The sequence below is a fragment of the Salmo trutta genome, chromosome 26 (assembly GCF_901001165.1).
Source record: "Salmo trutta chromosome 26, fSalTru1.1, whole genome shotgun sequence".
Taxonomy (NCBI): Eukaryota; Metazoa; Chordata; class Actinopteri; order Salmoniformes; family Salmonidae; genus Salmo; species Salmo trutta.
The window spans coordinates 18,047,517-18,191,695 of NC_042982.1; the positions used below are offsets into that span (position 1 = coordinate 18,047,517).

General features: G+C 44.1%; 4 protein-coding genes and 2 long non-coding RNA genes across 12 annotated transcripts; 1 reads left to right on the forward strand and 5 right to left on the reverse strand.

Annotated features, from left to right (window-relative positions):
* Positions 1–3,495: 3,495 nt before the first annotated feature.
* LOC115163306 (glycerophosphodiester phosphodiesterase domain-containing protein 5) lies at positions 3,496–12,146 on the reverse strand. 3 transcript variants are annotated; one of them, XM_029715079.1, is made up of 13 exons: positions 12,110–12,146; positions 11,452–11,511; positions 10,877–10,975; positions 10,644–10,737; positions 9,487–9,632; positions 6,957–7,039; positions 5,992–6,142; positions 5,639–5,857; positions 5,364–5,521; positions 5,148–5,292; positions 4,702–4,784; positions 4,487–4,566; positions 3,496–3,790 (listed from the first exon to the last, which is right to left on the reverse strand). In XM_029715079.1, the coding sequence occupies exons 3-13, from the start codon at positions 10,973–10,975 to the stop codon at positions 3,702–3,704; spliced, it is 1,347 nt and encodes a 448-aa protein (XP_029570939.1). In that variant the 5' UTR covers positions 11,452–11,511; positions 12,110–12,146; the 3' UTR covers positions 3,496–3,701. The 3 variants fall into 3 exon arrangements, with proteins under 3 accessions (XP_029570939.1, XP_029570937.1, XP_029570938.1); XM_029715077.1 differs by lacking the exon at positions 12,110–12,146 and adding an exon at positions 11,984–11,997 and having other exon boundaries at positions 3,662–4,102; XM_029715078.1 differs by lacking the exon at positions 12,110–12,146 and adding an exon at positions 11,868–11,872 and having other exon boundaries at positions 3,662–4,102.
* A 2,342-nt stretch (positions 12,147–14,488) lies between these two features.
* On the reverse strand, positions 14,489–27,939 carry LOC115163307 (uncharacterized). The gene is made up of 3 exons (XR_003869726.1): positions 27,379–27,939; positions 14,778–14,997; positions 14,489–14,579 (listed from the first exon to the last, which is right to left on the reverse strand). It is a non-coding gene; the product is annotated as an uncharacterized LOC115163307 (long non-coding RNA).
* A 1,171-nt stretch (positions 27,940–29,110) lies between these two features.
* Positions 29,111–70,187, reverse strand: LOC115163308 (serine/threonine-protein kinase PAK 1). Of its 5 annotated transcripts, none has more exons than XM_029715081.1 (14): positions 70,034–70,187; positions 36,668–36,877; positions 36,291–36,385; positions 34,946–35,093; positions 34,736–34,773; positions 34,045–34,158; positions 33,356–33,560; positions 32,252–32,315; positions 31,980–32,141; positions 31,551–31,668; positions 31,349–31,448; positions 30,952–31,148; positions 30,662–30,799; positions 29,111–30,520 (listed from the first exon to the last, which is right to left on the reverse strand). In XM_029715081.1, the coding sequence occupies exons 2-14, from the start codon at positions 36,852–36,854 to the stop codon at positions 30,434–30,436; spliced, it is 1,653 nt and encodes a 550-aa protein (XP_029570941.1). In that variant the 5' UTR covers positions 36,855–36,877; positions 70,034–70,187; the 3' UTR covers positions 29,111–30,433. The 5 variants fall into 5 exon arrangements, with proteins under 5 accessions (XP_029570941.1, XP_029570942.1, XP_029570945.1 ...); XM_029715082.1 differs by having other exon boundaries at positions 36,668–36,880; XM_029715085.1 differs by lacking the exon at positions 70,034–70,187 and adding an exon at positions 41,856–41,940.
* Positions 70,188–75,024: 4,837 nt separating this feature from the next.
* Positions 75,025–82,574, reverse strand: LOC115163310 (methylosome subunit pICln). The gene is made up of 8 exons (XM_029715086.1): positions 81,927–82,574; positions 81,378–81,514; positions 81,159–81,281; positions 80,769–80,879; positions 80,604–80,609; positions 80,332–80,505; positions 75,640–75,742; positions 75,025–75,518 (listed from the first exon to the last, which is right to left on the reverse strand). The coding sequence occupies exons 1-7, from the start codon at positions 82,043–82,045 to the stop codon at positions 75,675–75,677; spliced, it is 738 nt and encodes a 245-aa protein (XP_029570946.1). The 5' UTR covers positions 82,046–82,574; the 3' UTR covers positions 75,025–75,518; positions 75,640–75,674.
* A 1,702-nt stretch (positions 82,575–84,276) lies between these two features.
* On the reverse strand, positions 84,277–100,368 carry LOC115162825 (remodeling and spacing factor 1). Its single transcript, XM_029714244.1, has 18 exons — positions 99,806–100,368; positions 98,588–98,679; positions 98,224–98,316; positions 95,151–95,356; positions 94,037–94,232; positions 93,948–93,954; positions 92,380–93,916; positions 91,974–92,097; positions 91,614–91,820; positions 91,279–91,383; positions 91,117–91,196; positions 90,958–91,006; positions 90,755–90,861; positions 87,651–87,718; positions 86,970–87,141; positions 86,594–86,814; positions 86,304–86,474; positions 84,277–85,879 (listed from the first exon to the last, which is right to left on the reverse strand). Exons 1-18 carry the CDS (start codon positions 99,957–99,959, stop codon positions 85,401–85,403), a joined length of 4,068 nt encoding a protein of 1,355 aa, XP_029570104.1. The 5' UTR covers positions 99,960–100,368; the 3' UTR covers positions 84,277–85,400.
* Positions 100,369–115,291: 14,923 nt separating this feature from the next.
* Positions 115,292–116,764, forward strand: LOC115163311 (uncharacterized). Its single transcript, XR_003869727.1, has 2 exons — positions 115,292–115,603; positions 116,080–116,764. It is a non-coding gene; the product is annotated as an uncharacterized LOC115163311 (long non-coding RNA).
* Positions 116,765–144,179: the final 27,415 nt, after the last annotated feature.

Below are 144,179 nucleotides of genomic sequence, written 5' to 3' on the forward strand. Positions count from 1 at the left end.
GACCATCTGACCTTCTTTCATATATTTAGGGAGTCTCCCACATGTTTGCTTATTTTTTTTCGGGACACTCTTCCTTAAAGGCCAACTTTGTGGAGTGTACGGCTTAAAGTGGTCCTATGGACAGATACTCCAATCTCCGCTGTGGAACTTTGCAGCTCCTTCAGGGTTATCTTTGATCTCTTTGTTGCCTCTCAGATTAATGCCCTCCTTGCCTGGTCCGTGAGTTTTGGTGGGCAGCCCTCTCTTGGCAGGTTTGTTGTGGTGTCATATTCTTTCCATTTTTTAATAATGGATTTAATGATGCTCCATGGGATGTTCAAAGTTTCTGATATTTTTTTATAATCCAACCCTGATCTGTACTTCTCCACAACTTTGTCCCTGACCTGTTTGGAGAGCTCCTTGGTCTTCATAGTGCTGCTTGCTTGGTGGTGCCCCTTGCTTAGTGGTGTTGCAGACTCTGGGGCTTTTCAGAACAGGTGTATATATACTGAGCTCATGTTACACTTAGATTGCATACAGGTGGACTTTATTTATTTAACTAATTATGTGACTTCTGAACGTAATTGGTTGCACCAGATCTTATTTAGGAGCTTCATAGCAAAGGGGGTGAACACATATGCATGCACCACTTTTCTTTTTTTTTTTTGAAATTTTTGAAACAAGTTATTTAATTTCACTTCACCAATTTGGACTATTTTGTGTTTGTCTATTACATGAAATCCAAATAAAAATCAATTTAAATTACAGGTTATAATGCAACAAAATAGGAAAAACGCCAAGGGGGTGAATACTTTTGCAAAGCACTGTATGTGTTAGTTGTGTGTTGTTCAGGCAGGATGCTGATGTTACTGTCTGTTTCTCCTGTTCTGCACAGAGGAGCAGAACCTCCCTCCAGCCCTAACTAACCTGTCTGTCTGTTGAATTTTTTTGTTTTTGTTTAAGATTTTTGGTACTTATTTTATATTTACATTGTGTAAAGTATCTGTCCATTTAGTGAAACTATGGTTTGTATGAGGAGTGAATCTATAGTCCTGAGGGCATACAGTTACACTAGCAACACAGAGTTCTGGGTGAATTTCCACTATAAAGCTCAACGTGTGGTTTACAACAAATGGCACCCTATTCCCTTTATAGTGCACTACTTTTAACTAGAGCCCTATGGTTCCTGGTAAAAAATAAGGCTCTGGGCAAAAGAAATGCACTATTTAGGGAATAGGGTGCCATTTAGGATGCAAAGTGTTCCCGGTCTGTCTGGGTAATATTACTACAGCATTACTACAGCAGCTGTGTAGCTCTACTGTTTGGACAGAAGACATGATGACGGTGGAGCTACCGTCAGATATGGCGTTAGTATAGTTTTCCTTGCCCCGCCTCTCCTCTGCACCCCCCAATGAGGGCCAGGATCAAATCAGAAACCGTGCTTGACATTTAAAGGGAATTTCCAACTGAGCAGACATCTGCAGTAGTTACCTTAAAATACGATCTCCGTGAATGAGGTAACATTGCCTTTAAAAACCGCATTGTTAATTAGAGCGCTCAGATTGAAGCCGAGGTGTCTGTTCTTGTAAAAACAATAAAGATGATTGGATGAGGACAGTGGGTCGATGTATTTTTTTCAACTGGAGTAACTAACAGAAGAAGCTTTATACTGTGGACATAGAATCAAATGGGTTAATTAATGAATAACCAACTCAACCCTTTAAAGATTTTTAATATCAGGTAATACCATTTACAGTCAGAAAATAGTTACAGTAAAATAACATAGAGAAGGCTCATACATTAAAACAAAATGGTCATCCTGTTAAACAGAAAACAACCAGAAATACTATGTAGCCTTTTGCTATTTAACAACAATTACATTCAGAGCGTTTGATACCTTTGAATCATTGTTGGGACCAAATATAGGTTTTGATTCATGATAGCATAGTATTTGTATAGCCTAGCGGTCTCTAATGCAAGCAAGGTGGAGTGCAATTCCACCAATGGCAGAAGATCATTATTTTGCCCTCTGGTCATCAGAATATCAACTGCTCTGTTGTTAGTTGGTTTACTTTGAACATACAGATTGTCAACATGTATTTCTTTGTCTTGGAGTGTTCTAGAATGTATTGTGAGAGTTCTAGAAGGCGTCAGATAATTACAAAAGTTCTGTAGAAGCCCCCTAAAACCTCTCTTCTATCCTCTTTATGGCTGGCCAGTGGCTTGTAGACAGTGTGTCTCCTATGGCACTTAGATCTACTGTCTCCCGCTCAACACTGTCCGCAGAGCCATTACCAACCAACCAACCCTCAGACTAACACCAGAAACCAGAAACCTTCCACACAACACCTGAAAGACATTCTCACATAGCTTCTACAACCTCAAAATAAACAATTGTTTAGGAGTAGATCTCATGATAGATAGATGTATGTTTGCAGAAGCAGACGCTGTATTCACTGCCATGCTAAAACACTAGGCTACTGCTTGGTCATACATTCAAATCTAAATAGCAACTCATGATCATTAAAACCACAGTACAGTCAGTGTTCACCTGCATCCACTTACTCACACACAAAATATAAGACACTACTCCTCAATTCCTCGAATGCAGATGATGTCTGTACAGTTATGAGAACCAAAAATATATACTGAACAAAAATCTAAACGCAACATGCAACAATTTCAAAGATTTTACTGAGTTACAGTTAAGAATTTTCAATTGAAATAAATTCATTAGGCCCTAATCTATGTATTTCACATGACTGGGCAGGGGTGCAGCCATGGAGGGCATAGGCCCACCCACTGGGGAGCCGTGCCCCCCCCCCTCAAACGATCCTTCATGTGAAGAAGCCGGATGTAGAGGTCCTGGGATGGAGTGGTTACACGTAGTCTGTGGTTCTGAGGCTGGTTGGATGTACTGCTAAATTCTCTAAAACAATGTTGGAGGCAGCTTATGGTAGAGAAATGAACATTCAATTCTCTGGTAGACATTCCTGCAGTCAGCATGCCAATTACACGCTCCCTCAAAACTTGAGTCATCTGTGGCATTGTGTTGTGTGACAAAAGTGCACATTTTAAAGTGGACATTTATTGTCCCCAGGACAAGGTGCACCTGTGTAATGATCATGTTGTTTAATCAGCTTCTTGACATGTCACACCTGTCAGGGGGATGTATTATCTTGGCAAAGGAGAAATGCACACTAACAGAGATGTAAACAAATTTGTGCCCAAAATTTGAGAGAAATAAGCTTTTTGTGCATATGGAAAATGTCTGGTATTTCTTACTTCAGCTCATGAAACATGCGACCAACACTTTACATGTTGCATTTATATTTTTGTTCAGTGTATGTTTCATACTTGAGCAGTTAAGTTGTGTAGTTCCAGTGGTCACCAGAATGAGTGGGAATGAGCTGGTCAGGTGAGGACACAGGAACAACAGTCTTAGTCAGGATGATCGAAATACTGACTCATCTTTCACGTTACATCACCCTCTTCCACTTTTTACACATTCAGTTCCTCCTCTTGTTTTCCTCCCCGTTTTCCTTTGCTTATTCTTGTGCGTTCACACCTTGTGTGTGTGTGACTGGGTGAGTGTCTGTGCCTGTGTGTCTGGGTGAGTGTCTGTGCCTGTGTGTCTGGGTGAGTGTCTGTGTGTGTGTGTGTGTGTGTGTGTGTGTGTGTGTGTGTGTGTACTTATGTGCCTCTGTGTGAGTGTCTGTGTGTTACTCCTCTGTGATGGTGTGGAGGGTACTGGGTGTCCGTAGTTCCGTTCGGACATTCCCACTGGAGATGGACCAGACGTCGCTGAGCTCTGCCGGGCAAAGGATAGGGGTTAGAGATCAGGGGCGTGGTAGTTGGAAATCAGGTCAGCGATTGGTGCAGGTTTCATGTGTGGGTTGAGGTCCAATGGTTTGGGGTTTGGGAATGGTTCATGGGAGGTTCAGTGGTTCATGCAGGTTTCAAGGGTTGAGAACCAGATGGTTCATGGGAGGTTCATTGGTTCATGCAGGGTTCACGAGTTGAGTGGTTCATGGGTTAAGGTCCAGAGGGAGGGAGATGAGGGTTCTAGTGGGAGACTCTGAGTGGAAGGGATTCCATCGACCCCTCCCTGACTCCACTGGATCTAAGGCACAGACAGAACACAGAATAATTTACACCGGCATTCCAAGTAAAAGATCAAATCATCCTGGAGGTGCACGGATGTACACTGCCTTAAAAATGCACTAACATACTGCCTCTGATGAAACAGGCTCTGTAATGTTATGAGTCCAACAAACTAGAGGGTTAGAACACCATGGGCACTGAGCAGAGATTATTTTAGAATTTGAATTGAATGTCAGAAACAAACAGCTAATCCAGCTCATAAACTGTACAGATATGCAAGAGATTAAAATGTTGGTGCACTTTTAAGTATATGTGCCTGTGTTTCCACAAGTCGGAGACTAGTCCAATGGGAGAGGGCTATAGTGATGTACAGTATTTAGTATGATATTGTTGTTGTCCTTACCGGTCCGGAACTTGCTATAAGGCCCGGTTTTGTGTGTCTGCCGACTGCCTGACCAGAAGTGTAAGCCTCGCTCACGCCACCTGTAGGACAGGGAGAAATAGCACACTTCACACACACATACAGACACACCTTTACCTAACTAACCCATTATATTTTCCACTGTAATCATCTCACTCACACACCTTTGACATGTATGTAGAAACGTGTGAACTCACCAGTGGAATATGAAGATGCAGACGATAAGAGCAGCAGAGACCAGGTCAGTCAAAACCCACATCACACTGTACTGCTCTGGAGTCTGTAGGGGTGGGGAAACACGTGAAGACATTAGTGTGTGTTTGTGTGTGCGTCTCACCATAACGAGAACCGGTATGTGTGTGTGAGGTGTGTGTGTGTGTCTCACCATGATGAATAGCAGTGTGTGTTTGTGTGTGCGTCTCACCATAACGAGAATCGGTATGTGTGTGTGAGGTGTGTGTGTGTCTCACCATGATGAATAGCAGTGTGTGTGTGTGTGTGTCACAGGAGGCTGCTGAGGGGAGGACGGCTCATAATAATGGCTGGAACGAAGAAAATGGAATGGTATCAACCACATTACTATGCGCTTGTCCTCCCCAAATAAGGTGCGGCCAACCTCCTGTGGTGTGAGCGTGTGTCTCACCACAAGGAGCAGCGGTGTGTGTATATCTCTCAGCAGCATGTTGTTGGTGGTAACAGAGGATGCTCCACTGCACCAGGCCAGAGAGTAGAGCCACGGCTGGTTCACTACATACAGGTTCACACTGATGTTCACCGACCTGTACTTACTGAAACACACACGTACATGGTGGGTGAGGAGAGAGACGTTTTATAGTACATCGTGTGTGTGTGGGTGTACCTGACGTGTTGCAGAGACATGGTGCTGTAGTGCAGGTTGAGGGAAGTGATGTGGTTGTCCTGTAGTTCCTGAATAGAGGCAGTCTGTCCTGCTGTCTGTTGCAGCTCTGGATCCACCTGCTGTATCTCCTCTCTCTGATCTGATGGCAGCCACAGCACCTACACACACACACACAATCTTAAAAAAGTCTGTCCCTTAAAAGAGCATGGCGGCAGGCCTTTCTAACATGGTCCTGTAACATGGTTCCCCCCATCCCCCCCCAGCCACACACATACCTGGCTGGAGTTGATGTGTGTGTGTATGAGGTCCAGGGTGATGTTGAGGTAGTTGTCTCTATAAGGGTGTCCAGGAGGAGGCTGTCTCAGGTCAAACAACACTGTCCTGCCCGTCCGATTCGCTACGTCCAGAACTTCAGCCAGGGAGGGAACAGTCTGATTGGCAGCTAGCGCTCGCTGCTCTGGAGACAGAGAGGACACCGTGCCAAAAGGATCCCACTGGGAGGGAGGGAGAGAGAGAGAGAGAGAGTGATGGTTAAAATAGGTCTGTAATACAGCTACTAACTAACCCATGGCGCTGAAGTCAGCTACTGTGTGTGTGTGTCGCCATTCAAAAGTGTGAGTGTCCTTACAGAGAGGAACCAGGCCCCAGCGTTGAGCAGCTTTACATCAGACCAGGTGAACAGGGCAGCAGGTGTGTGTGTTCTGTTAGGAAACACCTCCTCTACGTTAGTGGTCCTCTGCAGGGTGAGGTCATGCATCACAAACGGAACGCCATCAGCACTAGGAGAGAGAGGAAGAGAAAGGGGAGGGGAGAGATTAGGTCCTGCCGTTCACATGGTCAAGACAGACATGTGTGGCAGGTCTCAGGTGAAGATACACTAGGTCTGCTAGCTAAGGTCCTGCTAGCTAAGGTCCAGCTAGCTAAGGTCCTGCTAGCTAAGGTCCTGCTAGCTAAGGTCCAGCTAGCTAAGGTCCAGCTAGCTAAGGTCCAGCTAGCTAAGGTCCTGCTAGCTAAGGTCCAGCTAGCTAAGGTCCAGCTAGCTAAGGTCCTGCTAGCTAAGGTCCTGCTAGCTAAGGTCCTGCTAGCTAAGGTCCTGCTAACAGGCCCGGTCCAAATACATGTACTATTTTAAATCTTTCAAATACTTTGAGCGTTTGCTTTAGCCTTCCTGGAGTGCCTGATGGGCGGTTCCTTTACACCAGGCTAACTCCATTACACCCTCCCAGCTTCTCAAGCCCAGCTAAAGTATCTGAAATGATTTTAAATAGTATTTGAGTCCAGGTCTGCATGCTAAATGCTAATGCTAAAGGCCACATAGAAAACACAGCCAGCGCCAGGCTAGCAGGCCTGGACAGGAGTACTAACCTCTAACTGGATTAGTTAGGCTGTAATCACATTAACTGGGAGGAGTGGAGGGACTCTAACGCTAATGTCTGATCTCTAGGATTAGTACAAGGCTAGCCAGGACAGGACAAGGCAGGACAGGGGTCAAAGCTAGCCAGGACATGGGGCTATTACAGGGATCAGAAGGGGACAGACAGACAAGACAGAAAAACAAGACAGACAAAACAAGACAGACAGAGGGGTGTGTACCTTATAGTGATGTCAGTCTCCAGCCCGTCCACTCCAGCCTCCACTGCACTCTCAAAAGACATTAGAGTGTTCTCTGGAGCAAGCTGTTAGAGGACAGATAAGCACGCACACACCAAGGTATGTGAGCGGAGCGAGGAGCGGAGCGTTCCCAATTTGACAAGAGTCTGGTGCGAGATTCCCAACGGCTGGAGCGTCAGCCTTCTCGCCAGCTCCAATTTTGCCTCCAGTAGCGCTCACTTCACAAGCTCAGAGAATGCCCGGCCCAGCATGCATTTGTAGTATACTTGTGTGCTGCTATAGCCCCTTGCTTTAGCTACTGTCATGGAGTTCACAAAATATTTTCATAAAGAAACTGATAGAACACACAGGTGCTAAATCAATGTGATAAAGATTAGGACCAAGAGCAAGAGAGGAAAGGGAAAGGGGGATACCTAGTCAGTTGTACAACTGAATCCATTCAACTGAAATGTGTCTTCCACATTTAACCCAGAGTGCAGTGATGTAGTGTCCACAATTAAATAATCATTGTGGAATCTGAAAAGACAAGCATCCTGAAGCATGATGGTGTACATACTACGTACACATGCTAAAAGAAAAGAACGACTAGGTGGATAGATAACTAAGTGTGTCATTGTAGCAAAGTATTTATAAACTAAACATCAGATCTCTTAAATGTTGCGTTCATTTCCGTTCTATTATCGACTCAATAGGCCATAATTGATTTTGACTCAATAGGCCATAATTGATTTTGACTCAATAGGCCATAATTGATTTTGACTCAATAGGCCATAATTGATTTTGACTCAATAGGCCATAATTGATTTTGACTCAATAGGCCATAATTGATTTTGACTCAATAGGCCATAATTGATTTTGACTCAATAGGCCATAATTGATTTTGACTCAATAGGCCTGGCATATTGCCACTGTCAAGGAGCTTTCCATATTGGTTGGGCTATTTTGCCTAAAATCCTTTAGGCCTACCTATAGGAACATAAAAACAACACCTCTGCATCTCCGGCCAGCCTGCCAAGAGTGGCCAAAAGGGTGTTAATCATCCCCAGTGGCTCTGCAAGTGTAGAGAGAATATTCTCCGCTGCTGGCCGGCTCTCCAGGCACCATCACATGAGCCTTAAGACAGACTCTGGCCAAACTCCTGTTTCTAAAAATCAATTCTAAAAATGAATTCAAAGGCACTAATAAGTCATTTTTCATTTAAATTCTATTTCATTCTAAGTTACAGCCTATATGCACAATTTATAGACTATAATGATTTAATAAAACAAAATGTTGTTTAAATGCTGAGCGCTTTATGTCCCCACCAGCCTATTGTGTCGCACCAATAAATGTTTCACAATGTATTTCTTTGTAGAATAGCCTTGAAATAATTGTATTCATATAGCCTAGATAATGTCTGGCTCCTGACCTATTTAGTGTTTATATGCTGTTTAATGTGACATGTAGCCTATTTGAAACGATGTTCGCTTCTTACATTTACCTTTTCATGTTTATTAAACGACTTTTCATTCAAATCATATGGTTTGGTTTCAACACGTAAAAAACAATTGTTAGGTCCAAGTAGTCACAAAAATAGATGGGTGTTGATTCAATTGTGATTTTAATGAATAGAGCGAATTTGGAGTGGCAGTTTTTTTTCCTGTGAGCGCGGAGTGGTTTTTAGCGGAGCGGTAGGAAAGGACAAGGAGCGCTGGAGCGGTGCGCTGCTCCATGAGCGATGAGCGAGATTTCCAACACAAGGGCATCAAAAATGCACGGTGCCAGACTTTATTCTAATCAGGAACTCTCTCTCTGACTCTCTAAAGTAACATGAGGCCAGAGCCTCTGTGTTAAAGTAATGTCACTGGATTTACTATAGGAACGTTTCTGTGCCATCCTGTATCTTGTATGTGGTAGTATTGATTGATAGTGATAATATTGCTAATGATGTTATTGATAGTGATAATATTGACAATAATGTTATATATAGATAGTGATAATATTGATAATAATGTTATATATAGATAGTGATAATATTGATAATGAAGTTATTGATAGATATTGATAATAATGTTATATATAGATAGTGATAATATTGATAATGAAGTTATTGATAGAGAGTGATAATGTTGATAATAATGTTATATATAGATAGTGATAATATTGATAATAATGTTATATATAGATAGTGATAATATTGATAATAATGTTATATATAGATAGTGATAATATTGATAATGATGTTATTGATAGTGATAATATTGATAATGAAGTTATTGATAGATAGTGATAATATTGATAATGAAGTTATTGATAGATAGTGATAATATTGATAATGAAGTTATTGATAGATGTTGATAATAATGTTATATATAGATAGTGATAATATTGATAACAATGTTATATATAGTGATAATATTGATAATGTTATTGATAGATATTGATAATGAAGTTATTGATAGATGTTGATAATACTGTTATATATAGATAGTGATAATATTGATAATGATGTTATTGATATATAGATATGTACCATGGGAGCTCCTCTGTGTCCGAGGAGTGTTGGTTTGGGTCCCAGGGTTCCAGCTTCTCTGATGCAGGGAGAATACATGGCCAGAGGAACCAGGTACAGACTGAACAATACACTCAGGTACACACCCAACAGACACACCTGATGCACTAGAGAGAGAGATAGCGAGAGAGCGAGAGAGCCATAGAGAGCGAGAGAGTGAGAGAGAGCCATTGAGAGCGAGAGAGCCATAGATGAAGAGAGCGCGAGACAGAGAGAGACCATATTTCACAACAACCTCATACTGGAACAGGCTCTAGCAGAGATCCAGTGTTCTAATTCTAGTTATACAAGTCTTAATGATGAAATCAGAGCTTAAAGGGGCAATCTGTGATTGCTACATCCAATTTATTTACCCATTGATTTCTTGAATGATTTATAAATGCCTCATGAATGTATAAACGCTTGGTCTATGAATCTGGTAAGAGTGGTTACATTTCTCCAGCCCCATCCCTTAGCTGTTTACCACAATAGGTGACGGGAATCGCTTTGTTATTGTGTGAATCGCAGATTGCCCCTTTAATCAGACTACTGTACACCTGACACAGCTTAAGTGTGTGTGTGTGTCATTATCCTCCACAGAGAGGCCAGACATGAGTCAGCTAGTCCACCTACAGCTTCACGTCACCACGACAACTCAGAACAGTGACCATGGAGATGACAGAGAAACAAGAGAGAGTGAGAGATAGAGGGAAAAGAGAGAGAGCGAAGCACAGTGTGCGTCATCAAATCAAATTAAATTTTTACATACACATGTTTAGCAGATGGTATTGCGGGTGTAGTGAAATGCTTGTGTTTCTAGGTCCAACAGTGCAGTAATATCTAACAATTCACAACAATACACAAAATGTCAGGTTTACAACTCTGAAAAGGTCCCTCTCAGTCTCAGTCAACAGGGGTTGCGTTCTTCTGCTCAGATGTTGCATGCGTCAACCAATGGTTGTGTGCCACATCATTGACTGTGCAGTTGGGCACCAGGTTGCTATAGCATAGATGTGGTTAGCTGATACATAAAATACCTATCCAGGCTTTGAAAAATCTGGCATTTGTCCACAACGTCTGAGCAGGGGAACACGACCAGAACCTGGACTTGTTTTACAGCAGCCAATCGGAGCACTTACCTCTCTTGTTCATGCGAAAAAAGTGCAGCGCTATTGGCCAGGACAGGAGAGTCATAAATAAAACCCCGCCTACATGAAGAAAGGGGGCTGTGACCTAGCCAATAGAGAAGGGGAGACAGCGAAAGGTTCATATCACAATGCAGACAACTGAACATACACATTTCACATTGTTACTTTGGGTCGCTTGATTTTATTGGTCTGTGTATGTGTGAGTGACGGCTAGACTGGCCAACCTGCAGGGAGAGGAGGAGGGTCTTCCACTCTTTACTCCACACCTCAGACAGAACAGCCGTGGCACTGACAGCAAATGCCAGGGTCACCACAATCCCCATCTAACACAGAAAAATATCAAAGGACTAATCAACATGTGTGTCATCCTGATCAGGCTGTGCTTCTTCACAGATGATGTATGTGAGTGTGTGTGAATTAGAGGCTGCTGCCCTATATACATAGACTTGAAATCACTGGCCACTTTAGTAATTGGAACACTAGTCACTTTAATAATGTTTACATAGCTTGCATTACTCATCTCATATGTATATACTGTATTCTGTTCTATTCTACTGTATCTTAGTCTATGCTGCTCTGACATTGCTCGTCCAAATATTTATATATTCTTAATTCCATTCCTTTACTTTAGATTGTGTGTATTATTAGATATTACTTGTTAGATATTACATCACTATTGGAGCTAGAAACACAAGCATTTCGCTACACCCACAATAACATCTGCTAAATATGTGTATGTGACCAATACAATGTGATTTGATTTGACTGTGTGCTGTACTCCATGGAGGATGGGAGATACCTTGTGACTCCAGTGAAGGTACAGCCTCTGTCCCTCAGACAGTAAACACACTGCCAGTACCTGCATGACAACAACAAAGAGATGTAGATGAACAGAGCAGCAGTAGTACAGTTGTATAGTAATGTAGTAGTACTGAAGAGAGCAGCAGCAGTACAGTGGTATAGTAATGTAGTAGTACTGAAGAGAGCAGCAACAGTACAGTGGTATAGTAATGTAGTAGTACTGAAGAGAGCAGCAGCAGTACATTGGTATAGTAATGTAGTAGTACTGAAGAGAGCAGCAGCAGTACAGTGGTATAGTAATGTAGTAGTACTGAAGAGAGCAGCAGCAGTACAGTGATATAGTAATGTAGTAGTACTGAAGAGACCAGCAACAGTAGTATAGAATTTGTATAGTGATAGTACTATAGTTCTCACCAGCAGCAGAGCAGCAGCAATAGAATAGTAATAATATTATAGTAATAATATTATAGTAATAGTATTAATAAGTATAGTATGTAGTATGTATGTATAGTAGTATTACTAGTTCTCACCAGCAGCAGAGAGATGTAGGCGATACGAGTAGCAGTAGTTGCACAGTAGTAGTAACAGTAGAAATACTATAGTAATATCAGTAGTATAAGTATAGTAGTATTTATAGTAGTAGTACTAGTTCTCACCAGCAGCAGAGAGATGTAGGTGAACAGAGCAGCAGCAACAACCAGCAGCACCAGAGACCAGGGGAACCAGAATCCCAGAGTCTCAAAGTTAAACCTGTAATACATACATATAGTACAATCTGTGCATGTGTGGTGTGTGTGTGTGTGTGTATATATGCACGTGTGGTGCGTGTGTGTCTGTGCATGCATGCTTGCGTGCATGTGTGGTGTGTGTGTCGTACACATGTGTTTGTGTGTCGTGCGTGCATGTGCGTGACCCACCAATCAAAATCATTGTAATCGTTGTGAGCCTGGCTCCAGAAGTAGAGGAACAGAGAGGAGAGGAGGAAGGTCAGGACCAGAAGGACCACGCTCCCACACTCCACCTGGAGGAGAGAGAGAAGGAAGAAGAGAGGGGGGAGAGAGAAGGGAGAGGGAATGAGAAGGGGAGAGACACGAGGGGGGGTAGAGGGAGAGTGGGGGGGTCAGAGAGAGAGAGGCAGTAAAATAAAGAGTCATTTTTCCTATAAAGGGTTAGATCAGTAACATTAACAACACACACTGCAGTATGTCAGCAGAGAGAATCAATACTCAGCACGTGCCCAGTCCACTCTGCACTATCAGCAAACTCCCCACATACTGTTTCAGATAACGTTCTAGCTTTAGTCAGTGTTTCAGATAACGTTCTAGCTTTAGTCAGTGTTTCAGATAACGTTCTAGCTTTAGTCAGGGTTTCAGATAACGTTCTAGCTTTAGTCAGTGTTTCAGATAACATTCTAGCTTTAGTCAGTGTTTCAGATAACGTTCTAGCTTTAGTCAGTGTTTCAGATAACGTTCTAGCTTTAGTCAGTGTTTCAGATAACGTTCTAGCTTTAGTCAGTGTTTCAGATAACGTTCTAGCTTTAGTCAGTGTTTCAGATAACATTCTAGCTTTAGTCAGTGTTTCAGATAACATTCTAGCTTTAGCCAGGGTTTCAGATAACGTTCTAGCTTTAGTCAGTGTTTCAGATAACGTTCTAGCTTTAGCCAGTGTTTCAGATAACGTTCTAGCTTTAGCCAGGGTTTCAGATAACGTTCTAGCTTTAGTCAGTGTTTCAGATAACGTTCTAGCTTTAGTCAGTGTTTCAGATAACGTTCTAGCTTTAGTCAGTGTTTCAGATAACGTTCTAGCTTTAGCCACGGTTTCAGATAACGTTCTAGCTTTAGTCAGTGTTTCAGATAACGTTCTAGCTTTAGTCAGTGTTTCAGATAACGTTCTAGCTTTAGTCAGTGTTTCAGATAACGTTCTAGCTTTAGTCAGTGTTTCAGATAACATTCTAGCTTTAGTCAGTGTTTCAGATAACATTCTAGCTTTAGTCAGGGTTTCAGATAACGTTCTAGCTTTAGTCAGTGTTTCAGATAACGTTCTAGCTTTAGTCAGTGTTTCAGATAACGTTCTAGCTTTAGCCAGGGTTTCAGATAACGTTCTAGCTTTAGTCAGTGTTTCAGATAACGTTCTAGCTTTAGTCAGTGTTTCAGATAACGTTCTAGCTTTAGTCAGTGTTTCAGATAACGTTCTAGCTTTAGTCAGTGTTTCAGATAACGTTCTAGCTTTAGTCAGTGTTTCAGATAACATTCTAGCTTTAGTCAGTGTTTCAGATAACATTCTAGCTTTAGTCAGTGTTTCAGATAACATTCTAGCTTTAGTCAGTGTTTCAGATAACGTTCTCGCTTTAGTCAGTGTGAGCACCTTGCTGCAGAAAAGTCTATTTGTTTTTTTACAACAACACACTCACTCATCCCACACTGTAAGCAAGGCAGTGACTCCTAGGGCTAAACACCATGAGAGATGATTGACATCAGGAAAAGAGTAGCTATCAGCTGATCAGAGCGAATTATGATATAAATACTCTAGCTAGCTAGTTAGCTAAGCAGTCAAAACAAACTTGTTTTTACTTGATTTGAGTTTATTCTGTTGCTGACATTTTCCTCTTACTAACAAGCAGTCGAATTGCCCCAATCTTTGTCTCTAACAGTATTCAAGTCTCCCCGGTCGGCGCCCACAGACAGTGGTCACTGCATGCAAGTCAGACACAAGTGCGCTCTAAGAACGGGAAGGCATTATCTGAGAACGGGAAGGGGGGTATTATCTGAGATTCAAGAGCTTATGAAATAACCTAATTTAATGTTACATTTCAAATTAAAACAACAAAAGACTCAAAATAAAATTTAAAGGTAGGCTAATTTGTCAACAACAACAAAAAAATCCACAGAGCTGCGAAGACACTTTTTCACAGAAGGGCACTGGTTGAACCCTACCTTTGCACATGCCTGAGTCTGTGTGTGTGTGCGTGCGAGCGTGCTTCTCTGTGTGTGCCTGTGTGTGTGTGTCTGTGTATAGGCTACCTTGCTGCAGCAGCACTCCCCAGGCTGAGACTTGGCCCTCTGGTAGCGTCTCCATTGACAGCCGTACAGACCAGCCAGACACGACACAAACGGCTGGTGCTCATACCTGGATAAAAACACAATAATACTATGATATAATACAATACACAAGAATATAATACAATATTAATATAATATCACCTGGGAACAACACACTAAAATACTATAACAATACTATTATACCTGTTTCTATCAATTAGAATGGAATCTTCTGCACAAGCAACACACACACACACACACACACACACAGACACTAGTAGTTTACCTCTGCAGCAGCTGCCGCCGCACCACCTTTAGCTTCCCCAGCTTTGGACTGGACACGGACCCTCACCCGCAGCCTCACCTACAGCCCCGCATCACAGAGAGAAAGGGGAAAGAGAGGATGAGAGACAGAGAGGAAGGGAAGGAGGGAGAGACAGACAGGGGACAGAAAAGACAATGGAGACTGTCTTTGGTCCCAGTAGTTTTTCGATATTGAAGGAGAGCTGTGGAAAGAAAGAAAGAAAGAAAGAAAGAAAGAAAGAAAGAAAGAAAGAAAGAAAGAAAGAAAGAAAGAAAGAAAGAAAGAAAGAAAGAAAGAGAGAGAGAGAGAGAGAGAGAGAGAGGGGAGCATAAAGCATACATCAATTTTTGGACTTTAAGATGTATGATATTTACCAATTGATTTCTTGAATAATTTCTAAATGCCTTAGGAGTTTGGTTCACTGTCGTACCCCATCACAACCAAAAATATAAGCTTAGAGAGAGTTTAGTAGATTTAAGTTTACCAACAGACCAAGATTCACCAGAGGAAATCTAGTAGATCTAGGGCTAGATTCAATCTGATCACCCCTTTTCGGCTATGCACCTTTTAAAGGCAATGTTTCCGAGTTTGCGGAGACCGCATTCACAGTACAAGTTGCATATGCTGGTTTAATTGGAAATTACCTTTAAATGTAAATCACGCTATAACGCGGATCTTCCACAGTCCGATTTGAATCTAGGCCCTACTGTATATTTAGACACATCCAAAATGGCCTCCCTTCTCAATCAACCCTGATCTGCATCCAGCTCCTTTTTAAACACTAATATATCTAGTCTACTTAAAACCAGGTCTCCTAACAACCATCTACAGCATTCTACACTGTATCCACTGACCTAACAACCATCTACAGCATTCTACACTGTATCCACTGACCTAACAACCATCTACAGCATTCTACACTGTATCCACTGACCTAACAACAATCTACAGCATTCTACACTGTATCCACTGACCTAACAACCATCTACAGCATTCTACACTGTATCCACTGACCTAACAACCATCTACATCACTCTACACTGTATCCACTGACCTAACAACCATCTACAGCATTCTACACTGTATCCACTGACCTAACAACCATCTATAGCATTCTACACTGTATCCACTGACCTAACAACCATCTACAGCATGCTACACTGTCTCTACTGACCTAACAACCATCTACAGCATTCTACACTGTATCCACTGACCTAACAACCATCTACAGCATTAGACACTGTATCCACTGACCTAACAACCATCTACAGCATTCTACACTGTATCGACTGACCTAACAACCATCTACAGCATTCTACACTGTATCCACTGACCTAACAAGCATCTACAGCATTCCACACTGTATCCACTGACCTAACAACCATCTACAGCATTCTACACTGTATCCACTGACCTAACAACCATCTACAGCATTCTACACTGTATCCACTGACCTAACAACCATCTACAGCATTCTACACTGTATCCACTGACCTAACAACCATCTACAGCATTCTACACTGTATCCACTGACCTAACAACCATCTACAGCATTCTACACTGTCTCTACTGACCTAACAACCATCTACAGCATTCTCCACTGTATCCACTGACCTAACAACCATCTACAGCATTCTACACTGTATCCACTGACCTAACAACCATCTACAGCATTCTACACTGTATCCACTGACCTAACAACCATCTACAGCATTCTACACTGTATCCACTGACCTAACAACCATCTACAGCATTCTACACTGTACCCACTGACCTAACAACCATCTACAGCACTCTACACTGTATCCACTGACCTAACAACTATCTACAGCACTCTACACTGTATCCACTGACCTAACACTTAATCTTCATGTACACTGACCTAAGACCTGTTGGTAGTTAGAGAGAGAGTGGGGGGAGGGAGGAAAGGAGGAAGGGAGAGAGGGAGTACCCATCTTCCGGTTAGAGGAGATAGGATAGAGGAGATGATTGTGGACTGCAGGAAAAGGACTAAGCACGCCCCCATTCTCATCGACGAGGCTGTAGTGGAGCAGGTGGAGAGCTTCAAGTTCCTTGGTGTCCACATCACCAGCAAACTAACATGGTCCAAGCACACCAAGACAGTCGTGAAGAGGGCACGACAAAGCCTATTCCCCCTCAGGAAACTAAAAAGATATGGCATGGGTCCTCAGATCCTCAAAAGGTTCTACAGCTGTAACACCGAGAGCATCCTGACGGGTTGCATCACTGCTTGGTACGGCAACTACTTGGCCTCCGACCACAAGGCACTACAGAGGGTAGTGCGTATGGCCTAGTACATCACCGGGGCTAAACTGCCTGCCATCCAGGACCTCTACACCAGGCGGTGTCAGAGGAAGGCCCTGAAAATTGTCAAAGACCCCAGCCATAGACTGTTCTCTCTACTACCGCATGGCAAGCGGTACCGGAGTGCCAAGTCTTTTACACTGCTGCTACTCTCTGTTTATCATATATGTATAGTCACTTTAACAATACTACCTCAATTAGCCCAACTAACCGGTGCCCCCGTACATTGGCTACCCGGACTATCTGCATTGTGTCCCGCCACCCACCGCCCACCAACCCCTCTTTTAGGCTACTGCTACTCTCTATTTATCATATATGCATAGTCACTTTAACCATATCTACATGTACATACTACCTCAATTAGCCCGACTAACCGGTGCCTGTATATAGCCTCGCTACTGTTATAGCCTCACTACTGTATATAGCCTCGCTACTGTTATATCCTCACTACTGTTATAGCCTCACTACTGTATATAGCCTCGCTACTGTTATATCCTCACTACTGTTATAGCCTCACTACTGTATATAGCCTCGCTACTGTTATATCCTCACTACTGTTTTAGCCTCACTACTGTATATAGCCTCGCCACTGTTATTGTTCACTGTCTTTTTACTGTTGTTTTTATTTCTTTACTTATCCATTGTTCACCTAATACCTATTTTTTACTTTAAAATTGCACTGTTGGTTAGGGCCTTTAAGTAAGCATTTCACTGTAAGGTTGTATTTGGGGGTAAGTGACAAATAAACTTTGATTTGATATTAAGACTAGGGAAAGAGATTAGGGTAAAAATAGGATCCGTTTTTCCAGAGCGCTGAAGGCCTACTACCTATCAGACACAAACAATCAAATAATCAGGCTACCCAAACAGGTCTCCCCCACAGAACACAAACGATCTACCTTCTTCACTCTATTTGTTTTCATTTTGGACATTTAGCGTACAGTTAGTGGATTAAAATGTAGTTGACAAAAGTTCAATCAGGAAGGCTGGTCTGAATGCTTGTTTAACTTTATCCATTTAGCATAACATAAATCACTGTTGTTTCCTATTCTACGGGCATAGTGGGAATGAATACAAACGTATCATCAGCATAGCATCTCATTTCTTCTCCTCTTTCCTACTAGCCACGTGCGGAATATCATTCACCTATTTACATTATAGCCTATAAGCACGGCACAATAATACACATTCCTCAAGCTTGCTGTTTAACCTATGGGCTCACTCTTGCAATTATCACCTTCCTCTCTCAACCAACGGGCATAAATCTTGGGATGTATTTATATGTAAATTTACCCAAGTTCTCTCACTTGCTCTTTTTCAGCACCATGCGCCTCCCCACCACCACCAGCTATAATAACCTTAAGGGCCGTAATTGGAACTCCTTTCCCCCAGCGGGGTGGTTTTGATGCCAGGAGTCCTGCATAGGGCTACCATCCATCACATCATCTGTATTTAATAAAATGTCATATTGCAGTCCGTCTTTATTGTTCATTCAGTTAAGCCTGTACTCGATTGAACTAAGGTACACACATACACAGTTGAAGTCGGAAGTTTACATACACCTTAGCCAAATACATTTAAACTCAGTTTTTCACCATTCCTGACATTTAATCCTAGTAAAAATTCCCTGTCTTAGGTCAGTTAGGATCACCACTTTATTTTAAGAATGTGAAATGTCAGAATAATAATAGAGAGAATGATTTATCTCAGCTTTTATTTCTTTCATCACATTCCCAGTGGGTCAGAAGTTTACATACACTCAATTAGTATTTGGTAGCATTGCCTTAAATTGTTTAACTTGGGTCAAACATTTCGGGTAGCCTTCCACAAGCTTCCCACAATAAGTTGGGTGAATTTTGGCCCATTCCTCCTGACAGAGCTGGTGTAACTGAGTCAGGTTTGTAGGCCTCCTTGCTCGCACACACTTTTTCAGTTCTGCCCACAAATTTTCTATAGGATTGAGGTCAGGGCATTGTGATGGCCACTCTAATACCTTGGCTTTGTTGTCCTTAAGCCATTCTGCCACAACTTTATGAAGTATGCTTGGGGTCATAATCCATTTGGAAGACCCATTTGCGACCAAGCTTTAACTTCCTGACTGATGTCTTGAGATGTTGCTTCAATATATCCACATAATATTCCTTCCTTCATCATGATGCCATCTATATTGTGAAGTGCACCGGTCCCTCCTGCAGCAAAGCAACCCCACAACATGATGCTGCCACCAAGGTTGGGATGGTGTTCTTCGGCTTGCAAGCCTCCCCCTTTTTCCTCCAAACATAACGATGGGCATTATGGCCAAACAGTTCTATTTTTGTTTCATCAGACCAGAGGACATTTCTCCAAAAAGTATGATCTTTGTCCCCATGTGCAGTTGCAAACCGTAGTCTGTCTTTTTTATGGCGGTTTTGGAGCAGTGGCTTCTTCCTTGCTGAGCGGCCTTTCAGGTTATGTCGATATAGGACTCGTTTTACTGTGGATATAGATACTTTTGTACCTGCTTCCTACAACATCTCCACAAGGTCCTTTGCTGTTGTTCTGGGATTGATTTGCACTTTTCGCACCAAAGTACATTAATCTCTAGGAGACAGAATGCGTCTCCTTCCTGAGCGGTATGACGGCTGCGTGGTCCCATGGTGTTTATAACTGCGTACTATTGTTTGTACAGATGAACGTGGTACCTTCAGGCGTTTGTAAATTGCTCCCAAGGATGAACCAGACTTGTGGAGGTCTACAATTTTTTTTCTGAGGTCTTGGCTGATTTCCTTTGATTTTCCCATGATGTCAAGCAAAGAGGCACTGAGTTTGAAGGTAGGCCTTGAAATACATCCACAGGTACACCTCCAATTGACAAATCAAATCAAATTTTATTGGTCACATACACATGGTTAGCAGATGTTACTGCGAGTGTAGCGAAATGATGTGCTTCTAGTTCCGACCATGCAGTAATATCTAACAAGTAATCTAAAAATGTCACAACAACTCCCTTATACACACAAGTGTAAAGGAATGAATAAAGGAATGAATAAGAATATGTACAAATAAATACATGGATGAGCGATGGCCGAACGGCATAGGCAAGATGCAGTAGATGGTATAGAGCACAGTATATACATATGAGATGAGTAATGTAGGGTATGTAAACATTAATGTAGTGGCATTGTTTAAAGTGACTAGTGTCGTGTCTTTGGCTATGCCGGATTAAGTGATATGACATGCTATTCTATAAAATCCTTTCTCTGTAATTAATATTACCTGATTGAGCTAATCATGTAAATGTAATTAACTAGAAAGTCAGGGCACCACGAAAGAGTGTTTCTAGAGCTGTTATCTTCCGAATAAACTCTTAAAGACCTAGTAATATTTTACATCAATAGTAGTCCATATTAATCGTCACCTTATTTCAGTCTCATCTGAAAGTTGTAAATTCTTGGTTATCTTCACGAACCCTGGCTAACAAGTTGAATCAGCAATACAAAATTGGGTTTAATTATTTATTTACTAAATACCTAACTAATCACACAGAATTACATATACACAGAATGCAAATTATGTCATACAGAAAATGTCCCTGGTGGACGGAACCTGTATGATGGCTTGTTACACAAAGAGAGGGGGTTGAGCTTGAATGAAAGAGCGGGAAGACTGAGGAACAAAGGGAGAAGCTGTGCTATCGTAAAATCAGTATCTTATGCATTCTAAATTACCACCCATTTGAAAAGGAAAATGCAATAAATATTTACTCTGAGCTGCGCTTCGGTAGGTTGGTCAACAGAGATCTTCCTGTCCTCGGAAGAATGTCTCTGGTGGTAAATTGGATACGTTGTAGTATCTTCGTTGTGTGTTAGACTGGTTACGTCGTCCGTCCTTTCCTAGCCCATGTTTACAGCTGATGTTGCTAACTCATCGGCTAGGATGTCTCACTTCTTTAGTGAATAAGAGTTCAAAGCTCATACCATTCACAACCAAAGCTCACGCTGAGGTTGGCTTAGTTCTGTAGTTGACATGTTAGTCCTTTTTAACGTATGGACCGTCGTCCTATCGTCCTCGGAACAGGTTACATTTTCGTCAAGGGCTTATATAGTGGAGGGAGAGAAGGGTGTGTTTCATAGTTTATAACCCATGTCTCTTCACAGGGGCGGGCCACTGATTGAGCAGGGCTCTATCCTTATGAAAACCCAATTCTCTCATTTGGAAGCTAAAATTACATTTAATCTTTTCACAAATAGTTTCATTTAAATTAAATTTAAATTGAACAACAATTCCATGTGAATCTGATAACTATAATGTGTAGACTTTCCCAGATACAGTTTATGTCGTCCTGTCATCAGTCATAATGTCTCAGATGACAACCGAACAGACATCATATTCATTAAGTTGCCTACGCATATTTTCAACTGGTTCTATTAACGAAATATGGTTCCTTTCCCCCCACTTGTTTGATGTTCGCAGACTCTCTATGTTTAACAAAGGCTATTCAAGAGTCCTTCAGTAGAGTCAGAGAGAGAGGGAAGGGAGAAAGGTATTTATGGGGGGGTCATAAACCTTACCCACAGGCCAACATCATGACACTAGTGATACATTTATTACATCCAATTTTTAATTATTAAAGTGGCTAGAGATTTGAGTCAGTATGTTGGCAGCAGCCACTCAATGTTAGTGATGTCTGTTTAACAGTCTGATGACCTTGAGAGAGAAGCTGTTTTTCAGTTTCTCGGTTCCAGCTTTGATGCACCTGTACTGACCTCGCCTTCTGGATGATAGCGGGGTGAACAGGCAGTGGCTCGGGTGGTTGTTGTCCTTGATGATCTTTTTCGCCTTCCTGTGACATCGGATGGTGTAGGTGTCTTGGAGGGCAGGTAGTTTGCCCCCGGTGATGTGTTTTGCAGACCTCACTACCCTCACTACCCTTGCAGTTGTGGGCGGAGCAGTTGCCGTACCAGGCGGTGATACAGCCCGACAGGATGCTCTCGATTGTGCATCTGTAAAAGTTAGTGAGTGTTTTTGGTGAAAAGCCACATTTCTTCAGCCTCCTGAGGTTGAAGAGGCGCTTGTGCGCCTTCTCGACCCCGCCCTGTTGCGCCTTCTTCACCATGCTGTCTGTGTGGGTGGACCATTTCAGTTTGTCCGTGATGTGTACGCCGAGGAACTTAAAACGTTCCACCTTCTCCACTACTGTCCCATCGATGTGGATAGGGGGGTGATCCCTCTGCTGTGTCCTGAAGTCCACAATCATCTCCTTTGTTTTGTTGACGTTGAGTGTGAGGTTGTTTTCCTGACACCACACTCCGAGGGCCCTCACCTCCTCCTTGTAGACTGTCTCGTCGTTGTTGGTAATCAAGCCTACCCCTGTAGTGTCGTCTGCAAACTTGATGATTGAGTTGGAGGCGTGCATGGCCACGCAGTCATGTGTGAACAGGGAGTACAGGAGAGGGCTGAGAACGCACCCTTGTGGGGCCCCAGTGTTGAGGATCAGCAGGGTGGAGATGTTGTTTCCTACCCTCACCACCTGGGGGCGGCCCGCCAGGACCCAGTTGCACAGAGCGGGGTCGAGACCCAGGGTCTCGAGCTTAATGACAAGTTTGGAGGGTACTATGGTGTTAAATGTTGAGCTGTAGTCGATGAACAGCATTCTTACGTAGGTATTCCTCTTGTCCAGATGGGTTAGGGCAGTGTGCAGTGTGATTGTGTCATCTGTGGACCTATTGGGGCGGTAAGCAAATTGGAGTGGGTCTAGGGTGTCAGGTAGGGTGGAGGTGATATGATCCTTGACTAGTCTCTCAAAGCACTTCATGATGACGGAAGTGAGGGTTACGGGGCAATAGTCATTTAGCTCAGTTACCTTAGCTTTCTTGGGAACAGGAACAATGGTGGCCCTCTTGAAGCATGTGGGAACAGCAGACTGGGATAGGGATTGATTGAATATGTCCGTAAATACACCAGCCAGCTGGTCTGCGCATGCTCTGAGGACGCGGCTAGGGATGCTGTCTGGACCGGCAGCCTTGCGAGGGTTAACACGTTTAAATGTTTTACTCACGTTGGCTGCAGTGAAGGAGAGTCCGCAGTCCGCTACACTGTTTGTATTCGGTCATGTTTCTGGTCGCCTTGCCCTGAATAAAAGCAGTGGTTTGTGCTTTCAGTTTTACGCGAATGCTGCCATCAATCCACGGTTTCTGGTTGGTGAAGGTTTTAATAGTCGCTGTTGGTACAACATCACCGATGCACTTGCTAATAAACTTGCTCACCGGATCAGTGTATACATTAATGTTGTTGTTCGACGCTATCCGGAACATATCCCAGTCTACGTGATTGAAGCAATCTTGAAGCGTGGAATCAGATTGGTCGGACCAGCGTTGAAACGACCTGAGCACGGGCGTTTCTTGTTTTAGTTTCTGTCTATAGGCTGGGAGCAACAAAATGGAGTCGTGGTCAGATTTGCAGAAAGGAGGGCGAGAGAGGGCTTTGTATGCGTCGCGGAAGTTAGAGTAACAATGATCCAGGGTTTTCCCAGCCCGGGTCGCGCATTCGAATATGCTGATAAAATTTAGGGAGCCTTGTTTTCAGATTAGCCTTGTTAAAATCCCCAGCTACAATGTGGTTTCCAGTTTAAATAGATTCCAATGAAGTTCTTTCAGGGCCGTCGAGGTGTCTGCTTGGGGGGGGGGGGGGGGTGATGTACACGACTGTGATTATAATTGAAGAGAATTCTCTTGGTAGATAATTCGGTCGGCATTTGATTGTAAGGAATTCTAGGACAGGTGAACAAAAAGACTTGAATTCCTGTATGTTGTTATGATCACACCACGACCCGTTAATCATAAGGCATACACCCCCGCCCTTCTTCTTACCAGAGAGATGTTTGTTTCTGTTGGCGCGATGCGTGAAGAAACCAGGTGGCTGTACCGACTCTGATAACGTATCCCGAGTGAGCCATGCTTCCGTGAAACAGAGAATGTTACAATCTCTTATGTCTCTCTGGAAGACAACCCTTGCTCGGATTTCATCTACCTTGTTGTCAAGAGACTGGACGTTGGCTACTAGTATACTCGGGAGCGGTGGGCGATGTGCCCGTCTACGGAGCCTGACCAGAAGACCGCTCCGTCTGCCCCTTCTGCGGCGCCGTTGCTTTGGGTCGCCTGCTGGGATCCGATCCATTGTCCTGGGTGGTGGACCAAACAGAGGATCCGCTTCGGGAAAGTCGTATTCCTGGTCGTAATGTTGGTGAGTTGACGTTACTCTTATATCCAATAGTTCCGCCCGGCTGTATGTAATGAGACTTAAGATTTCCTGTGGTAACAGTGTAACAAATAATACATAAAAAAACTAAATACTGCATAGTTTTCTAAGAACGCGAAGCGAGGCCATCTCTGTCGGCGCCGGAAGTATGACGATGTCAAACATCAAATGATGTCAATTAGCCTATCAGAAGCTTCTAAAGCCATGACATCATTTTCTGGAATTTTCCAAGCTGTTTAAAGGCATAGTCAACTTAGCATATGTAAACCTCTGACCCACTGGAATTGTGATACAGTGAATTATAAGTGAAATAATCTGACTGTAAACAATTGTTGGAAAAATGACTTGTGTCATGCGCAAAGTAGATGTCCTAACCGACTTGCCAAAACTATAGTTTGTTAACAAGACATTTGTGGAGTGGTTGAAAAACGAGTTTTAATGACTCCAACATAAGTGTATGTAAACTTCCGACTTCAACTGTATGTAGGATTAAATAAGCCTACCTCATCTGTCCTGTAACACTAACCCATGACAAATAATCTGAACCACCATTAAACCAGGTTAATCCCATACACTGATCATATCTCTTTCACAAGACAGACCAACTCCAGTGAACTGGCACATAACAGTCGTGTTATGGTGGTGGTGCCATACCAGGTCGATGGAGTAATGCTCTCTATGGTAAAAGAGATTTGATGTCAAATCTGAAGGAGTGAAAGAGACACTGACTAAACTGATCTGAGGTCCAGGTAAAGATTAGATAGATTAGATTGAGGTTTATTGTCCTACAAGAGGAAATTCTTACAGCTCACACATTACATACACAAACCACATAGAAACACAGCAGGAAACAAACAGTAGCAAACAGTCAGACATACTGTAAATGGTAGGATGGGCTGGTGTTTTACCAGCAGCTATAGGATGTAGGGTCAATAAAACCCTAAGAGAACTGGACCAATAAACCACAGAGGACAGAGAGAGCTAGAAAAGCGATATAGAGCGATATGAAGAAAGATGTGATGTTTTGCTCATCGTCTGCATGGATACTGTGGATTTTTCTGTTTGTATTAATGTATCATATCATCATCAATTATGCTAGTTGACTAGTAGAAGTAGAATGAGTCTGTATGCTGTAGCGCAGCCTAAACCATAGAATTAGACTGAGTGGAATGGACAAGGAACCCCTGACCTTGTCAATGACTGGTAAACTCATCGGTACACTCACAATGGCTGACATTGAAAGGGGATTCCCGTTACACTCATTGTTATTATTACATGGCCTAATATACACGATCTGGTATCTGCCCTGTACCATAGGCTTAACAATGACCATAGGCCAGGGCTACAGACAGTGTAACAGTGACTCTCTGTTGTCTCTGTTGTTCATTCATTCCCTCCCAGCATCACCACATCATCATCCCCAGCTATACCCCAGCTATACACCAGCACCAATAGGCTTCCCATCCAAGCTATACACCAGCACCAATAGGCTTCCCATCCAAGATATACCCCAGCACCAATAGGCTTCCCATCCAAGCTATACACCAGAACCAATAGGCTTCCCATCCAAGCTACACCCCAGCACTATAGGCTTCCCATCCAAGCTATACCCCAGCACCAATAGGCTTCCCATCCAAGCCATACCCCAGCACCAATAGGCTTCCCATCCAAGCTATACCCCAGCACCAATAGGCTTCCCATCCCCAGCTATAAACCGGCACCAATAGGCTTCACATCCAAGCTATACACCAGCACCAATAGGCTTCCCATCCAAGCTATACAACAGCACCAATAGGCTTCCCATCCAAGCCACCCCCCAGCACTATAGGCTTCCCATCCCCAGCTATACCCCAGCACCAATAGGCTTCCCATCCAAGCTATACAACAGCACCAATAGGCTTCCCATCAAAGCCACCCCCCAGCACTATAGGCTTCCCATCCCCAGCTATACCCCAGCACCAATAGGCTTCCCATCCCCAGCTATACCCCAGCACCAATAGGCTTCCCATCCAAGATATACCCCAGCACCAATAGGCTTCCCATCCAAGCTATATCCCAGCACCAATAGGCTTCCCACCCCAGCACCAATAGGCTTCCCATCCAAGCTATACACCAGCACCAATAGGCTTCCCATCCAAGCTACACCCCAGCACCAATAGGCTTCCCATCCAAGCTATACACCAGCACCAATAGGCTTCCCATCCAAGCTATACACCAGCACCAATAGGCTTCCCATCCAAGCTATACACCAGCACCAATAGGCTTCCCATCCCCAGCTATACATCAGCACCAATAGGCTTCCCATCCAAGCTATACACCAGCACCAATAGGCTTCCCATCCAAGCTATACACCAGCACCAATAGGCTTCCCATCCAAGCTATACACCAGCACCAATAAAAAATGATCATACCAATACACCAGCACCCATCCAAAAAGCAGTTGACCTAGCCCAGCACCAATGCAATACTTAACCTAAAACAGCAACCAGGCTATTCATGGACAGAAGAAGGGATGAGGGAGAGCGAGAGAGATGTGTAGGATATGCTGTGTACCCTCATATTCCTGGACTGTCACATACACAACAGAATAAAAACAGGCCGGACCTCGAAAGAAACAGATAGATCTTGTCAGTCTAGAAATCTACCCGTGGCCAACAGAACCGCCTGGTCATTCCCTCCGTGTGTCCGTTTCCCCGGAGATAATGACTACTCCACACAGCAGCAGCCAGCAGACGCAATCTATCAATCTTCATTCAGTCAACTGTTATGATCAGTGTTCACTGGTCAATCTACCGCCTACTAATGAATACTAACGAATAGTCTGTCATCGTTTTATTTATCTATTTGTAGAATAGCCCAGTAAACTACTATTTTTTCGTGACGGTAGGTTGTCCATAGCACAAGAGAGGATGATCCGCCTTTATATGCACGGGACTAGTTAACCAATAATAAAACAAGAAAATACACAACGGTTGATTCATATTACCACCGTTTACTGGGCTAAGATCTATTTCAGACTTACCGGACGGTGATTATAAAAGCTAGTCGGCCGTTATTAGTCTCTCTGTGTTTATCCGTTGAAAAAAAGCAGGCTATCTGTGTTGCCGCAGCCTCCTGCAGTCTGGTGGTGGTATAATTAGAGCCGCGTTTGTCTCGAGCCAGAGAAAGTACGGCAGCACACGCCGTAGAGAGAGACGGCCACTCCCACCTGTTGCTAACAGTACATGCATCTATAATTACAGTAAGGAATTATGATACAAATAAGCTGAAACTATTACGCTCGTTCTTTGGCAGGAAATGAAAAGGTTGTTGTTTGAAGCTCAGACTAGAGTGCTGCTACATAACCGATTTAACCACACCGACTGAGATTTTAAAAATTGTTATAGTCGAATTGATCACTATTTAGTAGCCTAGGCCTAATCTTTGGCAGTGAAGCTCTTTGTAATCTGTAACACATGTATGTAATGACAATAGTACATTACCAAGCACAGAATGGACTTTGACAACCCTCAGCTAGTAAAAGCTCTTACTGAAACCTCTAGATGGCCAAAGAGCATTATTACATGAAAGAGAGCAGACACACCCACATACATTATTACATGAAGGAGAGCAGACACACCCACATACATTATTACATGAAGGAGAGCAGACACACCCACATACCTTATTACATGAAGGAGAGCAGACACACCCACATACATTATTACATGAAGGAGAGCAGACACACCCACATACATTATTACATGAAGGAGAGCAGACACACCCACATACATTATTACATGAAGGAGAGCAGACACACCCACGTACATTATTACATGAAGGAGAGCAGACACCCACATACATTATTACATGAAGGAGAGCAGACACACCCACATACATTATTACATGGAGGAGAGCAGACACACCCACATACATTATTACATGGAGGAGAGCAGACACACCCACATACAATATTACATGGAGGAGAGCAGACACACCCACATACATTATTACATGAAGGAGAGCAGACACACCATCCCCTTGAGCAGAGCCAAACTCTGAGTCTGTGTCTTGATCACTCCCTCCTCCCGTCTCCTCCTTTGTTTTCTCTCCTCTGCTCCTGTGGTTGTTTGCCCATGTCACTGATGATGTCACACTCTGGCATTCCTCCACATCTCTTCTCTCTCATGCCGATTCAGCAAGAATGAGCATCATCATTCTACCAGCCCATGATGGGGAAGAACGTACAAGGGAGAGAGGGGGAGAGAATAGACAGAGGGAAAAACTCAAATGCATACTCCTGATGTCCTCTCTCCTTGCCTCCTTCTCAAAACCCATTGGAGGAGGCCAGAGGGGCGGGACCACTGGCTTTCTCGTCCAATGGGTTTTGAGTAGGAGGCAAGGAGAGAGGATGCAAGGAGTATTCAATTGAGATTCTCCCAGAGATGGAGAGAGACAGAAGGAGAGCTAGACAGAGACAGACAGAGACAGATAAATGGAGGCAGAGAGAGAGAGAGAGAAAAAAAGGGTTGGAAATAAAGCGCTGGTGGGTAGCGACAGACGCACACATACCCTTTGTCTAGCCTGGCAGATTAAGACTGTGGCAACAGTAATTACCAGTTTAATCAGTGACTTGAGTCTAATTTCCCATTCAGATGAGAACCCTCTCAGAGGAGCTGACACACTTAAAATTACAATAACACTTTATATAAACAGACCTAACCAGGGGTAAACGCAACAGCCCGAAACGGATTTACAGACAGCCAGACTCTATCCACCATACAGCGTTTTCATCACTTTATTTGTCTCATTCAAAATAATCTAATAATTTGATAAACATAATTATGGCTCCAATACACAGGAAGAGAAGACTTCAATAACTATCCCCACCCTATTCTGAACCAGTCCCAAACCAGTCTAAACCAGTTTGAGCAAGTTCAATCCAGTCTATCCCAGTTCTAAACCTGTCTAACCTCAGGTGGGCTACAGTAGTCTGGGGAACTGACAAGATTTGAAGGTTGTGTAGTCTCTTCTCACAGCCGCAGGAGCGTGCAGAGCACTCCGAGTCTGGTGAGAGAGACTAGATGTTGTCCAACTGTCTGCTGGAACTCTTCCACCTGTGAGACAGTTTAAGGCCAAAGGCAGTTTCAACACTACATTTTAAAAACAGAACTAAGCCAAACCTGATAAAAAGTATACTTGTTATTGGTACCTTGGTATTCTTCAGCGCCATCTGCATAAAGAAAACACGTTGCTAAACAAAGAATGCAGACAATATTCTTCTGGTTGTTTTAGGCTGGGGGTTTTTTAGAGCAGTTTTTTCACATGTAATGTACATTCTATCTTCAGAGGGTTGGGACTAGGATCAGTCCAACATTGTACCGCAACGACTGTACTGAAAAATAGGATTTAGATATGTTCTTCTATACTGTATCGTACACAGGCATCCTTCATGTACCATCATCATCACTATTGTATTATGATTTTAGACATTCCATAAAAAAGGTTTGTCATGCGTGTCATCTCACTCAGACAGACAGAGAAAGACAAGTAGAGATAAGGAGATAGAATTCCAACGTTTGATCAGACTGAAAGACTGTCCCAAATGGCACCCTATTTTTTGACAAAAGTAGTGCACTATGTAGGGAATAGGGTGGCGTTTGGGACTGAGTTAATATCAACAGTACCACTATGTGTCTCTTCATTACACTTTTCAACCAAACCCTTCTCCCCAAAACAAAACACCTAAGAAAAGATCAAACTAAAATGCACTTTTTCAACACATGAAAATAACAGTCAGACATAAACAAACAAACAGTTCAAAGGTCAGATATGATCCAGTCCACAGCCACTGTCCTGCTGAAACTACAACTCCCATGAGGCTTTGGGCCTGGATCTCTCCTCCAATCCGATCAGTGTATTTGTACCAGCGATGACATCAGTAAGAGCGTCCTACCACAGTCACCATGACAGGTCAGGGGGTTGAGGGGGATGGGACCCCCTGAAACACCCCGTCTGGGTCTTGTTTGCCCCAGTAGGGGAGAGCGACAGAGAGAGAGAGAATGAAGGGGTGATCTGTGGGGCTAGCAGCTAGCAGGTTAGCGGTTAGCCTTAGCTGCTTCTTTGGCTGCCTGGATGAGAGGAGTCAGACTGGATAAAGGCTTGGCCACCTTCAGGAACTGGTGCTGTGGAGAGGAAGAGAAGAGGAGAGATGGATTTAGTTTTATAACTGGTAAAACTAGTGATGTGGTTTGATGCTCAAACCAACCTTATTCACCACAGGCATACTTCCCCTATCCAACCTCCCGCTCTTCCTCCCTCTCTACCTGTAGTAGGTCATTAGCGCTCCCTCTCTTCTCCACATCCATCTCCAGGCAGCAGTTGAGGAAGTCTCTGAAGACTGAGGACAGTTTCTCTGGGTTCTGAAGTTCTGGAGTCCCGTTGGTCGCAATCAGATACAACGCCTAGGAAATAGGACAGGACAGACAGGGGCCGTTATACACACACACACACACACACACACACACACACACACACACACACACACACACACACACACACACACACACACACACACACACACACCGACAGACAGGCACCACACTCTCTCTCTTACCCTGAGTGGGTTCTCATTGAGGTAAGGGGGTTCTCCCTCCACCATCTCTATAGCCATGATGCCTAGAGACCAGATGTCAACTTTAGGACCGTAAGCCTTCCTGGTCACCACCTCTGGAGCCATCCAATAGGGAGTCCCCACCATGGTGCTCCTCTTACTCTGCTCTGGAGTGATCTGGGCACAGAACCCAAAGTCAGCTAGAGAGGAGAGAGAGAACACACGTTAGAATAGGACATAGTACTCTAATGCACTGTATAAGGCTACGGTGGTAGTACCGCATTAGAACACAGGCTATGAGCTCCCACTGCTGGTCAAATGGAGACACTGCACATTAATGCCCATGTCCAACCCCAAGTGTGTGTGTGTGTGTGTGTGTGTGTGTGTGTGTGTTACTTACTGAGTTTCACTGATCCGTCCATTCCCAGAAGGATGTTGTCACTCTTGATGTCACGATGAATCACCTGGTTAGAATGGAGGAACTCCAAGGCCTGCAGACACTGGAGAAAGAGAGAGTTGTACAAAAGTGCTGAAGGCATCACTTTCTGAATTAGCAAGCAGGCCAACAAGCCAGGTACGCACACACACGCAGCAGCACTGACCTCCCGACACACAGCAGCGATCTGAGCCTCGTCCATGCAGGTTTCCGTGACAACGTCAGTCAGAGAACCTCCAGCCAGATACTCCATCACCACCCACAACTCCTCCCCCACCAGGTAACTACAGAAACACAACAACCACGGGCACGTTACCATGGTAACACCAAATATCACCACTGTACCAGTTCCTCAATGGTAAGGGGAAGATATGAGAGGGTGTGAGGGAGTTAGGGTGTGTGATGAAGAAGACGAAAGACAAAATGAAGATGTATAGTTCTCACAACTAATGTGTGTGTGTGTTTACATTTGAAAGTGTGTTTGTGTTTACATGTCAATGTGTGCGTTCATGAGTGTGTGTTTGTATGCGCGTGTCTCACCTGTCAAGTAAACGATGTTGGGGTGTGTGTGTGTGTGTGTGTGTGTGTGTCTCACCTGTCCAGGTAGTTGACTATGTTGGGGTTCTTGTTTTCCCTCATGACCAGGATCTCGTTGATGATGAGCTCCTTCTTGGGCTGCTGCTGCAGGTTCATCTGTTTAATGGCCACCTCCTGGCCTGTAGCGATGTCTATGGCTGTATATACCGTACCTGAAGCACTGGAGGACGGAGGAAACAGAGGAGGGGAGAAAGATACTTTTTTCATTTTAAAGTGGAGAAGTGTGTGTGTGTGTGTGTGTGTGTGTGTGTGTGTGTAGTGTAGACTCACCCCTGTCCGATCTTCTCGAAGCGCGTGTATTTCTTCTTGGGGTCTCCCACACTGACTATACTCCCTGAGAGAAGGGAGGAAGGGAGAGAGAAGTGAGGTTAATAAATGAAACACACAGAGAGAGAGAGAGAGAGAGAGAGAGAGAGAGAGAGACAGAGAGAGAGAGATACAGAGCGAGAGAGAGACAGAGAGAGACAGAGAGAGACAGAGAAAGACAGAGAGAGCGAGAGAGAGACAGAGAGAGAGAGACAGAGACAGAGAGAGACAGAGAGAGAGAGAGACAGAGAGAGAGAGAGAGAGAGAGAGAGAGAGAGAGAGAGAGTAACAGAGGAGAGATGGAGAGGGAGAAGTAGGACCATTACAGTACAGAGACTCTCAGAGACTTCACTTTAAAACCACGGCTGTCAGGGTCAGGTCAAAGACATGCTGGTCAGACTCAGACAGACGGGGTGAGAGAGAGAGGGAGACAGAGGAGAGAGTAACAGACAGAATATCTTGTTGAGTCCACAGGAGGAGGGGAGACTGTCAGACGCTCAATTTCACAGAATCACTCGGTAACTCCAGGAGATTGGATGGTAGAGAGAAAAGAGGACCAATCAAATGCCAGGGTTGGACAGGAGGGCGGGAAGATATGTCTGAGTGACAGTATTGTTTCTTACCAGTAGAGGGAGACCTGAGTACATCTGAGGCATGGAGCATCACAGGATGATATAGTTGAACTAGTTATACATGCACACGCACGCGCACACACACACGCACGCACGCACGCACGCACGCACGCACGCACGCACGCACGTACAACTCCCCCAATGGATTAGGGAGTTTTTCCTTGCCACCGTGTTTCTACATCTGCATTGCTTGCTGTTTGGGGTTTTAGGCTGGGTTTCTGTACAACACTTTGTGACATCGGCTGATGTAAAAAGGGCTTTATAAATACATTTGATTGATAGAAATTTGATTGATTACAGAGGATACACACCATTCATCAATACAGAGTACCTTAGTGCACAATGACAGGAGATGGTACCTGGGATCAGAAACCTGCAGCCGGCTCAGTTACTTCTATTGCGACTTTCAGAATCCCTGTGTGTGTGTGTTACTTACGCAGTTTCTCCAGTATCTCTTCATCAGACATCTTCTTCTTGCGTGTTTTGTCTGCGGGGCGTGGCAGTGATGGACCAGGGGAGGGGCTAGTGGGGGGCGTGATGGCGGAGGTGGCACCCTCCGGAGGTGGGGGGGAGATAGGCGACGTGGCAACGTCTCTGGTGGGAGGGGCTGGGAGGGGATCTATCACAGAACGAGTGTATATCTGAGGAGAAAGAGGGGGAGGGGGAGGGAGAGAGAGAGAGAGGGAGAGAGCGAAAGAGAGAGGGGGAAAGAGAAGGGAGAGATAAGGACTGTTAGCCTTCTGAGCTATAGCTTATGCAATTGGTGGTCTACCAAACCACATGTTACAGTTACTGTTCCTGATGTTACTGTGTCTGTGTCCCAGTCAGGTGCACTGAGCTGCTAAATCACCGTGGCCACAGTGGTGCCATGGCAGTATCCCTGTCTGAGACACCACTTCAGTTTGGACCGAAAAGACCGCTCAGCCAATCAGAGAACAGACTTCTCTAGGGGATTTCTCTGGCCGCCCATGATCGTCACACACACACACACAATGCTGAGTCTGTTGGCGAGGACCAGCACGAGGAGAGTGTTACTTTATTTACCCTGTCTGGAGCCAGGGGGCTGAGTGTGTGTGTGTGTGTGTGTGTGTGTGTGTGTGTGTGTGTGTGTGGCGCATGTCTTACTGATTTAGTGTGTTCTGGTCGGGGAGCGACAACAGGAGGGGGCGTGGCCTCATCTTCATCCTCGTCCTCGGATACGGTTGCTATGGCGGGCGTCTCTGACACAGCCTTGGAGCTCTGAGGAGGACGTGACATCACTTTCAGTTAGTTTGCTTTCTTTTCCTATTATTAATAATCCCTCTCCTTCTCCCCCTTTCTTCTCCCTAACTTTCTCCCTCCCCTTCTCCCTCTCTCCTCCTGACTGACTGTGACAGCAGGACAGCCAGACAGATAGAGAGCGTGAATGAAAGGAGTAAAATATGCTGACTCACAGACAGTGCAGAAACAGGGAGAGAAGGAGAAGTAAAGAGAGAGGGAGAGAGAAATAGAGCCAGGGAAGAGTCTGTCAATCGTCACACCTCTCCTCTCCATTTCATCCTCTGCTTTCTCTTCCACCATCTCATATCCTCTCATTCTCTCTGTTTATCCCCTGTTTTTCTCTATCTCTATGCCCTAAACACACATTGATAGTTGAGTAAACAAAGATGTACGTCTCAAAATGCACCCTATTCCCTATATAGTGCACTACTTTTGACCGTGGCTCATAGGGCTCTCTGGTCAGAATTGTGGCTATGGGCCCCGATCAAAAGTTGTGCACTATATATGGAAAAGGGTACCATTTGGGACTAAAGCAGAGATGTGTCAGGAGACTTACAGAAGTGTTGGAACAGCTGTAGTTGTCTGAACTCTTGTCTGTGGAGGAGAAGGAAAACAGGAAGGAGAAGAAAGACAATATGAAGAGATCAAATTCTGATAGTGAGTTGTGAATGTGTGTGTGTTTACATGTGAATGTGTGTGCATTTGTGTTTATGTGTGTATGTATACGTGCTAGTGTGTGTGAGCATGCGTGTCTGTGTGTGTGTACCTGTAAAGCTCATGTATTTCTGGCTGTTGTTGGTCTCCTTGGAGTCGTAGAACTTGAGAACGTCAAGGACAGCCTGAGGATTCTTCTTCTGTTCCAGCTTAGTGATGTTAGAGGTCTGGAGCAACCGAGCCCATTGCTCCGGCATGCCCTACACACACACACACACAGTAACAAGAGAGAGATGTCTGCAGTGGTCAGAGAACTGGGTCATATCTCCATCCTACAGTATCATCCCCCTCTCTGCCTTGCTCTTTCCTCCTCTGCCTTGCTCTCCCTCTACTCACTTGCTCCATTCCCCCTATTACAGACAGACAGGGAGGGAGAAATAGGCATTGAGGGAGAAATAAGCATTGAGGGAGAAGGAGGGATTGAGGGAGAAAGAGGCATTGAGGGAGAAAGAGGGATTGAGGGAGAAAGAGGCATTGAGGGAGAAAGAGGCATTGAGGGAGAAAGAGGCATTGAGGGAGAAAGAGGCATTGAGGGAGAAGGAGGCATTGAGGGAGAAAGAGGCATTGAGGGAGAAGGAGGCATTGAGGGAGAAGGAGGCATTGAGGGAGAAAGAGGGATTGAGGGAGAAAGAGGCATTGAGGGAGAAAGAGGCATTGAGGGAGAAAGAGGCATTGAGGGAGAAAGAGGCATTGAGGGAGAAAGAGGCATTGAGGGAGAAGGAGGCATTGAGGGAGAAAGAGGCATTGAGGGAGAAAGAGGCATTGAGGGAGAGAGAGGGATTGAGAGAGAAGGAGGCATTGAGGGAGAAAGAGGCATTGAGGGAGAAAGAGGGATTGAGGGAGAAAGAGGCATTGAGGGAAAAAGAGGCATTGAGGGAGAAAGAGGCATTGAGGGAGAAAGAGGCATTGAGGGAGAAAGAGGCATTGAGGGAGAAAGAGGGATTGAGAGAGGATGCGTCTGAAATGGCTCCATATTCCCTATACAGAGCACACATATTGACAAGGGCCCATAGGACTCTAGTCAAAAGTAGTGCACTATATAGGTATTAGAGCGCCATTTGGGATGCAGCCAGAGAGAGATTAGGAGTAAGTGGAGGTATTGTGCTGTATCTAGTTAGCCTGTTTTCTTCAGTCCAAATCTAAAGTCATTCCTGCTCTAACTCAGTTACCAGCCTACTGTCCAGAAAACAGATCCTCCTACTCAGGCCTTGGTTGATCAGCTGAATCATAGTTACACACCCTACTAGATACAGACCATAGATCTAGAGAAAATAGACCCTTCCAGATACAGACCCTAGATCTAGAGCATATGGCCCCTTCCAGATACAGACCCTAGATCTAGAGTACATAGACAGACCCTAGTAGAGCATAGATGTAGAGCACATAGACAAACTCACTGTGAACTCTCCAGTGACCGCATCGAAGCCCACGTGGATGGTGTGTTCAAAATCAGAAGGCAGAGAGATCTCCGGACGCTCCTTCTTCTTGTTGGCTGAGAGAGAGAAGGGGGTGAGAGAGAGGAGAGAGAAAGAGATAACATGAGGAGAGAAAGAGAGAGAGGGAGCATATTGATAGAGGCAGCAGCAGAGTCTCTTGAGAGACCATCCCCCCTGAGGCTCATGGGAAGACTAACCATGCAAGCTACCGCAAGGGATCCTGGGGGATTTGGATGTCTGTCATATTCCCCCCGGTTACCTCCCTTGGTTATACAGTTGCACACGCATGCACAGTTGAACACATAGTCGCATGTTCACGTGTCACACACACAACTCACTCTTGTCTCCTCCTCCTGTCAGGATGGACATGATGGAGCGATCTTTCTTCTTCCTGTCCTCTGGGTTGGGGGGAAGGGGCTTGGAGCCATGGGGGGCAGGATCTTTGCTACAGGAGCCAATCAGAGTGCTGGTGTTCCTCATGGGCGGGGCTGGGGGCTTGTCCTCGACATCCCCATTGTCAGACATCTTCACCAATCACACGCCGGCTGCTGCTGGAACAACCAATAAACATGAGGTCACAGAACATTACCAGGCTATCAACTAACATGACGTTAGTCCATTAGCCAATCAACTGACAGAACATTTATCCTATCAGCTAACAGGACAACACCAGTCCACTTACCTGTCAGCTGACAGAATATTAGTACTCTAGCCAATTTGCTGACAGACATTATTCCACTAGCCCATCAGCTGAGAGAGCATTAATCGACTAGCCTATCAGCTAATGAGAGAGCATTAATAGACTAGCCTATCAGCTAACAGGACACAGCTAGGAGGACTACCAGTCTATAGTTGACTAGCTGGCACTCTGTTTCTTCTGCAAACACACAAATAATTTACAGGCCAGTTTCCCGGATACGGAGTGTGTGTGTCTACACGCTGCAAACACCAACCACTGAGTCACAATCCAGGAAGAGAAAGACACACACACACACACATTAGCCTGCTGCCTCTACTCACACACTTATTCTCAGAGCCATTGGACTGAGAGAAAGGAACAAGCTCATAACTAGTTGTACCACAAAAATCTAAACGGCACACACACACAGATTCTCACACACACTGACAAACACACACGGAGTCATTCACACAGGGGATGTAAGCTAACCTGCTATAGTGAATGCTCTGGTGGACAGTCTACCAACAGGAACAACTATCTGGGTCAGACACACACACAGTTCTACAGAGTTCATGTCCTGAGAAGAGCTGAACAAGAAAAACGTCGAAAAAGGACTAATTCAAAGTAGAAAGTTGGAGCACTAAACAAAAAAAGCAGAGATTGATTTATTTTAGCTCACTTTAATCCACTGTATAGGAGGCAAACAGAGTTCATGTCATCTCAATGCCGGAATGAATCATAAAGTCCACAGGGTAAAAAATGGTACATTTACATCAACTGATGACTAAACATCTGACGCACTGACCTCATCATATCTCAGGGTTAGTGTCACAGCTTGAAATGTCTCCCTTCATGTCGCTGAATTGCTAGCTTTTCGGTGGTGTAGCTGCCTAAGCCGTTGTCAAGCGCGCGGTCTCTCGTTTGCGAACCACTTGTAGGAGCCAAGTAAGGAGACTGGGCCTGCCTACAAGCATTTCGCTACATCTGCTAAATACAGTTGAAGTCGGAATGTTTACATACACTTAGGTTGGAGTCATTAAAACTCGTTTTTCAACCACTCCACAAATGTCTTGTTAACAAACGATAGTTTTGGCAAGTCGGTTAGGACATCTACTTTGTTCATGACACATGTAACTTTTCCATCAATTGTTTACAGACAGATTATTTCACTTATAATTCACTGGATCACGATTCCAGTGGGCCAGAAGTTTACATACACTGAGTTGACTGTGCCTTTAAACAGCTTGGAAAATTCCATAAAATGATGTTATGGCTTAAGAAGCTTCTGATAGGCTAATTGACATCATTTGAGTCAAATGGAGCTGTACCAGTGGATGTATTTCAAGGCCTACCTTCAAACTCAGTGCCTCTTTGCTTGACATCATGGAAAAAACTAAAGAAATCAGCCAAGACCGCAGAAATAAATATTGTAGACCTCCACAAGTCTGGTTCATCCTTGGGAGCAATTTCCAAATGCCTGAAGGTACCATGTTCATCTGTACAAACAATAGTATGCAAGTATAAACACCATGGGACCACGCAGCCGTCATACCGCTCAGGAAGGAGACACGTTCTGTCTCCTATACATTAATGTACTTTGGTGCGAAAAGTGCAAATCAGTCCCAGAACAACAAAGTCGACCGATTAATCGGAATGGCCGATTAATTAGGGCCGATTTCAAGTTTTCATAACAATCAGAAATCGGTATTTTTGGACGCCGACTTGGCGGTTTTTTAAAATTAATTAATTAATTAACACCTTTATTTAACTAGGCAAGTCAGTTAAGAACACATTCTTATTTTCAATGACGGCCTAGGCAGTTTGGGCTGCCTGGCTCGTTCCGAACTGTGAAGATTATTTCTTCCTAACAAAGACAGCCGACTTCGCCAAACGGGGGATGATTTAACAAAAGCGCATTTGCGAAAAAAGCACAATCGTTGCACGACTGTACCTAACCATAAACATCAATGCCTTTCTTAAAATCAATACACAGAAGTATATATTTTTAAACCTGAATATTTAGCTACACGAAATCCAGGATAGCAGGCAATATTAACCAGGTGAAATTGTGTCACTTCTCTTGCGTTCATTGCACGCAGAGTCAGGGTATATGCAACAGTTTCGCCCGCCTGGCTCGTTGCGAACTAATTTGCCAGAATTTTACGTAATAATGACATACCATTGAAGGTTGTGCAATGTAACAGCAATATTTAGACTTAGGGACGCCACCCGTTAGATAAAATACGCAACAGTTCCGTATTTCACTGAAAGGAAAATCGTTTTGTTTTCGAGATGATAGTTTCCGGATTCAACCATATTAATGACCTAAGGCTCGTATTTCTGTGTGTTTATTATATTATCATTAAGTCTATGATTTGATAGAGCAGTCTGACCAGCAGGTTCGTAAACATTCATTCAAACAGCACTTTCGTGCATTTTGCCAGCAGCTCTTCGCTGTGCTTCAAGCATTGCGCTGTTTATGACTTCAAGCCTATTAACTCCCAAGATTAGGCTGGTGTAACCGATGTGAAATGGCTAGCTAGTTAGCGGGGTGCGCGCTAATAGCGTTTCAAACGTCACTCGCTCTGAGACTTGGAGTATTTGTTTCCCTTGCTCTGCATGGGTAACGCTGCTTCGAGGGTGGCTGTTGTCGATGTGTTCCTGGTTCGAGCCCAGGTAGGAGTGAGGAGAGGGACGGAAGCTTTACTGTTACACTGGCAATACTAAAGTGCCTATAAGAACATCCAATAGTCAAAGGTATATGAAATACAAATCGTATAGAGAGAAATAGTCCTATAATTCCTATAATAACTACAACCTAAAACTTCTTACCTGGGAATATTGAAGACTCATGTTAAAAGGAACCACCAGCTTTCATATGTTCTCATGTTCTGAGCAAGGAACTTAAACGTTAGCTTTCTTACATGGCACATATTGCACTTTTACTTTCTTCTCCAACACTTTGTTTTTGCATTATTTAAACCAAATTGAACATGTTTCATTATTTATTTGAGGCTATATTGATTTTATTGATGTATTATATTAAGTTAAAACAAGTGTTCATTCAGTATTGTTGTAATTGTCATTATTACAAAAATAAAAAATTATCGGCAGCGGCTTTTTTTGGTCCTCCAATAATCGATATCGGTGTTGAAAAATCATAATCGGTCGACCTCTAGAGGAAACAGGTACAAAAGTATCTATATCCACAGTAAAACAAGTCCTATATCGACATAACCTGAAAGGCCACTCAGCAAGGAAGAAGCCATTGCTCCAAAACAGGCATAAAAAGCCAGACTACGGTTTGCAACTGCATATGGGGACAAAGATCATACTATTTGGAGAAATGTCCTCTGGTCTGATGAAACAAAAATAGAACTGTTTGGCCATAATGCCCATCGTTATGTTTGGAGGAAAAAGGGGGAGGCTTGCAAGCCGAAGAACACCATCCCAACCGTGAAGCACGGGGGTGGCAGCATCATGTTGTGGGGGTGCTTTGCTGCAGGAGGGACTGGTGCACTCCACAAAATAGATGGCTTCATGAGGAATGAAAATTGGATATATTGAAGCAACATCTCAAGACATCAGTCAGGAAGTTAAAGCTTGGTCGCAAATGGGTCTTCCAAATGGATAATGACCCCAAGCATACTTCCAAAGTTGTGGCAAAATGGCTTAAGGACAACAAAGTCAAGGTATTGGAGTGGCCATCACAAAGCCCTGACCTCAATCCTATAGAGAATTTGTGGACAGAACTGATAAAGCATGTGCGAGCAAGGAGGCCTACAAACCTTACTCCGTTACACCAGCTCTGTCAGGAGGAATGGGCCAAAATTCACCCAACTTATTGTGGAAGCTTGTGGAAGGCTATCCGAAATGTTTGACCCAAGTTAAACAATTTAAGGCAATGCTACCAAATACTAATTGAGTGTATGTAAACTTCTGACCCACTGGGAATGTGATGAAAGAAATAAAAGCTGAAATAAATCATTCTCTCTACTATTATTCTGACATGTCACATTCTTAAAATAAAGTACTGATCGTAACTGACCTAAGACAGGGAATTTTTACTAGGATTAAATGTCAGGAATTGTGAAAAACTGAGTTTAAATGTATTTGGCTAAGGTGTGTGTAAACTTCCAACTTCAACTGTATGTGTATGTGACCAATCAAATTTGATTTTGACAGTGAAGGAAGCTAGTGGGGCGGCAGGTAGCCTAGTGGTTAAAGCGTTGGGCCAGTAACCCGAAAGTTTGCTGGTTCGAATCCCCGAGCTGACAGTGTAAAAATATGACGTTCTTCCCTGAACAAGGCAGTTAACCCACTGATCCCCGGTAGGCTGTCATTGTGATTAAGAATTTGTTCTTAACTGACTTGCCTAATTAAATAAAGGTTAAATAAAAATAAATAGTGTACTTCTAAGCAGACACAGTGATGGCTGTGTTACATTAGCAGTGGCTAGGTTCTGTCTGGCCTTACCTCAGTCTGTCTGTCAGGTTGGAACTGATCTTGGCTTCAGCTTCTGTCTCCTCAGGCCTCAGTGTTCCTCTAACTACAACAGCTAGTCTAAGTCCGAATACCATGCAGTGTGTGAGAGAGGGTAGGTGTGTGTGTATAGGAGGTTCCGTGCTGATATGTTTGGACTTGAGGTCTTCTCTGCTGCCTTTTAGTCATCATGAGTTCACAGCCTGTGATGTCAGAATGAGTCATGGGGTAGGAGGTGGGGTTTGTGGCTCACACATGTCATGAAAGTGTGGAACTACAGTAGAATTGTCACACAAACACTAAACAGATGTATAAAACAAATGCACACACACAAACACACACACACACACTCTACAATCACATACCTCTTCAATTACACAGCTCTGGTGACGAAGAGAGCAGCTGGTCACAAGGTGGATCAAACACACACTCTTCATAGGGTTCGGTAATTCTAGTGCACCTTTGTCCAACCTCCCTCCCTTCTTCAGACATCAAACACATCCTCCCCCGTCTCCCCCCCCCCCCCCAGCCAACACCCACCCAAATCCTACTCTGGCGAGCCGACACAAGGAAGGTCTCACATTTCAGACTCCACTGTCAGTTTACACATACAACACTGTCATCACACACACACACACACACACACACACACACACACACACACACACACACACACACACACAGAGCAGACGAGCTCTGGGGAAGTGACTAATAAAGGAACAACCTGGGCTACATCCCAAACGGCACCCTAATCCCTGTATAGTGCACAACTTTGACCAGGGGCATTAGGGCTCTGGTCAAAACTAGTACACTATGTAGGGAATGGGGTGCCGTTTGAGATGCATCCCTGGTGCTTTCCACTGACTGAGCTGACGCTATAGATATCAAACAGGGTTGGATTACAACCCTGTCTCACCTGTTTGATTTTTTACATTTTTGTGACCAATTTCAGAACATACAAAACACACACACACATTTTTGTTGTCAGACAGAGAGCTACAGAGGGTTAGCCTGTTGGCGTTCCTCCCTGCTGATCAGCGGAATTAGCTAAACCTCCACAGCCAGCAAGGGAGGAGAGGAGATGCCTCTATACACCAAGCCCAGAAGACCTCACCATCCCTGGAGAGTTGAGGAGACAGAGACCCCCTCCTGTTGGAGCTAATGAGTAGAAAGAGATCGAGCCTACACAACAGTTCCCTCATCATTTTGTGTGTGTTTGTATGTGTGAGATGAAAACATTTGAAGGAAAATAAAGAACAGAAAGAGAAATTAAGGAAGCAAGAAAGATAGGGGAGAAAAAAGAGATACAATTGTATTTTTGTCCCACCACACACACACACACACACACACACACACACACACGGTTTCAGTCTTTCAAGTAGATGAGAGCAGACAGTTCTCAGATACATGTTGTTCTTGGTTTATTTAAATTCGCAAACAAAGTAGAACACAAAATTGTCCAAATCATCTGGAGGAAACCAGGCACCGCTCATCACCTGGCCAATACCATCCCTACGGTGAATCATGGTGGTGGCAGCATCATGCTGTGGGGATGTTTTTCAGCGGCAGGGACTGGGAGACTAGTCAGGATCGAGGGAAAGATGAACGGAGCAAAGTACAGAGAGATCCTTGATGAAAACCTGCTCCAGATCGCTCAGGACCTCAGACTGGGATGAAGGTTCACCTTCCAACAGGACAATGACCCTAAGCACACAGCCAAGACAACGCAGGAGTGGCTTCGGGACAAGTCTCTGAATGTCCTTGATTGGCCCAGCCAGAGCCCGGACATGAACCCAATCGAACATCTCTGGAGAGACCTGAAAATAGCTGTGCAGCAACGTTCCCCATCCAACCTGACAGAGCTTGAGAGGATCTGCAGAGAAGAATGGGAGAAACTCCACAAATACAGGTGTGTCAAGATTGTAGCGTCATACCCAAGAAGACTCAAGGATGTAATCGCTGCCAAAGGTGCTTCAACAAAGTACTGAGTAAAGGGTTAGAATACGTATGTAAATGTGATATAAATTAGCAAAAATGTATAAAAAACATTTTTCGCTTCGTCATTATGGGGCATTGTGTGTAGATTGATGAGGGGGAAAAAAACAACGATTGTGGGAAAAGTCAAGGGGTCTGAATAGTTTCTGAATGCACTGTATGATTTAAATATGATTAGCTATCTTTTTTTCAATCTCCATCCTCCTGTCTTTGTTTCTTTGATATTACTTTTATTTTATGTGAAGCACTTCGTTTCTTGTATTTTTGTATTGAAAAGCGCTATACAAATAAATGATCACTATAAATGACTGCATGAATAATATGTACGAGGACAGAGTGCTTATTATTTGATAATAGGTAGTTTCATAAAGAAAACTTGCCATTGTTTGTCCCACTCCCAGGAGTCCCACAACAGGCCCAAGCAGATGGCAGAGAGGACACGGCCAAACACACAATTAGAGAGAGAGGGGGCCGCATAGCATAGCACCTGCTGGCTGGGGGGGGGGGGGGGGGGGCAGAGGAGGATGGGAGGGTACTTCTTCACATGAGTGAGGAACAACCAAGCCTGAACTGGACATGCAGTGAGACAGTGAGATAGTATGAGAGAGAAAGAGACAGTGAGTGGGAGAGAAACAGTGAGAGAGAGGTGAGTGAGAAGGTAAAGAGAAAAAGGAAGGTTGTGATGCTGCCATAGCACACTGTCCTGCCCCCCCCCTGGTTGCCTGGGGTTACGGTGTTGATGGATGGACAGTGACAGGAATACTCTCACTCTATTCACACACACAATTAAATTAACCAATTCACACATACCAAAACCAGAAAGCTCATTCTCCCTCTTTCTCTTTCTCTTTCTCTTTCCCTGCCCCTCTCTCTCTCGCACACACACACACACACACACACACACACGTCACCTTGTCTCACTACAGGCACAGAAGACATACCTCCTGTGTGTGTGTGTGTGTGTGTGTGTACCAGCTTCGATGATACTGCAGTGTATGAAGCCAAACAGAGAAAAATCACAACCACGACTGACCGACTACCGTAATTTTCGGACTATTAAGCGCACCTGAATATAAGCCTGAATTAACATTTTTTTTTTATTTTGAACATAAATAAGCCGCACATGTCTATAAGCCGCAGGTGCCTATCGGTACATTTGAAACAAATGAACTTTACACAGGCTTTAACGAAACACGGCTTGAACAAAAATAAATAGGCTTTAACGAAACACGGCTTGTAACAAAAATAAATAGGCTTTAACGAAACACGGCTTGTAACAAAAATAAATAGGCTTTAACGAAACACAGCTTGTAACAAAAATAAATAGGCTTTAACGAAACACGGCTTGTAACAAAAATAAATAGGCTTTAACGAAACACGGCTTGTAACAAAAAATGTAAAATTAGCAGTAAGCTTTAGTTGTCGTGAGTCAATTCCTCACGCTGCTGTTTCCAACGTCTTATCATCGACTCATTAAGACCAAGCTCCCGTGCAGCAGCTCTATTTCCTTTTCCAACAGCCAGATCAATTGCCTTCAACTTGAAAGCTGCATCATATGCATTTCTCCGTGTCTTTGCCATGATGAGGGTGACAAAATGACTACCGTAATCAGAATGATGGGAAGTTTGAGAGCGCTCGATTTAATCTAAACAGTAAACAAAAAAGTTGTTTGACCTTAACCCGTTCGGCAATTTCATTGGTCTAATGAAAGCTTCTTGCCGCCAAAAAACTGAGCACGTCACAGAATGTTTTTTTGGAGAAAAAAAAATTGAAACCGGAAAAAATCCATATATTAGCCGCGTCATTGTTTAAGCCACGAGGTTCAATGCGTGGGAAAAAAGTTGCGGCTTATAGTCCGGAATTTACGGTACATCACTGTGACCGACCGACTACAATCACCGTGACCGACCGACTACAATCACCGTGACCGACCGACTACAATCACCGTGACCGACCGACTACATCGCCACGACCGACCGACTACATCGCCACGACCGACCAACTACATCGCCACGACCGACCAACTACATCGCCACGACCGACCAACTACATCGCCACGACCGACCAACTACATCACCACGACCGACCAACTATACTGAACAAAATATAAAATGCAACAATTTCAAAGATTTTACAGTTACGGGAAATCAGTCAACTTAAATAAATTCATTAGGCCCTAATCTATGGATTTCACATGACTGGGAATACAGATCTGCATCTGTTGGTCACAGATACATAAAAATAAATGGGCCTAACAAATGGGCCTCGGGATCTCGTCCCGGTATTTCTGTGCATTCAAATTGCCATCGATAAAATGCAACTGTGTTCGTTGTCCGTAGCTTATGCCTGCCCATACCATAACAGAATGCCCCGTGGTGGAGGTGGGGTTCACAAAGTTGACATCAGCAAACCGCTCGCCCACACGACGCCATACACGCGTGTGCAGTTGTGAGGCCTGTTGGATGTACTGACAATTTCTCTAAAACGATGTTGGAGGCGGCTTATGGTAGAGATATGAACAATCAATTCTCTGGCAACAGCGCTGGTGGATATTCCTGCAGTTAGCATGCCAATTGCACGCTCGAGACATCTGTGACATTGTGTTGTGTGACAAAACTACATATCTTAGAGTGACCTTATATTGTCCCCAGCTGCTTCTTGATATGCTACACCTGTCAGGTGGATGAATTATCTTGACAAAGGGGAAATCCTCACTAACAAGGATGTAAACTAATTTATCAACAAAATATGAGAGAAATAAGCTTGTTGTGCATATGGAACATTTCTGGGATCTTCTATTTCAGTTCATGAAATATGGGACCAACACGTTTTGTTTTTATATTTTTGTTCAGTGTACATCACCATGACGACCAACTAAATCACCATCATCATGATCGACCAACTAGATCATCATGACGACCAACTACATCACCATGACGACCAACTACATCACCGTGACCAAACCGGACTAACACATATTGTCCTAACAGTTATTGATTATTCCTTCAATAACTAAGTGGGTGGAAAGAGGGTGAGGGATGGATGGAAGCAGAGAAAAAAGAAACGAAGAGGTGATTGTCAAATATATTTATTGATTTTGTTCTTTCTTTCACTGGACGACAAAGTGCATTCAATCCCAAGATGCTTTCTAGCCCGGCACTGTGAGTGGTCTGTCCTCCTAATAACTCTAAGTGAGCTTAATGTCAGCTTAAGAGAAACACACACGCACCAGCCAGTGTTGATAAATCAGTGTGCATTGGAGTCTTAAAAATGTCAACCTGAGGAGGCTTTTAGATGCACTTTAACATAGACCCTGGCTGTGTGTGTGTGTGTTGAGGAACTGATGATGACAACAGTCAAGATTCCTAGTGTGCTCACAGGGCGTATCCTAGTGCATGTGATCAAATTTATTACTAGCCTTCCCTACCGGTCATCAATGCATTGTGTGTGTGTGTGTGTGTGTGTGTGTGTGTGTGTGTCTCTCTCTCTCTCCCGGGTCTCCCTGGGTGCCTAGAGATGATATCACAGGAATCTAGTCGCCAGCAGATTCTTAGGGTGGGGTTCATCCCAACATTCTACTGTGGCTCCCCCTTCTCCTCTCCTCCTTGACACTCCATCACCATGACATCATCATGAGTTCCACCAGGCGATTGTTTAAATCACAAAGAAGAAAAAGATCCATCTTCTTTCTCTTTCTTTCCGTCTCCCTTTCTACTGCTCTTTTCATCTGCTGTCCATTCGTTTAACCGTGCCTAGAGAGACGCTCACACTGACGAGTTCTCCTTTGCCTCTGAATGTATGTATGTGTGTGTGTGTGTGTGTGTGTGTGTGTGTGTGTGTGTGTGTGAGGAGGGAAGGGGGTGAGATGGATATAGGAGTAGAAAGCAAGGGAGCGAAGCAGAGAGAATGAGAAGTCCTGAGGAATACTCGGCGCTCCATTATTCACAAGAACCTGTTTGAAGCGGATCCCTCTTTTTTAAATCAAATCACATTGTATTGGTCCCATACACATATTTAGCAGATGTTATTGCGAGTGTAGCGAAATGCTTGTGTTCCTAGCTCCAACAGTGCTATAGTATCTAAAACAATTCACATCAATATACACAAATCAAAAAGTAAAAGAATGGAATTAAGAAATAGATAAATATTAGATCGAGCAATGGCATGGACTAAAATACTTTAAAATAGAATACAGTAAATACACATGTGATGAGTAAAGCAGTATGTAAACATTATTAAAAGTGACTAGTGTTCCATTATTAAAGTGGCCAGTGATTCCAAGTCTATGTATATAGGGCAGCAGCCTCTATGGTGCAGGGTTGAGTAACTGGGTGGAAGCCGGCTAGTGATGGCTGTTTAACAGTCTGATGGACTTGAGATAAACAGCTTCTTTCAGTTTCTCGGTCCCAGCTTTGATGCACCTGCACTGACCTCACCTTCTGGGTGATAGCGGGGTGAACAGGCCGTGGCTCGAGTGGTTGATGTCCTTGATGATCTTTTTGGCCTTCCTGTGACATCGGGTGCTGTAGGTGTCTAGGAGGGCAGGTAGTTTGCCCCTGGTGATGCGTTGGGCAGACCGTATCATCCTCTGAAAAGCCCTGCGGTTGCATGGCGGTGCAGTTGCCGTACCAGGCTGTGATAGATCGACAGGATAATCTCAATTGTGCATCTGTAAAAGTTTGAGGGTTTTAAGTGACAAGCCACATTTCTTCAGCCTCCTGAGGTTGAAGAGGCGCTGTTGCGCCTTCTTCACCACACGGTCTGTGTGGGTGGACCATTTCAGATCGTCAGTGATGTGTACGCTGATCAACTTGATGCTTTCCACCTTCTCCACCGCGGTCACGTCGATGTGGATAGGTGCGTGCTCCACGATCATCTATTTTTGTTGATGTTGAGTGAGAGGTTATTTTCCGCACCAATCTCCCAGGGCTCTCATCTCCTCCCTTTAGGCTGTCTCGTCATTGTTGGTAATCAGGCCTACTACTGTTGTGTCGTCTGCAAACTTGATGATTGAGTTGGAGGCATGCGTGGCCACACAGTCATGTGTGAACAGGAAGTAAAGGAGCGAGCTGAGCACGCACCCTTGTGGGGCCCCTGTGTTGAGGATCATCACAGTAGAGGTGGTGTTTCCAACCTGGGGGCAGCAGTCAGGAAATCCAGGACCCAGTTGCACAGGGCAGGGTTCAGACCCAGGGCCCCGAGTTTAATTTATGAATTTGGAGGGTACTATGGTGTTGAATGCTAAGCTATAGTCAATGAACAGCATTCTTACATACAGTTGAAGTCAGAAGTTTACATACACCTTGGCCAAATACATTTAAACTCAGTTTTTCACAATTCCTGACATTTAATCCTAGTAATAATTCCATGTCTTAGGTCAGTTACGATCACCACCTTATTTTAAGAATGTGAAATGTCAGAATAATAGTAGAGAGAATGATATTTCAGCTTTTATTTCTTTCATCACATTCCCAGTGGGTCAGAAGTTCACACACGCTCAATTAGTATTTGGTAGCATTGCCTTTACATTGTTTAACTTGGGTCAAACGTTTCAGGTAGCCTTCCACAACATGATACCCCCGTGCTTCAGGGTTGGGATGGTGTTCTTCCCCCTTTTTCCTCCAAACATAACAATGGTCCTTATGGCCAAACAGTTCTATTTTTGTTTCATCAGACATTTCTCCAAAAAGTACGATCTTTGTCCCCATGTGCAGTTGCAAACCGTATTCTGGCATTTTATGGCGGTTTTGGAGCAGTGGCTTCTTCCTTGCTGAGTGGCCTTTCAGGTTATGTCGATATAGGACTCGTTTTACTGTGGATATAGATACTTTTGTACCCGTTTCCTCCAGCATCTCCACAAGGTCCTTTGCTGTTGTTCTGGGGTGGATTTGCATTTATCGCACCAAAGTACGTTCATCTCGAAGAGACAGAACGCGTCTCCTTCCTGAGCGGTATGATGGCTATGTGGTGCCATGGTGTTTATACTTGCATACTATTGTTTGTACAGATGAACGTGGTACCTTCAGGCGTTTGGAAAGATGAACCAGACTTGTGGAGGTCTACACATTGTTTTCTGATGTCTTGCCTGATTTCTTTTGATTTTCCCATGATGTCAAGCAAAGAGGCACTGAGTTTGAAGGTACACCTCCAGTTGACTCAAATGATGTCAATCAGAAGCTTCTAAAGCCATGACATCATTTTATGGAATTTTCCAAGCTGTTTAAAGGCACAGTCAACTCAGTGTATGTAAACTTCTGACCCACTGGAATTGTGATACAGTGAATTATAAGTGACATAATCTGACTGTAAACAATTGTTGGAAAAACTACTTGTGTCATGCACAAAGTAGATATCCTAACCGACTTGCCAAAACTATAGTTTGTTAACAAGAAATTTGTGGAGTGGTTGAAAAACGAGTTTTAACCTCTCTAGGGTATGTGGGACGAAATCGTCCCACCTACTCAACAGCCAGTGGAATCCCGTGGCGCGATATTCAAATACCTTAGAAATGCTATTACTTCAATTTCTCAAACATATGACTATTTTACACCATTTTAAAGACAACACTCTCGTTAATCTAACCACACTGTCCGATTTCAAAAAGGCTTTACAACGAATTAGATTATGTCAGCAGAGTACCCAGCCAGAAATAATCAGACACCCATTTTTAAAGCTAGCATATAATGTCACATAAACCCAAACCACAGCTAAATGCAGCACTAACCTGTGATGATCTTCATCAGATGACACTCCTAGGACATCATGTTATACAATACATGCATGTTTTGTTCAATCAAGTTCATATTTATATCAAAAAACAGCTTTTTACATTAGCATGTGACGTTCAGAACTAGCATACCCACCGCAAACTTCCGGTGAATTTACTAAATTACTCACGATAAACGTTCACAAAAAACATAACAATTATTTTAAGAATTATAGATACAGAACTCCTTTATGCAATCGCTATGTCCGATTTTAAAATAGCTTTTCGGCAAAAGCACATTTTGCAATATTCTGAGTAGATAGCTCGCCATCACGGGCTAGCTATTTTGACACCCACCAAGTTTGGCACTCACCAAACTCAGATTTACTATAAGAAAAATTGGATTACCTTTGCTGTTCTTCATCAGAATGCACTCCCAGGACTTCTACTTCAATAACAAATGTTGGTTTGGTTCAAAATAATCCAGAGTTATGTTCAAATATCCTCTGTTTTGTTCGTGCGTTCAAGACACTATCCGAAGGGTGACGAAGGGTGGCGTGCCCGGCGCGTATCGTGACAAAAAAATTGTAAATATTCCATTACCGTACTTCGAAGCATGTCAACCGCTGTTTAAAATCAATTTTTATGCGATTTTTCTCGTAAAAAAGCGGTAATATTCCGACCGGGAAACCCTGTTTTCGTTCAAAGACTAAAAATCGAAAATGGACTCTTCACGTGCACGCGCACCCCCGTCTCATTGTTCTCTGATCGACCACTTACCAAATGCGCTACTGTTTTTCAGCCATGGCCTGTAAAGTCATCATTCAACGTTCTGGCGCCCTCTGAGAGCCTATGGGAGCCGTAGGAAGTGTCACGTTACAGCAGAGATCCTCAGTTTTCAATATAGAGAGTGTAGAAGGCCAAGAAATGGTCAGAGAGGGCACTTCCTGTTTGGAATCTTCTCAGGTTTTTGCCTGCCATATGAGTTCTGTTATACTCACAGACACCATTCAAACAGTTTTAGAAACGTTAGGGTGTTTTCTATCCAAATCAAACTATATGCATATCAAATTATATGCATATTCTAGTTTCTGGGCAGTAGTAATAACCAGATTAAATCGGGTACGTTTTTTATCCGGCCGTGCAAATACTGCCCCCTACCCTAGAGAGGTTAATGACTCCAACCTAAGTGTATGTAAACTTCCGACTTTAACTGTAGGTATTCCTCTTGTCCAGATGGAATAGGGCAGTGTGATTGCATTGTCTGTGGATCTATTGGGGTGGTAAGCAAATTGAAGACTGTCTATGCCGTAAGGTAGAGGTGATATGTTCCTTAACTAGCCTCTCAAAGCACTTCATGATGAAAGAAGTGAGTGCTACAGGGCGATAGTCATTTAGTTCTGTTACCTTTGCTTTCTTGGGTACAGGAACAATGGTGGACATCTTGATGCAAGTGGGGACAGCAGACTGGGATAGGGAGAGACTGAATGTGTCCGTAAACACTCCAGCCAGCTGGTCTGCGCATGCTGAGGACGCAGCTAGGGATGTCGTCTGTGCCGTCAGCCTTGCGAGGGTTAACGTGCTTAAATGTCTTACTCACTCGGCCACAGAGAAGGAGAGCCCACAGTCCTTGGTAGCGGGCTGCATCGATGGCACTGTGTTATTCTCAAAGTGGGCAAAGGTGTTTAGCTTGTCAGGAGGCAAGACGGTGTCCGCAACGTGGCTGGTTTTCCCTTTGTAGTCCGTAATTGTCTGTAGACCCATACGTCTCGTGTCTGAGCCGTTGAATTGCGACTTTACTTAGTCTCTGTACTGACGTTTTGCCTGTTTGATTGCCTTATGGAGGGAATAACTACACTGTTTGTATGGACCATATTCCCAGTCACCTTGCCATGGTTAAATGCAGTGGTTCGTGATTTCAGTTTTGCGCGAATGCTGCCATCTATCCACGGTTTCTGGTTTGGGTAGGATTTAATAGTCACAGTGAGTACAACATCTCCTATTCATTTCCTAATGAACTCAGTCACCATATCCGTGTAGTCGTCAATGTTATTCTCAGAGGCTACCCGGAACATATCCTAGTCTGCGTGATCAAAACAATCTTGAAGCATGGATTCCGATTGGACAGACCAGTGTTGAATAGACCTTAGCACGGGTATTTCCTGTTTGAGTGTCTGCCTATAGGAAGGGAGGAGCAAAATGGAGCCATGATCAGATTTGCCGGGGGAGGGCCTTGTAGGTATTTCGAAGTTGAGTAGCAGTGTTCCAATGATTTACCAGCGTGAGCATTACAGTCAACGTGTTGGTAGAACTTCGGTAGCATTTTCCTAAAATCTGCTTTGTTAAAATCCCCAGCTACAATAAATGTGGCCACAGGATATGTGGCTTCCAGTTTGCATAAAGTCCAATGTAGTTCTTTGAGGTCCGTCGTGGTATCGGCTTGAGGTGGAATATACACGGCTGTGACTATAACCAAAGAGAATTATCTTTGGAGGTAATACGGTCGGCATTTGATTGTGAGGTATTCTAGATTGGGTGAACAAAAGGACTTGAATTTCTGTATGTTATCACAATCACACCATGAGTAGTTTATCACCATTCTTCTTCCCAGAGAGTTCTTTATTCCTGTCTGCGCGATGTACTGAGAACCCAGATGGCTGTATGGACGGGGACAGTATATCCCGACAGAGTCATGCTTCAGTGAAACAGAGTATGTTACAATCCCTGATGTCTCTCTGGAAGGAGATCCTCGCCCTGAGCTTGTCTACTTTATTGTCCAGAGACTTAACATTAGCGAGTAATATACTCAGAAGCGGTGGATGGAGTGCCCGTCTCCTGAGTCCACTCCGAATACCTCTCCTCTGCCGGAGGTGTTTTGGAGCAGCCTCTGGAATAAGTTCAATTGCCCTGGGGGGTACGAACAAAGGATCTAATTTGGGAAAGTCGTATTCCTGGTCGTAATGCTGGTGAGTTACCGCCACTCTTATATCCAAAAGTTATTTCCATCTGTGTAATAACACACACAAAAAAAACACTGCAAAGTTGCTTAGGAGCTATGAGCAGAGCTACCATATCTGTCGGCACCATCTTACGCCATCTACCCTTTGCCCTTTCTCCTTCTGTCTCTCCCTCTCCCTTCCTCGTCCTAATTATTTTTCTCTGAGAATAAAAGGGAAGTGTGTGTGTGTGTATGAGTGTGAGAGAATTAAAAGAGAGCTATGAGGAACCATTTTGACTAGTCTAAGTACCCCACACATGAACTCTCTCTCTTTCTCCCCCTCTCTGTGCTTATCCAGAGTAAACTACAGGGAAAGGGCTGGTCAATGACCTCACCATTGAACTACTCACTCCTCATATGATAACTATTAAACACAGAGCTGGACCAGACACACACATATACTTACAGGTATGAGGGGCTCTGCCCTCCAGCTGTCTTGCCCCACCCACCAAGCCAATCACCAAGGCAACACCATAAATAATGCACATTGCAAAGCCTGCTGGGAGCCCAGAGCTGCTCCACCCCTGAGAAAACAAATGATATAACTAGATAAGTTTGTGTGTGTGTGTGTGTGTGTGTGTGCGTGTGCGTGTGCGTGAGTGAGAGAAAGAGAACAATAACTGTTACCTAGCCTAACTAGAGAACAAAAGTTGAATCCAAAAAGCTCAGCATGGTAGCAGGAGGCCCTTAACTGTTCAACTAGTAAATATTTAAACTCCAAGAACTGTTATGGTTTTATAAATGTATTCTATGCATGCATGCATGCATGCATGTGTATGTGTCTTCATTGAGTATTGTTAGCTGCAGCGCTGTCTGTGATTGTTAGCAGATCTCCTGTCATACACACAGTGACAGAGACACACAGACACAGTGAGACAGAGAGAGATGTAAAATAGCCAGCAACTCTCTCAGACACACTCAACTTTTTCCTGTCACTAACCTGCTGGCGGGTCTTTCAAAACATAGGCGTGGCCAGCTAACCAGTTAACGAGCTAGCATGTCACCAGCTAGCTTCCTTGCCAGTTAGCCTGATATAACCACAATCCCATCCACATTCTAACTGACTGTAGCAAACTACCTAACATCTCTAACATCCAAACTATCCCTTTAACACCAAACTATCCCACTCCAAACAGTTTGCGTTATAACATGCATCAACCAAAGGCTGTGTGCCACGTCATCGACTGTGCAGTCAAATAAAAAAAATCAAATAAAAATATGTTATTTGTCACATGCACCGAATACAACAGGTATTGTACCTTACAGTGAAATGCTTACTTACAAGCCCTTAACCAACAGTGCAGTTAAGAAAATACACCCCAAAAAAGTAAGAGATAAGAATAACAAATCATTAAAGAGCAGCAGTAAATAACAATAGCGGGGCTATATACAGGGGGTACCGGTACAGAGTCAATGTCAATGTGCAGGAGCACCGGTGTCGAGGTAATATATACAAGTAGCTAGAGCTATTAAAGTGACTGTGCACAGATAATAACAGAGAGTAGCAGCAGTGTTCCAGAGGGGGGAAATGCAAGTAGTCTGGGTAGCCATTTGATTAGCTGTTCAGAAGTCTTATTGCTTGGGGGTTGAAGCTATTTAAGAGCCTCTTGGACCTAGACTTGGTGCACCAGTACCACTTGCCATGCGGTAGCAGAGAGAACAGTCTATGACTGGGTGACTGGAGTCTGACCATTTTTAGGGCCTGTTATAGAGGTCCTGGATGGCAGGAAGTATGGACCCGGTGAAACCAGATCTCAACCCAGTCACAACATACGTCATCAGAGCATGACGTATGTTTGTTGTTGTTGAACGCCGAAACCTGTCGAACGCTGAAGCCTGAACTAAAGACATTGGTTTAAAAGCGGACCATGTTTTTATATACTTTAATTTTATTTTGATTCCTGCGGCTCAGTTGGGCTAAATTGTTGTGAGCGCTGCTATCTGTCCCGGGATCCTGCCAGATTCCATATAGGGGGAGAGACACGAAAGCCCGGCAAGCCTAGCTGGCTCGGCGGGCTCAAATGGAGGCCACTATTGAACGTTTCCAACGTTGCAGGAGCTGCGTTGACTTTGCTTTGTTCCGGGACAATGTGGATCTCGTTGACTTTCAATGTAGCAACTGCTTGCTTACGGAGGACTACAGGAGCGAAGTAGCTACTCTTAGCAAGCAAGTAGCAAACCTACACAAACTACTGGGGAACCCACGCCCACCTACTTTTTATTTTTCTTCCACCCCCGGATCCGAACAACGCCTTCATCCGTGGTGGCTTCCCAATCAAGATCGGATCCGGAGGTACCTGCGTCTTCGTCCTCGGCTCCTCCATGGCTGACTGACAACCTGATCATCAGATGACACCCCTAGGACATTATGTTATACAATACATGCATGTTTTGTTCGATCAAGTTCATATTTATATCAAAAACCAGCTTTTTACATTAGCATGTGACGTTCAGAACTAGCATACCCCCCGCAAACTTCCGGTGAATTTACTAAATTACTCACGATAAACGTTCACAAAAAACATAACAATTATTTTAAGAATTATAGATACAGAACTCCTCTATGCACTCGCTATGTCCGATTTTAAAATAGCTTTTCGATGAAAGCACATTTTGCAATATTCTAAGTAGATAGCCCGGCATCACAGGGCTAGCTATTTACACACCCACCAAGTTTAGCACTCACCAAAGTCAGATTTACTATAAGAAAAATGTTATTACCTTTGCTGTTCTTCGTCAGAATGCACTCCCAGGACTTCTACTTCAATAACAAATGTTGGTTTGGTCCCAAATAATCCATAGTTATATCCAAATAGCGGCGTTTTGTTCGTGCGTTCAAGACACTATCCGAAAGGGTAAATAAGGTTTACGCGCCCGACGCGTTTCGTGGCAAAAAAATTCTAAATATTCCATTACCGTACTTCGAAGCATGTCAACCGCTGTTTAAAATCAATTTTTATGCCATTCCGACCGGGAAAGCGTGTTTACGTTCAAAGAGAGAGAAAATAAAAACATGGGATCCCCTCGTGCACGAGCCTCAGTCTGATGGTCCCCTGATAGAGCACTTACCAAAGGCGCTAATGTTTTTCAGCCAGCGGCTGGAATAACATCATTCAGCTTTTTCCTGGGTTCTGAGAGCCTATGGGAGCCGTAGGAAGTGTCACGTTACAGCAAAGATCCTAAGTTTTCAATAAACAGAGCCAAGATGCTCAAGGAATGGTCAGAGAGGGCACTTCCTGTTTGGAATCTTCTCAGGTTTTTGCCTGCCATATGAGTTCTGTTATACTCACAGACACCATTCAAACAGTTTTAGAAACTTTAGGGTGTTTTCTATCCAAAGCCAATAATTATATGCATATTCTAGTTTCTGGGCAGGAGTAATAATCAGATTAAATCGGGTACGTTTTTTATCCGGCCGTGAAAATACTGCCCCCTAGCCATAACAGGTTAAAGCAGCATCCAAATCCATAGGATGTAGTGATCACAATATAATAGCCATACCTAGGAAAACCAAAGTTCCAAAGGCTGGGCCTAAAATAGTGTATAAGAGGTCATACAATAAGTTTTGTAGTGATTCATATGTTGATGATGTAAAGAATATTTGCTGTGTTGTGGTGTGTAATGAGGAGCAACCAGACGCTGCACTTGACGCATTTATGAAACTACTTATTCCAGTTACTAATAAGCACGCACCCATTAAGAAAATTACTAAAAACTGTTAAATCTCCTTGGATTGATGAGGAATTGAAAAATGGTATGGTTGAAAGGCATGAGGCAAGAGGTATGGCAATTAAGTCTGGCAGCCCAACTGATTGGCAAACGTACTGCAAATTAAGAAATCATGTAACTAAACTAAATAAAAAGAAACTAAACTATGAAACAAAGAAATTATATAAAGAAATGACAGTAAAAAGCTTTGGGGCACCTTAAATGAAATTTTGGGTAAAAAAGCCAACTCGGCGCCTTTATTCATTGAATCAGATGGCTTATTCATCACCACAAAGCCCACTGATATTGCAAACTACTTTAATGACTTTTTCATTGGCAAGATAAGCAAACTTAGGGATGACATGCCAGCAACAAACACTGACACTACACATTGAAGTATATCAGACCAAATTATGAAAGACAAGAATTGTACTTTTGAATTCCGTAAAGTCAGTGTGGAAGAGGTGAAAAGATTATAGTTGTCTATCAACAATGACAAGCCACTGGGGTCTGACAATCTAGATGGAAAATGACTGAGGATAATAGCAGACGATATCGCCACTCCTATTTTCCACATTTTCAATTTAAGCCTACTAGAGAGTGTGTGCCCCCAGGCCTGGAGAGAAGCTAAAGTCATGCCGCTACCCAAGAATAGTAAAGGCCCCTTGGTGTTTGACCAGATACAATGCTATTTTACAGTAAACAAATTGACAACAGAATTTCAGCATTCTTATTGGGAAGGACACTCAACAAGCACAGCACTTACACAAATTACTGATGATTGGCTGAGAGAATTTGAAGATAAAATGACAGTGGGGGCTGTCTTGTTAGACTTCAGTGCAGCTTTTGACATTATTGATCATAGTCTGCTGCTGGAAAAACTCATGTGTCATGGCTTTACACCCCCGTTATAATGTGGATAAAGAGTTACTTGTCTAACAGAACACAGAGAGTGTTCTTTAATTGAAGCCTAACAAATATAATCCAGTTAAAATCAGGAATTCCCCAGGGTAGCTGTTTAGGCCCCGTGCTTTTTTCACTTTTTACTAACATGCCACTGACTGAGTAAAGCCAGAGTTTCTATGTATGCGGATGACTTAACACTATACAAGTCAGCTACTACAGCGATTGAAATGACTGCAACACTCAACAAAGAGCTGCAGTTAGTTTCAGAGTGCGTGCCAAGGAATAAGTTAGCCCTAAATATTTCTAAAACGAAAAGCATTGTATTTGGAACCAAACACTCACTAAACCCTAAACTTAAACTAAATCTTGTAATAAATAATATGGAAATTGAGCAAGTTGAGATGACTAAACTGCTTGGAGTAACACTAGATTGTAAACTGTCATGGTCAAAACATATTGATGCAGTAGTAGCTAAGATGGGGAGAAGTCTGTCTATAATAAAGCGATGCTCTGCCTTCTTAACAACACTATCAACAAGGCAGGTCCTACAGGCCCTAGTTTTGTTGCACCTTGACTACTCTTCAGTTGTGTGGTCAGGTGACACAAAAAAGGACTTAGGAAAATTGCAATTGGCTCAGAACAGGGCAGCAAGACTGGCCCTTGGATGTATACCGAGAGCTAATATTAATAATATGCATGTCAATCTCTCCTAGCTGAATGTGGAGGAGAGATTGACTTCATCACTACTTTTATTAATGAGAGGTATTGACATGTTGAATGCACCGAGCTGTCTGTCTAAACTACTGGCACACAGCTCAGACACCCATGCATACCCCACAAGACATGCCACAAGAGGTCTCTTCAGTCCAAGTCCAAAACAGACTATGGGATGCACACAGGACTACATAGAGCCATGACTAAATGGAACTCTATTCCAAAAATATGAAGAAAAAAAACACCTTATGGAACAGCGGGGACTGTGAAGCAACACAAACATTGGCACAGACACATGCATACATACATATGATAAAATACGCACTATAAATACACATGGATTTAGTACTGTAGATATGTGGTAGTGGTGAAGTAGGGGCCTGAGGGCACACAGTGTGTTGTGAAATCTGTGAATGTATTGTAATATTATAGAATTGTATAAACTGCCTTAATTTTGCTGGACCCCAGGAAGAGTAGCTGCTGCTTTGGCAGCAGCTAATGGGGATCCATAATAAATACAATACAATGTATTGGGCCGTACGCACTACCCTCTGTAGTGCCTTGCGGTCGGAGGCCGAGCAGTTGCCATACCAGGCAGTGATGCAACCCGTCAGGATGCTCTCGATGGTGCAGCTGCAAAACCTTTTGAGGATCTGAGGACCCATGTCAAATCTTTTCAGTCTCCTGAGGGGGGAAAAGGTTTAGTTGTGCCCTCTTCACGACTGTCTTGGTGTGTTTGGACCATGCTAGTTTGTTGGTGATGTGGAGGCAAAGGAACTTAAAGCTCTCAACCTGCTCCACTAAAGCCTCATCGATGAGAATGGGGGCATGTTCAGTTCTCCTTTTCCTGTAGTCCACAATCATCGCCTTTGTCTTGATCACGTTGAGGGAGAGGTTGTTGTGCTTGCACCACACGGTCAGGTCTCTGACCTCCTCCCTATAGGCTGTTTCATCGTTGTCGGTGATCAGGCCTACCACTGTTGTGTCATCAGCAAACTTGATGGTGGTGTTGGAGTTGTGCCTGGCCGTGCAGTCATGAGTGAACAGGGAGTACAGGAGGGGGCTGAGCATGCATCCCTGAGGGGCCCCATTGTTGAGGATCAGCGTGGCGAATGTGTTCTTACCTACCATTACCACCTGGGGGCGGCCCGTCAGGAAGTCCAGGATCCAGTTGCAGAGGGAGGTGTTTACTCCCAAGGTCCTTAACTTAGTGATGAGCTTTGAGGGCACTATGGTGTTGAACGCTGAGCTGTAGTCAATGAATAGCATTCTCACATAGGTGATCCTTTTGTCCAGGTGTGAAAGGGCAGTGTGGAGTGCAATAGAGATTGCATCATCTGTGGATCCGTTGGTGCGGTATGCAAATTGGAGTGGGTCTAGGTTTTCTGGAATAATGGTGTTGATGTGAGCCATGACCAGCCTTTCAAACCATTTCATGGCTACAGACGTGAGTGCTACGGGTCGGTAGTCATTTAGGCAGGTTACCTTAGTGTTCTTGGGCACAGGGATTATGGTGGTCTGCTTGAAACTAGAGGTCGGCCGATTAATCGAAATGGCCGATTAATTAGGGACGATTTCAAGTTTTCATAACAATCGGTAATCGGTATTTTTGGCCACCGATTTGCCGATTCTTTTTATTTTTATTTTAAAAAATAACAAAATGTACACCTCGTTTTTGCAACCTTCTGGTTACTAGTCCAACGCTCTAACCACCTGCCTTACATTGCGCTCCACGAGGAGCCTGCATGGCAGGCTGACTACCTGTTACGCGAGGGCAGCAAGAAGCCAAGGTAAGTTGCTAGCTAGCATTAAACTTATCTTGTAAAAAAAATCTATCTTAACATAATCACTAGTTAACTACACATGGTTGATGATATTACTAGTTTATCTAACGTGTCCTGTGTTGCATATAATCGATGCGGTGCCTGTTAATTTCTCATCGAATCACAGCCTACTTCGACAAACGGGTGATGATTTAACAAGCGCATTTGCGAAAAAAGAAGTCGTTGCACCAATGTACCTAACCATAAACATCAATGCCTTTCTTTAAAATCAATACACAAGTATATATTTTTAAACCTGCATATTTAGTTAATATTGCCTGCTAACATGAAATTGTGTCACTGCTCTTGCGTTCATTGCCTGGCTCGTTGCGAACTAATTTGCCAGAATTTTACGCAATTATGACATACCGTTGAAGGTTGTGCAATGTAACAGGAATATTTAGATTTAGGGATGCCACCCTTTAGATAAAATACGGACTGGTTCCGTATTTCGCTGACAGAAAAAAAAGTTTTGTTTTCGAGATGATAGTTTCCGGATTCGACCATATTAATGACCTAAGGCTCGTATTTCTGTGTGTTTATTATATTATAATTAAGTCTATGATTTGATAGAGTAATCTGACTGAGCGATGGTAGGCACCAGCACGCTCGTAAGCATTCATTCAATCAGCACTTTCGTGCATTTTGCCAGCAGCTCTTTGCAATGCATTGCGTTGTTTATGACTTCAAGCCTGTCAACTCCCAAGATTAGGCTGGTGTAACCGATGTGAAATGGCTAGCTAGTTAGCGGGTGCGCGCTAATAGCGTTTCAAACGTCACTCGCTCTGAGACTTGAAGTAGTTGTTCCCCTTGCTCTGCATGGGTAACGCTGCTTTGAGGGTGGCTGTTGTCGATGTGTTCCTGGTTCGAGCCCAGGTAGGGGCGAGGAGAGGGACGGAGAGGGACGGAAGCTATACTGGCAATACTAAAGTGCCTATAAGAACATCCAATAGTCAAAGGTATATGAAATACAAATCGTATAGAGAGAAATAGTCCTATAATTCCTATAATAACTACAACCTAAAACTTCTTACCTGGGAATATTGAAGACGCATGTTAAAAGGAACCACCAGCTTTCATATGTTCCCATGTTCTGAGCAAGGCACTTAAACGTTAACTTTCTTACATGGCACATGTTGCACTTTTACTTTCTTCTCCAACACTTTGTTTTTGCATTATTTAAACCAAATTGAACATGTTTCATTGTTTATTTGAGGCTAAATTGATTTTATTGATGTATTATATTAAGTTAAAATAAGTGTTCATTCAGTATTGTTGTAATTGTCATTATTACAAATAAATAAATTTAAAAAGTAAAAAAAAAAAATAATAATAATAAAAATGACAACAACAAAAAAATAATAATAATAATAAAAATTTGAAGAAAAAAAAAATTAACAAAAAAAAAAAAAAAAAAAAAAAAAAAAAAAAAAAAAAATCGGCCGATTAATCGGTACCGGCTTTTTTGGTCCGCCAATAATCGGTATCGGCGTTGAAAAATCATAATCGGTCGACCTCTACTTGAAACATGTTGGTATTACAGACTCAGACAGGGAGAGGTTGAAAAAGACACTTGCCAGTTGGTCAGTGCACGCTGGGAGTACACGTCCTGGTAATCAGTCTGGCCCTGCAGCCTTGTGAATGTTGACCTGTTTGAAGGTCTTACTCACATCGGCTGCGGAGAGCGTGATCACACAGTCGTCTGGAACAGCTGATGCTGTCATGCATGTTTCAGTGTTACTTGCCTCGAGGCAAGCATAGAAGTTATTTAGCTCGTCTTGTAGGCTCGTGTCACTGGGCAGCTCTCGGCTGTGCTTCCCTTTGTAGTCTGTAATAGTTTGCAAGCCCTGCCACACAATCGACACGCGTCAGAGCCGGTGTAGTATGATTCGATCTTAGTCCTGTACTGACGCTTTGCTTATTTGATGGTTCGTCGGAGGGAATAGCGGGATTTCTTATAAGCTTCTGTGTTAGAGTCCCGCTCCTTGAAAGAGGCAGCTCTACCCTTTAACTCAGTAAAAATGTTGCCTGTAATCCATGGCTTCTGGTTGGGGTATGTACGTACAGTCACTGTTGGGACTATGTCATCAATGCATTTATTGATAAAGCCAGTGACTGATGGTGTAGTCCTCAATGCCATTGGAAGAATCTCAGAACATATTCCAGTCTGTGCTAGCAAAGCAGTCCTGTAGTTTAGCATGTGCTTCATCTGACCACTTTTTTATAGACTGAGTCACTGGTGCTTCCTGCTTTAATTTTTGCTTGTAAGCAGGAATCAGGAGGATAGAATTATGGTCCAATTTGCCAAATGGAGGGCGAGGGAGAGCTTTGTACGAGTCTCTGTGTGTGGAGTAAAGGTGGTCTTTATTTTTTTCCCCTCTGGTTGCACATTTAACATCCTGATAGAAATGAGGTAAAACTGATTTAAGTTTCCCTGCATTAAAGCCCCCGGCCCCTAGGTGCGCCGCCTCTGGATGAGTGCTTTCCTGTTTCAGGGATGCAAACTGGTGAGGGCCCAAAAAGGTGACACTTTTTTTGTTGCACTGAAACATGCTAAAAATCCCTGCTAGGGGAAATGCAGGTTTTAACTAATTAAACAACAAAGAACATGATCTACATGATCAGTCTCTGTGTGTAAATAAAAAAGTGGTTAACGTGAACCTAACTCACAGCTAAAAAATGTAAAGAAAGCAATCCAATGTTATTATTGCAGTTAGCCATGACAGCCTTTATAATAGAACGCTTGTGACCACACACATAAATATTGCACTTAGGGAGAAAAAAACATCTTAAAGTAGAAATAGAATGAAACAAACATGCATTCTATTTTTGCTCTATTGTAGTGGCCACTATAGACATCGATCAAGCGCACAAGGCTACGTGTGAAAAAATAACGTTCACTGAGTAAAAAAAAGAAAGTAGAATAATCTCCCCTCATTCACACAAGTGTTACTGTCAAATTCAACACAACAAAAACTGTCTGACTTTATTAGCAAGCTAATTTTCACACCATAAACTCAATTATTTGATCAGATAAGTTGGCTAATGTTGCTCAACATTTCTCTGGCTAGCTAACAGAGAATTTGATCCAGCTAGCAAGACACTTAACAATGCTAATACTTGTTCCACCACACTTTCTCCCTCACCTCAAACTTTCCAAATGCCAGTAGTTTTTCGGTTACAGCTCATGAAGTATGCTTCATCACCTTCTCACCCCCGTCTCCATGGTCAGGCTTCTCACCTAACGTTACTTCTTCGTTATCGCTGAAAACTCTTGGTAGATACTGTGGTCTACAGCTTATCATTAAATATTCTACCTCAGGCGAGCAAAACTGAGACTTCCTTAGATATCATGCACCAGCTGTTGTTCACATAAACTTAACATGTGTAAATATTTGTATGACCATAACAAGATTCAACAACAGACATAAACTGAACAAGTTCAACAGACATGTGACTAACAGAAATGGAATAATATGTCCCTGAACAAAGGGGGGGGGTCAAAATCAAAATGAACAGTCAGTATCTGGTGTGGCCACAACCTCCATTAAGTACTGCAGTGCATCTCCTCCTCATAGACTGCACCAGATTTGCCAGTTCTTGCTGTGAGATGGTGGAAGAGTGGAGTAACAAGGCACCTGCAAGTTCCCGGTCATTTCTGGGGGGAATGGCCCTAGCCCTCCGATCCAACAGGTCCCAGACGTGCTCAATGGGATTGAGATCCGGGCTCTTCACTGGCCATGGCAGAACACTGACATTCCTGTCTTGCAGGAAATCACGCACAGAACGAGCAGTATGGCTGGTGGCATTGTCATGCTGGAGGGTCATGTCAGGGTGAGCCTGCAGGAAGGGTACCACATGAGGGAGGAGGATGTCTTACCTGTAACGCATAGCATTGAGATTGCCTGCAATGACAACAAGCTCAGTTTTATGATGCCGTGAAACACCGCCCCAGACCATGATGGACCCTCCACCTCCAAATCGATCCCGCTCCAGAGTATAGGCCTCGGTGTAACGCTCATTCCTTCGACGATAAACGCAAATCCGACCATCACCCCTGGTGAGACAAAACCACGACTCGTCAGAGAAGAGCCCTTTTTGCCAGTCCTGTCTGGTCCAGCGACGGTGGGTGTGTGCCCATAGGCGACGTTGTTGCCGGTGATGTCTGGTGAGGACCTGCCTTACAACAGGCCTACAAGCCCTCAGTCCAGCCTCTCTCAGCCTATTGTGGACAGTCTGAGCACTACTGGAGGGATTGTGCGTTCCTGGTGTAACTCGGGCAGTTGTTGTTGCCATCCTGTACCTGTCCCGCAGGTGTGATGTTCAGATGTACCGATCCTGTGTAGGTGTTGTTACACGTGGTCTGCCACTGCGAGGATGATCAGTTGTCCGTCCTGTCTCCCTGTAGCCCTGTCTTAGGCTTCTCACAGTATGGACATTGCAATTCATTGCCCTGGCCACATCTGCAGTTCTCATGACTCCTTGCAGCATGCCTAAGGCACATTCACGCAGATGAGCAGGGACCCTGGGCATCTTTCTTTTGGTGTTTTTCCAGAGTCAGTAGAAAGGCCTCTTTAGTGTCCTAAGTTTTCATAACTGTGACCTTAATTGCCTAACATTTGTAAGCTGTTAGTGTCTTAACGACCGTTCCACAGGTGCATGTTCATTAATTGTTTATGGTTCATTGAACAAGCATGGGAAACAGTGTTTAAACCCTTTACAAGAAAGATAACTGAGGTTATTTGGATTTTTACGAATTATCTTTGAAAGATAGGGTCCTGAAAAAGGGACGTTTTTGCTGAGGCCCCCGCCCCATGTCTTACCAGAGGCTGCTGTTCTGTCCTGCCGATGGAGTGTATAACCCACCAGCTGTATGTTCTTAATATCGTCATTCAGCCACAACTCAGTGGAACATAAGATATTACCGTTTTTAATGTCCCGTTGGTAGGATGAATGTGCTTTCAGCTCGTCCCATTTATTTTCCAGCGATTGAACATTAGCTAGCAGGACGGAAGGCAAGGGAAGATTAGCCACTCGTCGCCTGATCCTCACAAGGCACCCTGATCTTTTTCCACAAAATCTCAGTTTCCTTCTCCAGCGAATCACGGGGATCTGGGCCTTGTCGGTGTCTGTAGTAGTATATCCCTCCCGTCCGACTCATTGAAGAAGAACTCTTCGTCCAGTTTGAGGTGAGCAATCGCAGTTCTAATGTCCAGAAGCTCTTTTCGGTCATAAGAAACGGTAGCAGCAACATTATGTACAAAACAAGTTACGAACAACGCGAAAAAACTACCAAAATAGCATGATTGGTTAAGAGCCGATAAGACGGCAGCCCTCCCATCCGGCGCCATCGTAATACTGGGCACCAGATTGCTATAACATATGATGTGGTTAGCTGATATGTAAAATACTTATCCAGGACTTGTAAGATCTGGCATGCATCAGCAACATCTAAGCAGGGGAATACAACCTATCTATTTAACACCCAAACTATCCTACTCCTCAGACTCCAGACAGACATGCCACTACACCGCCAGCCGACCAGATGCCAAACCAGCAGGGTGTGTGTGTGTGTGTGTGTGTGTGTGTGTGTGTATTTGAGAGGATAATGGTCATCCATGGAGGTCATCTGAGGTAGAGAAAACAGCTAAACGAATAAAGAGAGGCGGTGAGATTCCTACTGCAGCTGTTCACGCATTCACACACTAGTGTGAGGGAGAGAGATAGAAATAGGGAGAGAGAAAGAAAGAAAAAAAAGAGAGAAAGGGCGAGAGGACTTAACTACAGGTCCATAAGGTCAGCAGCAGGATGTAGATTTAAAGGTGATTTAAATCAGTGATTAGTACCAATGCAGCACTACCTGTCACTGTGTGTGTGTGTGTGGGGGGGGGGAGAAGGTGTAGAAAGAGTAAAGGGAGAAAAAAGGATAACTGCTGTATTCGGCGCATGTGACTGATAAAATTTGATAAGAAGATAGGAAAAGAGACAAGAGGGTCAACTGGAGAGAAACAGAGAGGGGTAGAGGGATAGACAGGGACTCAGGGAGAGAGAGAGAGATATTTATAGTTGATAGTATTATTGTTGCTTCAGTGGACAGGTTAGCTCTGATGCCAGTATTCTGTTCTCTACAGTATTATACTAGAGGGGAAAAGGGAGGAGAAGAGAGGGTGGTAAGGACACAGCACAGGGTAGAAAAATTACAGAAATACTCCCTCCCTCTGTGTGTGTGTGTGTCAGAGAGTGTAAATAGAGAGAGTAAACACACACACTCCTTGCAGACCAAATTAAACCTTGGACTGGCTAAAGTGTCCAACCCTAAACAGTCAACAGGGTATACACACACACACACACACACACACACACACACACACACACACACACACACACACACACACACACACACACACACACGTTCTTACACCCTTCACACCCTCACATCCTACAACGTCTCTTCATATCACAATGAATAGGCTAATCATAATATTATTACACTGTTATTACACTTGTACATAACATGTGCCTATCCCCCTTTCCACCCATGTAGACAGACATGTGATTGGCTGGCTGGACACCTCTCACGTTTTCCTCTACATATTGATCCCATTCAACTTTTATGGGGCACGAAGGTCAGTGTTGGCTCAGGCTCATTAACAGAACTGAGACAAGACCAGTGGTGATATAGACTGCTAATGAGAAGACACTAAGATGGGGCTAGATCCCAAACAGTACACTATTCCCTATATAGTGCACCACGTTTGACAAGAGCCCCCCATATACATATATATTTTTTATTTAATCTTTATTTAACTATATAGGGAAAAGGGTGCTATTTGGGACACAAACTGGGTTGTTTCCCCAACCCAAATGAGCCTACTCTTCTTGGTTAGCCTGTTATTCCTGATGTGTCATTTATTCAAAGCGCCAAGTCAGACTGAGTGAAGGCTGTGGAGCACTGTGTCACTAATCAGACAGCTACAGCCACACTTATCTAGCCTACCCCTCTCTCTGTTTCTTCCAGTCTTTTTCCTCTTTCTGTCTGTCGGTCTCTCCCTTTTCTACCCTCTCTAGTGTGTGTATGTACAGTGAGGGAAAAAAGTATTTGATCCCCTGCTGATTTTGTACATTTGCCCACTGACAAAGAAATGATCAGTCTATAATTTTAATGGTAGGTTTATTTGAACAGTGAGAGACAGAATAACAACAAAAATATCCAGAAAAACGCATGTCAAAAATTGTATAAATTCATTTGCATTTTAATGAGGGAAATAAGTATTTGACCCCCTCTCAATCAGAAAGATTTCTGGCTCCCAGGTGTCTTTTATACAGGTAACGAGCTGAGATTAGGAGCACACTCTTAAAGGGAGTGCTCCTAATCTCCGTTTGTTACCTGTATAAAAGACACCTGTCCACAGAAGCAATCAATCAATCAGATTCCAAACTCTCCACCATGACCAAGACCAAAGAGCTCTCCAAGGATGTCAGGGACAAGATTGTAGACCTACACAAGGCTGGAATGGGCTACAAGACCATTGCCAAGCAGCTTGGTGAGTAGGTGACAACAGTTGGTGCATTTATTCGCAAGTGGATGAAACAAAAAATAACTGTCAATCTCCCTCGGCCTGGGGCTCCTTGCCAGATCTCACCTCGTGGAGTTGCAATGATCATGAGAACGGTGAGGAATCAGCCCAGAACTACACAGGAGGATCTTGTCAATGATCTCAAGGCAGCTGGGACCATAGTCACCAAGAAAACAATTGGTAACACACTACGCCGTGAAGGACTGAAATCCTGCAGCGCCCGCAAGGTCCCCCTGCTCAAGAAAGCACATATACATGCCCATCTGAAGTTTGACAATGAACATCTGAATGATTCAGAGGACAACTGGGTGAAAGTGTTGTGGTCAGATGAGACCAAAATGGAGCTCTTTGGCATCAACTCAACTCGCCGTGTTTGGAGGAAGAGGAATGCTGCCTATGACCCCAAGAACACCATCCCCACCGTCAAACATGGAGGTGGAAACATTATGCTTTGGGGGTGTTTTTCTGCTAAGGAGACAGGACAACTTCACCGCATCAAAGGGTCAAATCTTGGATGAGAACCTCCTTCCCTCAGCCAGGGCATTGAAAATGGGTCGTGGATGGGTATTCCAGCATGACAATGACCCAAAACACATGGCCAAGGCAACAAAGGAGTGGCTCAAGAAGAAGCACATTAAAGTCCTGGAGTGGCCTAGCCAGTCTCCAGACCTTAATCCCATAGAAAATCTGTGGAGGGAGCTGAAGGTTCGAGTTGCCAAACGTCAGCCTCGAAACCTTAATGACTTGGAGAAGATCTGCAAAGAGGAGTGGGACAAAATCTCTCCTGAGATGTGTGCAAACCTGGTGGCCAACTACAAGAAACGTCTGACCTCTGTGATTGTCAACAAGGGTTTTGCCACCAAGTACTAAGTCATGTTTTGCAGAGGTGTCAAATACTTATTTCCCTCATTAAAATGCAAATCAAATTATAACATTTTTGACATGCGTTTTTCTGGATTTTTTTGTTGTTATCCTGTCTCTCACTGTTAAAATAAACCTACCATTAAAATTATAGACTGATCATTTCTTTGTCAGTGGGCAAACGTACAAAATCAGCAGGGGATCAAATACTTTTTTCCCTCACTGTATGTATGTATGTATGTATGTATGTATGTATGTATGTATGTATGTATGTATGTATGTATGTATGTATGTATGTATGTATGTATGTATGTATGTATGTATGTGTGTATGTATTTTGGGGCAGCAGGTAGCCTAGTGGTTAGAGTGTTGGGCCAGTAACCAAATGGTTGCTAGATCGAATCCCCTAGCTGACAATGTAAAGATCTGTCGTTCTGCCCCTGAACAAGGCAGTTATTGTAAATAACTGTAAATAATTTGTTATTAACTGACTTGCCTAGTTAAATAAAGTATATATATCTCCCCCCAGCTTGGGATGTCCCTACCTTTACCATACCCCTTGCCCAACCCTAACTATTTTAAATGTCAACTTCAATGGGGTAGGGACAACCAAGGATCACAAGGACCCCCCTCTATGTCGCATAATGATTCGTTTCACATCTTTCTCCTAAAGACATTAAATACATGAAAATGTCTGTATTAAATGGTGTTTACTTTGTAATATCTAGCTTAGACTGTACATGAGATCATTGCATTTTATCTATGACATTTTGTGCCAATTTTCATTCATTCAGGCGACCAACACACCGAGTCGATTTCATTCGAATGATAACTGTATATTCCCACATTTTTCATTCATAACGGTTGACCCTGAAGCGACAGACAACTGGTCCACACACACACACACACACACGCACGCACGCACGCACGCACACACTCACGCTCCATCTATCTCGCTCTAATAATGTCTGGAGCTCCACCACAACACACCGCGGGCTGCATAAAGCACCGTCATAAGACCATGTTCCCTTCTCCCAGGGACAAAATCAGTGAACCGATAAATCTGCGTTGCGGCCCCAAGTCCAACCACTACTGTATGTATGTATGGTCCCTTGCCGTTACACTGTAGCGCCGTGAGCAGCTCCTCCTGGCTGTTTGGCGGTAACAGTCCTGTAACGTACCAGTAAATGAAGGTAAACTGAAAATAATGTCATGCGCGGTTCTGTCTGTGCATAAAGGAATAGGAGAAACTCACCTATCGCCGTGTCTTTTGAAAAATTCCTGATGGCGATCCGTTCTCTTTGCCAGCACTCACACACATGCATTCGCCCAAGTAGCTTCAGTTTTTTCTATTCTGCCCAATTTGACAAACCCTTCTTCTATCGCTCTGCCCAGGCTCTGCCAATCCCTGGCTATTGTTAGACACACACCACCCTGCTACATAGCAACGCCCGCCCACTACACTCGTTTCTAGTATGCCAGTGGTCAGGCTGAAGCTCAGTCGTATGCTTATTGGTCTGTTTGGCCGTCTGTTTCACTGGGAGGTGAGGTGGGTTTCGCCATGAGTTTCCCCGATTACATTTCGGGGCTGCATCTCAATTATGTTTATATCGCTTCCTATCCTTGTGTCCTCTCCTTGTGCCCACTTTATTCATCTGTAGGATACAGACTTGACAGGTGCAGAGGTCAATCACTGGGCTGGATTTTACATTAGCCTTATTGAAATTTGTCATCATCATCATTTATCATAATCAGATTAATCACTGAATCCGCTGAAGGAGAGGATATAAGGAAAGGAGGAGAAAAGTGTGTGTAATTGGGTGAGGGTGATGGGCATAGACATAGTCCTGTCTCAAATGGCACTCTATTCTCTTTGTAGTGTGCTAGTTTTAATCAAGGCCCATAGGGCTCTGGACAAAATAAGTGCACTATATAGGGACCTAGGGAATAGCGTGACATTTGGGACCTACACATACAAAACCATACAGTATATGGTATGACATCATTGAATCCGTGTAGATACTGTGCTCTCTGGTGGTGGGTGGGGGGATCACACCTCACAACCTGGCCACGTTATAGCAGCAATAGGCATGGGGGTAGCAGCGCAGTGTATGGAGAGACATAGAGGAGAGGAGAGAGGAGAGAGGCAACCACTTCTGCACCATGTGAGCTCAAGCTCATCATCATCTACTATCTCTGATCCCACACACACACACGCACGCACGCACAAACATATACACACACACACACACACACACATGCACACACACACATGGTAGCCTGCTGCAGCCATAAGATAGCAGACCTAGAGGAGCTAGCAAGAAGACACATACAGAGAGAGAGGAAGAGAGGAAAAGAGAGAGGGGGAGAAACCGAGACTGAGGAGAGAGGCAGACGTTGTGGTGTCTTTGTCTGCTAGCGGTCGTCGTGCTGCTGTGTGAACTGAGCAGGAGAATCTTAATCAAGCTACTAGCTCCCAGAGGGCTATGTCTGTCTGCAGTTTACGCCATGGAGCTGGTCTCTACACTGCAGCCGTGTATCTGCAACCTAGAGCTGCGTCTGCTGGGAGAGGTGGGCCGGCTGCAGCCTCAGTTCTGTCTCAGCCTCACCTATCTGGCAAGAACACCTACCTGGCATCTGTGGTCCATGGCCTCACCTTCCATGGAGCCCTGGGAACCCCTGTAGCACGCTGGAACACACCTACCAGGGACACCTCACTGCCTGGTTCTATTCTATTCTATTGTTCTCTCTATATAATGGATACATTTTCTATTATATTGTGGATTCTATGAAAGGGATAGCTATTTTAGAGTATTCTGTATGATGGATAGTATTTCTTTCTTTTGTATATGTATAATCTATTCTAGTCTATCTGTAATGACATTCTATTCTATTCTATTGCTGTCTTTCTATAATGAATATGCATTCTATGGATAATGGATACATATTCTATTCTCCTTTATTCTATTTAGTTGTGGCGAAGATGGTGCTCCAGGTCATGGCAGCTAGCGTGGCTCGTACCATGCTACAGGGGCTGTGGGCCCTCAGTCTCTCTGACCTGCACCTGAGACACACACTCCAGGGCTTACAATGCATCAGCCCCATCCATACAGACACACACCAGCCTGGTGCTCCCCGGCCCTCTGGTCACTGCTGCAGCCGTGGAGCCTTTGCCATGCAGGCCTCCTTCACACACACACACTATGGACCAGAGGTACCGGGCACACGCCACACACACACACACGCACACACACACACACACACACACACACACACACACACACACACACACACACACACACACACACACACACACACACACACACACACACACACACACACACACAGAGGTGAACTATGGGGTCCCCTTTTTTTAAAACTATTTATCTGACATTACTCCCACTCTCCTCTTCCCTCCTCTTTGTTGCCTATTCTCTGTCCTTGTCCCTCCTCCAATTCTTTCTCCTCTTCCCTTTTCTCTTTTTATGCCTCTTCCCTACACTTGTGTTCTGCCTCATCTAGCTCTCCTCTTCCCATCCTCTTTCTCTCTCTCTCCTGTAGGTGTGATGTGTTATGTCCTGTTGTTTGATCAGATGATGTCTGGTAGAGCTTCTCCCTACCGCCTCCTTCTGGCTAACAAGAGGAAGTGACCCTGGGTCAGATTCATTAGTGCACACTGTAGCGAAACCATTTCGCAAAACAAAAAACATTTAACGACAAAACAATTTCTTATTGGATGAGTTCAGGTAGTTCCTCCACTTTTCGGTTTGTTTTCTTTTGTTTGTTATCTATTGCCCTGGACTCACCATCCATCCCTACGAACCGAAGACCCTGATGCATAGTGACCTCTTTAAAACTAAGCACATTCAAACAAAAAAGACTGTATATTGAGATGTTTTTTAACCTAATATGATTTGTGCAGTGGTGGCTGGTGGCATTTAAAAATTGAGCTGGAACGTGTTTGATACAATTTCATTCACTCTATTCCAGACATTTTTATGAGCCATCCTCCCCTCAGCAGCATTCTCTGTATTTGTGTAGCATTGATGTAAAAAGTCGATTTCTGTAGTTAGTGTTGATAGCATCTTTATAACGCTTTGCGATAGTAATTTATGTACAGTTCTACAATAGATATGATGCCTATGGCCAACCGTCCCAAGTCGCTCCTTCGCCGTCCACACACTCCACTGGTTTCCAGTCGAAGCTCGCATCCACTACGAGACCATGGTACTTGCTTACAGTTTAGCAAAAGGAACTGCCCCCCCCTACCTTCAGGCTATGCTCAAATCCTACACCCCAACCCAAGCACTCTGTTCTGCCACCTCTGGTCTCTTGGACCTCCCACACCTACGAGAGGGAAGCTCCCGCTCAGCTTAGTCCAAGCTCTCCTCTGTCCTGGCACCCCTTAAATAATCCCCCCCCATGCTATGACTGTGATGTGGTTGTCCCACTTAGCTATCTTAAAATGAATGCACTAACTAGAAGTCGGTCTGGCTCAGAGCATCTGCTAAATTACTAAAATGTAATGTAAATGTATGCAAACTGTGTCAGACCGTGGTCAATGATAAAAAAAGGTCCTCTGACAATAGTTTTGATGCATTACATTGTTGAAATGAACAGCTGAAATGATTGGAGTTGAATTGCTTTTCCAATCATTAAGATGGTGTGAGTAGCTTCGGTTGGTAGCTGGCTTGCTACACTGGATGCATAACCTTTGAAGAGCGAGAGTAGCTCCTATTTATTTAAATGAAACATGCTTGTCGAACATCTCATTCCAAAATCACAGGCATTAATATGGAGTTGGTCCCTCCTTTGCTGCTATAAACAGCCTCCACTCTTCTGGAAAGGCTTTCCACTAGATTTTGGAACATTGCTGCGGGGACTTGCTTCCATTCAGCCACAACAGCATATGAGGTCAGACACTAATGTTGGACGATTAGGCTTGGCTCGCAGTCGGCGTTCCAATTCATCCCAAAGGTGTTCAATGGGGTTGAGGTCAGGGCTCTGTGCAGGCCAGTCAAGTTCTTCCACACTGATCTCGACAAACCATTTCTGTATGGATCTCGCTTTGTGCACGGGGGCATTGTCATGCTGAAACAGGAAAGGGCCTTCCCCAAACTATTGCCACAAAGTTGGAAGCACAGAATCATCTAGAATGTAATGTAAGATTTCCCTTCACTGGAACTAAGGGGCCTAGCCCGAACCATGAAAAACAGCCCCAGACAATTATTCGTCCTCCACCAAACTTCACAGTTGATACTATGCATTCGGGCAGGTAGCGTTCTCCTGGCATCCGCCAACCCCAGATTTGTCCGTCGTACTGCCAGATGGTGAAGCGTGATTCATCACTCCAGAGAATGCGTTTCCACTGCTCCAGTGTCCAATGGCGGGTAGCTTTGCACCACTCCAGCCGACGCTTGGCATTGCACATGGTGATCTTAGCCTTGCATGCGGCTGCTTGGCTATTGAAACCCATTTCATGAAGTTCCCACGAACAGTTATTGCACTGACATTGCTTCCAGAGGCAGTTTGGAACTCGGTAGTGAGTGTTGCAACCAAAGAGAGACGATTTTTACACGCCAACGCGCTTCAGCACTCGGCGGTCCCGTTCTGAGCTTGTGTGGCCGACCACTTTGTTGCTCCTAGACGTTTCCACTTCACAATAACAACATTTACAGTTGACTGGGGCAGCTCTAGCAGGGCAGAAATGTTATGAACTGACTTGTTGGGAAGGTAGCATCCTATGATTGTGCCACGTTGAAAGTCACTGATCTCTTCAGTAAGGCCATTCTACTGCCAATATTTGTCTATGGAGATCGCATGGCTGCATGCTCGATTTTATACACCTGTCAGCAACGAGTGTTGCTCAAATAGCCAAATCCACAAATTTGAAGGGGTGTCCACATATTTGGGATGTATTTGTAAGTGCTCTGTGAGAGGCTTGCGTTGCTCAGTGTTAAAATTAATTTTCAAGATTGACAACACCTCACCCAAGAACAATAGTTTAAAGTGGCTCTCGCTCTACTCATGCTGCCTAAAAGCGAAGCAAAGCAAATAAGAAACCTTGGTTTCTGTGGCTAGTCCCCGTCTAGTGCAGGGACTCCCAAACTTTTTCACGAAAATTACCACAATATATACAGGCATTTTTTTTTTAAGCGTTAGCTAATGTGGGCTAGTTGATCTGGACATTTCTGACAAGTTATAAATAGCTCTAAGGTATGTAATGACTAGCATGACAAGAGGAACTGATGATGCACTACCCAATTTTATTACAAATGTCAAGAATACGTTTAAAGTCGGACTGCGCCCCCCCCCCCTCTCCCCACAATTTTGGAACCACTGGTCTAGGTTGCTGCCTCTGGTGCACATGTACCGCTTCGAATTCGGCCCAAAGCCATTTAAGCACACTGTCCTCTTTTTAATAAACAAACAAAGACATTAAAAATATTTAAACAAAATAAAATTTCCAAATGCACCAGTGGAGCTCCTACGTTACTCCTCTGGAATGTGCACAGAAGAAACACCTTGTTCTTTATTCAAAAACACGTGTGTTTAATGAAGAGATTTCATACAAAGCCAACACTGTTCCCTGTTGGGGAAATCTCAGTACAACTGGTCTTCAGTTGTACTTCAGGTACAAAACTGTGTATGTTGAGATGAACAGAAAATCAGGAAGTGGAGAGATTGTATTCTCCTCCAATCCCACAAGTGCTTTGACTGGCAGTGGAGTTGAGTTCCATCTGGGAGAAGGAGAGGGGGAGAGAGAGAGTGAGAGACTTAACTAGAGTATGGTAAGCAGGTCCATAAGGTTGGCAGCAGGATGTGGATTACAAGGTGATAAACACAAAACATCAAACGTACTGATAATTACAAAGTAGTATTATGATATGTTATTTCTAGTGGTCTACGTCTGCATCTTCAAACTGTCCGGCCATCGTCGACCCTGCATCCACCTCCATCCCATCTGCAAAGACAGACAAAGAAATAGAACGACTAGAATAGACTCATCAGCCAATATACTGATTATCATTAAACACATACTGCTTTCTTCATGCTCATGTGTCTATAATAGGTTTGGGCTATACTTAGTACTTCATACATGCTGGTCAATCAGTTATTTTTCAAGGAAGAGCAAGGGGCTCTGAACACCCCCCCATCAACCTTATGTAAATTTCACATTTACATAAGTACTTCAGACCCTTCACTTGGTGCTTTGTTGAAGCACCTTTGGCAGCGATTACAGCCTTGATTCTTCTTGGGTATGACCCTACAAGCTTGGCATACATGTACTTGGGGAGTTTCTCCCATTGTTCTCTGCAGATCCTCTCAAACTCTGTCAGGTTGGATGGGGAGCGTCGCTGCACAGCTATTTTCAGTTCTCTCCAGAGATGTTCGATCAGGTTCAAGCCCAGGCTCTGGCTGGGACTTGAAGCCACACTGTCTTGGCTGTGTGCTTAGGGTCGTTGTCCTACTGGAAGGTGAACCTTCGCCCCAGTTGGAGGTCCGGAGCACTCTAAAGCAGGTTTTCATCAAGGATCTCTCTGTACTTCGCTCCGTAATCTTTCCCTCGATCATGACTAGTCTCCCAGTCCCTGAAAAACATCAACAAGCTTCACCGTAGGTATGGTGCCAGCTTTCCTCCAGACGTGACGCTTGGCAATAAGGCCAAAGAGTTCAATCTTGGTTTCATCAGACCAGAGAATCTTGTTTCTCATGGTCTGAGAGTCCTTTAGGTGTGTGTTGTCATGTGCCTTTTACCGAGGAATGGCTTCCACCTGGCCACTCTACCATAAAGGCCTGATTGGTGGAGTGCTGCAGATGGTTGTCCTATCTCCACAGAGGATCTCTGGAGCTCTATCAAGAGTGACCATCGGGATCTTGGTCACCTCCCTGACCAAAGGCCCTTCTCCCGATTGCTCAGTTTGGCCAGGCGGCCAGCTCTACAGACAATTCCTTCGACCTCATAACTTGGTTTTTGCTCTGACATGCACGGTCAACTGGGGGACCTTATATTGACAGGTGTGCGCCTTTCCAAATCATGTCCAATCAATTGAATTTACCACAGGTAGACTCCAATTAAGTTGTAGAACATCAAGGATGACCAATGGAAACAGGATGCACCTGAGCTCAATTGAGTCTAATAGCAAAGCATCTAAAACCTTATTTACATAAGTAATCTTTATTTTTTATAAATTAGCAAACATTTCTAAAAACCAGTTTTTGCTTTGCCATTATGGGGAAGTGTGTGATTTTTTATTTAATACATTTTAGAATATGGCTCTAACGTAAGAAAATGTGTAAAAAGTCAAGGGGTCTGAATACTTTCCGAATGCACAGTATACGGAGTTATATTAACTTACTACGCTAAGATATAGGTACAGTTGGAGTCAGAAGTTTACATACACTTAGGTTGGAGTCATTAACACTCGTTTTTCAACCCCTCCACAAATGTCTTGTTAACAAACTATAGTTTGGGCAAGTCAGTTAGGAAATATACTGTGTGCATGACACAAGCAATTATTCCAACAATTGTTTACAGACAGATTATTTCACTGTATCACAATTCCAGTGGGTCAGAAGTTAACATACACAGAGTTGACTGTGCCTTTAAACAGCTTTGAAAAATCCAGAAAATGATGTCACGGCTTTAGAAGCTTCTGATAGGCTAATTGACATAATTTGAGTCAATTGGAGGTGTACCAGTGGATGTATTTCAAGGCCTACCACGCAGTCATCATACCGCTCAGGAAGGAGACGCGTTCTGTCTCCTAGAGATGAACGTACTTTGGTGAGAAAAGTGCAAATCAATCCCACAACAACAGTAAAGGACCTTGTGAAGATGCTGGAGGAAACAGGTACAAAAGTATCTATATCCACAGTAAAATGAGTCCTATATCGACATAACCTGAAAGGCCGCTCAGCAAGGAAGAAGCCACTGCTCCAAAACCGCCATAAAAAAGCCAGACTATACGGTTTGCAACTGCACATGGGGACAAAGATCATACTTTTTGGAGAAATGTCCTCTAGTCTGATGAAACAAAAATAGAACTGCTTGGCCATAATGACCATCGTTATGTTTGGAGGAAAAAGGGGGAGGCTTGCAAGTCGAAGAACACCATCCAAACCGTGAAGCACGGGGGTGGCAGCATCATGTTGTGGGGGTGTTTTGCTGCAGGAGGGACTGGTGCACTTCACAAAATAGATGGCATCATGAGGATGGAAAATTGTGGATATATTGAAGCAACATCAAGACACCAGTCAGGAAGCTAAAGCTTGGTTGCAAATGGGTCTTCCAAATGGACAATGACCCCAAGCATACTTCCAAAGTTGTGGCAAAATGGCTTAAGGACAACAAAGTCAAGGTATTGGAGTGGCCATCACAAAGCCCTGACCTCAATCCTATAAAAAATTTGTGGGCAGAACTGAAAAAGCGTGTGCGAGCAAGGAGGCCTACAAATCTGACTCAGTTACACCAGCTCTGTCAGGAGGAATGGGCCAAAATTCACCCAACTTATTGTGGGAATCTACCTGAAACGTTTGACCCAAGTTAAACAATTTAAATGCAATGCTACCAAATACTATTTGAATGTATGTAAACATCTAACCCACTGGGAATGTGATGAAATAAATAAAAGCTGAAATAAATCATTCTCTCTACTATTATTCTGACATTTCACATTCTTAAAATAAAGTGGTGATCCTAACTGACATAAAACAGGGACTTTTACTAAGATTAAATGTCAGTTATTGTGAAAAACTGAGTTTAAATGTATTTGGTTAAGGTGTATAACTGGTTAAGGTGTTAAACTTCCGACTTCTACTGCAGATATTTACACTATAGTGAGTTATAACTTCAACAGACAGTACATTATCTCTCCAGTACATTATATCTCCAGAACATTATTGGTGGAAGATCGCAGCGACCGGTGAGTATATAGGGCTTGTTGCTAATCTCTGACATACAGAGCTACAGATAAACCTGTGCATTTATTCCAACATACAACACAAAATTATACAAATAATAATCTGTTTCATAATATTTAATTTGTTACCGGTAGTTAAACTGATGGAAGTATGATTGCTTTAAAAGTTAAAAAGGTATGATGTGTGTGTGTGCACTACAAAATGTGTGTGTGCATTACAAAAACACCAGTGGCTCATGAGTCACTACTGTCAGGTTGCAACACAACCTGACAGTAGAAATGGTTCAAAATCATACCTTTTTAACTTTTAAAACAATCATACTTCCATCAGTTTAACTACTGGTAACAAATGAAATATTATGAAACAGATTATTATTTGTATAATTTTGTGTTGTATGTTGGAATAAATGCACAGGTTTGGAATTTGATGTGTTGCAGGGAAGTGGGAACAGGTACCATGTCATCAACATGTAGAAAGAGACAAGGTGAAGGAGCTATTAAGGAGATCAAAAATATACTACCCAATAGGAAAGAGATTGAGGGAGAGGGAGAAAATATGCTATGAGAGGGAAAGAGAGATGGCACAAGAGACAGAAAAGATAGAAGTTAAAGAGATTTGCATAAATAGGGAAGAGATGGTACGAAAGAGATTCTAGCAGAGGGAAAATATGATACGAGAAAGTAATAAAGAAATGGAAGGAGAGCGAGAGAAAGTGCTGGAAGAGGGAGAAGAGATGCCCCTGGTGAAAAGACTGAGGAAAAGCACGGAGAAGCCAATTCAAAGTGAGTGCACCTCAACCATCATATATTTAGGCAGTTTTTTTTGTTTAACTTCATGCCTAAGGAGCCCCACCAAGTTAAAGGAGAAGACTGGGGTGCCTGATTATATGTTGTGCTATATTTCAGGTGTGTTGTAGAATACATTTTAATCTATTGTTTAGGTTCATGTTAGAATGGCATCTTTAGGTTGAAAAATTACTCTTTCTCAGAGGGACATTTAGGCACAGAAAGTGTTTTTTTTTCATTCTTTTGTAGTGATGGGAGATAAGTCAGTGGCAGGCAGAGAAGTTGGAGAACCATCCGGTGCTCAAGAGGAGAAGGACCAATTACCAGAATCAGGCTGACTTCAATGCTCTTATTGTAACTTCTAGAGGACTCCATGGCTAAGTTCCTGCTCATGACAGACATGCGCCCAAGGAGCTAGTCTCGTAATGTTTTTTTTAACCAATCTTACACCAGTCCTTTGAACTTGTTTTTGTATGCATCTTATATTGTATTATGTTACGTTCTGTTTGTAAGGCATTTGCTGTTATGTAGCAACTATGTCGAGTGGGATCATTGTTACTATCCTCTGGCGCCATCTGGTGATTGTTACAATACACCACTAACAAGCGGAGCCAAGAACCTCCGCTGTGTATTATTTATATCCTCATGCTGAAATTTTGCCTAGGGATTAAAAAAAAAAAATACATACATACATACATACATACATACATACATACATACATACATACATACATACATACATACATATATATATACACACACTGTTTCAGTGTGTGACCTACCCTCGTATCCTGTGTTTGAGTATTTGTGTGACCTATCCTTGTACGATACGTGAGTGACCCACCATCAAACTCTCCATTGGCCTCATCAGTGCGGACCCCAGCCATGTGAAAGGTGTTAGCAACAGACTGAGCTAACATGCCCTCCAGTCTCTGTAGAGTAGCCTGGCCTTCAGCCGTCAGACCCGACACACCCTCCTCATATGTACAGAACGACGGGATATCACCCTGACCAAGCTCTGCAGGACAAAGAGAGAGAATACCACCTGTGAGTGCGTACCTGCGTGTGTAGTAGTAGCAGCTGATAGGGTGAGTGCATAGTTGTTAGGCTTCTTACCTGCCTCTTTTCCGTTGAAGGGAGAAAGAAGGTGGAGATACAATGTTAGTATTATCTTCTTTATTACTCCATCTATGTGAGATTGTAAACTGTCTGTAAAAGCGTGAGTGTACTGTTTGTAGAACTGTGTGTGTGCTTGTATAAATGAGTGTGTGTGTTACACACCTGCTTCTTCCACATCGTACTCATCTCCGTCAAAGTCCCCGTCGGAGTCTTCATCATCCGGGTCTGGGTGCAGGGCCTGACACTCACACATCGCTGAAAACATAGACTCCACTGGACACACACACACACACGTTAGGGAAATCTGGGTCCTAATGCTAGCTAGCATAGTGATTACAAACTAGAGCTGAATGTCAAAGAATGCGAGAGCCAAAAGCTTTAGACAGCCCTAATGCATGTGTGTAGTGAGATGTTTGAACTTGTTATTGACTACTGTACAGCACTTGTTGTATTATATATGGAAGATGTTATTATATGTGACCTGCTTAATAAAGATGTATTTACTTTAATTTAGCCCTGCCCTACTAGCCATCCCTCTCCCCTCTGACTTACATGCTGCCTTGTCTCTAGGGACGAAGCGGATCTCTGTGATCCTCTCAGACTCATCTTCCTCACTGCTGTTATCCTCATCCTCCTGATCATGGGCATTCTCCTGCATCTCTGCTTCGTTCTCATCTGGGGAACACAGACACACACTAAGAACTTTTACTCGTTCACAAGTTTGCGTTACACTGAGTTTGATATTTACCATGATGGACAGGTGTGTCTCACCGTTGAGTTTGGCGTTGACCATGACGTATAGATGTTCCTGTGGGTAGGTGCTGAAGTCTCGTGAGATGGCGTGCAGGCTGATAGTGGGGTACTCTAGAGAGAAGCCCATCCCTGATCCGTCAAACCACGACAATCGCCTGGAAAACACAGGAAAGCAACATTTTGACTAGTCACGAGGTGAAAACTCATTGTATTTCCTTGATTCATCACGTCTCCCCTCATAGCCTCATCAAAACAGAGGAACCTCATATCTTCCCCGCCAATGTGCTTTGAAAAGGAGACAAGGAGGAAGGGTGTGAGTCAAGGAGATGTGAGGAATCAATTAAATACAATGGAGAGCCACTCCAAATCACTGACTAGATAGCCAACTAACGTGAGGCAAAATGCAAGTTCATGGTGCTCAAGTTAATACTTTCAAAGGAAAAACACATAAGACAAATGTAAGTCTTGAAACTTCCTGATTTTAGGACTTTAAATAAATTAGCTAGCATGCTAACTAGCTAACAATGCTAGCTAACTTAGCTAGTTATCCACAATATCGTCGCATACGTTTCAGCAACGTAGAGCGTTCCTGCGCCGAGACCCTTCCCGTCCAACACCGCCGTGGTCTCGGCTTGTTCATGCCGGACTCCCTCGCTGGGTGGAGGGACACTCCTTAGCAAAACCATCCTCAGAAACTGATGGAGATGACGGCCAGAGAAAACGCTCGTTTGGGTCGGTCCGGAGCTGTCAACAACACTGCGCTTCTGTGACCTGGTTGGCTATTTCGTTTCCCAAAGATGCCTATTTAACGCTGCTGGACATAAACTGATATCTAGACGTTTGTGCAGGGAAGACGATATAGCTAGTCAACTAGTTATCGATAGCCTGAAGAGTTAACGTTAGTTAGAATATGCATTCCGTATACATTCCCCAGAAACGTTAGTGCCACTAGCTCGCTTGGTAGTATTTACTCGACCCAGCTCCCCACGCTGCTTTCACTGCTAGCTAGTAGCTAACGTTGCCGTTCTTATTATACCTCAGTGGTAACAAGTTACCCAGTATCCCCGCCAAGAACATAGGTTTCCACTAGTTACCACAGCCACAAAGTTACAAAAATGGCTCTTAAATTCATCAACATCGAAAAGGTGCTTTTTGGTCTTAGTTTAAGGTTTGGGTCCTTTATTATAGCTCAGGGTACGGTTTCAAATCAAATTTGTAAAACAATGCGAGGTTTATGACTTTGTGGGTGTGGTAACTAGTGACTACAAAGAGTAGAGACAGATATTAGAGAAAGGAGAGGGAGAAGGAACATCAACCGCAAGAAAACATTACCGCCAACTACGGGTCGGGGGTTATACGAGGAAGTGATGATTTCCGTCTTCCTACTAGGCGCGCGAAAAGTAAAAATGCAACAACATTTGTTCCTCGCTTTGACGTTTGGCTATAACAATGCAAACAAGCTGCTGTACGATCGTATGTACCAACAGACAAGTGCCAGAGCAAGACTTGTATTTATTCCTTAAGATAAGACCCGCCGTAAAGCCTGGATAGACTCTAGTCTGAGTATGTCTCTTATCTAACGTTCCACTCCTTCCCATTGCCAAACATTTTGGCACATGACATGGAATACGGGGAGTGGAATGTTAGCTAGCGAGACTGGTACCCAGGCTAGATGGATAGCAGCGAGAATAAGTGGACTACATCACCAGCGAGCAGTGTTGTGTTCAGACCATTTCGAGAAGACTGCTTCTGTCTACAACCCAGACCTGCTAGATTCGCTCCACTATAATATTGGACGACAAAGAAGATCCAGTGCCGAGTATTTGTGTATTTAATAGAACTACAAAGAGCCCAAGGAAATCTGGGGCCATTGCGAAAAGGCTCAAATTGGAGGTACTGTATGTTGTCTGCCATGAGTAGTATACATTGGTGGAGTGACTTCAGTAGTAGGCTAGCTCTTATTTATTTCTATGCAGGCTATTTACCATGGGCCCCGTACCATTTCTCAACCATTGGTTCATTTGTTCAACGTTTAAACCATACTATTTGGTTTACTAACACGTTTGCACATTATTCTAGATTTAGCAAACTGCACTAGGTGGACAGGCCGTTAAGTCAAATATGCACCAGAGCAAAGTATAGAACCCAGGTACCTCACAGTACCACTACCTATGGCCATGGTAACAGCAACACAGTTTCCCAGACCAGAGACAACCACTCCTCCACAGGAACACTAGATCTGGACACAGAAGAAAGCTGCATGTTCAACACCTGAGATCTTAAACCAGGAAGATGAAGGCACTTCTATTCCCTATATAGTGCACTACTTTTTACTTGAGCCCTACTATAGGGAATAGGCTGCCATTTTGGGGTGCATACAAGGACTACCGTTGAGCCAAGGAGATGGCAGCAAGTTTCATGGACTCCTGATAGGCTATACATACATACATACATACATTAGCTTTTTATCTGATACGGCATTATGATTAAAATGTTTAAAAAGCTTAACATAATCACTACTGTAGGACAGGGATCATCAACTAGAACATAATTAGAAATCATTTGTAGACTGCAAGAAACCCAAACAGAGAGGACTAAAAAAAAATCATTTCAAACCTTGCTTACATTTGTTTTACGATCACGTGTCTATTATGCATGGGAATACTTGGGAACTGATTTCCAAAATTAAAGTCACTTGGAGCTGATTGGCGGGCCAAATTAAGTCACCGTTTGGCCCGTGGACCGCCAGTCATGGCACCCTGCTGTAGGAAGTACTCAATGATTGTGGTTATATTGGTATAACAGCAAACAAAAACACACCAATTGTGTCGGTCGATGAACATGTCATCCCATTGCGTGGGTCCAATGTGTAGTCAATCTTTGTATAGTAAAAGATTTCAAAAGCAGACAAAGTGCATCTGTGAGATGCTTGAATATTGGTTTTTAATAACTTATAAAACACCTATGTTACAGCACCAACTATAAACATACTGTACATACACTGGATGAAAAACAGGGTGATTTTTTTTTCAGACTGAACATCTCAAAAGATTTTATTGGGGGGAGAAACAAACAAACATAACAGTGAGCTAGAATGATAGAATCTACAAGCGGATCAGATAGAACTTTAATGATAAAAACAGACAGTGGACTGAGGGCCAGATACAGTATTCACACCTGGGGCCATATTCATTAGGGCACACAGCAGCAAAACATTTAGCAAGTTCAGGTAGTCCCTCCCTGTTTCAGTCCTTTTTCTGACTAATGAGTATGACCCCATCTTCTCAAATAGTAGTAGGATGTAGAATGTATAGACTGGACTGAAGAGTTGTAGACTATTGTGGATAAATTATTCAGTCCTCACTGAGTGAGAGGAGGTACACTTCAACTAACACATAACAACCAACAGTGAATTGATTTACTGAACATAGCTAGGTTTGCCAGTGTCCATCTGCCAGCCCCCAGTGTACTGTAGCTATAACTACAACTGTATCCAGAACTGTAGTTGTAACTGGTCAAATCTGCAAAGTGCCATTTGAGATGAATCAGCCTGTATGAATCTCTTTCTAGTCGTTATCTTCCTGGTTCACAGCAGAACAACAGGAGCAGCTCTTCCATTGTTTTAAAACATCCAACTCTTTGTTTTGGGATAATTAAACGCTCCAGTCCATTCGCTCTCTCCTTCATGGAATATAGAACACTATTTTACAAGGAGACAGAAGAGAGAAGGGAACATTCTAGCATTTTACAGGATCAGCAGCCAGACAGAGAGAGTATCTATGTACAGTCCAAAACAGCTAAGGCGGGTGTCTGTCTGGTGGAGGTCAGGACAATCCTTCACCCTCTGGCTGTGTATTGTGTTGTGTGTCTGTGTGTTGGATGGTGCTAGTGCATTTGGTCCAGTAGTTACTCATCCTGTTTAGGGAGGAGGGGAAGGAGAAACGGAAGGAGGGATGATGATGAGGTAATGAGAAAGGTCATTGGTGAAAGGCAAGAAAGTAAAAAAAATAAAAATAACTCTAAATAATAGTCTGTATGTCATTACGCGTCTGACTGGTCAGGAGGTGGGGGGCTGTTCTGTCCAGCTCTGGCTGCTCTGTCCCTGGGGAAGGCTGCGCTCTCAGCCCCAGGCTTCATTGAGCCTCTAGAGGCCTGCTGTCTGTTAGGGCTGTTTGATTCCTTGTCTTTTGACAATGTCTTTCTCAGCTTCTTCTCCTCTTCATCCTCCTCCTTATTTTTTCCCTCTTCATCAGAGTCGATGCGGTTAAGTCGTTTGCAGATAGGACGATCTTCCTCGGATGACGACTCCGATTCCCCATTATCATCCTCAGTGGAGGGTCTGCATTTCTTCAGCAGAGCTAGATGTTTCCTCCGCTGTTCTATCAACACCTCTCTCCGCTTCCCTCTGCCCATCTTCTCTCCTCCCCTCTTCTTTCCCCTTGTTCTAGTCTCCTCCACCTCTTCTCTCCACCTCTTTCCCCTCTTTTCTTCCTCCTCAGACTCTCTCGAATGGGAGGATTCTGAAATAGAGTGAGCGAGCGGCGGATTCAGACATCAGCAGGAGTTAACCCCGCATTCAGACACTAGGGGCAAAAACGTTTCTTTGCCCGGTGCAATGGAATCGATGGCCAAAGTTGCCGCGGAAGTGGTGAAAAATTTAAAACTGCTCTATTTTCTCTGCATCTGGTGACGTGTGTTTTCCGCTTCATCCAGCCAACCAGAAAATGTTGGTTTAGGGACAGTGGTCGGTTTAGATTGGTTTAAATTTAGGAGGGGGAGGGGTGGAACATTATCGGCAATCTTTCACTTGCAGAAGCGTTTTTTTGCCGCTAGTGTCTGAATGCGGGTTGGTTATGAATTGTTTACATTCACTAAATGACAGTCTGTCAAGTTCCACATGGACCTCCCTAATTTGGGGCAGGGATGGTAACCATAGTAACTGACCATCGCTGTTTGAGCTGGAGAGACGACGGCCGAATTTGGCCTTGTCCTTGTTAGTGGTTGCCTGGGAACCCTCGGATTCCGACGTCTCGCGGTAGTTCACCTCCCGTTTCCGGCCCCGCCTTAAACCACACCTCTTCCTGTCCTCATCGCTGTCACTCAAATCACTGGTCTCTACAGAAAGAGACAGAGTTTTATTTGACTTTCAACTGAACATGTTCTTTAACCTCCAGCACCAAACCTGGATTTCTGTTTGTCATCTTTTCCCAACTCATATTCCAAGCCTTACTCACCTATCTCCTCTTCCTCCTCATCTTCACTCTCCTCCTCCCCCCATCCTCTCCTCCGTCTGCGAGGGCGTTTCTTGCACTTTGCTGAGGTCCTGGTGGTTCTCTGTTTAGGTGCCCATCTCTGTGCCCGTGTAGACTGGCTTACGAAGCCCGGGTCACTGGCAAAGCTGTCCACATCACTGGCTGCTTCCTCATCACCTGACGCTACAAACTCCTCCTCCGTACTACAGACACAAGTTTAAAGTTTGCATTTATAGTGCTCAAACAAAAAATTACTTTACAATATGGGGGGGGTAGCTCCAATGCGTAGCACCCACATACACACATATATCCACAGAATTACTAGGACTGACTTAAGGCCAGTCAGGGACGAACGCACCTGGCGCTGAGCTGAAACTCCTCCTCACTCTCTGCAGCCGTGCTGTCGCTCTCCAGGTCGTTAAGTCTCCGCCTCTTCCTGCTCCTGGTGGGAAGGGCCTGAGCTGTGGTTGGTCCTCGTTTCTCCTTCCCCTCCTCCGATATGGTGGCCATGTCCTTATCCCGCCTCACTCCTACACACAGGACCACAGGGTTACACAGAACAACAGGAACACAGGCAGGCCACTATTCTGTCATCTAAACCCTTTTGTTTGCATCTTGTTCCTCATATTGGATGCATCCGAAATGACACCATATTCCCTACATAGTGCACTACTATTGACCAGGACCCTTAGAGCTCTGGTCAAAAGTAATGCAACTATATAGGGCAGGGTTACCCAACTGGCATCCCGCGGGCCGGATTTGGCCCACAGGTGATTTTATTTGTCGCCCCAAGTTTCCTTTGCCCAAAAAAATAATCTATTCCCACGCATAATAGAGACACATGAATGTATACAAATGCAAGCAAGGTTTGAAATGATGTCCTCCCGACCATCCGCTCAAGAAATAAATAAATAAAAATATCGTCCCTTGGCTGAATCTAGTGGATAATCCCTGATATAGGGAATAGGGTGCCATTTGAGAGCCATTCAGTCTTCAGTGTACACACTCATTTCCTTTCTCTCTCTCCTCTATTTCTCACCTCCTCCATCCGCATCTCTGACGTCTTCCTCTATCGCTTCATCAATGGCGTCATCAAAGTCATCAAACCTGGAACACACACACACACACACACACACACACACCAGGGTTTACGTTAGGAAAATGTGGAGCCGGACAACGCAGGGGAGAACGACTTCTCATTGAAGCCGGAGGAATTCAAGGCTGACCGCGGTACTGCACGAATTGTTAGTAGAAAACAGGATCCCCATAATAGTGAATGGAAAAATGGCAATCTTCATACACACTTTTTTTGGAAGACAATCATGGTTCCAATAATTGCTTCTAATACACCAGATGTTTTAAAATCGTGCATAGAAGAAGTTAGAAGAATAATTTAGTTACTAATTGCAGCCTGCAGTACCCTGGTCGGCCTTCAACTTGAGTTACTCAATGAGAAGGAGCAGCACTGAGCTAGCCTGCAACATCACTTCCTGGAGTAACTCAAACTAGATTTCTTGACGGGTCCAAAATGTTGGACCCATTCCGAAATGGACCTGGGGCTTTCCCACCCGAACCCGATATGCATAAATAGATTTTTTTAAATATAAAAACCCATTCTGTACAGACCCGAGGACAACTAGACCCGTTCCGTATAGACCTGGTTAGATCCAGACCCGGTCTGATCAGAGTGAGGGAAGCAGCAGAAAAGTAATTTTTTTAAGCGACTTTATTAACACCGAGCTGATAAAGCTTGAGAGGACGGAAAAAGGTGCCGCACTAGCAGACGCGGGAGAGGCAATACTGTGTGAGTGACACAGGGAGAAGGGAGGGAAAGAGCAACCAACCAAGCTGACTCGCGCTATAGTAGACTATGGGCGGCAAGTAGCCTAGTGGTTAAGAGCGTTGGGCCAGTAACCGAAAGCTCGATAGTTCAAATCCCCGAGTGGGCAAAGTGGAAAAATCTTCCATTCTGCCCTTGAGCAAGGCAGTTAACCAGCAACAGCAACTGTTCCCCGGGCGCCGATGACGATGATTAAGGCTGATGACTCTCTGATTCAGAGGGGTTGGGTGAAATGCAGAAGACACATTTTGGTTGAATGCATTCAGTTGTGTAACTGAATAGGTAACCCCTTTACCTTTCCCATATATAGCTGCCATAGCTAGGTTATTTATCATCAAATACGATTACCTAGTACCTGTCTTGACTGCATCAAACCCGTAAGAAGCTAGTTAAGCTAGCTAACGTTAGCTAGCTAGGCTAACTGAGGCTGCAGTGCATGTGCTCTCATCCTACAAATAACAACAATTCCATTCAGAATATTAAGTAGCAGCCTACCTCTTGGTCTTGGTAGCCTATCCTTCAACATTTTAATTCCATATCCCGAGTGGCGCAGCGGTCTAAGGCACTGCATCTCAGTGCTAGAGGCGTCACTACAGACCCTGGTTTGATCCTGGGCTGTATCACAACCGGCTGTGATCTGGAGTCCCATAGGGCGGTGCACAATTGGCCCAGCGTCGTCTGGGTTAGGGGAAGGTTTGGCCATTATTGTCAAATAAGAATTTGTTCTTAACGGACTTGCCTAGTTAAAATAAGGTTCAAAAAAAAAAAAAGAGATATTTCCTAACTTTTGCCACACACAGAGCGAGGCTCTATGACTAGCCTATAGCTGCTTTGATGACTTATGTTGACCATCAACAAGCTACATACGCCATGCTCCACTCTTGTGAAAACCAAGAGCAGCAATATAAATTATACATTTTCTCTCTCTACTGCAGCAGTTGTGTTCAGATATGTACAGGGCCCTTCAGGAAGAGTCAGTTCAAGTTACACATACCTGAGACAATTATATCAGGTCTAACCCAGACCCGTGACATTATTTAGAATTCTGTATCTGGACCCGCTCAGGTCCCGGATCGGGTCTCAGGTATTCGGGTACAGGTGGCTCAGTGAAGACCTCAAACAGCGCATGTTATGTCTCCATGAGACGCCATTTTAACCCACTTCATTTGGCTTCAGTGCGCTATAGTCTTCAAATAGGAATGAATAGTGTCATGTGATTGACTTTTACCATTCATTTATACTGTCATTGGGACGTGACAGGGAAGATTTTAATTTACCGGCCATTTGAGAAATTTACCAGACCCATATGCATTTGGTTGCGTAACCCATGAAGTTGTCTACCAACGGTGCTCAATGAAGCAGCCAATAAAACATGTTCAAACATTTGCCAAAATGCAATTCTATACAACGCACCTGATGCGAGTGGTTCCATATGTGACAGAGATAAAAATCTCTGTTAGAAACTTAGAATGAAGGGGAATCTAAAGATGCAACTAGGACGGGTCACTAAAAACCAATAGAACAAAAGAGAAATGCTGGTTTCAATGGCATATGAGGAAGTCTTTATAAAATAATTCCTTCCACGTTTCCATGGTGGGATTTAGCCGAGGCTACTTTGAAGCAAGGTAAGACATGCCTCATAATATGAAGTAAAACACATAGGTTTCTAACAATTTAGTATGTTTTCAAAGATGCATACTGCCTCCAGCTCACATTGCAAATTAGTGGGTGCCGCGCTGATAGCCTGCCTACCATTGCCTATGCAATGGAATGGCGAATGGGAGGCGAGCTTCAATTATCAGTTGAGAAGAAGAAAGAATTATAGCTCTATAATCATGACCATCAAAACTGTTTATCACCCAATTGCATTTAGAATTGTCGCGCAATGAAATGTTTCACTCCAGCAACGAGTTTGACGAGTTATATTCTGCTCATAATAGGCTCTGTAGGCTGTGTGCATGTGATAAATAAGATGTGTGATGACTAACAAATACACACGCCCCAATTTAATTCCACTAAATTTAGCCAATTAATCTATAGACCGATAAGCATGACGGTCAAATGCATTTCCATCGACTGGTATTTCCATCAATGGGATGTTTTTTTCTCCTGGTCAATTTCTCCAGGCAACAATTTTATTTTGTGGCTTTAATTTATTTATTTTTCCTTGGCCAAAACCCTGGCACACACGCACACTATGAGATGGGATTGTCAACATGAGACTTACCTATTTTGTTTGAGCTGTGCCGTCACTTCTCACTCTCTCTCTCACACACACACACACACACACACACACAACCTACCTGTAGCTGATACACTTCCTGGTTCTGGTAGACCTCCTTCCCAGATTTTTGGTATTTTTTGCATCTTTCTTTTTCGCCTGTTTCTCCTCTTCTTCCTCCCCTTCCTGCTAGAATCACAACACACACAAATTCAGATTATGATAATTTATGTTATGCACATTTGGCCTTCTAGACTAAATTTGCCTAATTGTGTGTGTACTTACAGGAATGATGTTCTCCACACTGATTCCCACATACACCAGACGCTCCCTCCTACAGAGAAAAAACACAGGAATTACACAACCATTTCAGTGTGTGTGTGACAGTGTTTGAGTGAGACCGTGTGTGTGACGTGTGAGATTGAGTGTGTGTATGTGTGTGACCTCCTCTCAGCTCTGTCTCTTTTCTTCATAGCGCAATCCAAATTCTGCAGCTGCTCCTCTAGTCTGTCACACAGCAGCTTCTACAGAGACCAGGGACAGTGTTAATACATGCATGCATGCGCGCACACACACACACACACGCTCTCTCTCGCTCTCACTTACGTGTTGGCAGGGCGGGCAGAACCATTCTCCCTCAGGTATGACCATGAGAGGGGGTCTGAGACAGGCGGTGTGGTAACCACTATCACATGAATCACACAGCAGGATCTGCAGCAGAGAAACACACAGGTTGGTTTCAAACGGAGTGTGCGCACATTCAGGTGCTTGGTGTAAATAAACTCATGAAATCAAGAATAGATAGTGATCTGCAGAAGGGAAACAGTTTAAACACACCGTTTCTGGCTTCACAGTAAAGCACAATATTTCATAAGTCATACGGATGCCGAGATGTAAAGGTACAAAAAACACAATCTACTCCAAACACACAGACTTCTCACCAGTTCGGGGTGGTTGGGGAGTCCACAGTGGCTGCAGGGATCTTCATTAGGCGTCTCCTCTGATTGGCTAGAGTCATCTGAGTCACAACCACTTCCCCTACCCCCTCTCCCCTCCTCCCTCCCCCTCTCCTCCTCTCCTCCCTCATTCGGTTTGCATCTCTTCGCTCGAGTATTTGACCAGCGGGCACCTCGTTGTCTTCGTCTGCTCTGTAGACACACACATAAAACACATAAACACATGGTTACAATCAATCACATTGATAACCTACATTTTCTTGGCTATGATCATTTTGACATTCATACAAAGCCTTATTCCTAGATCACTTATGAGTAAATTAACTTTTAAAACAAAGTAGTTACCTTTACAGTCCTGCTTTGTCCCTCAGGGTTTTCTCTCTTCTTTTGCCATTGAACAGTCTTCTCCTCTTCTTCCTCCCTCACCCCTGGGGGTGCGTCTTGCCTCTCCACCTTGTTTGGGCTGGGTCTGTAGGTAGGGTTGATCAGTAAAATATCAAATTACAGCACAATGGAGACAGCTCCAACAATACCAGCGGAGCTGGGGCACAGTTGGAGAAGATGGCCAAAGACAGTCAGAAGAAGTGGAGAGCCTTTGTTGCTGCCATATGAGCCAGCCGGCACGACGGGGATGAGTGAGTGCATGATATTACAGCAGAATATTGTATCTATTATTCAGCTCTACATGATAAATTGTCACCTCAGTTATTGTGATGAAAGAAATGGGAAGCGATTCTATCATAGACCTTACCTGCAGATCCGAGCTGATCTCCGCAGAGACCTCCCATCTCCCTGCTCCTCCCCCTTCTGCTCTCTCACGTTCTCTCTCCTCTGGTTGGGAGGGATCTTTATCTTCAGCCTGATCCCTTCTTTCTGAAGCTCAGAGGAAGCTTCCAGGGGACCCGGCCGGTCTGTTGCTCCATGCCCAGCACCTTTCACCCCGGCATGGGCTGGTGTGTCTGTGTTGAGGGCCTCTCCCTGGTCCTCCTGAACCTTCTGTCCTACAGTCTGGCTGCTCTCTGACTCCTGCTCCTTCTCTCCTGAGGTACTCTTCTTCTTCTTCTCCTCGTCCTCTGTTCCATGGCATCCCTCGCTTTTCTCCACATGGAGGTTGGTCTTTTTCTCTTTTGGGTTGTCATCCCTCTCTCTAGACTGGTCTCCATCTAAATTCTCCCTCGCTTTCTCTCTTCCATCCTCTCCTAACCTCTCCCTCGATCTCTCTCCTTGCTCGTTCCTATCTCTCTCTCCTTCCCTCTCCTCTCCTCCTGCCTGTCTCTCCTGTCCTCTAGGCTCCAGGGGTGTTGGGGCTCCAGTCTCTCTCCTGCCAGGACTCTTCCTCACCAGGACTGACTGCCTGCTCCTCTCCTTGTCTGGAGCCCTGGGCCTCTCCTTCCCCTCCTCTGACCCTGGTCTGGTTCTCTCCGTACAGAGCGATCCGCCATCTTGTTGCTGCGACGCCGGCCTGCAGATGACCCCCACATGACCTATACCCCCTATGAGCCCTCCAAGCCCGTTTAGAGGAGCCCCCCCATTGGTCAGCTCCTCTGACAGTGGGACTGCCAGGCCCCCATCGGGAGTTGACTGCCTCCCCAGCTGCTCCTCCTTGGTATGTGTTACTGAAGGGTTACGGACGATGATGCTACTGCTAGTACTGCTGCTATGGCTGTTGTTGTGATGGTTGCTGTGCATGTCATTGTTGTTGTTGTGATGTGTGTTGCTATGGTGACGGTTGGCGCCAAAGAGCTCTCTCTTCTTCAGTGGTATCTTGGCCTGCTGATCGGTCCTCAGCGCCCTCTCCGCTTCCTCCTTCACAGGAGGAACTTCCTGTTTCATCGTTGCCGAGATGGGGACAATGACGACGGAGACAGCGTTGCTAGGGGAGTTGCTAAGCGTTTGGGGTTCCTCTTTGACCAGCGCAGTGATGGTGCTCACTCTGTTGTCAATCACTTCTGACCTCTCCTCCTTCCTCCCGCTCTGTTTCTCTCCCTCTTCTTTCGCACCTTGTTTTTTCTTCTCCTTTTCTTCCTTCATCTCAACTGCAATGTTTTCCTCCTTCACTGAGACTACCGGTTCAAGCTTGGTTGGGTTTTCCTTCTCTGCTAAAGACGCCATGTTGACGTCCGCACTAGTGGACTCTGGGTAGGAAGATGATCTACTCTTCTCTCGCTTTTCCTCCTCTTCCTCGTTCTTCTTCTCTCTCTCTTTACTCTTCTTCTTGTCTTCCTCAGCCTTTCTCACCTGTCTTGCCTCCTCCTCTTCCTCCACCTTTACCTCTCCTCCAGCTTCGCCTTAAAATCATCACACATGTTGACATGTTACATTGCAGCTATGGTTCCAACATTCATTCATTATAACACAATTATAATAGAGCAGTAGTGACCACATGATCATATTACTACTAACTACACCATCATATTACAAGTAACAACAGAACCCTTACCCTCCTCCTTGCCTCTTCTCTCCTTCTCCACAGGTGTGGCACAGTTAGACCCTCCCTTCTCTCTGTCCATCTCTTTGTCCATCTCTCCCTCCTCTTTCTCCTTGTGTTCTGGATCTAGCTGGGTCTTCAGGAGGTCCAAAGCATCGGCTAAGTCATTCCGGGTTCTGAGGACAAACAGAACATTCTGAACATACAGTGCCATAAAAAAGCATTTGCCCCTTTCTGATATTCTCTATTTTTGCATATTTTTGATACCGAATGTTATCAGATCTTCAACCAAAACCTGATATTAGATAAAGGAAACCTGAGTTTACTAATAACCCCAAAAATGTATACTTATTTTATTTATTTAATTAACAAAGTAGTTGCACTCAATAACTGGTTGTGCCACCTTTAGCTGTAATGACTGCAACCAAATGCTTCCTGTAGTTGTTGATCAGTCTCTCACATCGCTGTGGAGGAATTTTGGCCCACTCTTGCATGCAGAACTGCTTTAACTCAGCGACATTTGTGGGTTTTGAAGCATGAACTGCTCGTTTCAAGTCCTGCCACAACATCTCAATTGGGATTAGATCTGGACTTTGAATGTGTTGCTTTTTAACCATTTTCATGTAGACTTGATTGTGTGTTTTGGATCATTGTCTTGCTGCATGACCCAGCTGCGATTCAGCTTCAGCTCACAGACGGATGGCCTGACATTCTCCTGTAGAATTCTCTGATACAGAGAATTCATGGTTCCTTCTATTATCAGAGAATTCTACAGAATGTCAGGCCATCCAGTTATTGAGTGTAAGGGGAAAATTACTTTTTCACACGTGGGCATTGGGTGTTGCATAACTTTGTTTATGAAATAAATGAAATAAGTATGTAATTGTTGTGTTATTTGTTCACTCAGGTTCCCTTTATCCATTATTAAGTTTAGGTTGAAGACCTAATATCATTCAGTATCAACAATATGCAAAAGTAGGGGGCAAATACTTTCACAGCACTGTACATACACCCTTTCTCTCTTCTCAGATGCTCCGACTAGGGTTACAAGAAATATATCTCACCTATCTATCCATCCATCCATGCATCATTACCTGACGATACATCTCCAGGTGGATCCGTCCCAGTCATCCTGTTCCTCTGTGTACAGTCGGATGTTGTGTTGAGCGTCAGTCTGCAGCCAGTACATCAGGCCCTGTCTGTCTCTGCCCAACGGCTGCAGCCTCATCGCCTCCGCCTCCTCCTCGTTCACCAACGTCTTGAACTTCAGGTTGTCATCAAACTGGATCTCACACAGGTACTGGGGTCGGGGGTTAGAGAGAGACGGGGGGGTTAGGGTCAGACAGAAAGAGAAGAAAACCGTACAGTGCCTTCAGAAAGTATTCACACCCCTTTACTTTTTCCACATTTTCTTGTTACAAAGTGGGATTAAAATGAATCTAAATGGAATTTATTGTCAACGATCTACACAAAATACTCTAATTTCAAAGTGAAAAAAATGATTAATGGAAAATAATTACATGTTAGAATCACCTTGGGCAGCGATTACAGCTGTGGGTCTTTCTGGGTAAGTCTCTAAGAGCTTTGCAAACTTTGATTGTACAATATTTGCCCTTTACTATTTTTAAAGCCCTTCAAGCCCTGTCAATTTGGTTGGTGATCATTGCTAGACAGCCATTTTCAAGTCTTGTCATATATGTTTAAGACAATTTAAGTCAAAACTGTAACTAGGCCACTCAGGAACATTCAATGTCGTCTTGGTAAGTATTTGACTCAGCCATGCCTCCTTGCCCGTCCAACATTTTCTCATCTCCCACCCCTTCTAATGCGACTATCCCCGATGCTTCTCCCCCTGCCCCTTTCCCCTGCTTTCTTAGTGTCCAACAAGCATTCTCTACCCTTAATCTTGTTCTGAACACCTCCAAAACAAAGGTAATGTGGTTTGGTAAGAAGACTGCCCCTCTTCCCACAGGTGTTATTACTACCTCTGAGGGTTTAGAGCTTTAGGTAGTCACAACATACAAGTACTTGGGAGTATGACTAGACGGTACACTGTCCTTCTCTCAGCACATATCAAAACTGCAGGCTAAAGTTAAATCTAGACTTGGTTTCCTCTATTGTAATCGCTAATCTTTCACCCCAGCTGCCAAACTAACCCTGATTCAGATGACCATCCTACCCATGCTAGATTACGGAGACATAATTTATTGATCAGCAGGTAAGGGTGCTCTCGAGCGGCTAGATGTTCTTTACCATTCGGCCATCAGATTTGCCACCAATGCTCCTTATAGGACACATCACAGCACTCTATACTCCTCTGTAAACTGGTAATCTCTGTATACCCGTCGCAAGACCCACTGGTTGATGCTTATTTATTAAACCCTCTTAGGCCTCACTCCCCCCTATCTGAGATATCTACTGCAGCCCTCATTCTCCACATACAACACCCGTTCTGCCAGTCACATTCTGTTAAAGGTCCCCAAAGCACACACATCCCTGGGTCGCTCCTCTTTTCAGTTCGCCGCAGCTAGCGACTGGAACGAGCAGCAATAAACACTCAAACTGGACAGTTTTATCTCTTCATTCAAAGACTCAATCATGGACACTCTTACTTACAGTTGTGGCTGCGTGGTATGATGTATTGTTGTCTCTACCTTCTTGAACTTTGTGCTCTTGACTTAATAATAATGTTTGTACCATGATTTTGTGCTGCTACCATGTTGTGTTGCTACCATGTTGTGTTACTACCATGCTGTGTTGTCATGTGTTGCTGCCTTGTTATGTTGTTGTCTTAGGTCTCTCATTATGTAGTGTTGTGTCTCTCTTGTTGTGATGTGTGTTTTGTCCTATATTTATATTGCATTTATTTTTTTAATCCCTGGCCCCCGTCCCCGCAGGAGGCCTTTTGGTAGGCCGTCATTGTAAATAAGAATTTGTTCTTAACTGACTTGCCTAGTTAAATAAAGGTTAAATAAAAATAAATAAAAAGTAACTCCAGTGTATAATTGGCCTTGTGTTTTAGTTTATTGTCCTGCTGAAAGGTGGATTTGTCTCCCAGTGTCTGTTGGAATGCAGACTGAACCAAGCTTTCCTCTAGGACTTTGCCTATGCTTAGCTCTATTCCTTTTCTTTTTATCCTTCTTTTTATCCTAGTCCTTGCCGATGACAAGCATACCCATAATATGATGCAGCCACCACCATGGTTGGAAATATGAAGAGTGGTACACAGTGATGTGTTGGATTTGCCCAAAACATAGTGCTTTGTATTCCGGACAAAAAGTTAAGTTATTTTTTTCAGTATCACTTTAGTGCCTTATTGCAAACAGGATGCATGTTTTGGAATATTTTATTCTGTACAGGCATCCTTTTCACTATGTCATTTAGGTTTGTACTGTGGAGTAACTACAATGTTGTTGATCTATCCTCAGCTTTCTCCTATCACAGCTATCTCTGTAACTGGTTTAAAAATCATAATTGGCCTCATGGTGAAATCCCTGAGCGATTTCCTTACTCTCCGTCAACTGAGTTAGGAAGAACACCTGTATTTTTGTAGTAACTGGGTGTATTGATACACCATCCAAATTGTAATTAATAGCTTCACCATGCTCAAATGGATATTCAGTGTCTGCTTTAAAAAATAAATAAAAAAGAGGATCGATCCATCTACCAATAGGTGCCCTTCTTTGCAGTTTTCATCGTTGAATTTCACTCATCGTTTGAAATTCACTGCTCGACTGAGGGACGTTACAGATCATTTTATTTGTGGGGTTCAGAGATGAGATAGTGTTTAACATGATTTTTGAATGACTATTATTACACACAGAGTTAGTCCATGCAACTTATCTGACTTGTTAACAAAGGGGTTGAATACTTATTGACTCAAGATATTTAAGCTTGAAATGTTTTATTAATTTGTAAACATTTCTAAAAAGATTATTCCACTTTGACATTATAGGGTATTGTGTACATCAGTGACACAAAATCTTACATTTTAAATTCAGGCTGTAACACAACAACATGTAAAAAGTCAAGGGGTGTGAATACTTTCTGAAGGCACCGTATATGATCAATATACTGTTCATACATAACAGTAGATATCACAGAGGAGGTAAAGAGGTACTCTGGTATATTAGTGTGATAGTCTGCACAAGGTGGTGTGTGTCTTACTTTGAGGATGCTGGTTTTGCACTCCATGCTCATATCCTGGTAGCCCTTGTGTTCCAGCTCCCAGGCCCAGCTACTGTTGATGTCCTGGCATACCTGGATGACAAATATACAGTCATTACAGGTGTACACACCAAGCACACACCATTTAAAAAAAAACCATTTTAGTCATTTAGCAGACGCTCTTATCCAGAGCTACTTACAGTAGTGAATACATACATTTGATACATTTCATTTCATGCATTTTTTTTTGTACTGGCCCCCCGTGGGAATCGAACCCACAACCCTGGCGTTGCACACACCATGCTGGCGTTGCAAACACCATGCTCTACCAACTGAGCCACAGGGAAGACCAAGCACACCTTACCTTAGCCAGGTACCTCTCCCACTTGTCTGCAGACACAGACTTGCCAAGCTTCCTCAACAGCTTGACGTGCAGCTCCACTAGTGGCTTGGGAACTGAGAGAGATACACACAGAGAGAAATAATATGAGTTAATACATTAGTTTGTTATAAAACTAAGTACACTGTCATTAACACCAGCTAGTATAACACTAAACACTTATTACAACCCCCATTGTGCAGTGGAATAAAAATAAAAAAATAAAATCAGCATTCTCCTTCTGGTATTCTGTCTGTGCAATTCACATTGATTCACACTTTCTTAGAATTATCCAGCTAACAGTGGCAGACATGGAGGTAAGATCAACTGTGATTCATCGTCAATTGTCATTTTTTGCATTAATAAAAAAACACGACGATGTGTTTGGTGAACAATGGAGGAAATGTGGAAATAGCAAACGACGTTATCACGGCAGTCTACAGACAGTTAACTAACTGGCTAACTTGTAACAACATATTTCCTACAGATACTGCAACGTTAGTACATACTAGCCTAGGTACGCCACACACAGCTAGCCAGATAACAAGCTAGCTAAATCGTGACAAGAAAGCCCCAGTAGCTAACATTGTCTCAAAAGAGGATTTAAATAACTATAAACTGTGATAAATGTAAAGTCTGAGTAATTTGAAATCAGTGGTATATTATTTGAATGAATTAATAGCCACTGATGTGTTGACTAACGTTAGCTTGGTTTAGCATGAAGTTGGCTAGCTCGACTACACATTGCGCCTGCGCGAAATTGACAGTCTGCCAAGTGGTGTTTTTATCGGACTATTTTGACAACTGTTTACGACACGATTCGCCACAATACGAGATCGATTGTATTCAAATAGTATTTACTCATACACACCTGGGGCTGAGTTGTATACTTTTCGTGAACTAGTATGGGCAGGCAAGCATGATGGAAAAGTACACCTGATTGCTAACGTTCGCTAGCTAACGAAATGAATGTAGCTAACTAGCTAGTTTGGTAATTCAAGCAGGAATGGCTGGCTAGTTTCTTAACAAATAGCTAAGTAACGATACATCTAGCTATATCAATCAGTAACATTAGCCAGTTATACCCAGGCACATGTCACTCCCCTAAGCCAGCTAACTGTACTGGCTCCCCCCTGACCACCCAGCTAGCTAGAAAGTCAGTGATGATGATGCTGCTGAGACCCTCTTCCTCTCCCTTCTCACCTGTCGATGTGTCCCGGAGATACCTCTCCATCTGCGGAAAGGTGAGTTCGGGTAGGTCCAGGGCTTGTCCGTAGCGCTCCAGGAACGAGCAGACCACTGCGAAACTGGGGCAGAGACCGGGGTTTGAGCCCTGCGCTGCCGCTGAAGCAGCCATTTTTCCAGCCGGGGAGAATGATGAGAATGAACGGAGTTGGGAGGACAGAAAAGAGCCCAGAATTCAACGCGCCAAGTATCGTATCATGGGTAGACGAAGGAGGGGGCTCTGTGACCAGGTATTCCCCCCAGTTTCAGACATCAAGAATGTTATTGTGGTTTATTATCTAGGCCCATACGATTACTAAACATTTACTTTGCTAGTTGGAGTATGAATATCATGTAGAGGTCAGTCTATTCACCTTATTTCCAACGGAAATATGGGCGGGGTCTGTTTACGGTTTTTGTGTGGGTGACTTCCGGACAACAGTTCTTAGCTAGCTAGTTACATATCTCACTATCGCTTCTTACAACTTCCCAAATATGGACTAACGAAAAACAGGCATTTTATGTTCGGTAAGGGGATGCCACAATAACTGGCAGAAACGGAAGCTGTTCATTTAACTTTTTTTAGAAGGTAGTGCAGATGTGAGGCGTCTTTTGATTTGCACCCGCCTCCTAAGGGCGGGGAGTCTATTCGGATTTGGCTCAGAGCTTTGAACTTGAAGAAACCTCCCCCAAAAATGTTTTAAGAAAAAATAAACCTCCAAACCGACCCAATGTGTGTTCCTATCACTTCGTGGACAAGAGGCCGACTGAAGAGCATCCTTTCACTGAGAAGTGGCTGGGCTTATGATCCTCCAGTACAGATCAGAAGGCGACATCTCATCTGTACACCAACACATACAGGTACAGTAGCTGTTAGCTAGCTCCTAACGTTACTCGCTAGCTGTCGTCACAGACAGGGTATCCTGAATCAGGCAGACGTTAGCTAGCTTAGCTAACTATGTTAGTAGTAAGTAGGTAGCCATTCCTAAGTCCTAATATACTGTAACTAGCTAACTGTTGCCTAGCTTACTTACTTAGCTTGGGGGCAGCCCATCTGATTGTTGGATAACTAACAATGTCTCACCAATGCAATAATTATTCCCATCATTGCTGGCATGCCACTGGTGATGCTCATGAAATGTCTAGCTAGCTAAATTATTAAACGTTCAAATTGTTTTCTTTATTTTAACCTAACCATGTCTGTGTATTTTATTTTGTTAAACTCGGGTCTCCCTCATGTTTGTTTGACAGATGAAGACAATTGTGGTGATGCAGAGTCTGATCTGAGTGTGCCAATGGAACCGCAGCATAAAGATGCTGATACTCAATGGGAGGTTCCAGCACTGACTGATCACAGCTACGTGTCAAGAGAACCAGTCAACAACCCCACCTGCCACAAACAAACCCAATGTGGTGGTGCAGAGTCATTGACCCACGCCATCCTGAAGAATGACACTAGCTCAGTGTTGTATACTGGCCTTCCTCTTAGTGTTTTCTTTGACCATGTAGCATTTCTGCAGAAATTCTACACGGCTAACCTCAAAATGCATATCACTGATCAAATACTTATACCCTTGATGAAGCTGAATCTACTCCACGGTGATCTTGCTGAACACTTTGCTGTGTCCCAGGGAGTAGTGAGCAGAATCCTTTCCTACTGGATTAACACAATGGAGGAGCTCATGAGGATCTACATTCCATGGCAGCTGAGGTTAGACAATCCAGAAGACGCTGCCTCAGTGCTTCAAAGAGAAGTTATCCAACAGCACTTGTGTCATCCACTGCTCTGAGACCGTTCTTCAGAAAGGACACAATCTCGATTCCAGATGGAAGTCATACAGCCACTATTATTCCAGCAATACTCTCAAGTATTTGGTTGCCATTGCTCCATGTGGACTCATTATGTTAATTTCTCCTGCATATAGAGGCAGATGCAGTGACAAGTTCATCACCCAAAACTGGCTTCCTGGAATACCTTAGGCCTGGCGATGAAGTTATGGCTGACGGGCTTCACCATCCGAGATCTGCTGTATGAGAGGAAGGTAAAACCTTGCCATACCAGCCTTCACCCAGAAAGGAGGCCAGCTTTCTGACGAGGATGTCGCAAGCACAAGAAGGATAGCTAATGTGCATATACATGTTGAGAGTTATCAGACTCAAGGTGTTCAAATCCTCTCCCAGACTGTTCACATCAACCTGACACACAAAATGCACAAAGTCCTTAGAATCTGTGCAGCACTTGTTAACATGCAGGCTGAGATCATCCATGAGGATGCAGAGTGAGCAGTGAGAATGTTCATACATCTGAAATGTAACTTTAAACACTATCATTTCATCCACCTGACATTGTGTGTGTGTGTGTGTGTGTGTGTGTGTGTGTGTGTGTGTGTGTGTGTATACATACACATTTGTTTTATCTGAATTATTTGTTCCTATATTTGAAATGTACTGTAACTTTGCCTGTTCCTAGTAATTACAGGCATCCACTAGGTGCTGCTATAATGCCTTTTAAAATCTATTTCAGATACATTCTCTTCAACACAAATGTCACTAACAGACCAAGAGGGAAGACAAATGTTTGTCAAGTGACACAATTTTTCTTCATTTGTACCCTTGAAAACCAAACCCAGAATCAAACTGAAAACACTTTTGAATACTTTAGACATGCCTCCTCATCCCTCTTTTCAAAATGGTAAGTATCAAAGAAAATGTCAAAGTGAAATTTCATAATGTTTTTATTAACTCCGTAATTTGCTAAGTGCAAGATGAGTTACGGTATGCTTAGATAAGTTCACGAAGTGCCATATGAAAAAAGAGTTATACACCGTACGATTAAAATAGTCATAAATCATAAGGTGTTCTCCTTAGACATTAGATAAACATGTATGAAGAGAGCTGTACAAGGCAAGACATAAAAAAACACCAAGAAGAATTATGCAAATATAAATCAGGTCAATGTGCATATGAAGAGAACTGTGCAAGACAAAAAAAACAACCAAGAGTTAAGCTTAGATACAGTAGAGCTGACAGAGCTTTACATGGCACAAAATATAAGAACTATTTAAAAACACAAAGTATTAGGCTCCGAGCCTAGATACCACATAGATTAACATATTTGGAGCACAGAGTTAGTCTGCCTATCTGGAACTCATATACTATCCTTGGCAGCATATGTAGGAAATACAATGCCTTAAGTTTAGTGATAACATCAGCACAGAACTTCACATCAAAAGGCACATCAATAACAACCAGCTCAGATGGAGCTCAGACAGCAGTTCTCCAGTCCTGTGCAGTACATCTCTCCAGTCCTGTGCAGAACATGCCCATTTACACATGCATGTAGTACCCACAGGCTCCATTAGGTTGCAGCTGAGGAACCCCATCCACCAGCTTCACATCAGTGAGCAAGAGACTCACACTTCTTACTCAGAACAGGACATTGATTTCTAGAAGTTCTTGAGAGTTTAACACTCCATCTGGGCTTGCAGAAAGCCATGGCTCCTTGACACTCACTGCTGTGCCTCTGCTCTCCAGATTAAACCCACAGCTCTCCATCCATGTGTTGGCCACCTGCTCATTTTCCTTGCCGTATGTGGATGCTGAGTTTCCATGGAACCTGTGGAAGAGATACTCCTGCACAAAGTGGTCAGGATTTGTTGAGGTGCGCACAGGAACCTTCTTTGCTGAGCTAGCAGTGATCTGAAGTTTAAGTGCATCATACCATGCATAGGAGGCACTCTATGCTTTAGTGAAATCTCCAAGCAGGCACATTTACACTCCTCCAGCTTAACATAAAAGTCATAAAACTGCATGTTGATGCTGTGTTCACTATGAGACTGCTGTAGCTGTGTGGCTGCTGATGGATCTTGATGACTGTTTGGTTTAGCTTTGCACTTGTGCAGAAGGCTCTGGAACATTGGCCCCATCCAAACGCTTAAGTGCATTGTGGGAGTGGTATGCAGGGGTTGCAGGTAGAGCTGGAGAAGTGGCCGGGGTGCTGTTAGAGAACTCAACAGATCTCGTTCAACCTTTTTGGAGCTAAATTCCGCTGCGTCCCCAAGTTCCACTGGCATTGCTTATCTGTACAGGACACCCCTGTCGATCTTCCATACACAGCATTCTGTACTTTCAACAAAAAACTACTGTTAGAATAGTCAGTTACAGTACAGAACACTAGTTTACATGGTGTTCACAGGTGACTATTTTACACAGTTCCCTTTTAACTAGTAGGTTTAGGTTGTTGGTAATTTCCTATTTGATTGTAGAACTTACCTTGATTCTGTACCTACTTCATTGCCAATCGAGATTAGACTGATATACTTACACAATGAGCCATTGAAACCAAGAACCATGTGTGCATATTGTACTAGTTACGTTATTGGTTCCGGTCAGTGATATCAAATCATGTTGTATTTCTGTGTTGTAGATGAATGTATATGGTGTTACTGATGTCAACATGTAGGCTAGAACATACAGGGGCAACTAGACACTAACCCTCTTCTTATAGCTATCTGGATTCCAGACCCTTCAAAATGACAAACATCAATGGGTTAGGGAGGCCAAGGTGAAGGGTAGGGAGCAAATTGAGATCAGCTTTCTATGTAGGCCTAGTCTACTCTGCTCACATATGCTCAGTTCACAGGACCTGCTCTCCTTTTTCCCTTAAGGCTACCTTTCCTGACTCAGTTTAAGGAAACCATCTTGATCTATCAATAGCTCACATTCTGTTGCACTCGAAACAAAACGTGAGCGCAGCGATCAGTCTCCTTGACCTGGCTAATGGAGAGGAGCAATAGTCCTAGACTTGGCAGTGGCTAGCTGGGGTTGTAGTGACACCTAAAGTCCAGCAGGTGGAACCATTTCACTGATGTATTGACTTTTATATCAGGCTAGATGGAAAACAAATCTCCACTAGAACTACCCAACATCATCCCCAGAGATCTGACCTGGTTAGCACGGTGTCTGGGATGGGATACACATGGCTGTTGTCCATAAGCCAATGATGTTGTCAGAGGGATGTTTCTAATCTAGTCTGACTGAATAATCTTTCCAAGTCTCATTGAAAGGCGTCCAAGGCTATTTCTGACCAGAATGTCGTCAGCCTCTTCCAGCCTGATCAATTCATCAACCACAGCCAAATACCTGTTACAACATTATAGACCATGGCAACCACAAGCATCCTCTACCTCTCCTGAAGCCACAGCCAACCACAGCCTACTGTTCCTTACCACCACAGCCAAAACCTGGGCTACGTCCTAAACGACACCCTAGTCTCTACATAGTGCACTACTTTTGACCAGAGCCCTTATGGGCCAAGATCAAAAGTAGGGCACTACAGTACATAGGGAATAGGGTGCCATTTGGAATACACACATTATAGACCATCTCAACCACAGTCTACTCTATGGCCACAGCTAACCTGATTAGCCTACACTTCTAGCTGGCAGCAGGAGGCTACTTGCTATGTCTACGGCACATCTGTTAGCAGTAAACCAGCAGACTACGTTTATCAGATCAGGCTGACCTATGGCAATTCATATCTATTATAACCCTACTCAGAGAGCAGACATACCCTGTTAACTTGACAATCTGATCACCGTCAGACTTTCAAGCCAAGCTCTTTTTCCTCAAACCTCATCTTAAATCTTAAATCCCGTTATGACAATTTGATAGTGTTATGGGTTGTACATACTTCAGCCAAATGGAGATAAATATATTTGGACTCTGGGTGTGGACCGCAACCAATAGTCCAGGGCTGGGTTTCTCAAAAGCATTGTAGCACTAAGAACATCTTAATTTCATTGAAACTAAATGGACGAAAGATGATCTTAGTGATATGATGCTTTTGGGGAGCCCAGCCCAGTTCTCAAGAACTTTGAAGGACAGACAGACAGACACACAGGCATAATTTTCATGACAGATCTCATGAGCTCTGTATAGCTGATCATTATATTAGCAGCAGCTAAAGATTATATTAGCAGCAGGAACAGGCTGGAAATGACTTTGAAGTTTTATGTTGGGATAATGTTGTCAGAACACTTCATCCAGTCATGTCCAGTAGGGGGCACTGTGCCCCTCTGTTCTACAGGTCATACTGTGTTTGTCCCAAATGACACCCTTTTCCCTATTTAGTGCACTACTTTTGACCAGGTCCCTGGATGACAGTAGTACATTATATAGGGAGGGAATAATGCGCCATTTGGGAAACAGACATGGAGGTTCAAGTGATGTCTCCATGGGGGGGGGGGGGGGGGGGGGACTTGTTAAAATGCATCGACACTGAGAAGGCTCAGAGTTAGCAGCAACACAGGGAAACACTTATACAGGGATCACACATGTACTAAAAATGTATGCTCTCATTGGGATGTAAATTGTCTTGGATACAAGGGTCTGTTATGTGGCATTATGTTTACAGGCCAATCAGATCCTCTAAACTTTCACCTCTGTAAATGTCAGTCAGTCAAAATTATTTCATGTACAAAATCCACATAGCACACTTTTCCTCTTACATTCTGTGTTGAGAGACAGAGAGAGGAAGTAAGGGAGAGAGAGTAGTGTCTGCATCATTTTAACTGTATTGTGTGAACCTAGGAGGGCCATATGTTTAACATCAGTTTCACCACCATCTGACCAACTGGCTGCAAACACCCTTCACAGACACATCATCATGGCGCAGACCATTCATCTGACACACCATTGGTTATAGAATCAGTAATCAGACACACCATTGGCTATAGACCCAGTAATAGCACACATAATTGGTTATACTGTAGGTATAAGTATTCACCCCCTTGGATTTCAATTCACATGTTAATATATGTCAATACATATTAGAAACACTCTTGGCAGCCATTACAGCTGTGATGTTTCTTGGGTTAGTCTCTAAGAGCTTTGCACACCTGGATTGTGCTATATTTATATACATTCTTCAATCTCTGTCAAGGTGTTGAGGGTTATGGCTACCCAGCTAACAACAAATGTTCCCACAACTTTAGAGAACGTTCCCTTAAGAGTCATTACGTCATTTACTAACGCTTTCATAGGAATGTTCCTGTGATGTGCAAGGAATTTTTTGAAGAGACCATTTTGGATTTTCCTCTAACATAAGGCTTTGCATATCGGCCAAAAAAGTATATTCCTTTGCCTTGTTTTCTTGCAATATAACTTTTGTGCCTTGTTACATATACAGGATGCATGTTTTTGAATTTTTTTGTTCTGTATATTTGTATTCTTCTTTTCACTGTCATTATGTCATTATTGTGGAGTAACTATGTTGTTCATCCATCATCAGTTTTCTCCCATCACAGCCATTGAACTCTAGCTTTTGTTAAATCACAAATGGCCTCATGTTGTCATCTCTAAGCAGTTTCCTTCCTGTCCTGCAGTTCAGTTCAGAAGGATGACTGTATCTTTCATGTATCTGGGTGGTTTAATACATCATCCACAGCATAATGATGAACTTCACCATGCTTAAAGAGATTCAATGACTGATTTATTATTGATACCCATCTACCAATCACTTATTTTTTAGGCTTTTTTAAAAGCTCCCTGGTCTTTGCAGTTGAATCTGTGCTTGAAATTCAATACTTGACTGAGGGACCTGACAGATGTTGTATGTATAGGGGATAGAGGTAGTCATTAAAAAATCATGTCAATCCCTATTATTTAACACAGAGTGAGTCTAACTTATTATGTGATTTGTTAAGACACATTTTACTCCTGAACTAATTTAAGCTTGTCTAAACAAAGGGAGTGAACACTCATGCAGCAACTATATTGTAGTTATTCAATTTTTATTAATTTGTAAACATTTGTAGAATTTTCACTTTGACATTATGGAGTATTTTGTGTAAATCAATGACAAAAAAAAATCACAATTAAATCCATTTCAATCCCTCTTTGTAACGAAACAAAATGTGAAAGATCCAAGGGGGGTGAATATTATGATACCCACTGTGGATGTGATTATCAAAAGGAATTTTTCATTGAACTATTCAATTGTGACATTTTTCTTTTTCAGAAATGGGAAACAGAGCATCATACCCATTATTAGCACTTTGATACAGCTCCATTTGCAGTTTTTTAAAGACCACTCTACAAGATCTCAATCCAAATGTTTGTTAGTTGAATGCCTTTATGAAAAATAACTTTACTTTTTCCAATGATAAATGGGGAAGATTGAAGAGCAGGAAATAACTTTCTATAAAGCATCTTTGCTCAACCAAATACTGGAGCAGTGATCCACAGAGCACCACAGTCCATTTACTGTTATGTCATAAATGATCTTCACCAATACCGTTATAACAATAACTTTGACCCATACGTGCAACCATCTGAAGCACAGCTGAAGTATTTTATTGAATGTTCATTTCTTCTTTATTATGATATTGGATCTGTGCTGTAGACGTGTAGTAAAAGGATAATAACTAGCCCAAAAAGACACCGAAAGCTCCCCCTCTCTCCCCCCTCCTCTCTCTGACATACAGTGGCTTGTAGTAACAGGGTAATAACTAGCCCAGAAAGACACCGAAAGCTCCCCCTCTCTCCCCCCTCCCCCTCTCTCTGACATATACTACATTCCCAGGTGATGAATGCAGTCATAAATCTCTGTGGTGTCCTGAGGTTGAAGTAGTGAGAGGAAAAAGATGAGTTTAGCGTTATGGACATCAGTCGACTGTTTAAAAACTGTCTTTGTCCCAAATGGCAGCCAACGTACTGCACTACTTTTAAGCAGAGCACCATGGGTACTGGTCAAAAGTAGTGCACTATATAGGGAATGGGGGGGGACTTTAAGATAAATCAATAAATCTGTCATACATTTTTACGTTTATGCAGAGGAGATCTTAGTCATGCAATTTTACACCGATTCTAAGATGTTTGGTGCAGTATTTCTCAAGTGAAAAGTGTGCATGAAAACAAGTTGTCTATCGTTGAATGACAACACACACTTCATTGAAGAATCCTTACTGTTGACCAATCACTGGCGAAGGGGAATAGATTTTGTCTTGCCTCAATAATTTTTTTTGTGTGCGCGAACAGTCCAAAAAAACTTTGCCAAAGGCCAAAACGAATAAAACGTCATAAAATGTAATCATAATATATGCACGAACTGTTTCGGATGGGAAGCAAGGCTGACCGTGGTACTGCAGGCTGCCATTACTAACAGAATGTGTGATTTTAAATGAATTAGTTCAAAAGACATACATCTGGTGTATTAGAAGCAATTATTGGTACCATGATTGTCTTGGATTTTTTTTAACATTATTTACATAATGATTGGCCACGAAGATTGTTGACCACGAAGATTGTTTTCTGCTAAAAATGCCTGCAGTACCACGGTTGGGCTTGAAAATCTAATTTTATTTGTCACATGCTGTCACGTGTGCGCAACTGGTCGAAAGAAGTCAGGTGTAGGAGACCAGAGATGAGAGAACAGGCACACTTTAATCAGGCATAGGAAAACAGCCGGACGCAACTCAACACTCCGGCCCAAGGAAAAAAGTGAATAGCGCACAAATTACACAAACTGGTACAAAATACAAAACCACGGGTTACAATAATACCCGGCGCAAAACCAGCCTTAAGTGTATGTAAACCAGGGGATGTAAACCAGGTGTGCGGGAAAACAAGACAAAACAAATGGAAAATGAAAGGTGGAGCGGCGATGGCTAGAAGACCGGTGATGTCGAACGCCGCCCGAACAAGGAGAGGGACCGACTTCGGCAGGAGTCGTGACCGTACCCCCCCCTTGACGCGTGGCTCCAGCAGCGCGCCGACACCGGCCTCGGGGACGACCCGGAGGGCGAGGTGCAGGGCGATCCGGACGGCTACGGTGGAACTCCCGCAGCAGTGAAGGATCCAACACGTCCTCCACCGGAACCCAGCATCTCTCCTCCAGACCGTACCCCTCCAACTCCACGAGGTACTGAAGGTCCCTCGGCCGATGCCTCGAATCCAGTATGGCGCGAACGGAATACGCCGGGGCCCCCTCGATGTCCAGAGGGGGTGGAAGAACCTCCCGCACCTCAGACTCCTGGAGCGGGCTAGCCACCACCGGCCTGAGTAGAGACACATGGAACAAGGGGTTAATACGGTAATCGGGGGGAAACTGTAACCTGTAACTAACCTCGTTCATTCTCCTCAGGACTTTAAATGGCCCCACAAACCGCGGCCCCAGCTTCCGGCAGGGCAGGCGGAGGGGCAGGTTTCGGGTCGGGAGCCAGACCCAGTCCCCCGGTGCGAACACCGGGGCCTCACATCGGTGACGGTCTGCGCTGGCTTTCTGGCGCAGCACGGACCGCTGGAGGTGAACATGAGCGGCGTCCCATGTCTCCTCCACGCGCCTGAACCAGTCATCCACCGCAGGAGCCTCGATCTGACTCTGATGCCAAGGCGCCAAAACTGGCTGGTACCCCAGTATGCACTGGAAGGGGGAGAGGTTAGTGGAGGAGTGGTGGAGTGAGTTCTGTGCCATCTCGGCCCAGGGCACGAACGCCGGTCCAGACAATAGGAGAGTCAATGATGAAGAGACTGATTCTCTCCTCGTGACCCCCCCCCCTGTGTCACCATGCCCAGGGGAGTGGTGGCATCCCTAATCAACCCGGACCCTAATGGTCAACGGTCCAGAACGTGAACTGGGAAGGGCCTAACCACTGGAACAATAGGGATCCCTAAACTATGGGCGAATGCTCTGTCGATAAAATTCCCAGCTGCGCCTGAATCGACGAGCGCCTTAAGCTGGGAATGTGGGGAAAACTCAGGAAAGTAAACATGCACAAACAGGTGTGTAACAGAAGGCTCTGGATGAGAATGGTGCAGGCTCACCTGGGGTGACGCCAGAGTGCCCTGCCTGCTGCCTCGACCCCCAGAGGAACCAACCTGACACTGACCGGCAGTGTGACCTCTGCGGCCATGTGAAGGCCCCTCTTCCGGCCTCCCTGAGCGCAGCACCTCCCAGCTCCATAGGCACCGGAGCGGTGGTGCTGGGAGAGGGAACCGACAGAGCCCTCTCTGAACGACCGCGGGTGGCCAGCAGGTTATACAGCCGGATGGACAGATCCACTAGCTGGTCCAAGGTGAGGGTGGTATCCCTGCAGGCCAACTCCCGACGGACATCTTCGCGCAGGCTGCAGCGATAGTAGTCGATAAGGGCCCTGTCGTTCCATCCCGCTCCGGCGGCCAGGGTCCAAAATTCCAGGGCGAACTCCTGGGCGCTCCTCGTCCCCTGCCTCAGGTGGAAGAGACGTTCACCCGCCGCTCTACCCTCGGGCGGGTGAACTCAAAGTGGTCCAGCACCGCATCTCCTTCTATCCACACAGCGTTAGCCCACTCCAGGGCTTTCCCCAAGAGGCACGAGACGAGGGCGGACACCCTCTCACGTTCCGAAGGAGCCGGGTAGACGGTCGCCAGGTACAGGTCCAGCTGCAGCAGGAAACTCTGGCAGCGTGCCGCCGTCCCATCATACTCCCTGGGAAGGGCGAGACGAACCCCACTGGGACCGGGTACAGGAGGGGTGAATAGTGGCGACCCCTTTTGTGCTGGTGGAGGCGCTGGAGGGACTCCCTGTCTCTCCCAACGGTCCATAGTCTGAACGACGCGGTCAATAACGGCGCCGAGATGGTGGAGCATCGCCGCGTGTTCTTAGACGCGCTCCTCGACCCCTACAACACGGGTACTTGCTCCTGCTGACTCCATAAGATGGTGTGGTATTCTGTCAGTGTGTGCGCAACTGGTCGAAAGAAGTCAGATGCAGGAGAGCAGAGATGAGTGAACAGGCACACTTTAATCAGGCATAGGAAAACAGCCGGACGCAACTGCGTCACAACACTCAGGCCCAAGGAAAAAAGCGAATAGCGTACAAATTACACAAACTGGTACAAAATACAAAACCACGGGTTACAATAATACCCAGCGCAAAACCAGCCTTAAGCGTCACACAGGTAACGACCGAACAATACCACACACAGACATGGGGGGAACAGAGGATAATATACACGTAGAGTAATGAGGGGATGTAAACCAGTTGTGCGGGAAAACAAGACAAAACAAATGGAAAATGAAAGGTGTAGCGGCGATGGTTAGAAGACCGGTGATGTCGACCGCCGAATGCCGCCCGAACAAGGAGAGGCACCGACTTCGGCGGGAGTCGTGACACATGCGCCGAAGACAACAGTGAAATGCTTACTTACAAGCCCTTAACCAACAATGCAGTTTTAAGGAAAAAAAAGTTTAAAAGTATTTACTAAAATTAACGGAAGTAAAAAATAAAATAAAAAATATTAAGAAACAACAGTAAAATAACAGTAGCAAGGCTATATACACAGGGTACCGGTACAGAGTCAATGTTCGGGGGCACCGGTTAGTCGAGGTAATTGAGGTAATATGTGCATGTAGGTAGAGGTAAAGTGACTATGCATGGATAATAAACAGAGAGCAGCAGCAGCGTAAAAATGGGGGATGGTGTGGGGACAATGCAAATAGTCCGGTATCCATTTGATTAGCTGTTCAGGAGTCTTATGGTTGGGGGTAGAAGCTGTTGGGAATTTTGAACCTAGACTTGGCTTTCCGGTACCGCTTGCCGTGTGGTAGTAGAGAGAACAGTCTATGACTAGGGTGGCTGGAGTGATGTACTGGGCTGCACGCACTACCCTCTGTAGTGCCTTGCGGTCAGAGGCCAAGCAGTTTCCATATCAGGCGGTGATGCAACCAGTCAGGATGAGAGGGGGGAATCGTTCTCCCATGCCTTTTCCCTATATAGAGAAAAACACATTTTTCACATTTTTGTGTAATGCCTTGCGGTCGGAGGCCAAGCAATTGCCATACCAGGTGGTGATGCAACCAGTCAGGATGAGAGGGGGGAATCGTTCTCCCATGCCTTTTCCCTATATAGAGAAAAACAAAACACATTTCAGACGCTGACAGTGTCCTCAGGTACCTAGGGCTCACACATAATTGTAGAAACGCTGCTGCCTCTTGGTGAAATTATTCTACCTCTTCAACTTGTTCTTACATGTAGTGTATGACTGACGTTTTGTTGAAGAACACACTCAAACTCTTATCTACACTGAACAAAAATTTAAATGCAACGTGCAACAATTCATTTGTGGACCATTTGCCTCATGCAGCGTGACACATCTCAATTGCATAGAGTTGATCAGGCTGTTGATTGTGGCCTGTGGAATGTTGTCCCACTCCTCTTCAATGGCTGTGCGAAGTTGCTGGATATTTGTCGGAACTGGAACACTGTTGTACATGTCGATTAAGAGCACCCCAAACATGCTCAACGGGGGACATGTCTGGTGAGTATGCAGGCCATGGAAAAATTTTGACATTTTCAGCTTCCAGGAATTCAGCTTCCAGGAAAATTTTCAGCTTCCAGGAATGTACAGATCGTTGGGAAATGGGTCAGTTGACATCAGCATCTACCCGGTACAGTTGAAGCCGGGATTAATCCGTGAAGTGCCACTTCTCCAGCGTGCCAGTGGCCATCGAAGGTGAGCATTTGCCCACTGAAGTCAGTTACGACACCAAACTGCAGTCAGCTCAAGGCCCTGGTGAGCACACAGATGAGCTTCCCTGAGACAGTTTGTGCAGACATTTTTCCGTTGTGCAAACCCACAGCTTCGTCAGCTGTCCGGGTGGCTGGTCTCAGATGATTCCATAGGTGAAGAAGCCAGATGTGGAGGTCCTGGGCTGGCGTGGTTTGATGTGGTCTGAGGTTTTCAGACCGGTTGGACGTACTGCCAAATTATCTAAAACGACTTGTAGGTGGTTTATGGTAGAGAAATTAACATAAAATTCTCTGGCAACAGCTCTGGTGGACATTCCTTCAGTCAGCATGCCAATTGCACATTCCCTCAACTTGAGACATCTGAGGCATTGTGTTGTGTGACAAAACTGCACATTTTAGAGTGGTCTTTTTAAAGAGCATGATCATTACACAGGGGAACTTTGTGCTGGGGACAATAATCAGCTTCTTAATATGCCACACCTGTCAGGCGGATGGATTATATTGGCAAAGGAAAAATGCTCACTATCAGGATCGTAAACAAATTTGTGCACAACATTTGAGAGAAATAAGCTTTTTCTGTGTATGGAAAATTTCTGGTATATTTTATTTCATCTCAGGAAATATGGGACCAACAATTTACATTTTAAGTTTATACTTTTGTTCAGTATATATCTCAAATACACACATTTAGGCCACAGTACAAAGTGATACAACAAATTATCCAGATCGTATGGCTTTTCTACTGATGTGTAAGTATGACAGTCATCGAAATACATTTTATTGGGGTTGACCTTTTAACCTGTGGCAGTGTTGGCTGCCTGTTACCAGATGTAAGTGGCAGTATTGAAGCCATGTGCAGCCCAGCTTCAAGATGCTGGCTGCAAGACACTGTAAACCTGTATCATTGGGCTGTAATGGGCTTGAGCATATTTCAAACTTCATTGGAAATCACTCTGATCAAAAGATGTCAGAGATGGTTCAGCTCTAATCTTAGTATAAGTAGTGTATTGACCTCTGACCTCTATCATTCTACTTTACCCTTTTCAAAGGGTCACGTGATGTTTTCAAAGGACGGTATGCAACATTATGTAGCACTCCATTCTCCTTTTCACCTGATTCACCTGATTTACTGAAAAAAAAGGCAATAGGTGTTCCTGACGTGGCACATTCAAACCTTGACATAGCTCTCGCCAACAGATAATAACCTACTTCTAACACTTACAGCAAGTTGCGAGTTCAAGAAGTAGTCCTAAGCAGGGGCCGCCAAGATACTTGACGCTATGTGTTGTTAATCAGTTTATAATAACACACTTCTAACACTTATATAGAACCAAGACAGGCTGCAGAGGCCACTTGATCAAGCTTGACAGTCGCAAGTTTAAGAAGTAAGCCTATAAGCAAAGACTGCCAAGACACTACTGTAAGTGTGGTCATAATTAAATTATGCATTCAATCAGCCAGGGAACATGAGGCTTGGCTATTTATGTGTCTAGGTGTGTGTTCAGTCCTGTATTTCTAATTACTTTTGTTGTCTTTAGGTCTGCAGAGGTTGACATGATCAAAGCCATTTGAAGAACTTTTCCATATGTTCATTACACACATGAATCTAATAATTACATACAGAACACTGACTACCATGGCTATGAGATCTATGGGATTTTTAAGTGTGTGTGTGTGTGTGTGTATGTGTGTGTGTCTCAGTTACCAGATCTCAACCCAATTGAACACTTATGGGAGATTCTTGAGCTGTGCCTGAGACAGTGTTTTCCATCACCATCAACAAAACACCAAATTATGGAATTTCTCCTGGCAGAAGGGTGTCTCATCCCTCCAATATAGTTCCAGACACTTAGAACACGTATAATCTATGCCAATGTGAAATTGAAGCTGTTACAGTGGCTCGTGGTGGACCAACGCCCTATTAAGACACTTTATGTTGGTGTTTCCTTTATTTTGGCAGTTATCAGTATGTGTGTTAGTGCATGCATGTGCACATGCTTGCACGTGTGTGCGTGTGAGAACTGAGCTGCAGCAGTCTTGTAAAGCGATCTCTCTGTGAGAGATGATTAGTAGTCTGAACTGTTGTTTTCTCTTCTGTCTCCAGGAAACTGACACAGAGTAAAGGATCAGAACAGAGCCGCAGAGCTCAGGTCCAGGTCGAAAGTAGTGCACTACGTAAGGAATAGGGTGCCATTTGCGACGCAGCCCATGATACGCTGGAGGACATCTCTGTTCTCTTAACAACTGAAGCTGGGTGGAAATATGTGGTAAATATGTACTAGGGAACAGCTAATGTGGAACAGGGCGCTCAACGACAGTGACTGGAATCCAATGATCGAGTGTACCCAGAACACACTTCAAAAAGGTCTTTGTGTTATTGGAACACTCAAAAACAGAGAGAGATGTATATGATTAAGCTCAAGATTTATACCATGATGAACAAGAGATAGAGCCTGAGCATGAAAATATATTTATATTGTCTTTTTTTGTGCTCCAACACCTGTTAACCATCAGTTGTTCCTTATGGACGTTTGTCCTGCATATGCCATATCATTGGATTCCAGGTTAAGTTAGTCCACAGACCACAGTTACACCCAACAGTGCATATGTAGCTCACCCCGCTTTATTGTCACTTCCCTGACCCTTTTCATTTGGGATGGATATCAACATGTTGAACTGACGTGTCTCTCTCTCTCTCTCTCTCTCTCTCTCTCTCTCTCTCTCTCTCTCTCTCTCTCTAAAGAACATTTGGAGTGAAGAATATGGCACTGTCCTCCATTCTTCCTCATCTTCTCCCCAGTCATTCATTTTGCATCACTGCTGGAAAGCCCCTTTTCCCATAAATCAAACAGATGAAGTTATGGAGCAATAGAGAAAGGACATGGCCAGTCAGACAATGTCACAGTCTGGACAAAAAAACATGTGACCTGGGTTGTCAGTAAAACTCACAGGTCATTTACAGTATGGATTTGAATGTAATGCAGAAGGTTCCACATCATCATCAGTGAGAAGGCAATGTCTGCGTCCCAGATGGCTGTCATGACTCCCGCCGAAGTCGGCTCCTCTCCTTGTTCGGGCGGCGCTCGGCGGTCGACCTCACGGGTCTTCTAGCCATGACCGCTCCACCTTTCATTTTCCATTTGTTTTGTCTTGTTTTCCCGCACACCTGGTTTACATCCCCTCATCACTCTACGTGTATATTATCCTCTGTTCCCCCCATGTCTGTGTGTGTAATTGCTCTTTACGTTTATTGTGTGACGCGTCAGGCTGTTTTTTTCCGGGTATTGTTTTGAACCCATGGTATTGTATTGTTGTACATTATTTTGTGTGACCAGTGCGCTATTCGCTTTTGCTTTTGACTGGAGTGTTGTGACGCTGTTGCGTCCGACTGATTTGCTTCTGCCAATTAAAGTGTGCCTGTTCACTCATCTCTGCCCTCCTGCACCTGACTCCAGTTGACCAGTTGCGCACACAGTCTGACAATGGCACTCTATTCCTTATATACTGCTTTTGACCAGAGCCCATAGGGGCGTGGCACCCTATTCCCTGGATAGTATACTACTTTTCACCAGAGTCCAAGGGCCCTGGTCAAAATACGTGCACTATATAGGGAAAAGTTCAGGGGTCAAATCAGAGGTCATGCTCTGTTATTGGTCCAGCGCTGCAGTAGAAGGCATCTGTTTGAGTTTGTTAAATCTCTCTTCATAAGGATAATCGTGTCTGTGGTAAAAGCAGTTGGATACTGAGCAATTAACATCAGTCATGCCCCTACTGTAATAGTCACCGATGTTTCTGAATGCTCTTTTTCAACACCATCCGGCATGGGGTGGAATGAGCTGGAGAAGACTGCACAGAACAGAGAACGATGGAGAAGAGTTGTCGATGGCCTATGCTCCCAAAGGAGCAATGAGCTCCTAAGTTAGTTTTTAAACACCGTATCATACAGCACACAGACTCAAATTAGTGGATCCTTCAAGAACATACATGCTACATCTACAGTGGGTATCATAAGCATTCACCCCCTTGGATTTCTTCACATTTTATTGTGTTTCAAAGTGAAATTAAAAAGGATTTAAAATATTTTTTTTTGTTAATGATCTACACCAAATACTATGTAATGTCAAAGTGGATTTTCTGTTGTTGAAAACTGTAACATGAATATACCTTGATTAGATAAGTATTCAGCCCACTGAGTCAAAACATATTAGAAACACCTTTGACAGCGATTACAGCTGTGAGGCTTCTTGGGTTAGTCTCAAAGGGCTTTCTGCACCTGGATTGTGCAATATGTGCCCATTATTATTATTAAAAATTCTTCAAGGTCTGCCAAAATGTTGGGGGTCATGGATAGACAACAATTTTCATGTCTTGCCATAGATTTTCAATCAGATTTATGTCAAAACTGTAACTTGGCCACTCAGAAACATTCACTGTCTTCTTGGTAAGCAACTCCATTGTAGATTTGGCCTGTGTGTGTGTGTGTTTGTGCGTGTGTGTGTGTATGTGTGTGTGTGAACCTGCCTGAGAGCATCACACGTGTATAGGGTTTCTGCCAGACAGAGCGGGAAATGCACAAAACAAATGGTAGGAATTCACAGTAGCCAGATATCTGTCCCTCCTCCTCTTTCTTCCCCTCCTCCTCCTCCTCCTCCACCCTAAACAGAGACTAAAACCACACCATAAACCCTACTTCCCCTTGGCAAATCTAAACAGTGTTGTGTTAATAGTGGTGATTGTTTTGTTACATTATTAATCACATTAAACCCCCCCCCCCCCGTGATGTTGTGAAGCAGTTACTTCCACCCAATAAAGCAGGCTAGTGACTGAGTCTGTGCCCCAAAATGGCACCCTATTCCCTACATAGTACACTACTTTTGAATAGAGCCATATGAGCCCTGGTCAAAATAAGTGCATTCTATAGGGAATAGGTTGCCATTTATGCCAGAAGTTGATACAGTACACTGTCGCAGGATGGATTGACAATGGATTGACAACCTCTGAGCTTTTGAATGTTGTGTGAGTGTTCTTATTCATCCCACAGTGCGGCTCTAGTTCCTGTCCGGGGGTGATGGTCATAGCATGGGAGCAACCAACATCTTAGACCACGAGGGCAGACACTGGTTTTGAAGTTCGCAGGCGGGGCAACCTCATCACATGACCATGACCGACTCATGTCAGATATAGCCCATGGTTCTCCCCAGACCTGACTGCCCTTAACCGACACAAAAATATCCTATGGCGTTCTGCATTAGCATCGAACTGCCCCCGCGATATGCAACTTTTTAGGGAAGTTAGAAACCAATACACACAGGCAGTTAGAAACGCCAAGGCTAGCTTTTTCAAACAAAAATTTGCTTCGTGCAACTCCAACTCTAAAAAGTTCTGGGACATTGTAAAGTCCATGGAGAATAAGAACACCTCCTCCCAACTGCCCACTGCACTGAGGATAGGAAACTCTGTCACCACCGATAAGCCCACTATAATTGAGAATTTCAATAAGCATTTTTCTACGGCTGGCCATGCTTTCCACCTAACTACCCCTACTGCATTCAACAGCACTGCACCTCCCACAGCTACTCGCCCAAACCTCCCCCATTTCTCCTTCTCCCAAATCCATTCAGCTGATGTTCTGAAAGAGCTGCAAAATCTGGACCCCTACAAATCAGCTGGGCTTGACAATCTGGACCCTTTCTTTCTAAAATTATCTGCCGAAATTATTGCAACCCCTATTACTAGCCTGTTCAACCTCTCTTTCGTGTCGTCTGAGATTCCCATAGATTGGAAAGCAGCTGCTGTCATCCCCCTCTTCAAAGGAGGTGACACTCTTGACCCAAATTGCTACAGACCTATATCCATCCTACCCTGCCTTTCTAAGGTCTTCGAAAGCCAAGTCAACAAACAGATTACCGACTATTTCGAATCCCACCGCACCCTCTCCGCTATGCAATCTGGTTTCAGAGCTGGTCATGGGTGCACCTCAGCCACGCTCAAGGTCCTAAACGACATCGTAACCGCCATCGATAAGAAACAATACTGTGCTGCCGTATTCATTGACCTGGCCAAAGCTTTTGACTCTGTTAATCACCACATCCTCATCGGCAGACTTAGTAGCCTTGGTTTCTCAAACAATTGCGTCGCCTGGTTCACCAACTACTTCTCTGACAGAGTTCAGTGTGTCAAATCGGAGGTTCCTACTGTCTGGACCTCTGGCAGTCTCTATGGGGGTACCACAGGGTTCAATTCTTGGGCCAACTCTTTTCTCTGTATACATAAATGATGTCGCTCTTGCTGCTGGTGAATCTCTGATCCACCTCTACGCAGACGACACCATTCTGTATACTTCTGGCCCTTCTTTGGACACTGTGTTAACAACCCTCCAGACGAGCTTCAATGCAATTCAACTCTCCTTCCGTGGCCTCCAACTGCTCCTAAACACAAGTAAAACTAAATGCATACTCTTCAACCGATCGCTGCCTGCACCTGCCCGCCCATCCAGCATAACTTCTCTGGACGGTTCTAACTTAGAATTTGTGGACAACTACAAATACCTAGGTGTCTGGTTAGACTGTAAACTCTCCTTCCAGACTCACATCAATCATCTCCAATCCAAAGTGAAATCTAGAATTGGCTTCCTATTTCGCAACAAAGCATCCTTCACTCATGCTGCCAAACATACCCTCGTAAAACTGACCATCCTACCAATCCTCGACTTCGGCGATGTCATTTACAAAATAGCCTCCAATACCCTACTCAACAAGCTGGATGCAGTCTATCACAGTGCCATCCGTTTTGTCACCAAAGCCCCATATACAACCCACCACTGCGATCTGTATGCTCTCGTTGGCTGGCCTTCACTTCATAATCGTCGCCAAACACATTGGCTCCAGGTCATCTACAAGACCCTGCTAGGTAAAGTCCCCCCTTATCTCCGCTCACTGGTCACCATAGCAGCACCCACCTGTAGCACGCGCTCCAGCAGGTATATCTCTCTGGTCACCCCTAAAGCCAACTCCTCCTTTGGTCGTCTCTCCTTCCAGTTCTCTGCTGCCAACGACTGGAACGAACTACAAAAATCTCTGAAATTGGAAACACTTATCTCCCTCACTAGCTTTAAGCACCAGCTGTCAGAGAAGCTCACAGATCACTGCACCTGTACATAGCCCATCTATAATTTAGCCCAAACTACTACCTCTTCCCCTACTGTATTTATTTATTTTATTTATTTTGCTCCTTTGCACCATATTATTTATATTTGAACTTTGAACTTTCTTCAAACTACAAATCTACCATTCCATTGTTTTTCTTGCTATACTTTATTTATTTTGCCACCATGGCATTTTTTTTTTTGCTCTTACCTCCCTTATCTCACATCATTTGCTCACATTGTATATAGTCTTATTTTTATTTTTTTTCTACTGTATTATTGACTGTATGTTGTTTACTCCATGTGTAACTCTGTGTTGTTGTATGTTGTCGAACTGCTTTGCTTTATCTTGGCCAGGTCGCAATTGTAAATGAGAACTTGTTCTCAACTTGCCTACCTGGTTAAATAAAGGTGAAATAAATAAAAATAAATAAAATGTCCACTACATTCACCCCCCTTTGACCCACAGGGCCCTGGTCAAAAGTAGTTCACTATACCTGGAATAGGGTGCCATTTAGGACGCAGACAAAGACTGTGTTGAAAAGTACACCAACGTGCAGGCGTCATTAATAAGGTTCCCAAGGTATCCTAATAGCAGGGGATGTTAGTTGGAGGCCAGGAACGTGGTTTAGGGGTAGTTATATGTTATGGCGATAAGGCTGTGTAAGAGGTTCGATGGCGTGGATTATGATATTTCAAGAGGTTTTGAATAACCAATTGAATTTTGGTTATAGTTGGTTATAGGATAGGAATCATGTTTATGACAGTAATATAAGCCTTATAGGAGCATCATAGGCTTGTAAGCATCACCAGGCCTGTTGGGAAAACCTGTAGATGTGGACCAATAAATAATCATGGTGCATAATACAACAACATTATATACATTCTGTCTGGCCAGGTCTCTTTCGTGAAAGATGTATTCTGATCTCATTTGAACTTCATGGTTAAATAAAGGCATTATACTGTTTTAAAAAGTTATCGGAATGGTTTACTGCAAGGCTATTTGAGGTAGTGTGTCCTTTTTAATCTCCAGTTGAGTACAGGGAAACATGCCAGAGACAGTCCAGAACATCTTAGACATCATCAGGCAAACAGATGGTTTGGAAGTCGTAACAGTCCAAACAAATCTAACCCAACCTCTCTTCAGACCTGACACATCTAACCCAGGCTCTCTTCAGACCTGACAAATCTAACCCAGGCTCTCTTCAGACCTGACAAATCTAACCCAGGCTCTCTTCAGACCTGACACATCTAACCCGGACTCTCTTCAGACCTGACAAATCTTACCCTCCTAAAACAAAAGTAGTGCACTTCATAAGGAAAAGGGTGCTGTTTGGGAGGCTGGAACAGTACCCGGTGGTGGAGGAGAAGTTTGAACTAAGGTATGATGATAATTTATTTGTCGGTCATTCGTTGTTTAAAAAAACGTTCACTCATACTGGCTAGAGTATCAAATGACCTCTCAGGGCCTCGCTGTTAGATGAGTATGAAGACTATGGTTGTGTCCCAAATATACAGTGCACTACTTTTGACCAGGGCCCAGTGCACTACTCAGGGAACAGGGTGCCATTTGGGACACAAAATATGTGGGTTCTTCAGCTGTCACCATAGGAGAACCCTTTTTGGTTCCAGGTAGAACTCTTTTGGGTTCCATGTAGAACCCTCTGGGAAAGAGTTCTACATGGAACCCAATAAGGTTCTACCTGGAACCAAAAAGGGTTCTTCAAAGGGGAACAGCCGGAGAACCCTTTTAGGTTCTAGATAGCACCTTTGTGTGTAAAGTACAGTGTGGTATAAGTACAGTGAACCTGTCGAGGCAGAGGGCCAGAAAAAGCCGTCCTGCTTGTACCAGAGCCAACAATTACCTCAACACATGACTATGTTACAGCATCTCTGCTGGCCCCTGGCCCCTGTTGTGAAACTACACACAGCCAGGCACTGGGAGAAAACTTGGCACCTGAGGAGGTAAAGATGTAGTGTATATGCAGCTACATGGAGAACATGTCTCCCAAATGGCATCCTATTCCCTATATTGTGCCCTACTTTTGACCAAGGCTAATCTGGTTCTGGTTAAAAGTACTGCACTATATAAGGAATAGGGTTCCGTTTGGGACGCAAACGGAGGACTTGACACCTAAAGGTAGAGCTGTACTGTATCTACAATGTGCCTGTCAGCACACATGGTGGAATTCCTCCACCCCAGTTAGGTGTGGCTGTGTTAGTGTAAGGTACTCCTCAGTGTTGTATGCAGGTTAGTACCAGTGTTGTAGCTAGGTTGACAATCCAAGGTACAAAGCACTCAGAGTCAATGAGGACAAACCTCCATGTGAGATGACAACAGGTGAGGTGGAACAGAGCCACACTCAAACACACCATCCCCCTCTCACCACACAGACACATCTTCAGTCTCTCTATGTCTACTACTGCAGTGAGAGAGGAGAAAGCAAAGACACATCCACAGACGCACCAGACTTTGTAGCCTACTACATGGATGGGATTTGTAGAAACTTTATAAATGGGGATTGAAGCAGTATTTTTCTCAATAGTTAAGTTATCTCTGTGCTATTGTCCTTGTGCTACAGAAAGTTATTATTTGCATTTTATAGACATAAAACATTACATTATCATTCTTAGTATGTTATTTTAAAGACGGCCACAGGGAATGGAAACAGTAGGACAATAGAACTCTTATCCACAACTCTGTTTCTCCTATTATGTTTCTTTCCTATGTAGAGGCCAACTATGTGTAGGCTAAACCCCTGCTGGCTGTTTAAAACCTCTTAGGGATCCCTTAACGCTCGAATCCCGTTAGCGGGATAGATTTGACAACATCCGGTGAAATTGCAGAGCGCCAAATTCAAACTACAGAAATATAAATATATAACATTCATATAAATACAAGTGTAATACATCAAAATAAAGCTTAACTTCTTGTTAATCCAGCCGCTGTGTCAGATTTCAAAAAGGCTTTACGGCGAAAGCACACCATGCGATTATCTGAGGACAGCGCCCCGCATACAAAAACATAAACCATTTTTCAACCAGGCAGGTGCGACACGAAAGTCAGAAATAGCGATATAATAAATGCCTTACCTTTGAAGATCTTCATCTTTTTGCAATCCGAAATGTCTCAGTGACACAATGAATGGTCGTTTTGTTCGATAAATTCCTTCTTTATATCCTCAAAATGTCAATTTATTTGGCGCGTTTGATTCAGAAATACACCGGTTCCAACTCGCCTAACATGACTACAAAGTATCTAATAACTTACCTGTAAACTTGGTCCAAACATTTCAAACAACGTTTCTAATCCAACCTCAGGTACCCTAAAATGTAAATAATCGATAAAATTTAAGACGGAATAAACTGTTTCCAATACCGGAGAAAAATAACGAGGAGCCCGCTCCTGTTCATGCGCACCAAAAGACTTGGGTCCATCTGAGTGACACATGGAAAGACACAGGACTACTTCTTCATTTCTCAAAAGAAAAACATTGAACAATTACTAAAGACTGTTGACATCTAGTGGAAGCCATAGGAACTGCAATCTGGGCCCTAATAAATCAGGTTTCCCATAGAAAAGCATTGGAAAGCACAATGACCTCAAAAAAAAAATTCCCTGGATGGATTGTGCTCGGGGTTTCGCCTGCCAAATCAGTTCTGTTATACTCACAGACATTATTTTAACAGTTTTAGAAACTTTAGTGTTTTCTATCTATCTATAGTTCTATATGCATATCCTAGCTTCTGGGCCTGAGTAACAGGCAGTTTACTTTGGGCACGCTTTTCATCCGGACGTGAAAATACTGCCCCCTAGCCCAAAGAGGTTTTAAACAAATTGCTTATGAGTGCTTTCACCACTAGAAATACTCTGCATTTACCATTATAGTTTTACAGCAGTAGTCGAACGCACCAATTAAGTCCCTCACTACTACTACTATACTACATATCTGCTCAGAGCAATACAAATTAAACACAACTACACTATAGGGGTTTGTATGTATGCTGAACAAAAATATAAACGCAACATGCAACAATTTCAAGATATTACAGTTCTTATAAGAAAATCTGTAAATGTAATTAAATAAATGAGGACCTAATCAGGGGGCTCCCGAGTGGCGCAGCGGTCTAAGGCACTGCATCTCAGTGTTAGAGGTGTCACTACAGACCCTGGTTCAATTCCAGGCTGTATCATAACCGGCCATGATTGGGAGTCCCATAGGGTGGTGCACAATTGGCCCAGTGTCGTCTAGGTTAGGGTTTGGCTGGGGTGGGCCGTCAATGTAAATAAGAATTTGTTCTTAACTGACTTGCCTAGTAAAATAATCTATGGATTTCACGTGACTGGGCAGGGGCACAATCCATGCAGGGAATTTTTTTTTTGAGGTCATTGTGTTTTCCAATGCTTTTCTATGGGAAACCTGATTTATTAGGGCCCAGATTGCAGTTCCTATGGCTTCCACTAGTTTTTCCCCACCAGAAGGCTTTATTACAGACAGAAATATTCTTCAGTTTCATCAGCTGTCTGGGTGGCTGGTCTCAGACGATCCTGCAGGTGAAGAAGCCAAATGTGGAGGTCCTGGGCTGGCGTGGTTACACGTGGTCTGCTTTTTTTCTCTCTCTAAAACGATGTTGGAGGCAGCTTATGGTAGAGAAATTAACATTAAATTCTCTGGCAACAGCTCTGGTGAACATTCCTGCAGTCAGCATGCCAATTGCACGCTCCCTCAAACTTAAGACATCTGTGGCATTGTGTTGTGTGACAAAACTGCACATTTTAGAGTGACCTTTTATTGTCCCCCAGCACAAGGTGCACCTGTGTAATGATCATGCTGTTTAATCAGCTTATTGATATGCCACACCTGTCAGGTGGATGGATTATCTTGGCAAAGGAGAAATTTGAACAAATTTGTGCACAAAATTTGAGCGAAATAAGCTTTTTGTATGTATGAAAAATTTCTGGGATCTTTTATTTCAGCCCATGAAACATGGGACCAACACTTTACATGTTGCATTTATATTTTTGATCTGTATATATTAAGATGAGGGTTGCATCCCAAATAGCACCCTATTTAACTCATAGAGTACTAATTTTGACCAGGGCCATAGCCGCCATAGAGCTCTGAACAAAAGTAGTGTGCTGTATAGGGAATAAAGTGCCATTTGGGACACAAGTGAGAATTACTTCAGAGAACGCTGGACAATTGCACACTGTCTTCTGGGACTTGGCATATTGCCATATTGTCTGGCATCTTTCTATTTGGGTGTGAGTGACTTATCTTCATTAAGATAAAATCAGATGCAGTTTTCAGTATTTATGTCTACAGCTGTAAGATCGAGAGAGAACAATAGAAAGTACACAATCTGTTTTCTTGAAAGAAAAACACTGAGACCACCTTGTCTATCTATAGTTATGACATAGGTTGTGTGCTGCGTCCCAAATATGGGACAAAGCCACAGTCTAATGCAGACTCTTTGAAGCTGATTCAACCAGTTGGCTACTATAGAGTATTTTGTCTGGCTCTTTCAGACAGAGCCAGACAGTCTCTTTCTCCACAGAGTGGTATATGTATGGTTCTGGACCTCACCTGGGTTAAAATACTATTCAAAATCATTTAAAAATCATTCAAAATACTTTATCTGTGCTTGATTGAATGGGTGAATAGAATAGTCCCAAAACTGTAAACCCCACCATCTGGCACCAAGTATTTGAAAGATCTAAGATAGTATTTTAACACAGGTATGTTCTGGTCCTAGCTGTAGCCATAGCCTGGGTCTGTTGACATGGAAATGTCACGGGCCAGAAGGACCAGAAGGGCCAGAAGGGCCTTGGAACAACACTGGAGAGAGGTGGAAGGAGTGAGGGAGAGAGAGAGAGACAGAGTGAGAAATGTAACCTTTATTTAACAAGGCAAGTCAGTTAAGAACAAATTCTTATTTACAATGACGGCCTACCCCGGCCAAACCCAGACGATGTTGGGCCAATTGTGCGCAGCCCTATGGGACTCCCAATCACGGCCAGATGTGATACAGCCTGGATTCAAACCAAGGATTGTAGTTACGCCTCTTGCACTGAGATGCAGTGCCTTAGACCGCTGTGCCACTCGGGAGAGAGCGAGAGAGAGAGTGGGAGAGAGGGGGGGGGGGTTGGGGGGACTAGCGGCTTTGGAACACTGGAAAGAGAGAGTGAGCATGAGTAAGAGATTGAGAGAGAGAGAAAGAGAGAGAGAGTGAGTAGAGGGCGGGAGGACCGGGCCTTGGAACAATACTCCACTAGAGCAGATGGCCAGAGAGGATGTCGTCCTCATTCTCCTCCTACCCAGTGGAAACCTGGCATCTGGAAGCACAGGGAACCCCATCTACGTGGCGTAGGAGCCACGGGTCCGCTTTCAGAACCCATGGAACAGCCAGCAGGGAGTAGACTTGGACCCCTCGGCAGGTAGCAAGGGACGAGAAAGAGGCCAAGGAGAGTCCGCTCTGCTGTGAGTGTGTAATACTGTACGGGACACAACTCAACCTATTCATCTTTTACTTGGCTGGCTCATCCTTGTTCTGTCTGGCAGAGCTAAAGCGTCAATATCATGAAGCAATGGGGTTGGTTTGGTGGCTAAGCTGATTTAAAAGTGTTCGTTTTGAGGGAATGAGCCAGGAGCTGTTGTTTGTGTGTTTTGGTTTTAAAGCCCTATTAGATTTCCCTCACAATCTCACAATCATAACTTAGGATATTGAGACAGAAGACATGGGCTCTGTAGGTCCTAAGACTGGGGTTACATCCCAAATGGCACCCTATTCCCTAGGGCCCTAGTCAAAAGTAATGCACTATGAAGGGAAAAATGTGCCATTTGGGATGCAGACTAAGTGGTATGACATCCACTAGACTAGAGAATTTATTTAGGTCAGTATTTATCTTATAATGTATTTATCTTATAATGCTCTTGGAGAGTTCAGTGCTCTGTAGGACAGGGGAATGTATATTTGTAATCAGAAGAATGAGCTTGTAAAACGGGACTCACTTGACTCGTAATAAAAGTCGGTGACCCTCTTCTTGAAGAGGTACGGGGTTGCAAATATCAAGTGTTTACCTCCAGCTGGGTGCTAAATGCATGTCTCAAGCACATTCATGAAAAAGCACAGCTGGGGTAACACTGGACAGGCAACCTTTCTACTGTGTGAGGTTTCATTTTCGGGCATCTAAATGTGCAAGTTTTCAGGGGGAAGGATATTGAGGAGTAGTTTGTAATGCAACATAATGTGAAAAGATCCAAGGGAGGTGAATACTTATATGCACTGTAGGTGTTACCAGTGGTGTAAAATTAAGTAAAAATAGTTTAAAGTACTATTTAAGTAGTTTTTGTGGGGTATCTGTACTTTACTTTACTAATTATATTTTTGACAACTTTTACTTTTACTTCACTACATTCCTAAAGAAAATTATGTACTTTTTACTCCATACATTTTCTCTGACACCCAAAAGTACTCGTTACATTTTAAATGCTTAGCAGGACAGGAAAATGGTCTAATTCACACACTTATCAAGATTACATCCCTGGTCATCTCAAATGCTTTGTTTGTAAATTATGTCTGAATGTTGGAGTCTGCCCCTGGCTATCCGTTAATAATAAAAACTAGAAAATTGTGGTGTCTGGTTTGATTAATACACTATATATACATAAGCATGTGAACACCCCTTTCCAAAAAGTTAGTTCATTATATTTCTGCCCTGCTAGAGCTGCCCCGGTCAACTGTAAGTGCTGTTATTGTGAAGTGGAAACGTCTAGGAGCAACAAAGGCTCAGCCACGAAGTGGTAGGCCACACAAGCTCACAGAACGGGACCACCGAGTGCTGAAGCGCATAAGAATCGTCTGTCCTCGGTTGCAACACTCACTACCGAGTTCCAAACTTCCTCTTGAAGCAATGTCAAGGAGCATCATGAAATGGGTTTCCATGGCCAAGCAGCCACACACAAGCCTAAGATCACCATGCGCAATGCCAGCGTTGGCTGGAGTGATGGAAAACTTGCCGCCTTTGGACTCTGGAGCAGTGAAAACGCATTTTCTGGAGTGATGAATCACGCTTCGCCATGTGGCAGTCCATCGGACAAATCTGGGTTTGACGGATGCCAGGAAAATGCTACCTGCCCGAATGCATAGTGCCAACTGTAAAGTTTTGTGGATGAGGAATAATGGTCTGGGGCTGTTTTTCATGGTTCGGTCTAGGATCATTAGTTCCAGTGACGGGAAATCTTAACGCTACAGCTGTAACGATCGTCGTCGGGTGACGAGGAAGCGGACCAAAGCGCAGCTGGGAGCGAACACATGTTTATTCTTCACACTGAAATAAACACGTACACAAAACCAAGAAAAATGCCGATACGTTAACTGCTCAAACACAAAGAGGCAACACCCCACAAAACAGCATGGGGGAAAAAGGAACTTAAATGTGATCCCAATCAGAGACAACTAGCGACAGCTGTCTCTGATTGGGAATCGACAGAACCCAACATAGAAATAAACCACATAGAGCTAACACAAGGCTATAACGCAAACATAGAAAACAAACTAAGGAAAAATACCCAACATGACACACCCTGACCCAAAATACCCGAGTTCACCTGGTCAGGGCGTGACAGTACCCCCCCCCCAACGGTGCGTACTCCCGGCGCACCAAACTTAAGTCTATTAGGGGGGGGACCCGGGTGGGCGCCTCACCCTCGGTAGAGGCTCTGGCCCCGGGCGTGTTCTTTCCCCCGCCTCCACCTTAGCCCTACCCCTCTGGCCCGGACTGGACCACTGTGGAGCGGCATGCTCAGGCTCCGGAGCGGAGCCGTCGACCGGAACAGGATTGGGCACCGGTGGATCGGACACGGGCCGTGCCGGACTGGGAACACGCACCACTGGCTTGGTGCGGGCAGCAGGAATGGGCCGGGCCGGACTAGGAACATGCACCACTGGCTTGGTGTGGGGAGCAGGAACGGGCCGGGCCGGACTGGGGACACGCACCACTGACTTGGTGCGGGGAGCAGGGACGGGCCGGACAGGACTGTGGACACGCACCGTGGGCTTGGTGCGGGGTGCAGGGACGGGCCGGACAGGACTGTGGACACGCACCGTGGGCTTGGTGCGGGGAGCAGGAACGGGCCGGACCGGACTGTGGACATGCACCGTGGGCTTGGTGCGGGGAACAGGAACGGGCCGGGCCGGACTGGGAACACGCACCACTGGCTTGGTGCGGGGAGCAGGAACGGGCCGGACAGGACTGTGGACACGCACCGTGGGCTTGGTGCGGGGAGCAGGGACGGGCCGGACAGGACTGTGGACACGCACCGTGTGCTTGGTGCGGGGAGCAGGGACGGGCCGGACAGGACTGTGGACACGCACCGTGTGCTTGGTGCGGGGAGCAGGGACGGGCCGGACAGGACTGTGGACACGCACCGTGAGCTTGGTGCGGGGAACAGGAACGGGCCGGACCGGACTGTGGACATGCACCGTGGGCTTGGTGCGGGGAACAGGAACAGGCCGGACAGGACTGTGGACACGCACCGTGGGCTTGGTGCGGGGAACAGGAACGGGCCGGACCGGACTGTGGACATGCACCGTGGGCTTGGTGCGGGGAACAGGAACGGGCCGGGCCGGACTGGGAACACGCACCACTGGCTTGGTGCGGGGAGCAGGAACGGGCCGGACAGGACTGTGGACACGCACCGTGGGCTTGGTGCAGGGAGCAGGGACGGGCCGGACAGGACTGTGGACACGCACCGTGGGCTTGGTGCGGGGAGCAGGGACGGGCCGGACAGGACTGTGGACACGCACCGTGGGCTTGGTGCGGGGAACAGGGATGGGCCGGACAGGACTGGGGACACGCACCGTGGGCTTGGTGCGGGGAACAGGAACGGGCCGGACAGGACTGTGGACACGCACCGTGGGCTTGGTGCGGGGAACAGGGATGGGCCGGACAGGACTGGGGACACGCACCGTGGGCTTGGTGCGGGGAACAGGAACGGGCCGGACCGGACTGTGGACATGCACCGTGGGCTTGGTGCGGGGAACAGGGATGGGCCGGACAGGACTGGGGACACGCACCACTGACCTGGTGCGGGGAGCAGGGATGGGCCGGGCCGGACTGGGAACACGCACCACTGACCTGGTGCGGGGAGCAGGGACGGGCCGGACAGGACTGTGGACACGCACCGTGGGCTTGGTGCGGGGAACAGGGACGGGCCGGACAGGACTGTGGTCATGCACTGTGGACTTGGTGCGGGGAGCAGGAACGGGCCAGACAGGACTGTGAACACGCACTGGTGATCTGATGCGTGGAGCCGGTTTAGCCACTCGTCCTGGCTGGATGCCCATCCTAGCACGGCATGTGCTGGGCATGTCCACCGGACGCACCGGGCTGTGCGGGCGCACTGGCGACACAGCGCGCAACTCCGCATCCCATGGCTCCTCCTCCAGATCTTCCCTCAGCAGGTCCTCAATCAACCGTCTCATCTTCGTCTCCTCCTCCGCCGTCATCCCCCACGAGAGCAGTGGTCTGGGCTCTTCCTCTGCCCTTCCGGACCACCCCATTAGCCCCCCCCAAAAAAAATTATTGGGGGTGTCTTCCGGGCCTCCTCGACCGCCGCCTGCGACTCCGTCCACCGGCTGGCATTACCTCCTCGACCTGGGAATCCTTCCGCCAGGGTCCTTTCCCCGACATGATCTCCTCCCAGGTCCAGAACTCCTTCCCCTCGCGAGCCCATCTCTCGCGCTCCTTATCCTCCCGCTGCTTGGTCCTGGTTTGGTGGGGTGTTCTGTAACGTTCGTCGCCTGGTGATGAGGAAGCGGACCAAAGCGCAGCTGGGAGCGAACACATGTTTATTCTTCACACTGAAATAAACACGTACACAAAACCAAGAAAAATGCAGATACGTTAACTGCTCAAACACAAAGAGGCAACACCCCACAAAACAGCGTGGGGGAAAAAGGAACTTAAATGTGATCCCAATCAGAGACAACTAGCGACAGCTGTCTCTGATTGGGAATCGACAGAACCCAACATAGAAATAAACCACATAGAGCTAACACAAGGCTATAACGCAAACATAGAAAACAAACCAAGGAAAAATACCCAACATGACACACCCTGACCCAAAATACCCGAGTTCACCTGGTCAGGGCGTGACAACAGCATACAATTACATTCTAGATGATGCTTCCAACTTTGTGGCAACCGTTTGGAGAAGGCACTTTCCTGTTTCAGCATGACAATTCCCCCGTGCACAAGGCGAGGTCCATACAGAAATGTTTTGTCGAGATCGGTGTGGAAGAAATTGACTGGCCTGCACAGAGCCCTGACCTCAACCCTATCGAACACCTTTAGGATGAATTGGAACGCCGACTACGAGCCAGGCCTAATCACCCAACATCCGAGCCCGACCTCACTAATGCTCTTGTTGCTGAACGGAAGCAATTCCACGCAGCAATGATCCAAAATCTAGTGGACAGCCTTCCCAGAAGAGTGGAGGCTGTTATAAGATCAAAGGGAGGACCAACTCCATATTAATGCCCATGGTTTGGGAATGAGATGTTCAACGAGCAGGTGTCCACATACTTTTGGTAATGTTGTGAATAAGCATTTTTTTTATTATTTATATTTTTACTTTTGATACTCAAGTATATTTTAGCAATTACATTTACTTTTGATTCTTAAGTATATTTAAAGCCAAATAATTTTAGACTTTTACTCAAGTAGTATTTTACTGGGTGACTCACTTTTACTTGAGTCATTTTCTATTAAGGTATCTTTAGTTTTCCTCAAGTATGACAATTGGGTACCTTTTCCACCACTGGGTTTCATGCAAGTCCAAGTAAAGTGTAAAGACAACTGATGTACAGTGTTTTACCGGTGAGAAGTTGTGGTTGAATAGGCCCGGTTTTGTCTCTACTGTTATGTGTATTTTATTATCTTTCCTCAAAATTCTCAGTATACACCCAGAATGTTCTAAATAGACTGGAATACTGAATGAAACCCTTTGAAGGAGAGGCCATATAATAAATATAATTCTTCTCAGTAATTCATTTGAGCTGCAGATTATGGAATCCATCTGTTGACTGAACAAAACAATATTTAAATCAAAGACAGGACTAAACTCACAAACCACGGGGTGTGTGTGGTGTCACTGAGTGGTTATAATCAACAAACACAAGTAGGATACAGACAGTCACTTAGATATTTAGTAGGGTTAGCATTTTCTCTGTTATCTTTGTTTTTGTTACAAAAATTATATATAAAAGGGGCTACAAAGCTGTATGGAATAGAGTGCCTCTCCTCTACTCTCAGTACCAGGAGCCCAGCCAAAGTTCAATTAAGACATTTTCACACGGATCCCTAGTAGCATCCCCACTAGATCAGGGTTTCATCCAAATGGTACCCCATTCTCTATGTAGTGGACTACTTTTGACCAGGGCCAAAAGCAATCTGGTCGAAAGTAGTGCATTATACAGTGATGGGAATAGGGTGCCATTTGGGATGCAGACCATATCTATGTCAAGATGAGAAAGTAGTCTGTGTTTTAGCCCAAACATGACAGAGGGATACTTCTATGACCTGACCTGGGAAATAAGATTACCTGACCTGGGAAACCATCCCTGTTTAAAGGACAGTGCGATAAATGACAAATTTCCCTTTCTCGTTCTCACACTCCTCCACGTGCCACGAATGGGCTCGATTTTGTATCAGCATGTTTCTATTTCTTAGTGCTTAACAGAAGAATGTCTGTCCGCATCACAGTGTGGCTCCACAGTCCACAGAGTTTAGATTTACTACAGCTTCAATTAGTCTATTTTTGGAGAAGACATAAAATACATTACTACTCCACCAGGAGGAATCCCTTCTTCGTCTATAGAATGGTTCCTACTACAGCCGGCTATATGGCACAGCCACAGGTTGCCATGGACTCCATGTTAGCTTCCTGAGGACTTGCCTGCTGAGCTGAAGCCTGGTTTGAGGCTTCATCAAAGCCTATGCACCATATACATTACAACTCCACCAGGAGAAATCACTTCCCCTCAGACTCACTCATTGTCATTCCTACTACAGCCAGCTATATGGCACAGCGAGAGCTAGTCACTGAGTCTACAACTATGTCCCCAATGGCACCCTATGTTGTGCACTACTTTTCACAGAGCCCTATCAGCCCATGTCAAAAGTATTTCACTAAATAGGGGAATAGGGTGCCATTTGGGACACAACCATCCTTAGCTTCTTGGGGGCTCATCCTGCTGAGTTGAGATCTGGTTTGAGGTATGTGAGGAAGGCTTGGGTCAGAGATGAGGGCCCTAGTTTCCTCTACTCATTTAGGCTGAATCTCAAATGGCACCATATTCCCTACATAGTGCACTACATTTGACTAGAGCCCTGGTCAAAAGTCATATACAATATAGGGAATAGGGTGCCATTTGGGATGCAGACCCGCAGTCTTAATTACATTACCATCCTCCTCATCACCACCTGTCATCACTTGGATCGCCATTTCCCTCAGAGCCCCTAACTTTATGCTGTTCTAAAAATATTACATCTTAACTTTACATTGACCTACTTTTTTTAGGGAACAATTACTTTTATTGAGTCACTTCAACATCGTTACCACAAATGAGAAACAATAATACAAATACAAACATCCTCCATCCTACCCCTATTAGCCTGGTCCCAGATCTGGTTGTGCTTTTGCCTACTCCATTGTCAAACATGTTTGGCATAACCATTCAATAATAAGGTTTAAGTAAGAGATTCGAAACAGACTGGCACCCAGGCTAACCCCCCATCCCTTTATTGACCTGAAGTTGAATTCTAGTATAAGTTTGGTTTACACTGTAATGTAGGCTGCAAGAATGTACAGGTAAGGGTTTGGACAGGAATGATGTAAAAATATTACAAATGTATTCACGAAGGATGAGAGCCTGGTGAGAGTCTCCTCATAAACCATCATTTCCTTGACTTTGTCAAGTCCTATCAACAATGTTTAATTGCAAAAGGATTAAGCCATACCGTTGTTGAAATAGCTTCTGATAAAGACTAGAAGCCACACACAATCAAAAGCACTTTGTTTGACATTTGTCTCTTTTGGACAAATGTTAGTTATTACAGTGAGTTTGTGTGTTCATGGTGATCAAAAGACACAGGAAACAAAAATGGATACATAACAATGGTTCATATTTATTACCATCATGCTTGAGATTCATCCCAGAAAATTGGATTACTGCATGGGCTTCAAACAAAAGTATTGTAATGTGTATATTTGTAAGTAAAATATTTATTTCCTTGTAAAAAAAAATAAAAAATAAATAAAGAGAGTCGCACACTCCATATATAAACTCCCAGTAATTTATTGGGTAAATCGCCAACGTTTCGGTATCACTGTGCCTTCTCTGAAGAAGGCACAGTTTATATATGGAGTGTGGGACTCTCTTTATTTTTATAGTTTACAGTTTAATCGCCATTAGTCAGCACCTCCACACAAAATATTTTTTCTGGGTGTGCGCCAGCTCATGTTTTTTATTCTTGTATTACATATCAAAACAATTGGCATTTATTGCTAATCATAGACATACTGCTTTAAAGCACTAAAATACATGACTTATTTCATAGTACATTACGGACTCATTTGAAACACAACAGCTTGGATCGAGATTTTGGATTGAACTGTAAATATGAGGCTAATATCAAACACAAAGTGAAGGGAAATCGTAAAACGCATTATAAACAGAGATGTGTACGAAAAGCCAAGTTGTGTTTAAAAAGGAACAAAAAACTTCTACCATAATTTATTTTAGAAAGACAAGAGGTTTATTGAAACAACTGTTTTTGAAACAACAATGGATGCACCATTACTTTTTGTTTTCAAGAATATACATTTTATAGAAATTGATAGCATCTGTTATTTCCATGAAAACATCCATGTACTCCCAGTAATTTACCAAAGTTACCGGAATCTTCAATAATTTTGGAAATTAACGGGTAATCTATGGCAATCTATGGTAACTTTGTTAATTTATACTTGAATAACTTTTTATATCTCTCCATGAGTTTCTAGTGAATAGACCATATGGTCAAAGAGAAAATGCAAAAATGCAAAAAACATCTAATCAACAATGGCATTATTTCAATTAACTCTGCAACTATTCACTTTTTCACTACTGCCACCTATTTGGTGCCAAAACATTTACAACAAAGACATATTGATATAGAAAAATAAATTATTGTGTGTTAAAAAACATAAAGTATATTTCATGTTGAAACCCTCATATTAAACACCAATGGTATTCACTAACTTCATGGTTTATATTTAGAAGGTTTTAGAGCTTTGTGATTACCTTTTTAAATTTAAAAATCTACCTATTTGATTATGTTATATATTTTACATGTTAGAAGGCCACGCAGAGGGCCAGAGATAATTACAGACACCTGTGATAATCTGAAGAACCCAAAAACGCCACACAACATTTAGGAAGTTGCTAGTAATATACCCTCCCTTTGCAACCCTATGTCCATGATAACTTAAGAAATACATACACTTAGGTTGGAGTCATTAAAACTCGTTTTTTTCAACCACTCCACAAATTTCTTGTGAGCAAACTATAGTTTTGGCAAGTCGGTTAAGACATCTACTTTGTGCATGACACAAGTAATTTTTCCAACAATTGTTTACAGCCTGATTATTTCACTTATCATTCACTGTATCACAATTCCAGTGGGTAGGAAGTTTACATATACTAAGTTGACTGTGCCTTTAAACAGCTTGGAAAATTCCAGAAAATGTCATGGCTTTAGAAGCTTCTGATAGGCTAATTAAAATAATTTGAGTCAATTGGAGGTGTACCTGTGGATGTATTTCAAGGCCTACCTTCAATCTCAGTGCCTCTTTGCTTGACATCATGGGAAAATCAAAAGAAATCAGCCAAGACCTCTGAAAAAAATTGTAGACCTCAACAAGTCTGGTTAATCCTTGGGAGCAGTTTCCAAATGCCTGAAGGTACCACGTTCATTTGTACAAACAATAGTACGCCAGTGTAAACACCATGGGACCACGCAGCCATGACACCGCTCAGGAAGGAGACACGTTCTGTCTCCTAGAGATGAACGTACTTTGGTGCGAAAAGTGCAAATCAATCCCAGAACAACAGCAAAGGACCTTGTGAAGATGCTGGAGGAAACAGGCACAAAAGTATCTATATCCACAGTAAAACGAGTCCTATATCGACATAACCTGAAAGGCCGCTCAGCAAGGAAGAAGCCACTGCTCCAGAACCGCCATAAAAAAAGCCAGACTACCGTTTGCAACTGCACATGGGGACAAAGATCGTACTTTTTGGAGAAATGTCCTCTGGTCAAATGAAACAAAAATAGAACTGTTTGGCCATAATGGCCATCGTTATGTTTGGAGGAAAAAGGGGGAGGCTTGCAAACCGTAGAACATCCCAACCGTGAAGCACAGGGGTGGCAGCATCATGTTGTGGGGGTGCTTTGCTGCAGGAGGGACTGGTGCACTTCACAAAATAGATGGCATCATGAGGAATGAAAATTGTGGATATATTGAAGTAACATCTCAAGACATCAGTCAGGAAGTTAAAGCTTGGTTGCAAATGGGTCTTCCAAATGGACAATGACCCCAAGCATACTTTCAAAGTTGTGGCAAATGGCTTAAGGACAACAAAGTCAAGGTATTGGGGTGGCCATCACAAAGACCTGACCTCAATCCTACAGAGAATTTGTGGACAGAACTGAAAAGCATGTGCGAGCAAGGAGGCCTACAAACCTGACTCCGTTACACCAGCTCTGTCAGGAGGAATGGGTCAAAATTCACCCAACTTATTGTGGAAGCTTGTGGAAGGCTATCCGAAACGTTTGACCCAAGTTAAACAATTTAAAGGCAATGCTACCAAATACTAATTGAGTGTATGTAAACTTCTGACCCACTGGGAATGTGATGAAAGAAATAAAAGCTGAAATAAATCATTCTCTCTACTATTATTCTGACATTTCACATTCTTAAAATAAACTGGTGATCCTAATTGATCTAAGACAGGGACTTTTTACTAGGATTAAATGTCAGGAATTGTGAAAAAAAGAGTTTAAATGTATTTGGCTAAGGTGTATGTAATCTTACGACTTCAACTATATATACAGTACCAGCCAAAAGTTTGGACACACCTACTCATTTCAGGATTTTTGTTACACCCTGATCTGTTTCACCTGTCTTGTGCTTGTCTCCATCCCCCACTAGGTGTCTCCTATTTTTCCCCATTATCCCCTGTGTATTTATACCCAGGGACCTCGACTCTCTCATAGCCTTAATTAAGGATCGATGGGCGCCTACGTGAACGCAGGAGGGAGAGGAGGTCTGTTCTCAGCCACACTCGCTTGTCCGCGCTTTCTCCCTCGCATTTGAAGCACCGCGGAAGTTCCTGGCGCCTGCATTCCCGAGAGAATGCAAAATCACCCGAGCCCCGTCGGGGATCATCGGGGACTGGTGACTCGTCTCCTCCTGAGACCATGCAACTGGGAAGGGATAGATTGTCTCCTAGTGAACATTTACACAGGCTGAGCTCCAACAGTTGCCTGTATTGTGGTACAAAAGAACATTACATTTTCACCTGTACAGTAAAAGACCAGGCTCATCAGTAGGTATGGGTACGCTGGTGGACCATACAGGGAGTCTCCAAACTCCCATTACTTGCACTCTTTTCCATGCTATCCTGCTGTGGGGTGACCGGTCATAATCTTTCCATGTGCTCATTGACTATGGGGCTGACGAGAGCTTCCTGCACGCTACCCTGGTATCTGAGCTGGGTATCTCCACTCAACTCCTCTCTATTACCATGGATGCCAAAGCTTTGGATTGGCAGGGAAACTCACAGTACGGTTCCCATTAACCTGCGAGTGTCGGGTAATCACAGTGAGTCCATACAGTTTCTACTAATTGAATCTCCTCATACACCTGTGGTTTTTGGATCTTCATGGCTCCAGAGGCACCAGCCCCTGATCGACTGGGCTACTGGTTCTAACAACCCCCTGATGGACTGGGCTACTGGTTCTATCCTGGGTTGGAGCCCGTTCCGCCACGCACATTGTCTTAAGGTGGCTCAGCCTGCCCTGGGACATCCTTCTTCGGGGTTGTGAAAAGCCTCGGATCTCTCCGCCATTCCCACGGAGTACCAGGACCTCCAGGAGGTTTTCAACAAGGCACATGCCACATCCCTTCCGCCGCATCAACCCTACAATTGCGCTATTGACCTCCTCCCGGGCACCATACCATCTCGGGGGCGGCTTTATTCCCTGTCTGGCCCGGAGACCAAGACCATGGAGGTATACATTGAGGACTCTCTAGCTGCCAGGATCATGCGTCCTTCTGCCTTCCCTGCCGGCGCAGGGTTTTTCTTTGTGAAAAAGAAGGACAAAACCCTGTGCCTGTGTATCGACTACCGGGGCCTCAATGACATCACTGTAAAGAATCGTTACCTACTACCACTCCTCTCCTCGGCTTTCGAGCGTCTCCAGGGGGTGACCATCTTTTCAAAGTTGGGCCTTCGGAACGCCACCACCTGGTTCGGACACTTCAAGTATATGGTTATGCCATTTGGTCTGACCAATGCCCCCACAGTGTTCCAGCCCCTGGTCAAAGATGTGCTCCATGACATGTGGAACTGGTTTGTGTTTGTCTATCTCGACGACATCCTTGTCTTTTCCCGTTCAGATCAAAAGCATGTTCTCCATGTCTGACAAGTCCTCCAGCGCCTCCTGGAGAACCAGTTGTTTGTTAAAGCGGAGAAATGTTAATCGTTCCACTCTCTCCTTTCTGGGATACGTCACCGCTGCAGGGAACATTCAGATGGATCCTGACAAGGTGAGAGCGGCGCTGGATTTGCCCCAACCCGACTTTTTTTCCTGGGATTTGCTCATTTCTACAGCCGCTTTATTCGGGACTACAGCACCCTGCCCCCCACCCCCTCTCTGCACTCACCTCTCCTAAGGTTCCGTTCATGTGGTCCCCAGCTGCTGACAGGGCTTTCTGGATCTGAAGCATCGTTTCACCACAGCCCCCTGCCTAATCCATCCGGACCCATCCCGTCAGTTTGTGGTGAAGGTTGACGCCATGGACATTGGAGTCGGGGCCATCCTGTTCAAGCATTCTGTCCAGGACCAAAAGCTGCATCCCTGCATTTCCTCTCCCATCATCTCAATTTCGCTGAGAGGAACAATAACGTGGGAAATCGGGAACTTCTGGCGGTCAAGATGACGCTGGAGGAGTGAAGGGGCGGAACATCCATTCTTAGTGTGGACCAATTGTAAGAATTTGGAATATCTCCACACTGCCAAGTGCTCAACTCAAGGCAGGCTCGTTGGGCTCTGTTATTCACTCGATTCAATTTTACCATCGCCTACTGCTAACAGTTGGGGCTCTAAACAGGTGAATCCTGTGAATGGATTCCCATAGGGGCAGTATTGCAAAGTAACGGCAGTATAACTAAAAAGTGGCGCTTTCAAATACATTAAGAAACATTAACATTGGTCTAATAGCGAAAAAGGAGGAAAAATACAGGCCTATAGTGAACCACATTTTAAGCCACGTAGCATTAGTAAAAAAATAATAATTCTGGCACCAGTTTACCTATTAAAGGGCCACAGCTGAGCTGAGGAGGATTATTTATTGGGTTCCATTTATCTTGTCCTGGCAATGCCTTTTGGCTTCCTGCCAGTGCACGAAATAATGTGCAACTGTTGAATCGGGTCCTCTCTTGGACACTGTGCACCAATGAAATGGAAAACTTAAAGTTACAATGCTTCGCTTCTACAAATGTAGGATCTTAATTTGAGCCAGTTTGCTACAGCAGGAAAATAATCCTGCGGTAACAGGAAATGTGAATTATTACGTGGATTATAATTAATGGACATTTTTGCACGAGTTGATACATTTTCATGAGGGAACATCAAGTCTGAAATGTAAAAGTTGAAATGATAAACTTCAGAAGTATTTTTAAACCTCAAATTCACTACAAATCAAACTTTTCCTGCATTGCAGGAAAGTTATCCTGCAACAGGGTGGTCAAATTAAGATCCTACATCTGTAGGGTTTAACTTGAAATAACTCAAAAATCCTCTTCAGGCTTTCCTCTAACTCAATATAGCTGCAGTCATATTGTGACGTGTTCAACCACATGGAGGTATAACCTAATTTCTTGTGACCTTGGAAGTAGCTTTTAGTCTCATTTCCCAAAGTTATTTACCCATTTCATTCTTGGAAATATCTCTGGTGGTTTATTAATCATCAGCTTCAGTTATAATCTACATATTTACATTTAGTCTACAGCCCCAGACCTACACATTGGACAATGGTACAGTGGTCTATATCGGAGAACAGCAACATAATTACCCACTGTGTCAGTGTGATTGTGCATATCAAAGTGAATCCCACACAGATATGGTCCAACATCATGGCTACATAGTGAATAGGGTGCCATTTGGGACACACACCATGTTATTGTAATGGAACAGTATTGGTTTGGTCTGCTAGTCAGCTGGGGAACTTCAGCGGCTTCCTCTGGCCTCCTCTCTCTGTCTAAACAGATGATAGGTTGGAGCTGGGAGAGTGATATAGCCTGGGAGAAACAAGGACAGTACTGACTCTGTGGGAGTCCACTCAGTCATGTCAGGCTTCAGAACCACTGTTATTCCCATTACCTAATGATACACATGCTCTGTGCCATGGCTCTCAAAACGGCCCTACCTACCTCAGTAAAACAGTCAGTAAAAAAAGACCTGCTCAGCTTCCAGAACTGTAATGTTACAGCCAGCTGACTAATCACATTCACGCTGAGAATGCAAAGCCAAGGCATTCCACGAGGCAGCCAGTGCTCCTATAACATCTTTATAATATAATGGTGCCGGTGGGGATGGCTGCCGTTTTACGGACTCCTAACCAACTGTGCTATTTTGTTAGTTTTTTCACATTGTTTGTAATTCATTTTGTACATAATGTTGCAGCTACCGTCTCTTATGACCAAAAAGAGCTTCTGGACATCAGAACAGCGATTACTCACCTCGAACTGGACAAAATACCTCATGATAAGCTGTAGACCACACTATCTACCAAGAGAGTTCTCATCTATATTATTCGTAGCCATCTATTTAACACCACAAACCGATGCTGGCACTAAGTCCACACTCAACGAGCTGTATAAGGCCATAAGCAAACAAGAAAATGCTCATCCAGAAGCGGTGCTCCTAGTGGCCGGGGATGTTAATGCAGGCAAACTTAAATCTGTTTTACCTCATTCCTACCAGCAAGTCACATGTCCAACCAGAGGGGAAAAAAACTCTAGACCACCTTTACTCCACACACAGAGACGCATACAAAGCTCTCCCTCACCCTGCATTTGGTAAATCTGACCATATTCTATCCTCCTGATTCCTTCTTACAAGCAAAAACTAAAGCAGGAAGTACCAGTGACTGGCTCAATACGGAAGTGGTCAGATGACGCAGATGCTAGGCTACAGGACTGTTTTGCTAGCACAGACTGGAATATGTTCCGGGATTTATCCAATGGCATTGAGGAGTACACCACCTCAGTCACCAGCTTCATCAATAAATGCATCGATGACGTCGTCCCCACAGTGACCGTACTTACATTTCCCAACCAGAAAGCATGAATTACATGCAACATTCGCACCGAGCTAAAGGCTAGAGCTGCTGCTTTCAAGGAGCGGGACAGTAATCCAGATGCTTATACAAAATCCTGCTATGCCCTCAGACGAACCATCAAACAAGCAAAGCGTCAATACAGGACTAACATTGAATCCTACTACACCGGCTCTAACGCTCGTCGGATGTGGCAGTGCTTGAAAAATATTATGGACTACAAAGGGAAACCCAGCCACAAGCTGCCCAGTGACGTGAGCCTACCAGACGAGCTAAATGCCTTTCATGCTTGCTTCGAGACAAGCAACACTGAAGCATGCATGAGAGCACCAGCTGTTCCGGACAACTGTGTGATCATGCTCTCCGTAGCCGATGTGAGCAATACCTTTAAACAGGTCAACATTCACAAAGCCGCAGGGCCAGATGGATTACCAGGATCTGTACTCAAAGTATGCGCGGACCAACTGGCAAGTGTATTAACTGACATTTTCAACCTCTTCCTGACCGAGTCTGTAATATCTACATGTTTCAAACAGACCACCATAGTCCCTGTGCCCAAGAAAGGGAAGGTAACCTGCCTTAATGAATACCGCCTCGTAGCACTCATGTCGGTAGCCATGAAGTGCTTTGAAAGGCTGGTCATGGCTCACATCAACACCATAATGCCGAAACCCTAGACCCACTCCAATTCGCATTTTCCCCAAAAGATCCACAGATGACAAATCTCAATCACACTCCACACTGCCCTTTCCCACCTGGACAAAAGGAACACCTATGTGAGAATGCTGTTCATTGACAACAGCTCAGCATTCAACACCATAGTGCCCACAATGCTCATCACTAAGCTAAGGATCCTGGGACTAAACACCTCCCTCTGCAACTGGATCCTGGAATTCCTTACGGGCCGCACTGGAGCCCCATCAGACCATGATTAACAAGATTCTTTGGTCAGATGAAACCAAGATTCAACTATTTGGCCTGAATGCCAAGCATCACGTCTGGAGGAAACCTGTCACCATCCCTACTGTGAAGCATGGTGGTGGCAGCATCATGCTGTAGGCATGTTTTTCAGCAGCAGGGACAGGGAGACTAGTCAGGATCGAAGCAAAGATGAACGGATCAAAGTACAGAGAGATTCTTGATAAAAACCTGCTCCAGAGTGCTCAGGACCTCAGACTTGGGCGAAGGTTTGCCTTCCAACAGGACAACGACCCTAAGCACACAGCTAAGACAACGCAGGAGTTGCTTTGGGACAAGTCTCTGAATGTCCTTGAGTGGCCAAGCCAGAGCCCGGACTTGAACCCGATTGGACATCTCTGGAGAGACCTGTGCAGCGACGCTCCCCATCAAACCTGACAGAGCTTGAGATGATCTGCAGAGAAGAATGGGAGAAACTCCCCAAATACAGGTGTGCCAAGCTTGTAGCGTCATACCTAGGAAGACGCAAGGCTTTAATTGCTGCCAAAGATGCTTCAACAAAGTAGTGAGTAAAGGGTGTGAATACTTATGAAAACGTGATAAAAATTGTTTTACCTGTTTTTGCTTTGCCTTTATGGGGTATTGTGTGTAGATTGATGAGAAAAAACACTATTTAATCAATTTTAGAATAAATCTGTAACCTAACAAAATGTGGAAAAAGTCAAGGGGTCTGAATACTTTCGAAGGCACTGTATATCACATTTTACATTTTAGTCATTTAGCAGACGCTCTTATCCAGAGCGACTTACAGTAGTGAATGCATACATTTAGTTTCATGCATTTAAAAAATAAATAAATTGTACTGGCCCCCCATGGGAATCAAACCCACAACCCTGGCGTTGCACACACCATGCTGGCGTTGCAAACACCATGCTCTACCAACTGAGCCACAGGGAATATATTTATTACACAATAATTTCTGCCTGCATTTGACCTCCTCCAGAAATGACTCTTGATTTAGCCAAGCTGAGTTGACATGTGAAGGCAGGAATAGCTGCTGGAGACAAACTATTCCTTGTTGATATTCATTCAGTAACCTGCGATCTC

Bases quoted from the DNA above. Each gene is read 5' to 3' on its own strand.
- LOC115163306 (XM_029715077.1), bottom strand. From the start codon at position 10,975: ATGGGGATTGTGGTGACCCTGGCATTTGCTGTCAGTGCCACGGCTGTT. The intron at 5,522-5,638 runs GTATGTGTGTGG...GTGTGTGTGTAG, and splicing joins CACACATCAACTCCAGCCAG to GTGCTGTGGCTGCCATCAGA. The intron at 4,103-4,486 runs GTAAGGACAACA...TCTGTGCCTTAG, and splicing joins TTATAGCAAGTTCCGGACCG to ATCCAGTGGAGTCAGGGAGG.
- LOC115162825 (XM_029714244.1), bottom strand. From the start codon at position 99,959: ATGGCTGCTTCAGCGGCAGCGCAGGGCTCAAACCCCGGTCTCTGCCCC. The intron at 91,821-91,973 runs GTAACTACTTTG...GTGTGTCTACAG, and splicing joins GACAAAGCAGGACTGTAAAG to AGCAGACGAAGACAACGAGG. The intron at 86,475-86,593 runs GTGAGTAAGGCT...CTCTTTCTGTAG, and splicing joins TGAGGAGGAAGAGGAGATAG to AGACCAGTGATTTGAGTGAC.
- LOC115163308 (XM_029715081.1), bottom strand. From the start codon at position 36,854: ATGTCTGACAATGGGGATGTCGAGGACAAGCCCCCAGCCCCGCCCATG. The intron at 31,669-31,979 runs GTGAGACACACA...GTGTTTCTGTAG, and splicing joins ATAGTCAACTACCTGGACAG to TTACCTGGTGGGGGAGGAGT. The intron at 30,800-30,951 runs GTAAGAGAGAGA...CCTATTTCCTAG, and splicing joins TCAATGAGAACCCACTCAGG to GCGTTGTATCTGATTGCGAC.
- LOC115163310 (XM_029715086.1), bottom strand. From the start codon at position 82,045: ATGGTTTTGCTAAGGAGTGTCCCTCCACCCAGCGAGGGAGTCCGGCAT. The intron at 81,515-81,926 runs GTATGCGACGAT...TGTGTTTTCCAG, and splicing joins ACGCTCTACGTTGCTGAAAC to GCGATTGTCGTGGTTTGACG. The intron at 80,880-81,158 runs GTAAGTCAGAGG...GTGTGTGTCCAG, and splicing joins CCCTAGAGACAAGGCAGCAT to TGGAGTCTATGTTTTCAGCG.